General features: G+C 42.8%; 1 protein-coding gene across 2 annotated transcripts; it reads left to right on the forward strand.

Annotated features, from left to right (window-relative positions):
• The first annotated feature begins 1881 nt into the window (after positions 1 to 1881).
• LMX1B (LIM homeobox transcription factor 1 beta) lies at positions 1882 to 97100 on the forward strand. Of its 2 annotated transcripts, none has more exons than XM_072352795.1 (8): positions 1882 to 2444; positions 2656 to 2842; positions 89215 to 89447; positions 92410 to 92588; positions 93227 to 93304; positions 93705 to 93771; positions 94677 to 94838; positions 96579 to 97100. In XM_072352795.1, the coding sequence occupies exons 1-8, from the start codon at positions 2306 to 2308 to the stop codon at positions 96734 to 96736; spliced, it is 1203 nt and encodes a 400-aa protein (XP_072208896.1). In that variant the 5' UTR covers positions 1882 to 2305; the 3' UTR covers positions 96737 to 97100. The 2 variants fall into 2 exon arrangements, with proteins under 2 accessions (XP_072208896.1, XP_072208897.1); XM_072352796.1 differs by having other exon boundaries at positions 94677 to 94817.
• The last annotated feature ends 47079 nt before the right edge of the window (positions 97101 to 144179 follow it).

Here is a 144179-nt window from a genome sequence, read left to right on the forward strand (position 1 = left end):
GGGAACCCATCTTTCGGGCGATATTTGTGAGTAAAAGCCCAAGAACAAAGATGGAATGGATCCCGGGGGTGCGGGGATGTTGAGTTCCCGCTCCGCTCCTCGCGGCCCCGCCGCACGATCGCTCCGTTATTTTCGTTGTTTTTTTTTGTTTGTTTTTTTTTTTTTTCTTTTCTTTTTTGGTTGGTCTTTTTTTTTTTTTTTTTTTTTTTTTTTTTTCCCTTTAAATTATTTATATACGTGTATATTTTTAAAATGAGAATTTACGAGAACTGTGCGGAGAGAAAAGAAGGGCTCCGAGTGTCCTCGTAATCGTAGGAGATAGATGGGGGAAAGCCCGATGTGGTGGAGAAACTGAATCCTTACACGAAAATAAGGAGGTAACACAGAAAATTAATGTACACGAGATGCTTTTCTCTCCGCCGATTGAAGTCTGAAATTTAAGCAGCTTTTATCTTGATCTCAGAATTGAATAATCGTATATTATTTTTTCAGCATTAGCTACAAAGGTTTTCAGATTTATAATGTCCCAAACAAAAATAAAATAGGCTCTATCACTTAAAATCCTTCCCAAAACATTTGACTAAATCACGAATTTCATTCAGAGCTGTTTCTGCATTGGCAGAGAGAGGCTTTATCTTAAGACCCAGAAAAAGACGCATTAAGTAATTCAGGTTAACACTTGTCCTGCTTATTAAATATCAACATTTGGGGAGCATTACAAAATAAACTCTCTTCCTTCAGCGGGGTCACAGCACAGCACGGGTCACGTTAAGAACCCGGCGCGGAATCCTTTCCAGATTTTTATTTCCTTAGATTTAAATTTTAACAGTATCAGCAGTGAAACAAAAACGAAAGGAAAGCGCGATCCCCGGGAGCTCGGGAGATCTTTGTCCCACGTGCGGAGATCGCTGTGTCTCGCTATTCGTGGATCGGTTCCGAACAAGAAAATAGAAGAGCGTGATATATTAAAATCTGGTTGTTGTTGATTTTTCACATGCATATATGCGCATTGTGTATATAAACACGGAGCATCTACGCGTTTCAGTACTTTTGCATTTAAGAGTACGAAAAAGCACAGCATATCTGAACCCTTCGGCACGAAGTATTATGTACGAATGGCTCACGGAACGGTCCCGGGCTCAGCGCGGGCCGCTCCGCCACCCTCAGCCCAAATCGGTGCCGCCGGGAGGACGCGGGGCAGCCGGGCGATCCCTCGGGCCGGGCCCCTCCGTGGGCCGCCAGGAGCTCCGAGCCGGGAGCAGCTCTCGGCTCCGGGCTGGCGCGGACCCAGGAGGCAGCGGCGAGGCGACTCCGGCCCCCGCCAGGTGCCAGCTCGGGGATCGGGCGCGGCCCCGGCGGCTGCCGCTCGAGGGCCGCCCGTTGTGGTCGGGCCCCGCCGCCACCTGCCCGTGCCCGGCCGGGGGCCGTCAGAAGCGGGGGAAGCGGCGCAGCTACGTACCGCTGGGCAGGAGCCAGGAGCCGCCGTCGGGCCGCGTCGCCGGCTCTCGGCTGCCGCCCGGCCGGACGCAGCAGAGCTGAGGCTCGGGGCTGCGGACGCCGCTCCGCCGCGCTCCTCGGCGGCCGCGCTCTCTCCTCCCGGTCCCCGGTCCCCGGTCCCCAGCCCGGGCCCCGCTCCGGCTCCGCACCCGGTCTGCGCCCCGCGGCCGGAGTAGAGGCGAGCCGGGCCGGGCCGCCCCGGGGTGCGCGAAGCCCGCCCGCCCCGCGCCCCGGGTGCCGCCGCGCTTCGGGGGCTGCGGGGGCCCACCGGGGCCAGGGCACTATTTGACGTCGAGGAGACGGATCACCGCGGCGCAGCGATACCGCGCGCACCAATGGAGTTCAAATGTCAGCAAGTTTGAGGAGGGGTGAGGCGCCGGGGGGTGTGTTCCTCCGCCGCGGCCCCTGCTCTAAACGGCGCGGCTCCTCGGGACGCCGCATGGCACAGGGGCTGCGGAGCGCCGGGAAGCCCCGCCGCCGCCCGGCCCCACCGCTCCGCCCGGCCCGGCCCCGGGAGGGCCCTCCTGCGGGCGTGGGGCTTGGCGCTGCCAGGAGCAGGTGACACCGCGGCCGTCCCGCGCTGCGTGCGCGGCAATGTGCGCGCCCGTGTAGCGCGGCCGCCCCATGGGTACGGCGCCGGCTCGTTCCTCTGCCCCCCGTCTCTGGAACCGCCGGCAGGAAGCGCGCCTCATGTCTCCCAGATAAAAGTAAAAGCGCTCCCTCCTCCTGGCAGCGCAGCGCCCCGCGCTCGGCCCGACGCGGGGTGCGCGGCCCCGCAGTCCCCAGCTCCCCCGCGCCGCCGCCCCGTATGGACATCGCCTCGGGCCCCGAGTCCTTGGAGAGGTGCTTCCCGCGCGGCCCGACGGACTGCGCCAAGATGCTGGACGGCATCAAGATGGAAGATCACCCGCTGCGCTCGGGTCCGGCCACGCTCGGAGTATTACTGGGTGAGTCCCGCTCGCTCCTCGGCCGTGTCCCAGAGCAGACGCTCCGCGGTTCCGTGCCGTCCCGGGCTGCGCCGTGCGGGGCTGACCGCGGGCTGCGGGAGCGCGAGTGACACTTCGGGGCAGGCGCCGGGAGCGGCCGCTCCGAGCGGTGCCGCCGAGCTCGGGGCCGGGGGCCGTTCCGCCGCCTCACGCCGCGCTTTGCCGTTCACAGGGTCGGAGTGCCCGCACCAGGCCGTGTGCGAAGGCTGCCAGAGGCCCATCTCGGATCGCTTTCTCATGAGGGTGAACGAGTCCTCCTGGCACGAGGAGTGTTTGCAGTGCGCGGTGTGTCAGCAAGCCCTCACCACCAGCTGCTACTTCCGGGACCGAAAGCTCTACTGCAAACAGGACTACCAACAGTAAGAGCACCGTGCGCCCGGCGCGGCCCGGACCGGCTCGGCGCGGCTCGGCTCGGCGGCGCGGCCCGGCCCGGAGGAGCGCCGCGAGGCTCCGAGCCGACTCCGAGCCGCGGGCGTGCGGACGCCCAAAGCGCCGCAGGAACGGGGCAGCGCCCGGGGCTGCTGAGGGCGGCGGGGACCCCAGAGCCGGGGCGGAGCGGCCGCCTGGAAACGAGCGTTGCGCTGAAATAACGCCGAGTCCAAACGTCCTCGCGTTTGGACCCGTTGCGCTCCGCGGTGCCGTCGGAGGGGGCGGCCCGTCCGGCTGTCCGCACGCGACCTTCGGGGGCACCGTCACGGGGAGCCGGGCTGGCGGGCTCCGTCCGCCCGAGGCCGAGACCCGTCCCGTAGCCGCCCGCGGCGCCGGCGCTGCGTGGGGACGGCCCCGGGAGCCACGTCCCTCTCGCCGCGCCCGGGCGCCGACCCGGCCGGGAGGAGCCCGGAGGAGCCGCGTGCGGGCGGCGAGCTCCGAGGTGACCGCGCGGGGCCGTAGGGGCGCATCTGCCCGGCGGAGGGGGAGCGAGCGCGGAGCCGTGCGGGGGTATGTGGAGGTGAACGGGGCCGTGCCCGCAGGGGCTGGCGCCGGCCGTGGCACCGCGGCCGGGCGGGGCAGGAGGAGCCCGGCGCTGCCTCCTTCCTCACGGGCCCGGGAGCTCCCCGCGCTTTATTTTATTTACACTTTGTCCCCAAAATGTCAGGCTTTGTCGGGAAAGCGGCCTCCTGCCGCGCCGTGTCCTTGTGCGGAGACAGAGCTCCGGCCCTGCGTGGTGTTTGTCCTCCCCTGCAGAAGCCCACTTCATGCTTGTCACCGAAATTGAGGATCCTTTTTGTGCCGGGAGGGGGGCGAACATGGGCACTTCAATCACTAGAACATAATATGGCTCTGCTAGAAGTCTGGCAACAAACAAAGAACAACAACTATTGGTTTGCATCAACTTTTGTCAGGCATTCAGCAGGCTTCCAGAAAGGCCTGAAGTGGCTTAGTGGCAACAATGTGCATTTCATAGCTACAGCATGAAAATCCATCTCCATGGAAACTGGTAGTAAATGCTAACATGACATGCTGAGTATAAATATTGTTAGGGTTATAACTCTTGTATAAATGGCCCAGATAAATGTCCCCCTGTTTAGGACTTACAACAAAACATGTTATTTCATACTGCAGCCCTTACCAGCATGCTATTAAAGAATCTTCTACGGGCCTGGGTACTTCATATGAAAGTAAACCAGAGTTCTCTGCTGCTCTGCTGCAGTCCTGCCATTGTGGGGCTGAGGCTTTAGCAATATTTGTGTTTGCTCGGGCTGCTATTAGGGAAATGTCTCCATATACTTTGTATTTGACTTCTACGCAAAATAAAAACGCACCACCACAGTGGCTCTACTGGGGAGTGAATGAAACTTCTGCCTATGTAGGCAATGTTGTCTTAGGAACTTTTCTTAACTGAGAAGGAATTCAAAATAGCTGTTAGGTTACCTGATAAAACATACATACAAACAAAGGACGTTATTTAGCAAGATAAATATTTATGCTTATAAATGTATCACTTCTGTCCTATCCTTATTTTTCTGTAAAGTTAAGGAAAGCATTTTGCAAGTCAAAAAGCAAGGTGGTAGGAGTATTACTTTGGGGGGAGAGAAACTTCCTTGACTGCAAATAGAAATGTAACTTCGTCAGAATTTTCTGTGTTATCAAAGGGGTCCGATTATTTAGGGGTAAGCGGGGTAAGCAGGCTGACGAGCAATAAAAAGATATCAACATGTTGGCCTTTGTTGCATCCCAGCACCTAGTGTGGCATTACATGGTGGCCTGCTGTGTGTGCCCCTAAGGACTGACAGCAGAAGGAGCTCATGGAAAGGGGAGGGGAGACACAGTACATCCACATTTGTTTTCTCTGAAATTTTACTAGCCCAAAAGAACAAACATGAAACTGCGATGACATTGCTTGTGTGCTTTCCCTGTCTGCTGTGTTTTAGACGTAGAGAAACCATCTTTTGCGATAGCTGAAGTACAAAAGAGCCATAAAGACACGCAGGCTGCTTCCACAGCGGCATGATGCAGGCAATGGGTTCTGTCGGTGCGGAGGAGGAGTGCAGCAGCAGCTCCTGCTCACAGAGCTGCCCGGTGCTGGGGGTGCAGAGCTGGGACAGTGTCGGTCCAGAAGAGCAGTTTCAGTAATGTCAGGTGTTATTTCTGTTATTGCGTCCTGTTTAGAGATCTCCGAAAAAAATAGAAGAGGGAGAGTAAAGATTACTGAAATATCTTAGTTGCTGAAATGTACTTTAAATAGATTTTCTGTATGTAGTAATGTAATTTAAAGGTCAGATTTCTCCAGAACTCCCAGGACTATAATCAAGCGCTGTGTGCGTATCTTTGGAAAGCTGCTGTCTCGTCTTTCTAATGAAAGCAAGCTTCTGATGGGTCAGATATCAGACCTTAAACCTTTCACTGGGTCAGGAACAATTCCTGCCCATCCTGGGATGAGGGCATTTGGCATTAGGGGGGAGGCTACAAATATTTGTCTTTTTTTATTATTATTATTATTTAATAAAAAATGTTAGCTGTCTGATGCTACCCCTGTGCTTGGAATGTTGGAGTAAATCCGGGGGGGGGGGAGGATGGCTTAGTGGCCCAAGCACAGTTTGAAGCAGTCAGAGGTGCCTGATAAATCTAATTGATCGCAAAAATACTGTTGGTCTATCAGCAGAACCTGCATTTTGCTGTGTGTGCATTCTATGCTGTTTTCATAGCAGTGCAATTCAACATTTTTTCTTGAAAAGTACGTACCAGTCTGTTGATTTCATGTGAAGTGTTTACTTTGCTAAGATGTAATATTTAGATGGATGCAATACCTTTGATTGCAAGGCTTTTAGGGAAAAATACGGAGCAGAACAACAGCACCAGGAGGGCAGACTCTTGCAAACCTGAGTCAAACAAAATTGCTTTGATTTTAATGAGAGCTTTGCCAAACTGCAGGATTGGTGCCCATTTGGAACCTTACATTTGCAACTTTTTCTATAGAAGTTTGTTTTTTTGTTGTCGTTGTGTTTTTTTTGTTTGTTTTTTGTTTTTTCCCCTGATAAATTGAAACCTTTAAAATGAACGCTTCTCAAAAATAGGTGTTTTGTGTAGTTAGACTCAGATTATATTTGTTGTATCACTCATAATAATGCTTCCTGCTGTAAAACATTAATGTTAATATTACATTTCTTTTCCATTTGTATTTTCCTTTTTCCTCTATTTTTTGTGATTCTGCTTTTCTTCTGCTTTGTTTTCTTCTCATTGCTCCTTGCTATGTAACAATTCGCCCCACTTACTCCTGACATTTAAATACATCTATGCCATGAACAATAACCATCTCAGGTTACATTTTTATATCTACGCAAAACAAATATAATTTTGAGAAAGATCCATATTCTTATTCTAGAATTCTCTCTAAACATAAAGGCTGTAAAGGTGGTCATTTGTTTAGGGAACAGCATAATGGGCCATCACAGTTCATATTTCATCATTTTTCATTAACGCATTTTAAGTTTTGCTTAGAGTGGGAAAGAGAAGTATGTAGATTTTTGTTAGATTCTTGACTACGTGTCAGGCACTGTTTTAGCATCATTATTGGATGCTGCTAAAGAAGTACTTGCAATATATTTCTGGTACCTATTTGTACCATTCTTCATCTTTGAGTCCTTCCTTGCCCGTGTCTCTACTTTCTGTGTCAGAGCAGCGCGGAGCAGCTCGTACCTAGCAGGAAGGAAACAAAGTGCTGTGAAACCTTGTTGCTGTGTCAATGTTTACTCCCCCAGATTTTGTGAGTTTTTTCACATGAGCTTAATACTGAGTGCGATGCTTCCTGATTCAGCTGTGTTTTTATATTCGAAAGAAGACAAAAGCTTCCTATTAATAAATGTCTCTAATTTTCATGGAGGTTATTTTTCTTCCAGAGAGAGAGACAGACAGAAAGGGAGGGAAAGAGAGAGGGAAAGCATTTCTGCCATGAGAGCAGGCTGTGGAATGTAGGCAGAATTCAAGGCGTAAGAAGTGACTCAAGCTCTCAAGTTGTGCTTCATGCAGAATGGGCAATACTGTGTGTTAACAGGAAGATTTGATTCGTTTTCAGTTTTCCTTTGTTTTTTTCTTTCAAGCAGGCTCACTGTTAATCAGTGCGGTGCTGTCCCGCTCAGCTCCGTGTGCCTGCTGCGCTGGGCTGGCAGTGCTCCCTGTGTGTGACTGCGCGATAGCGTTAGGATAGACTGGAACTTACGAATGAGGAATAACATAGGCACACGCTCAGGACGTACAGCAATGATTAAAGTTATGTCATCCACTAAAAATGCTTTTAAAAGTGTCTGAAATACTCTGGCTTCTTCTTCTTTTTTTTTTTTTTTTTTTTTTTTTTTCTGAAAATGCAAACAGTCCCGCGCTGTTGGACACATTGGCCAGGTTTAACGTCTGTAAGAGTGGGCTTTAGTAGCACCTCCAAACAATTCCAAAAGCAAGAGTGCTGAGGAAACGTAACTGTTGTTTGTGCAGATGACGTAAGCAAAATTGCAGGAGTTCAGGCAGAGCCCCCTCAGGTCCCCATGGTGTCAGCAAGAATCTATCTCCTTGTGGACATGGACAGGGGCTGCAGAGAAGATAACTGTGCAGGTCTGGAAGCAGCCTCAGACCGACAGAACCGGCACAGAGCTGAGCTAGGTTGAGAGTTAAGGTGAAGAACTGTCACAGAGATGTGGAGTGGAACATGTCTTAAGAGTCTGGGAAGACATTTTGTTTCCTTCGACAAGCATGGTAACCTCACTAGACAAAACAATTGCAGTGGTAATGTGTAGTTTTATCTGCGGTAGAAAATGATAGAGAGGATCATTTTGCAACATAGGCAATATGCAATTATATTAATAAGAGGCTAGTTTATAATACTTTCAAGCTTAGAAAAAATAACTAATATATATGATATACACTACTGAAATTTCTTCACCAGTATAAAATGAACGGGAGTGCTCTTTATCCTCTTAAGAAACTGCATCCATTATTTTTTGGTCTAAACTACTGAGCTAATTCAAAGACATCCATTACACCTTTTCAATCATCAATAATATACTGTGATAAAATAGCTCGATTATAATAGAAATTTTTAGACTAATTATTTTATTAATGTATTTTAATTGTAAACGTATACATCTCTTCCTCTGTTGCAGAGCAGGCTACAAAACAGAAATGCCTTGAAGTGCTTACTGCTCTTGTGAGCTTGAAAGGTGGTGGCAGAGGCTGCGTACCATAGTCAGATAGATGGAAACAAATTTGCAGAAGAAAAAGGAGTGCTTTTTCTTGCAGCTGTAATTTTTTGTTTTTCATTCCAGGCAAAATTCACCAAAGTGAGATTTATACTCACCCTGCTTTTCTTCACTCCTGTTCCTCTTGTAACAAGAATTGATTTCGTTTTGTTTAATACCTCCTCCTGCTGGCATGAAGAATGCAGCAGATTAAGTAATTATTGGACGTGAGCTCAAGTTCCCCACATGCTCACAGTGCAAGGCAGCAGGAGGTTGGAGTGCACCCGAAAGAGGATGGGGCCTTCAGTGTAAGGAAATCCATAAAGCCAAACGTGCTGCCCTTGCCGTGCAGCTGGGCACACAGACACATGCTCAGAGACCGCACAGCCCAGCGCCCTGCCTTAAAGAAGTGCACAGACTGCTGCTGGCAACTCAGTGGGGTAACGGGGAAGAGGGGGCTGTTGAAATACTTCTTTTTGCTTATCATTGCTGTGCTGAAGAGCAGGCAAGCCCACACTGTATCTGCTTTGCACAATGCTTCTCGTGCTGTGTCGTACTATTGGCAGTTTTGGAAGAATTGTTGGTTCATAATGGTAATATTTTGTGATAACATTGGAGAGCAGTTTTCTACTGCTTCAACTGATGATGTGTATTTGATGAGTTGCATAAAGTGCAGATTGACAACAGCTATGAATTTTAAACAGCAGTGAAATGGAATAAGAACACTATGGTACCCTTTAAAAAGGACATTTCAGGTCAGAAGACAAACTTGCAGAAAACAAACAAACAAAAAAGCAGGGATTTCTTTTGCTTATAAGACTGATTTTTGCTTCAGTGAAGTGAGAAAGCAAGCAAGTAAATAAATAAAGCTGTGGAGTGAGTGGTGCAGCAATCTCCAGTAAAGGTAAACAAACCATGTATTGCTCTTGGATGGTTTGTGTGGCAGAAAGGTGTTTTGGCTTGATTTGGGGATAGCTGCATTACTCAGAAGGCAAAGATTGACTCATAGTGAAACGACACTGTCTTGTTCATTAAAAATATCCAACCTCCACATTTGTTCTGAAACAAAGAGTTTGGCTGGGTGTACAACAGCAGTGCAGTGTGAACCCTGCCAGCTGAGCTGCAGGCAGCCAGGTTCTGAAACGAGAGGAGTTACAGTGCAGTTAGATGGGTGCTATGAAGAACAGAATTTTCCTTTCTTTAACTGAGTTGGAATAAACATATCAAGTGAGCCAGGAATGATTGTCGAATATACACCTGTGCCACTGAGGAATGATTTTTTCTTGATAGAAAATATTAGATCTGTTGTGTTGTGTTGTTTTTTTGTTGTTGTTGTTGTTGTTTGTTTGTTTTTTGTTATAGAAGTGTTTTCTACAAGAAGGTATTGTAAAAACGGAATAAGATGATGTTGCAGTGAGAACTTTTAACAGCACTGGTAGCATTTAGGGAAAGATGCTCCACTTTTTTTCCTTTAATGACTAAATACAATAAAACAAAACATGAATAAATTAATATCTATTGTAAAAGAAATATAAAAAATCAAGTTAGACTTCTGAGTTCAAGAATAGAGGGCACAGGGGAACAAAACCTTTAAGGTAGAACAAGATGACTTTTGGTTTTAAATATGATTTTCTTTGCTGTTTATAGCACACACACTGATATAGACCTCAGTCTTGCTTGCCTTGCTCAGGCAAATTATTCACTGTTTCTGGATACTCTGTTAAATTCAAGCTGAAATTGAGGCAGATCTTCAATGTTGTTTTATACATACATACAGATAGATAGATAGATAGATGGATAGATAGATAGATAGATATACCACAATTTTAAAATTTACTTTAAATTCATGAACTTGCTTTGGCTAGAATGATATTCCTCAAATGAAATACTGTCTTGCTTTTGTTTTACCCTTTGGTGTGCCTGCAATTGCTTTGAATGTATCTTGACAAACTTGTGCAATCACTCTGCTGACGCAGTCCTGAGATCAGAGCCAGCCATGGCATCAGTGATGTTATGAATGTCCAGGCAGTTCATCATCGCTACAGTGATGTGAGGAGGAGACAGGAACAGAATCCTGGAAGTGAACGGCAGTTCTCAGCAAATAGGCTCTGGTTGTTACCAAATAAATTGCCATTAAGGATTTTCTCCTTTTATACAGCCAACACACACATGGTATATATGTAATGCCACTGCCCTTTACTGGATACCAAATGCACCTTATTAGTAGAAAACATCACACATGGCAAATTATGCAATTTTAATAGAGTTTATGTAGAAGGAAAGCCCTTAAAATGAGGCAACTTGTATGCAACGTTAAGTAAACCCTGCCTATAGAAAATAAAGTGTTCAGTTTATGTTACTACAGGAATCCAAAATCTGTTACAACTTTTCAGGACTGAGATGGAAATCTACCAGCCCACCTCAGACCTGTCTGTGTGCTTCATACAGCGATGCTCAGGCTGGATGGAGGGAATTTTACTCTCTTTTAAAAAAACCTGTTTGCCGTGGGCTGCTAAACAAGTAGACATTTGCAAGGTTGTGTTAAAGGAATTTGTGTTAAAGTGATTAATTCCAGTGTGTTATTTTGTTGGTTTTGAAATTTTACAGTCAGCTTCATTATAGATACAACTGAACTGCTACAGTGTGAATTGATTAAGTGCCATTTAATATCAACGTAAAGAAGGAATAGCTTTTTTCTTAGGAACTTGGTGAGGGTTTATACTCTGTAACAAGCCAGAATGTTTACGGAGAACACTTGTGAGAGAGAGAGGTCATTGCTTTGCTTCCAAAACATACGACATATTATTTTTAATATGCAAAAAAATTTCCTTTGCAAATGTTGACATGAACTTGTGAACATGCAGTTCCTATTGACTTCAATGAGAGCTATCCTCTCTCATCAAAGGATAGAGTTTGGCTCTTGATTTTACTGCAATCAGTGTATTATTTATAATGTACAAGTGTGCACATGCACTCTCCCAGTAAGAGCTAATAGAATTTATGTGCACATGCTGAGGACCAAATCCTCCTGGTAGCTGTTAGGAAGTTTGCTCTCATATGTTTGCTTCTTAGCGTAACCTGAATCAGCATTCACTGATTAAAAAAACAAAACATAAAGGTCTTTACGTAACAGTCTACACCCATACTCTTTTTCATACTTGCTACTTTTATTATAGGTTGTTATTATGATAGGAAGTAAGCAGATTTGCAGAAGAAATGACTAATAGTGTTTTAAAGCATTTATTACGACTAGTGATTACTCACGTTATTCTATCAGACTGACAAGCATCACTGCCCTCACAGTGGTTTCTCCTTACAAATTTAGCAGTTGTGTATTCCTTGTATATTGGTAAGAAAGCACGTTTCCTACAGAAGGATGTGAGCAATGTGGCTGGGGTAGTGTATGCTGGTCCAGTGGAGCCAGGGTCAGTGGAAGCTCTGTGGAGCTGTGGTGGTACACACCAGAACCTGGGAGTGAGAAAGACTGCAGTGTCATTGACAGCCGCTCCATGGATTGGCTGTTTTCAGCCTGTGGGATCCTATCCTTAGACATACAGCTGCCATTTTTTTATCACTTGATAGAACCTGTTCTTGCAACTTCCCATTAGAAATCTGATTTCTAATTTTCTCTTCATTGCAATTTCATAGAGGGTTGTCTGTTTGCTGAGGTTTCTTTTGATAATGCACGTGAGATGAGATGACCATTTAGTTCTGTATTGTACAGAACAGGTTTATTAGAAAATCCCAAGAAAGCACTATAGAAAACCAGGAAATAGAGTGAGTCACAAAATGGAAAAGAAACAACCCAAAACCACAAAACAAAACACTGAAATGACTGCAAGCAGCCTCTGGCTGGGGGAACCTTTGGTGCAGCAGGGTACAGCCACATGTGGTAGCTTGGTAGCCCAGTACCATCCATAAATGTTCAGGATCTTCAGCAGACATTTCTTTGTATGCAATGTTCAGCATTAAGCAACCTCTCCTGCAGCAGCCCTCCATTTATTTATTTAAGTGGTGCTGTGCCCTCGCTGCTGTGGCTGATCTTGGCCAGGAACAGGCCCATGTCCCGGCCTTGCAAGCCTCACAGGAACATTCCACATGGTCAGGAGTCACAGAAGGGCTAATTGCAGGGACTGCTGGAGGGTGGAGAGCCGGGGGGAGCGAAGGGTGCTCCCACTGTATGGGGTCCCACTCAGCATCGGGTGCAACTGGGCAGGCATGCAGCCCTGTCCTCACCTCATATGCTTCCAGCAGTCTGTGTTGCCTGGTCCGTCCTCCTGCTACATATGGGTCAGTGGCCCCCAGTGTCTGTGTGGCTGCTGGGATGTCTGCGCATCTGACTTTCTGTGAAATGAAACTGATCCTCCCTCCTCCCCTACATGGGTATTAATTGTCCTAACTTGCAGGCTGAATTTCCTCTCCATGAAGGCTTGAACATGCAGGCTCAAGTCAGCACCTATCTGTGGGCCTTGGAGAACAGCCGTGGTGCTGCAGGGTGGTGGGCTGCAGCTCAGGCCAAAGCCAGCAGACGCTCCTAGACCTCCTAGCGCTGCTCCCTGTGCTGGGCCATGGCTGCTGCCCATCCCTCAGCTCTCGCAGGGGCCTGGGCTGGCAAATCCTCAGTCAGGGCTCAGTGAGCAGCACGATGGGAGCCAATGGCCCTGCCTGCAGCGGCTTGCAGGGTCATGCAGGGTCAGGTTTCCTGACAGCAAATGTCTGGAAAGAACTTGGTATAGCTGCTCACTGAAGCTTTTAGGGACAGGCTTCCTGTAGATCTAAACAGCCTTAAGTATGTCACATTACATTGTGAGTTGGCTCTCAGCTGGGTTCTAGTATGGACCTCATGGACAATGGAGGATTTGTACGTGGAGTGACTCCATAGCTCAGCTCCTACTGTAGCCGGTGAGGGCAGTGGCGAGCCCTGAGTTAGGTGACGGTGCTGGCCACAAGGCATTAGGAACTCATCTCTGTCTTCACCAAGCATCTTGACAAAAATAAGCTCCAGTTCTTGCTTCATGTTCCTGTGCATGCTGGCAGTTGTCTCTGTGTTCACAGCTGCAGCAGAAATGCTAAGTCACAGCTTGCAGTGGTGATTGAGCACGCGGTGGAAAGGCAGGGCCAGACCAGGGGTGTTCAGGTGTATACAGTGTGCCTGAGTGACCAGAAGAGATGGAGCCAGGATCCACCCCTGCCCAGACCTCATTTAAGAATTGGCAGTGCAGGCAAAAGGTATCTTGTTGGAGATGCTCGTGTACCTGAGGTCTTCTGAAGGTAAGCAGCTGCTTTAGATTATTTCTGTGTCCATGGTTGTTGTATTTGAGCATATCCTTGCTTGCTGCAGCCTATGACTTTGCTACAGTACTGTTGTTGCTGCACTTACTGTTGCGTTATGGCATTAGGACAACTCACTGGGAAAATACATGTAGTGTATTTCTAGTGCTTCAGTCTCTGATTGTTAATGATTAGAATCCAGACTTACAGACGAAGAAGAAAGAGAAGAAAAGGAACAGCAAAAAAAGTTCTGGAGTGGTTCTGTTGATCATAGCTGTATTACACGTTGGTCTGTTTTTTGTTACCTGCAGACAATCACACAGGCTCAGCATCAGAAGAATGTATGCACCTCCCTATGTTTTCAGACGGTCTTATTTAGCTTTCAGGTTATGATGCTTAAACTCTATGCTTTATACTAGAGGTGATTAAGGAAGACTCGGTAGGCCGAAGCCATATGGAGGAACGTCCCCAGAAGAGTCCTGCAGAATGTGTGCCTGCACCTAGGGATCAAAAGGTGTGAGCCCCAGGCCTGGTGTCAGGGCTTTGCTGCAGCTGCTAGCCTGAGGAGCACAGGCTGGCTGTGGTGGGAGCAGGACCTGGGCTACAAGCCATCACTGGCGCCGGCCTGGGAGCAGCAGGCCCTACTGTACCATGCTACTGAGGGCCCCATGGTGTGCACAGCTCTCCTTGGGGCTTGGGCCTGCTGCCTGTGTCCTGCTTGCCAGGTGAGGCTGACCTGAGCCAGGCAGGATGTGGTGGGGGGGGGCACCTTGGCATATGGCTCTGAGGCAGTGTGAGGCTCTAGGCAGCTGCAGTCCCTGCTCCCAGTGTGGATGCAGTGGCAGTAATGCTGCTGTGCTGAGGAGTCACTTTCTTATGAGCAAAGTGTGCAGAAGCATCACAAGGATGCATTCTCACTTTTATTTATGCACATATGAGCAAAATTGCTTACATTGGCACTTCATTTAACAAGATGTTTCTGGGCTGCAAGGAAACTGCCTGCACGTTTCTCTTTAAAAAGTCACAAAGGACTGATATGAGATGTGTTGTATCCACGTGCTACTTACGCTTATGTTGGTGTTTGCGTGAGTACTCACTCTCATACCAGATAGGACCATGTCCTGCATGTGCACTTTTGTTTGTGTGTATGAGTTCGTGAAAAGACAAGTAATGCTCTGGTTTTGTATGGATGGAAGTATGCATAGTACAAAGGATGGGTTATTATTAAGAACAGTATATAAAATGTTGCAAAATTACAAACAGAGTAGAAATGTTTGAGGGAGTAAATGGAATGTGAAATTCTGCAGTGATGTTATCACTGCTTGGTATCGTTGGTTTGAACCTGCTAGGCTTTGTGGTTGGATCTGCAGCACACAATGAGTCAGCCCATGGGAACAGAAGGCTGCAGTGAGCAGCTACGCCCTTAACAGGGTCACTGGGATGGTGCTGAGCACACTGCCAGCTGCCACAGCCCAGGGGAATGCATGTGGAGTGTATGTGGGGTGCATGCAGGGTGTCTCATGGCTGTGGGCTCCCTGCCTTCCCAGCTCTGGCTGCACACTGGCCATTGGCAGGGCTCTGCCTGCTGCCAGGGGCCCATTCTGATGAGCAGTACAGGTGGAGGTGGTGCTGGTGTGGCGGGCAGCTCCTGCCAGCTCTGTCCTCAGCCTCCCTGCCTGGGCCAGTTCTCCAGCATGGCATTGTGGGCGTGGAGTAAATTAGCCTTGATGGCGCCTGCATTAATTTTATGTGGGAGAATCCCCAGTGATTCCAGGGCAATTACAGGGAGAGCAACTTTGCTCTGAGCAGCTTCCTCCCATCCACTGCTGCTCCTGCTTGAGGCAGATGGTCATGGCCTGACAGTGTCTGGTTCCAGGCTGTGGGCAGCGCTGGGCTGCCATGGGCAGTGGGGGCTGCATGGCATTGAGCTCACCAAGCTGATGATGGTGTTACAGAGGGGATGTAAAACAAGCCCAAGGCAAGTGGGTTGTCTTTGTTTCTTGCACGTCCTATGGATATTGGTCGTCTAGCATAATTGAAGCCTGTTCCAATTGTGGCTTTTTTAACTTCAAAATAAGTTCATATTTTGGCAGGGGTTGTTTGGGTGTGTAGCGGATACATTCAATGACAAGAGCTGTAACATTCATTCAGTTTGTTGGATGCCACAATTAAACCTCAGCTTTTTTCACCCAGCCATTTGAAAGCCAGTGCAAGTTGTCACTCAAGCAGGAGTGCACACAAACAAGGGCAGCGCGTAGCCCCAGACCCTAACAATGTGATTTTCATCACCTTACCAGCCTTTGGGGAGTCTTCAGCTTCCATCTGGAAGTACCTTCAACCCTTTCCAGCAATGGGTCTTGAAATAACTAGAACAGAGAGAAAACCAAAGTTACATGGAGTTTATTGCCATTTCAGAAGAAAAAAAAGTGTTTGAAAAAGTTTATTCAGGAAGCCTGGGGAAGTTAAGTGGGAGACATTTGCTATTTCATCAGTCTGTTGGTGATAGCCATTCATGTCATAAATGGCTTGTGTCATTTGATGCCAAAAATAACACAATTTTCTTCCCCAAAGGCCTATAGGGTTTTTTTTGCAATAAATGTTTATTTGTTAATAATATACTTTAAACAGCCCAGTTGTGACCTCAAGTCTCCAAAAGAATCCATCTTCTCTCTGAAAAATCCTACAAAGTTTGTGTAATTTTTTTTTTCTGGGAAGGTGTAATTGATGGTGCAGTGAAGGCTAGTGTGTTTGCTTTAACTACTGCAGCTGCGTGGATTAACTGTTTATAAGGGCCTACTGTGCTTTGAATGACTACTTTCTTAGGTTTCAAGCTATAGTTGACAGCACTTCCTAATGCTTTCATGGATTTGCTTAAGTTTGATCAGTAAAAATAAATTTCTGCATTTAGGTCACCATTGTCCTCATTCTGGTGGCTGATCTCAAATCTTTTAAAAGTTCCTTTGTGTTAGTTCTGTTCCACTGATTAGCCTACAAAGTGCAGCGTTTCGCGTGAAGATGACCAGTACCACTGTGTGGTAGAGCTGAGCTTGAGCCTAATCTGGTTCCACATCTTTTGTTGATTTCAGAAGAAAATGTGATAGGAATTTGAGTGCATAGCAAATAGCTTGTAGAAAATATTTGTGAGCAAGTTTTCTGAACTTATTTAATGGGGATTTTAGTGTTTAACATTGAGCTAGCAGATATTGAACATGATATAATGTTTTATGATATTTCAAACATTTAAAAGGATTTTGTAAATGTACTTAATATAGAAACGTTCTTTTTTTTGGGGGGGAAAGGAGGAGGGAATAAAGTCAGGTAGTTGATTTGTAATTGATTTGTAATATCTTACAGTGCTTTGAAATTGTATTCCCAAAAGCTGGAGTTAGATTTACACTAGCAAAATGTTTGTGAAATGTCAGTGGCATGGTTTGGCAGCCCAGTGATCTCACAGTTGTCTTTTCACTAAGTGAAAATAAGAGAATTTCATGTTTAATTTCTCAAAGCATTTTGGCTTCAAATGCTAGTTTGTTCCTGATTGGACAGGCATTTGGATGAAATAAGGAACAGTATGTGTGAAATGAATGGAATTCATTTCTTTTTTGCACAGTTCACATTTGCGGACCTAAATTATTTAGCTAATATGCACACTCAGGTGCTTTGTGTGACACTTATTTTAGTTAGACTCTGTGACACTGAAATGATACCAGCAGTTTTCAGAGAATACATTTGTAGTGCATTAATTGTGACAATCGTGGTGATTTAGGAAACTGTTTTGAGAAGCATGGCTACTAGCTTGGGCTGCAATCTTGCATTTATAACTGGTTCCTTTTACCCAGTTTCATCAGTAACTATTTACACACGCTGCCAGCTGAAGAACCAGGGGACTTGGAGTAACTAACTACTTACTTCCCAGAGGCATTTTCTGGGGCAGACTAAGCCACTGTATCCTGAACAGCTCTCCTACTCTGTTGCTGACGAAGGCGTGGCTAATCTTTGTGTCCAGTTTGATTTGTGGGGCAGACTTCTTGACTTTAAATCTAGCCTCAGTTGTGTCTGTCCTTTTAAAACAAGATCAGGTCCAAACTTTCTTTCCCAATTTCAAAATATTTGGAGAATAGCTTTATAACTTTTCAGGGCTTCCTGCCATTCTGCTGCTTCTGATGCTACAGGGAGCTCCAGCCGGGGCAAACAGCCTGTGGGCAGGGCCTATGATAGGAGAGGAGAAGGGCATGCAGCATGCTGCCTTGCCAGCCGTACAACCTGTGTCATGTGCAGTGGCTGCAGGGGGCACAGAGTGATGTTTGGGCTGTCCTGGAATGTTTGAGGGACCACAGATGAGGATATCAGTCCTATGATGACTGGGGGCTGTGCTTCATGTGGTTGAGATGGATGTGGGCTGCGCTCACTGCAGCTGCTGGCTGCATAGGTTTCAGTTGCACAATGTCCAGAGACAGCAGTGTCACATCCTTGACACCAGGGCTGGATGCTAAGCAACCTCTCTCTCTCTCGTTCCTCATGGCAGCACCATGCAAACCTCACGTGCTTCTTCTCAGGTTTGAGAGCGCTTCCATGCAGCTTGTGTGTGTAGGCCAGGTCTGTTCTACTCCCAGTGTAGGTCCTGGCATCAAGCTGTGCTCCTGGGTCACTCCTCCAGGCACTGCTGTGTTTCTCCATGGTTGCTACGGGGCAGCGCAAGGTGATTCACTCTGCCAGCATCAGTTGTTTTTCCGAAATCAAAAAGAAACAAACCTGTAATTGCTGCGAGAAACGTACATATGTCTAAGGCTAACATGACTTTACTCCTTTAGAAGAATATTAAAAGTTCCCCTTTGTTGCACAGAGTCCAAGCTTTCCAGTCTTTCAGTCTTTTTGCCAGCTTACTTTTGTATTAAAGCTACTGACATAAATGTTTAACTTTATCCTCGTACGTGTGTACACTTGCTAATTAATTCAGTAACTTCTGACCTTATGCTTAAAAGATCACAACTGATGATGTTTCTGCAGATGCTACCATCGTTTTGGACCCTCAGTTGCTCATTTACTGTGAGTATAGCTGTAGTGTAGATGGCTCACATCTTTGCCCCATTATATTCTTGCAATAGTTAACATTAATAAAGTTAAATGGACAAATGAACAAGAGCAAGAGAAGAAAAGGAAAGGAGCAATTAAATGTAACTTTTCATCATGAAAAGGATTTCACTGGTTTATCTTCTAATAAGATTATGTCACCAACACAAGTACCTAGCAGCCCTTGATTGACAGCCTCCTGTACTTTTGTCAGGCAATGTGACACTAAACCTCAGGGCCTTTTGTCCTATAGAGTGAGCTCACGGAAACTTGCCATCCTAATCCCCTTATTCATGTCAAGCACAGAAAAGAAGTCCTGATCAGATGGCACCTTACAACAGTGTCACCTCCACCCCCTTGTAGCTAGATGAACATGGGACATCTCTGGCTTTGTTCTCTGACTGCACTTCGCTCAGTCAGAGCAGGAAACTCCTGCCTACTGTATTACACATCCTACCCTGCTTGCTTTAAGCTGTGATTATTATATAGGTTTGGTTTATTGTGTTCTGTGCTGCTGTGAATGACTTGCTGGTGGGCTGTTCTACTTCCATCCTTCCTAATTCCAGGAGGAGATGGATATATGGTGCAGAAAAATCCCAGGAGGACAGTAGGAGCATTCATAGGTGAACTCTTTGTGTTTAATTTTTATTTTTTTAATTTCTCTAAAGAAAGACAAAACCTTTTGAGACATTTCCTTTTCCTTTGTATGTGTAAGGCTATGTCAAGACATGTATCACACTTCTTTATACTTTCCTTTCAGGAGAAAATGGAACTAAAATCAAACATCTAAGTGTGGGATCAAACTGAAGTGCAAAATAGTGTTGTTCAGTGGTAATTGTTAAGGGGTTTAATATTTATCCAAAGCTGAGAACAGAGTTCTGTGTAGTCCTCTGGATACGTATGGAATTCACTCCTAAGTGTTGTAGAAGTCAACAATGCATCCCAATAGCTGGTGTTATGAGTTTCATAGCTCCAGCCCTTTCTGAGTTGTAGGAATTCCTTTGTGTGCATCTCTGCAGTAACCTATTTCAACTAGCGGTTCCCTGTGGTGCTTTATTTACTTGTCCAACTGTTTGGAAGTCTGTTAGTCTGAAGATCAGATGCTCTGAAACAAATCTTATTACTTCAACCAGCTCTGCAAATTCTTCTTTCTTCATTTTTATTGACTTCTCTTCAGCTAGAACTAATACACATGCAGCAGGTGGGCAAGTATGTCTCTCAAAGTTTAGCCTCTCAGATTTAACATGAGAAACTATAAATCTTTCTGTTTTACTTGGAAAATGTGGGAAACCACAGGTATTTGAAGAGTTGCCTCCTCAGTGGATTTGTGGAGTTTATACTGGTTGCTGCAATTCTTGAAACAGAAGTCAGGGAAGTTTTAAAAGAATGCTGTATTCTGAGGTATAGACTAATTATTTTTTTCTTGTTTTTTATTTATTTATTTTTTTTAAGCTGTAATTAAAACCAAGAGAACAAGAAATTTTTATGATTTTCTTTATTTTCATCTAGCCTGGAACTGCTGCTAGAGATACTCCAACTGGTTTGCTACAAGGTAGTTTACTCAGTAGTACCCACCAGTCCTAGTTTTAGAAGGTGTGTCCAGCTCTTCTGTACTCCTCATCTTAATGCACTTCTAAAGTAAGTTTAGGTGTGAGAAGTCAGTGCTAATTAAGTGTTTTAAGAAATTTTCTTTCAGGAATTCCCCTTCCCCCCCAGCCAGTCTCCTGGTGACCTCATGCTCCCCAGACTGAGCACACATCTGATGCATGGGAAATGTCTGCACCTCCTGTGGCACTTCACTTCAGCAGATATCAAAGTCCTTTCCAAAGCGACCTGCCCAGGGTTCCTGCAGGCTGGGGCCTGTCCAGGGTGCTCTCCTTGCTGAGGCACACCATTTCCCATGTCTTCTGAGGACCTGGGCAGCACGAGGCATCAGGATGGAAAAATTCCCACGTCTGATGTGCACGGAAGAGTGTACTGCTGCTTCCTCCAGATTTGTTTGTTTCACATGCAAGTGAGTGAAAATGCATACTGCATTGCTTAAGAAAGAATGGCAAGTGAAGCAGTCTGGAAAGTAGCAATGCTTTACTTCAGCAAAGTGTGTTTTCTTTAAATACAGCTCCCCTCAAATCTTGAAAGCTGTATCAGTTTTGTGGCAGTCTCTACAGTAAGGAAACAACTGGATGTAGTGATCTGAAAACCACTTTAAATGTTCAGGTGATCAGTGAGAAGGAGTGCCTGTAGAACATCTGCAGACTTTTAAGGTCAGTTAGCTAATAGCTGAATTGCAACAGCCAGTGTGATATCAGAGCGTGCCTAGGGACAAGGCATAGCAAAACAGATTTTTTGCTCTGAAGACTAAATTTTCAGAGAATCAGGAATATTTAAACATAACAGAAATGCTAACTGCAAATCAAAATAGTGCATTAGTAGGATGTGAATACTTCAGAAAGCCATGCGAGATCCCATTTATCTCATGGATTTAATATGAAATGTTGTGGCTCTTTGCTGTTCCTTGTATCTGTGCATACAAGCCAGTAGCTCAGCCAGTGAAGTTTCCAGTTTGGATGCTGTGTAGTAAGAACTAACATGTCTACTCTGTAAGGAAACAGTGCAGCATCTCTGATGCTCCCTGAGCCAGTGGGTCAGCTAACAGGGATGGCAGTCCACCCACGGGAGGCTGAGGAGGTGGTGCTGCATTAGAAGCACTCAGTGCTAAAGCATTCTCATTGAAAGAAAAATAACTTTTGGACCCAAAAAAAAAAAAACCAAAAAAAAAAAAAAAACCAAAAAAAAAACCTTTCTGGGATTGAATTTCAGAGCCTCTCAGCCCCCTCCAAAGGCTGAAATGATTTGTGTGCGAGGGCCTGTGACCCAGGGAGGCATTGAACAGCAAAGAAGGGAAACATTTGGAGTTCAGAGGGACAGTGGGTCTTGATGACCGCTGTAAGACAATGCAGATGTTTCAGATCAGGAGGTCGCTGATGATGACAGGGGAAGGCCCCCTAGTCTACAGGCTAGGTTCTTTTCTGCAGTCCTTCTACCTTTTCCATGATGTCTCACCTCACAGGACTGCATTTTTAGGATTTGTTATGGAACAATCTCTATTCACTAGAGCTCTGGGAAGTGAGGTGGGTTTGTAGTTCCTCAGGAGTCTGTTAAGGACTGTGGTGTGGGTGTCCCACTACCCCCAGCAGAGCTCGGCTGTGTGTACTGCGCTCCCTGGATGTGGTGGGGGTTGAGCTGCAGCAGGAGGAGAGCCAGCAGAGGAACAGTTTTTGGACAAGAGCCCAACAATAACTGCATGTCCCATTGCCTTGTGTGATATAAACAGATTTCCTGGAAGGACAGATTCTGGGACAGGGAAAGAAAAATACTGGTGGAGGGATGGCGGAGGAGGAATTGTTCAGGATCCCATTGCAGCAGTAGGGCCTCTTCTGCCTGTGTACTGCTGCTGTGCAGGCTCTGCATGCAGAATAAGTGGAGGGAAATCACAGGCAGCACCAAATGCTCAGCTCCAGCCCTGGCGTGTGGCTGGGACCTGGCAGAGTATCTCACAGTATCTCAGTACTAGAGATTAGTTGGGATTTTACACCTCAGCTGTGCTGTGAGAACAGTGTATCATTATATAGATAACATATACACATAACAGGAGTAACAGGAGAGCCCATGTCTTCTGAGCCCATGTGGGCTGTGGAGTCCAAGTTGGGAAAACAGCCCCTGAGAGTGCTGGGCTGAAGGCTTAATGCCTGGCTAGCAGCAGGAGCAGCCCTGCTGCTTGTCTGTGTGCTGAGGCTGTGGAAACCCCAGGGCTGGGGGAGCAGCACAGGCCGAGCAGTAGACTGTGGGTGGGCTCACTTTGCAGGGCTGTGGAGCCACTGCTGCACAACTAAATCCTGGGTTACGTGTCGACAGAGTGGATGGAGGAGGAAGGTGTTTTTGTTTTTGTTTTTTAAAGTATTGTTGTCTTGAAAAGCAGTCTGTTGGCCTCAGAGGATGCAAAGGCTGTACAAGGTCCTCCCTGCATCTTGCCATCTTGCTGGGAAGAGGAAGGATCTTTATGTCCGCTGCATGCTGGGAAAGGAGGTGAGGAGGGGTTGTGAGGAGCAGCTGGAGCTGCTGCCTGCCCAGCACAGAGCCTGGCTTTGGGGCAGCTGTGCAGTGCACAGAGCAGCAGCAGTGCAGGCTGCATCAAGGCTCAACTGCTGTGTTCCCTGCAGTGCTGCCACTCGAACCTGGCAGAAATCAGAGCCTGGGACAGTGTCAAGTCCCTGCCTGGGAAAGTGTCTTCATTTACAAGTGTTGTGTTCAATTAGCTTGATGTTTTGGAAAAGCTGCCTTGTTCCTCTGTCGGTCTCCCCTGCAGTTTGAACCACCTCTTCTCAGAAAGACCAGAAACTGCTTTTTGCTTTATGAATGCTTAGGAACCCGGTATTTCTTTGCATCCAGTCTTGACTTCTTGTGCTGCCACTGGCCAACATGGTAACGTACCTTCCTGGTTGTATGATGTAACAGAGGAGCCTCTTCAGCAAAGCTGTTCATTACTTCTGTTATATGTTACCATTTTCTTATTAGGTGTAGCCAGAAGAAGTAAAATGAAACTGTGGTGCCTAGAGATCCTCTACTGTGAAGGGATATAATTAAGAAAATCTCTCTGCTCATTTCTGATTTTGAAAAAAAAGTGATCATCACTCCAGCATGACTTTTGCACCAGTGAGACTGGTACAGCTTTACCATTTGATTTTGGTATTCATTGTTGGGCTTATAATGGAGTGTGACCTTTATTGTCATTATGGATGAAAGAGCATAAGCAAGGACGCAGCTCAAGTTTTGTAAACATGTGCTGGAACATACACTTTAATATTTTAAGTTGTCAATAACATTTTTATTTAGAAACAAATGATCTGGCTTTTCCATTTCTGGACTGTTTTGTGAGAAGCAGTATGGCTGCTGTTCCAGGGATACAGTATCTGCAGCATTGAAATCAGGGAGCTTCAGACAGGAGAGAAGCAAAATGCCTACTTGAAAATGGTACTGAGCAACAGTGCTTCTGAGGCCAAAAACAGCTTCACTAAGTATCATCTCTGGTAATCAGCTGATTTTTATTTTTTTTTTTAGGTCATATGTAAATTAAGAACACATCTGCTTTCCATATGTCCTGCATACACAGCTTACATATGTTTTTGAATGTATTATCTTAATCATATTTATTGGCCAAAGGAAAAAATTGAAGTTTAAAATATTTTTGGATTCATGATATTATAAAACCAACAACTATAAAGCAAATGAGTCATGTACTACACTCCAGTTCTAGTGTATGATTACGGTGCATATTTAAAGGCTATATTTCCTAGCCATAGTGAAATCCACAGGCAACAATGCTATCTCTCCTGTATTTTTGTCTAGTAGAGATCTAAAGAAAAATTAATTATGCTTCTTTGACTGATTGTTATTCTGCTGAAGTATGGTTCTAATCCTTATTAACATTCTCTAAAGTCATGCATGAAATATGACTTTTGCACCACACTCTGTGGCATATGTTTTCTCTTTCCAGAGTATTTTTCAAACTATCTTCAACCCTCACTGCTGTTCATTATTTTAAGATAGGTTTAAAGTTTGCCACAGTCTCAAAACTGATCCAGTACAGAGCATTGCAAGGGAAAAAAATGACACATAATTCTGCTCATGAACACAAATTGCTTCTGATTATTTAGCTTTGAATGTTCTCCTCATACTGTTTTTATTAAAAGCCCCAGTATATTTACTCTTGATAGTGTCTTCAATTAAGTTGAAAAGAGTCCCTTTTCTATAGTAGTATGTAAAGAAAATAGTTGTTACAACCGCAGAATTACCGAAAAAACCTGGTTCTAGTAAAGTACTGCTTCAGTTCAACAACCACAGCACGAAGTTTGCTGTTTTCTTGTAAACTTTCCAACCATTAGATAAACAGTGTCTGTATCTTCACATTGAAAGAAGCACCCTCTCTTTAAGTACAGTTGTGTTTTGTTTTTTACAGCTCTCTGCAAAGTATGAGCTCCATTAATCCATTTATCAATGCAGAAAGCTTGTTCATTTTGAGCTGGAGTTACTCTTTTCCACCATTGGCAAGGCAGGTCTTTGCTCAGTGAACGATTTTGGTAACAAATTGCTAAATGACGGAGGCAGAGTGCTCTGGTTCTGTTCATTTGCCTCCTTGTGAGTGCAGTTAATTTCATCTGTGACAGGGGGAAGGAAAGTTGTTACAAGTGGGATCCTGTAACTTCAGCACACATTGCACACAGCCAGGAATGTTTTTCTTTTCCTTTTATAAAATAATGATTTAGGAAAATGCTCTAAGTTTAGCACTTTCTGGAGCTTCTATGCCGTTGGCTTCACAATAACTGATTTTTCTTTTGAAAACATTGTATTTTAATGCTGTGATGTCACAGACTAATATTGTACAAAGGCGTAACTGGACTAAACATGTCAGAAACATGTCAGTAACTTTCCATAAATTATTCAGTCTCTTTGGGAAAACCCCTAATTATGTGTTAACTCATTTTCTACTTCAGAGAAGTTTTGTCGAGCTTCAGAATCCAATTGCTGGGGAGGTTTTTGTTTTTTTGTTTTTTGTTTTTAATGTTGGGGTTACTGCATTTTTGCTTAAAATTCTTTGCATGTGAGCTCCGACAGAACTGCAGGGATCTGTCTTTCAGGCAGAAGTGAGATGGCGAAAATCAAAGAATGGCGAGCACGAGGGCATCAGCTTTAAACACCTTCAGGAAAAACCCTGGAAATGTGTGTGATAGCAGTGGCTCTGCAGAGCTGTGCTCAGATAAATGCAACTGCAGTGCATCCTCAAGTGAATGCTTCACATTCTCCAGGCTACAAAGCTGTTTGTGCTTTGAAGGCAATGGGGTACGGAGGAAAGGACTGTTTGAAACATGTCACTTTGAACTGTGCTGGAGGGTCCCAGGGAGCCAGCCACCTCCGTCTGCCCGTGTTCTCTTGGAGGTCTGCTTGCAGCCTGCGGGCCCTGGAGCCAGCCCTGCGGTCTGCTCAGGTGGCCCCACTGTGAGATGTCAGGCTGATAAGTGAAAGTAGAGACCTTCGAGGGAAGATCAAGAGTTTATGGCTTGAGCTGAATCTCTTGCTATGTGTAACAGTTCAATGTGGTAACAGAAGGGTTTTCCTGCCTGCAGAGACAGATGCTGCCTTTTCAAAATGTTGCTTTACATTTGAGGCCTTAGCACATGCTGTAATAAAAGCTGTCCCAAAACTTCAGTGGATTGCATCATGGGGAAATGCGGAGGGGAAAGAGTTTTAGGTGGATCTGTGGAATAACGTGTGAACGGGTGTCCCGTTAAAAGGCTGGGGCTGCCACAAAGGCTCTGCTCACTGCCTAGGTCTGTGCCACACAGTACCAGGCATGGTAGTGCTCCTGCTAGGGCTGATGAGGAGGGTTGGGTCATTGTCTAACTGCCCTGCCTGCTGTGGAAAAAAAACCTGGATCCTCTGCTTCCTATCTAAAAGGTGCATCGCTGTTATTAGTTGATGTGCAGAAGTTAGTGTAGGCAGAGGACAGTGTAAGATTTAACCATCTGCTCTGCCAAGAAGTGGAAAGTAGCTGAATCTTCCTCTCAGAGGGGGTTTGTACACACCTTCCCATATCATGGAGACTTCCAGCAGGCAGATGTGAGTGCACTGCTCTGGCCATAATGCTGTAGCACATCATTTGGTTTTCCTAGGCCGGGGTGTTCCTTCACTGTGCAGTACTTGCTGCGTTCTGTGCAGAAAAGGGTGAGAAACATTAACCTTGGCTTTTTGTTATAAAGCTGCTGTCCTCATTATGTTTTTGCATATACTTTCTGAAACATTCTGTTGAATTAGCTTTGCTTATACACATGCTAGTGAAAAACAAAAAATGTATTCTTGTTCTTTTCTTTGAAGTGAACTTCATGGTGTGCATTTAGTAATCAGGGTCCTGGTCCAAGGTGATGCGTGGAAGCAGCCTGCTGTGGCTGAGGGCAGATAACAGAGCAACTGTTGGCTTAGGAAACAGAGTGTGCATTTAAAGCAAGTAAACAAACAAAAACAACAACAAAACCAACAGAATTCTGATGTGGAAGAGGAGTGAAAAAGATGTATGCAGCTATGATTACCTACAGTGAATACAGAGCCCTCTGACCGGTAGAAAGGATGCAATTCAACAGATATGTTATTACTTAGTAATTTGCTCTGTGATGATTTTTGAATGGAGTGAAGGCTGTAAATTCCTGTTTGTAGTAGCACTGACAGTAGGGAGCAGTACTAAGCTGGCTGCCAACTGGAGGCACGCAGACTGGAAGAAAAAGGGTTTAAGAAGGCAAGAATTTTTAGAAGATATTTTCTTGCCTGCTCTTTGAATTCGGTTTGTGTTATGCGGAACTTTATAGAGCTCGATTCATAACTTCACATTTTTACGGCTGATTTTTTTATTTTTCCTCACAGCAGTGCATGTCTGCAGCATTTTCACTGAAGCAGGGCAAAGACTGCACAAAGTTTGTGTGACTTTATCTAGCTCAGCCCTTCTGGAAAAGGGCATCAGATGAGTGTGGACTCTCAGGCCCCCCAAAAAGATTCTACTATTAAGTATAAATACCGAGGTGGTTTTTTTCTGTTGCTTGTTTGTTTTTTAATTAACTATAATTAACACGTGATTGTTTTAAATGAATAAAAAATAGTTTTATCTCTCTCATTTTGTAGCAGGGATTTACTTGAGTCATTGAAGAGCTTCAGAAGCATCAGAAATGGAGCTCAGAGCAGTCCCTCTGTTCCAGCAGAGGATGGCACACACAGGGCTGGTTTGGTGGCAGTGGTTTCACGTGGGCTGGGATGTTGTGCTGGGCAGGCCCTGGGCCTTCTGCACATACCAAGAAAACAGTTTGTTCAGGAGGAATTGAGAGATAATAATGGGGCAAAATCACCCTGCTGTGTGTGAGAGGGTCAAACCTCGCATTGGGTCCAAATGGAGGCAGTAGCTTGGGCCAGAGCCTGGGCTGACCCCAAGGAGTGAAGCAGCCACTGGCAGCATGTTCTCCTAGCCCACCCGGGGGGACTTAAGGTGCCTATCCTGCCTGGAGCTCTGCTTATGCCTGCAATGGGGTCCTGTAAAGGGGGGTGCTCCTCCACCCCTGCGGGGTCGATGTGGTAGGCTGCTGAGCACGCCTAGCACGCTGACAAGATCAGGTTTCTCACAGAATGCAGAGGCAGCCAAAACTTTCTCTTAAAGCACTGCCAAAGGAGGAGTTGGTTGTGCTTCTCTCCTCCTGCGGCAGCTGGGCACGCTGGGTGCCTGGCTGAGCTCCACACCCACTGCTCACCATGAGTGCAGTGCCTTGGATGTGCTGTCCCTGCAGGTGGCACTGGCTGTGCTCAGGCTCTGCTGGTGACTCCTGTGCCTGGTGGAGTGGGTCTGCACGAGCGTCCAGGTGGGACTGCCTGCAGTCACCTTCTGACTGCAGGTAAGGGAATTCTACAGCACGGCTGGAGCTGTGAAGCTCTGCCCTTCATACGGGCTGAAGACATGAGGCTGTGAGGAGGTGGTTGGGCAGGTTGGCCTCATGCAAGCTCAAGGTGCATCAGCGCTGGCACTGGAACTGCTGCCACATGTGGGGTGATGGGTGTTCCGGTCCCAGGGGAAGAATGAGCATGCACGTGTGAGCCTGCTAGGCTGATTCTGCGTGATACTGAGCGTGAAGGCATTCCTGTGGCTTCCTCAGGATAAGTTGAGTGTCAGCTAGCCTCTGTCAGCATTTCCCAAGTCGTTTCACCCCCTGTCCCACTTCCAGGTGAACTTGACTCCTACGCCCCCGCATTTCTCAGCCTGGGCACAGTGCCGTGCTGACATGGCTGTTCCAGCTCCAGGAGCTTATCCAAAGCCCCCAAGCATTCCTGTATCCTGTCAAGAGGGAGTGCCCATCGTTTGAAAGTATTGGCATGTGTAGAGAATACTGGTACTGTGGCCTGCAGAGCTCTTAGAAGTTGTTACTCCTGCTGATAAAGGGCAGCAGAGCCAGTAGCCTGTTAGGAGAAGTTTTGGTGAGGTGACCAGGGAACAGCCATCAGTATGTTGAAACGTGTGTACTAATATCTGTGAGTGCACTGAGCAGGGCCTGGTGTGCCAGCAGCATGTATCTTTGCACACCCTCAGCCATGCTTTCGTGTGGTCAGCCTTGTGTGCCTCAGCTGCATCCCTGGGCAGTGTTCTGTCCAGCACAGCTCCTGCTCCAGCACTCACTGCTGAGGCTCAGGACATACAGGGTTCAAACACATGCAGTCCTCTCAAACTCCTGATGTTCATGGTTGCATCTTAACATTTAGAGTTTCCAGAGTCAAATTTCATCTAGTTATGTGCAAGCAGCATGACTGATGTCTGCTGCATTTTGTTTGTTCTCCCGTGTCCTTCCCACAAGGAGAGGTATAGCAGTTCCGTGTCCTTTTCCATGAGGTTCTTGGACAACTGGATCTGTGCTTGGAAGAGACAAGCTTGAAGAAAGGTAAATAGTAGGAAGGAGAGAGTTGGGTCAGTCCTTTCTTTAGTAGGTGATTGAAGTGAACTCAGAAAGTTATTTATTTATTTTTATTACCCTTTTTAGGATTGTGCAATCATTTCTTAGAGCCTGCAGGCTAGTAGTAGTTTGGTTACTACTGTAACAGGACAGATTGTCTGTCCAGACACCAGCAGACTTAGAGCATCCTCCTCACTGCTCCACAGCTGAAGGTCAGTTACAGAGTGTGACTAAAGATGTGAGCAGAACCAGAGAAGAACATGAATCTTGGGAAGGAGCCTAAATTTGAGGCTGGTGAGCAATGAAACCTCCCAGGAAAATGAATCTGTGATATCTCCCTACTGTTGCAGAGAAGATACCTGTAAACTTCTTGGTGAGTCCTTTAGTCTCTGGTGGTCTGTAAATAAGCATAAAATGTATGTTAGTTTTGGCTCAGGTTTCTATTCTCAGATGAATTAATTTGAATGAACTTGTCTTATCTGTGGAATCTTTTCTGGAGCTGATATTTGCAGAGAAGATAAATGTGCTGCTGCCTGCCTGCTTGTCCTGACTTAATCTGTGATGCACTGAGTAGTGTCCTGGGGGGATTAGGAGACCTAGAAGAAAGCTTGGGATGTCAGCCTGCCAGGACCTGGTGGCGTGACCTATATCAGTATCTCCATCAGAGATAATGCTGCGGATTGCATGTTAGCAGCAGTCTGTCATGGTTGCAATGTTTTTCAACATGTTTTGTTGTAGGCAGATGTCATGCATTTGTGTCCTGTTATTTTGGCATCCAAATAAAAAATCATTCCACGTTGATGTGGAGGGAAATCTGCCTGTAGATGCCAATGTTTGATCAGGCTAGTTTCTGTAAATGTTAGAAGATCTCAAGATTGAGCTGGCCTCTCTTTCCAATTCTCTGCACAAATTTCTGCTTCCAAGAGCTTGTAAAAATCCTGAGTGAGTGCACTGTACCTTGCAAATGTCACTAAGTTACATTTATTAAATGTAGACCGCAAGGATACTGCTGAAACTGTTTTATAATGCAAGTCCTTATTGTATGTATTCAAATTTGTTTAGCATCAGTTCCCTTAGAAGAATGCAACATAGTCTCACCATTTTTCATCCTATAAATGGAGTGTTTTACTGGAGAATTGCTTAAAGCATCTTTTGGAGTAAGGATTAATTCAAGGTAGAAATAAAATGAACTGAAAATGACTGTGGGGTGAGCAATGAGCAGTCCCATAGGCTAAATCTCAGTAGGAGAAAACACTTAAAATTTCTTTAGTGCTGGCAGGTTCAAAAGTCAAGGCTGGTTTCAATTAGCCTGGGAGAGTCTCAGTGATAAACAATTCCTGTGGTCTTGAAGCAAAGGGGCTAGCTGCATGCAGCCCTTCTAACTACTTGAGCTGGCCCTATTCCCTCTGCTCGGGGAGTAACTGTCTCTTTGAATGAAGTATTTGTCATCGTTTGTATATGAATTCTTCTGAGTTTCTGAGAGCAAGGAAAACACAAAGTTTTTGGGTTAAGGCATTTTTGGTCTGAAAATCCCCCAGGGTTTCAGCTTAAAATATGCATGACATTCATGCAATTTATTTTCTTTAAGAGGCTGGAAAATGTGAGTGTGTGCAGATGTTTGTGTGTATGGCTGAATGATCCCCCAAGTTCTGCCTACAGATAAATTTGTGGGAATGCCTGCTTTGCAATTGGGCAGTGTGGAAAAACAGGTGGAGGGCGGCCACTGCCTGTGACACACCGTCCTGTAGACGGGCTGGCTTCAGAGAGTACCCGGGGCTGGAAACCTTGTTCTCCTCTGCCCCTGTTATTATTCCAAGGCAGGGGCAAGAATTTCAGGTCCTTCCAGCTGTGTGTGTGGCATAGGAACCTATTCAAAGCTCCTGGAGCATCTCAACATTCTGTGGTTGCTCATGCTGACAAAGCCCATTGTTACAGCACTTTGGGCAGGCATGCTGGAGCATTGCAGCAAGGAGATGCATCGTTTTCACTGGTGCTCACACTTTGTGTATTGTTTTATGTACTGTACGTTTTATAAAGGGGTAAAGAGAGAAGTTAGGATTTGGGAATATTATAGCTCTTATTCAGAAAGATTGTATGATCAGCATTCAGTGTCACATAGTCAGCTAGTATGTGCCACTGCCTTGAGCTCCACTCAGGACTGGTGCTGATCACTTTCTTCCAGGTCTGCCAAGCCCGAGCTGACTGGATGTGCTTTTGTACTTGCAATTTATTGTCATATGTCCAAAACATTTATATATATATATATATTCTTAAGGATACCACATTCTGTTTCTGCTTAGGAATCATGGTGCTGAATATATTTTTTTCTAGACTTAACATCAAATCACTTCGGTTTGAAGAACATTGAATAGTCAAATGCAGGGGGGCAGGAGACAAGTAACTAATAGCCCACATTCTCTGGAAGGTTTTCTTAATGTATTTTGGTGCTCTCTGTTCTGCTTGTGAAATTGAAAAATCTGAAGTCACCTGAAATACCTCTTCACTATCCTGGATAACTATTCAGACTCACTGTTAGAGATTTATGGTAACTAATGCCTAGGGACAGGTTGGAGGATTATGTATAATAATTATAGACCACCATATGCTATTACTAAATAGAACTTTTATTTTTAGCCAAAATGTTGAGAAGCGCAAGCTTGCTGTTTTTATTTGAAAGGGATGGTAATGTTTTCCCTTAACATGGCCAGTACAGCAGAACCTATTCAAGCGGATCTTGGTGAAAGAAAGAAATTTTTGATAAATGTTTTCTGTGCAACAAAACAAACTGCACAGAATAGCTCAATAAGCCCCCTTAAATCATGCACAGTACAAATCCTTTGGAGCAGGAGGATCTATTTTTATCATGTGAGTTTCCATAGCAAAAGCTGATTTAACTCCTTAGGGTGAAGTTCACGCCGGTGCACGTCTCTGTGAAAGATCAAACTCTCTTTAACACATGGATGCGGGACCTGCAGAAATCTTACATTTGGAGTGGGGAACAGATGTCCATGCACAAACATCCAAATGTGTACTGAAAAACTTTGTACTGATGGTATGGCATCTCCGCTAGCAGCAATGAAATGTCAGAAAACTGTTCAGCAAACAATGGTAGTTTGGCTGTGAGCAGATACCCTTTCCACTCTCTCTGCTTCAGAACAGAAGGCCTTGCAGGGATGGCCTAGGAATTTTATTCTGGAAAAATAACACTTAAATGTTGTAGTTCAGCAGAGTTTCTGAACTATGTGGAGTGCAGTTACCAGAGCAGAATATTTAACAGGGCAGAAAACTTTGCTTTGCACAGCTAGTGGTTGGTCAGGCAGCACATAACCTCCTGCAAGTAGTGAGCACTTGGTGCCAGGCACAAGTGGTGAGGTGTAGACCCTCCTACATACCATCATCCAGCATCCTATGGCAGGTTGGCCTGGCCTGGCCTATCTCCGAAATGGCCTTTTGCTGTTCAGAAGGAGAACTTATACACAGCTGTGTATAGATCCTGCTATGTTTCTTCGCACATTTTCAATCTCTGTGTTCAGAGCAGCACTTCTGTATGCTTCCAGCTCTACAGAAATCTGAATTTCAGGAAGGCCGTCTGTAGCTGAGGATGTTCTGTCTCCATGGTGATACAGATGATGTCACAGGTGTGACATCACCTTCTCACACTTGTAGTAGATGTGTCAGGAGCAAATGAGCTCATCAGGGTTAATGAAAAGAGTTCTTGCAGCAAGTGGCTATAAAAAATGGTTCTGTGGAGGACTTGTGTGCCATCTCCAATGTGTGATGGATATGTTGAGCTGGGATATCTGGGTCTCGTGGCTAAATCCATCATGGGCTCGGGCTCTGTGCAGGGGAGTGGCAGGATTATTTCCCTGGCAGGTATGATTTACAGGGTGCAAACCGAAGCAGTTAGGTTCCTAGGGATGTAGATCAGCCCGGATCTGGCCTTCCCGCGGCGGTGACGCCGGTGCGGACTCGCGGCAGTGTGGGCAGCGGCCCCGGCGGCGATGCCCGCCGCAGGGTGGCGGAGCGGCTCCGGGCTCTGCCGGGCGCGGCGCTGATGCCGTCCTTGCGACTCCGTGGGAAGGCCGGCTGTGGCGGATGGGCAGTCCGGGTGCGTTCAGCAGTCCCTCGTGCTGATGCACGGAGCGTATGGAAAGGATTTGTCCGTTTTTGAGGAATACTGGAGCAAATTCCTTCCTAGTGGAGCTGGAAGAAACTCCAGTGAAGCGATTCCATGGCTGAATTTCATGCACTTCAGTCTTGGAGATTCTCTGAATTGTAATTTGCAGTGAAGTCTTCTCACTGCCGTAAAATACACAGACAAAGGTGGGCTGCAGCACCACCACAGTACGCAAGTTATTGAAAGGTGATCAGGTTAAATAATGTCAGAGGGTCCTGGTTTGGGTGGTATCTCCTTCCTGGTTCTGATTTGTATGTGCCAGTTCACCCTAAAAAGAAAGATTCACTTCAACTCTCAAACTTTTATTTACTTAAAGTTGGATTGCTGCATAAACAATTTCAGGTCAAAACTTGCTTATTGGACAAATAGTATAGCAATATAGGAATCATAAGAATCAGTCTGACGCCACTCAGCCTTTATCTCTCGCCAGGGAATGGTTTGTTTCTAAACTTCTCACATGGAGGTTCTACTGAAGATTATCCTCAGTCTAAAAAACCGACTGTGGGAGTTTTGCTCCGAAGCCCTGGAATAGGAGCTGTTTTACAAAGATTCTCTCATGATCTGTAGCTAAGTGAGATTTCTGCTGAATTCCATGTCGGCTTTCTTCATTTTAAAATGCGCAGAATTAATTCCAGCATCAAAAAATGTGACTTTGTCATGAGCAGATAAAATTCAAAGCAATGTGCAAGGTCTGGTGTTAGAATGGCTCGGGGTGTCAGTGTTGAGTTGTTGAGAGTGTATAAATCATATGTATGTGTGATTCTAGAGCTGGTACCTGGGGATTTGCTTGATATGATTATACACACTGCTCTGCTCACTTAGTTCATTTCACGTCTGCCTCAGGAGCGACCTCAGGAGGCGTTTACATTGATTATTTCCCTCGCAACAGCCAACACTGTTCAAATAAAGCAGACTATGCATAATTAAAGGCATCATTGCTTTCTCACTCAAAATAGTAATGGAGCAGTGGATCTAATTTCCTACTTAACCCATAAAAGCTGTGCTTATTAACTATTGCTATGATTATTGTTTACTAAACTAATTTCAATAATGGTCTGTGGGCTCCCCCTTCTCCCTTTTTTTTTTTTTTTTTTTTTTTTTTTCTCTCCTTGGAAAATTGAAGCTGTTTCCTTTATACAGTAAGAATATGACAGGGCAAACAGCTGATCCAGAGAGAGGTTTGGCACGGCATCCCTGGGGACAGGCCATCCCCCTGGAACCACACAACTGGTGTTTTACACTGCAAGAAAGTATTTATGGTGTGCTGCAAGGTGTGCAGAGATGGACTGCTGCACAGAGGAGAGTCGAAAAGAAGTGGGGAGGGAAAAAAGAGAACTTCCTGTGGTTTTTTTTTCTTTCTTTTTTCACTTTTCTCTTAAAGTGAAGAGGTGCTCGTGCACCTCAGTAATCAATTTGAGGAGGCAGACAGGAAAGCTCTCTGTAGAAAAGCTGCCCAGTTTGTACTCTGTGTTTGTCCTCGGGAGTGCTGCTCTTTTCACAGTGAGAGGCTGTGGGCACAGAGCAGTGCAGAGCTTTTCCCTGCTGCAGTGGAGCACGCTGGGCGCACTGCATTGTGGGCACTGTACTGTCAGCACGCCCCAGCACAATTGCATTGGAGTTTGCTCATGTGGTGGACAGCTGTGGTTTTCTGACAATGCGGTGGTTAGTGTAGAAGACGCCCACTCTCAAAGCCAGCCTTGTATCTGTTTTTCCTGTGGGAGAAGTTTTAGCACTGCCCCCAGACTTTGGCTTGCATGCTTCAGAGGGCTGTTGTGCTCTTATTTCATTAGCATAATAAAATCTGCACCTCACTATTTATTCCTCTGAGAACCAAAGCAAAAAGAAGAAGAAGAAGAAAAAAAAAAGCCCATACAATGATGCTTGTGCCACTGAGAGAGAAAGTTGGATGATGGGGAATGACTGAAGGATCACGCTGATGGCGTGGAGAAGCAGCTGATGTAGCCTGATGTCAGGCAGAAGCGTGTCGGCTGCAAGCCTTGATCCAGACACTGTGCCCTCACAGCAGGAAATGATTACACCATGCAGACTCTCGCCCTGGGATTCTTGCTCAGGCAAGACTTGCACGTGGTGTCAAGCCCTAAATTATCAGCTTTCCAGATATAAATTCTGAAAGTTGAGGCATTTTGTAAACTAGTCTTCTCATCTGATAGAATTACTAGCCCAAGGATCTTCTGTTAACCTGAAACTGCCAGGAAGTTCTGGGCTAAATTCTGTGTGAATGCAGCCGAAGTTGGCAGGTAACAAACTGAGCGCAGGGATTTGCAATGAGAAAACATCTGGGCTTTGTCTTGTTCTCACCCCTTGCTGATTCTGTCCAAAGCAGTGTCTTGCTATGGGGGCTCCGAGATGGGATGGCTGACTTGTGTGCCTTTTCTAATACCTGCCCCACAGGGGATGCAAATAACAGTAACTTTGTAGCTACTTATATATGCTGTTATATGCTTGAACTGTTTCGGCTTTGTGGGAAAGACAGACATCCACCAAGACAACAGATTGTTTGTGATGGGTAGGGCAGCCTAAGTCATAGAATCACAGAATGGTTGGGTTTAAAGGGATCCAAAGCTCCCCCAGTCCTCCCCTGCCACCCCTCGTTGCCCCCCCCACCAGCTCAGGCTGCCCAGGTCCCCATCCATGGCCTTGAGCACCTCCAGAGAGATGGGGCATCTGCTGCTGTCTTGGCAGCAGTGCCAGGGTCTTGGAGCTTTGGGTAAAGAATTTCTTCCACATCTAGCTTAAGTCTCACCTCTTTTAGTTTTAAAACTGCTCCCCTTGTCCTGTCATTATCAGGCTGTGTAAAAACTCATACTCCTTATTGTTTATATGTTCCCTTCATGTATTGGAAGTGCACAGTGAGGTATCCCCAGAGCCTTCTCTTCTCCAAGCTAAACAAAGCCAGCTCCCTTGGCCTTTTCTCACAGGAGAGGTGTTGGAGCCCTCTGGCCATCCCCATGGCCCTCCTCTGGACCTGATCCAACAGCTCCACATCCCTCATGTACTGGAGGCTCCAGGCCTGGCTGCAGAACTTCAGATGAGGCAGGGCAAAGGGGGATGATTCCCCTCCCTCACCCAACTGCCACCTTGCTACTGATGCAGGATGCTGCTAGCATTCGGGGCTGCACACACACTGCTGGCTCATGTCAGCTTTTCATCCATCAGAACCTCAATTCCCCCACAGGGCTGCTGTCAGTGAGCTCTTCTCCCAGTCCTTAAACATACGTGGATTGCCCTAACCCAGGTGCAGCACCTTGCTCTTGATGTAGACCTTGAGAAAAATCCTTCAGATCTTATTACTCTCAGTGAATACATACCCACAAATTTCCTTTTTCAAATGTCTCTACGAAAGTGAATACAACTCCCTGTTCTGCTCTGTGAGTCCAGGTCTTGGTGGCAGTACCTGGAAGGTTCGGTCTGGTGACCGCATGCAGGGGGCTAAGCGCGATGGATGGGGGGCTGCCATGCAGACCCTGCTGCAGAATGGAACAGTTCTACAAATAAAACACCCCATACCTGCGAGCCTCACATTTTTATGAACTTGAGCAAACAAAAGCAAGCGAGTGTAAGAAATAGCTGAGAAGTCACAAGCTCAGTTTGCTTCATGTGCTGTTAAATATCTGACAAACTTCTGGTTAGCTTTAGCAAAGGCCAACGACAAGTGGATTATTGCCATTGTAAATTGTATCTAACAGTTTAATAGTTGTAGTACCTGGTATGTTCTTTTTAATCATATGTGTCTGGAGTGTTGCAGAACAGAGAAAGCATCTGGGGCTATAGCAGCTGAAATAGAAAGTTGTTTTTCTGTTTACATTGTGACTTTCTGCTCATAAGGATGTCCTTTAAGTGTGTGATAAGTGCATATTGTGTATAGATGATATTTAATATGCAAAAAAGGTGTACTTGGTGTGCAAGTTTAGACCCTGGTGGAATTTGTTTCCTATTGGAAATGAGAAAACAAATACAGTAAACAGAGCCCATGTTGTTTTCACTGCAGAAGGAAAGGTGCACCTGGAAAGGTGACCTCTGTGTGTGGCTGAAGATTTGAGGTGAGGGATATGTGGCACGGCTGTAATGTGTCCACCCAAACCGCCATGCTGAACCCATGCTGTAACAGCTGTAACAGTCCCCACTGCACAAACACAGAGTGGAGGGGGCTCTAGGAGTTCATCTCAGCCTGCAAACGTATGCCCATGTCAACCCTTTACTGAGTAACTTGCATAGGTGTATATTCGTGTGTTTAACTGACTGGAAAGGGGTTGTAGATGCAGTCATACAATTCCTGAATTTTGTTCAGGTGCCTTAACAGCTTCTCCTACAGGCAGGAAACATCAGTTCTAACTGATAGATAATCCAAAGTAATGACTGGGACTTGGCAGAGCTCTGGGTCCTGCCTGGTTCTGCTCTTTCTCCATATGAGACTAGGTTTGAAATGGGAAAGGATTCTGGTTGTCTTATTCTCTTGAAAAACAAAAGCCGTAGTATTTAAAGAGGTGGGCAGGGCTTTTCAGCACAGCCTGGGTGAGCTGGGGCAGGCCTGCGGGACACGTCAGACAAGGCACTGTGACACATCAGAAAGAGTCAGCTTAAATGAGGTATCTGTTAAATATATTAAATCTTATTAAATAGTTGCAGTATACTCTACTCTAGACGTGGATTTAGTTCATTCACTAGTTCGAGCTCCAGCCCCAGCTTTCATGTAGGAGAGACTGCACTTGGAGTTTAGCAATGCACACTGCTAATTCATGGGTCTGTGTTTCATCACAAGGCTCCAGAGTGACAGGGCAGCCCCCAGGGCATGGCTCTGCTGCTGTCTTTCTGCCTCCCTTTGCTGGACAGAGTGGGGCAGGACTCACTGCAGACCTTCCTCCTGCAAAACTGTTGGTTTGTTGCTTATCTGCTTTCTACACACTCTGTCTGTGATGCAGAGCTGAAAGCAAAATCATTAACATAGAAGCTGTTGTGAGATGAAAACACAGTGAAATTTGTCTCGTGATTGCTTTGTTTCCCTCTATCCATCAATCTCTTCTTCAGGTGTAGGTTCTCAAAGTAGCCTGTTTCCTACAGCCAGATCTCTGTTCTCTCTTGCCCATTGCCTACTCAAGGAAGCTGGTATTGTGCACAGTTCCCAGGCAGGGCTTTCAGGCTGGCAGGGTATCCCATAAAAGGTGGGCTCCATTATTTCGTAAGATGTGAGTGCTGCAGTCCCCAGACAGGCATCAGTGCCCAGGCAATGCAATGCAGGAAAGACTGTATCAGTCCTAGAAAGAAGCAGTTAGAGCTGAGATGATCATCTTCCTTCCTGTGCAATTCTGTTGGAGGCTTCTAGTAGTTGTCCTGTAAGTGATGTAGTTGGGAAGCAGACATGGCAGTGGATGTATTGGTGAAAACACTTGAGGATTTATCAGAGCAAGTTGCCTCCTGCAGCCTAGCTTTGTCCCAGCCAGCTGCCAGCATTCAATCCTGCCAGATTTCTTCCCCTTCAGAAGGTAATGGGCTTAAAGATAAATACTTGGGGAAAAATTATGGTGGGCAGAAGGGCAATGGAACAAGGGAAGCCCCTGGGTCACCTCCTTCCTGATGGGATCAGACAGCCCTGGCTTCAGACTGAGAATGTTTATTATCTTTCTATTTCTATACATGAGCCGCTTTACAATTAAAGTTCAGTCCAGGGCTTGGTTAGGCGGTCACATGAATGCTGATTCCTACACCTATGATTTAATGCAATTTATTCAGGCTAAAAATGCTGTCATTGGAAGGTAGAAGGGATCTGTGGTTGCTGTCCTTCTGTCTGGTTACATCAATGGAGATATGTCAACATTGATTTTGGCAAGACACACGCAGGAGTTGCAGCTAGTGCAGGGGCTGCAAACCAAAGCTCTGTATCAGGTCAGTGAGATTGTCCATGGTTGTTTTGGACTGTTATATTTCTATGTACCAGTGTCAGGAAATGTCGATGCTTCTTTTTGAAGCAGCTTAAAGCAATGTTGCACACCTGCTTTGCTGTGGTTGTCACCTGCTATCTGCTAGGCTGATCGTGGCATGCTTTTCTGTTTTGGAGTATTTCTTCCAGTCCAGTAGGAAGTGGTTCCTTGTTTCACTGCTCATCAGATGTGGCCTTGGGATACTTTCAAGCTGCTCACACAGCTGAGGTTGCAGATACCTCTGCTGACTTTTTAGTCAGACATTTTCTGCGCTTCATATTGGATGAGGTTCAGGATGTATCCTGTTGCTTAATCCTTGCACAGTCTTTCACTCTACAGAGCTGACCAGAGTATATAAGTTGTCTAAAATTTTGGGCCAAATAGTACCAGCAGAACTTAACCTCAGGGGACTGTTCCTACGGAGTGAGATGCAGTTATCAAGTCTGTGATCTGCTCAGTCCTAAAATTATTCTTGGGATCAAACAAGTGGAGTTGACTCATAATAATAGAGGTCCCAGTAGGCCTAAATAGAAATTGGTTTTCTCAGATTCTTGATTTGTGTTGGTGTTAAACACAATCACTGACACATCATTTGTGTCTGCAGATGTTGACACAATGCTTGTGAGGACCTGAAATGTGGGTAGGCTGCTGCTCCATTTGCAGCCACGCTGCTTTGTGCTATCCTAGTTTTCCAGCTCACAAAAGAAAAAATAACTGAGATTTGTCTTGTCTTGGGCTGACAGTATGGCCAAGTGATTGCCAGTCCAATTTGGCAGTTTTTAATCATTTTATCTCTGTTCTCTTCTCTCTGGGGAGACAGTCAGTGTTTAGCAGTCTGCTCAGAAAGACCTTGGGGCTAGTTTCAGCGGCAGTGGCTCAGAGCTCCGATTATTAGCTCTGCTCTTAGGAGCACACTGAGATCTTTCCCAAGGGAGTGGTGTGAAAAATTAACACAGGCTTAGAGCAGCAGAGCAGCAGCAAGCTATGTAACTGTAATTACTCCATTGATATTCCTCACACAATAACACTGTCATCAGTCATTTACATAAACTTTTTCTCCATGAAGAGGGAATGGCTGCTTATAACCCTATTGGGTGCTTCCAGAGCATGCATTATACATTTTATTTGCTCTAATTTCAGTCTCAAGGCCTGTAGGAACAGAGAGAGGAAACATGCCTTCTTTCTGTTGTTCTTTCCTGTTGTAGCAGTATCCATGCCACTCCACAAACATCATCATGCAAACAGACTAAAATGGATCTTGAGAGGATATCAGGAGCAATTTCCAGAATTTAAAATGTGTGTTATAATTAAAAACAAACACAATCCCCAAATATGTTCAATAGAAAGATTCAGCTACTCATGCTCTGTCCCAAATCTCTGTTGCTCGTTTTTTCAGGTCAGGTCCATTCAGTATTGTCCTCTTACAGGAGCCAGAACTCCTCAGGATTTACACTTTCTTAGTTTTTTTTTTCCTCCCAAAGTACACAGCGTTGTTCTGTGCCCCTCCACCTGTGCCAGACTCCTACGGCTTCACTTTGCCTATCGCTCCCCAAGAGAATGGCTGTATTACCCACAGTTGCTCCCATCCTGACAGCAGGTAATCCAAGAGAGTAACAACAAATAACTGGTTAATGAAATACAGAATTAACACCATCCCGTCTTCTGTCAGGGCTGTTCATTTGCTTTGTATCTCTTTATGCAGTGTAAAAGCCAGAGCTGTATAAAGCTAACAGTGTTTCTCCCAGGTCAGAGCCATGCAGAGGAGGAGCACCCCAGGGCTGGGCCCAGCAGCACTTTGTGGTCCTGATAGGCTGTGATTTAGAGTGGGTAGCTTGATCAGCGTGCTCTGCAGTTCTGTAAATATGTGTGCTCGTTTGAGCATTGCCAAGCCTTATGCAGCTTGGCCCGTCCTTCCCAGGCTGTGCAGGACCGCACGGTCAAGTAGGAGGAAGAGGAGATGTAGTGCTGAGCTTCTCAAAGGAGCATCTCATGAGGGATGAGATGTCCCTATTTCAGGAAGTGTTTAACTTTGGTGGATGTTACACTTTCTCTAATTAAAGTCTTTGGATCCAGATATTCCTGGGGCCAAGGCTAATAATGTATTCCGAAGAATAATAACCCTGTCTGAGCCGCAGCGCGCTTATTGATGGCGCTGTACCTGACGGCACTGACCGCGTCCCCTCGCCCCGTGCTGCTCAGGCCTGCAGGGCACGGCGCCACATATTGCTGTCACAGAAAGAACTCTGAGCGCTGCAGCAGGACGCATCTAGCGGGGAAAAAGGCACATGATAGTCAAATTTCACTTGCTGAATATTTAATGAAGCCTGCAGTGTTTATTTGGTTAGCCTGTCGATTTTTATCGTTCTGTCAATAGCTTCTCATATGTGGCACGGTGATGATCTTTAGCAGCCTGTCCCCTGGGAGCTAAAGCGCTAAATGCAATTATGGATTTTATACCGCAATGTGTTTGATATTTCCACTGATCTAATTTGCAGTCTGGTAGTTTATTGTTTGGCATTTTAATGGCGTTCAAATGCTATGGAAAATTTGATTTCTCTTTATAATTCACCCTAACATCATTAATGCTGGTAGCTGGATGGCATGGATTTTAGAGAACTAAATGTATAGGAAAATTATTTTTTTTTAATATGGACCAAAACAATCAGAGTTTTAACTAAAAGGAAATCTGTGTCCTATTTTTCCAACACTTCCTCTTTGTCACTTTCCGTTCAATGCCAAGATTGCCGTGAGGAAATGGTGAAGCAAATGCTGGACCTTGACAAACAAAATACAAATGTACTGTCTTCTGTTGGAGGCTTTGCTGCAGAGCTCGGAGATCCCCAGGAGTCCTTTGACTGAGGAACAGAATGAGGACCATCTCTGAGAAGTCTGACTGGACTGGTTCCTCTTTTCTACTCCATATCACTTTTACTTCGTCATTAATCCTTCGCACATTCTTTTTCTTTGGGTGGGGGAAGCCCTGAGCCAACCATTTACTCGGCTGCACACCTGTGAACACCACACCATCCTTGCCATAAACCAAATAAAAAATAAAAATGGAGGCACCCAAGCTGCAGTTTGGTGGGAGTTCCTGGCTGTTGGATTTGGGCTGTTGGTGATAAGAAGGGGTGCTCAGAACTGCATGGGCTGGGGTTGCTTGGGGGAGTTAATCATGGTGTTATTTTACACATCTACAACACTTTTATTGTGCAGTAACTCATGAGTTATGGGTCCTCTGCAATTGCAAAATAAATCCTTTAATTAACCACCTAGTCAGAAACAATTTAACCTTCTCAGTGTATCTCATAAACTACATTAGCTCCAGATTTATTTAGAATAGTGTTGTGCAAGCGTGATCTATTTATATTAAGAATATGCCCTTTGTTATGTCAAGCATAGTGGGACAAGGAAACAAATCTGGTTATATGGTTTCATCCATGGCTTTTAATGATTTTACTGAGTGTTCCTCAAATAGAAGCAAATGTGTTTTTCCACTGCGTGGTACATGAAAACACACAGGCAGAACAACAGCCATTTCACTTATACAGATAGCTTCAAGTCTCGCTGCTTCTTGTTAAGGTCTGTTTTACAGACAACGGTTTTTGAGAAACGTTACTCTCCTACAACGTCCAGTAAAAGTCAAACCGTGCAGTTACGTGCTGACAAGCAATGATTCTGTTTCTTGAATGCTGAAGAGTTTGTTTCTGTCTTTCAACAGAGGTGCGAACACAAGGCCAGTCGGTGCAATAAATCTTAACCGGCTGCCAGAAATAGAGTATGCTTTGTGGTTTGTGAGTTTCAGAACATTAAAGAGTTTCAAGAGAGTTCCCCTTCTAATGTAACCAAGTAGAAAAATAAGAAGTCATAAATGAGACTGAATGAGGTGCCAAAATCACTAATGAATGGGTACAGAGTAACCAGCCCTGTGACAAAGCCCTTCAGTGGTCACACTGATCGATGGACCATTTTGCTTTTCGGATATGATTCATTCCCACCCACAGGTTCTCAGTGCCTCTCTGGAACGTGGCTGCATTGATGTTGCTGCTTGAAATGTGTTTGGTAACAGCAACAGGCACTGATAGTATTTGTAAGTCATCTCACAGTTCTTTCTGTTATTAACAGATCTTTGCAAAGGTGATGTTCCCTAAAATGTATTTTCTCTGAACATGTTAGATGGTAAAAACAATAGTGGTCATGCAGAGGAGAGACTCTTAACTACCACATTATCTTCCTTGGAGTCCTTGTATCTCGCAGGGCACTCATTTTGTACCATAGTGACAGGCAGTGTTGTTGGATTGCAGTGGGTTTGGGCGGTCAGTGCCTGCAGAGGCTGCATGGAGGCACCTGGAGTCCTGCAGCAAAAAATAACAATGCAGCGTACAAGAGCAGCAGCCACTGGAAGCAGGACAAAGCATCACACAGCAATTTCTCCAACAAATATATATTTTAAAAAACAAACCTAGTGTATTATTCAAGCTCTGGCCTGTGAGAAAGTCAGGTGGAAGGTTTTCAGTTGATGCTTTTGTTTGTGGGATCTAAAGCTCACATTCTGTCACAAAGTGGTTGACAAACCTAGTTAGCAGAAATTAAAAACTGCCACTAAGTTCTGGGGAGAGGCAGGCTAATGACATCAGGGCTGGCCCTCCAAGTGCTCTGTTAGCAGATGATAGATGAATGCACGCCTCACTCGGCAGCGCCACCAGCCTTGCTCCATTCTTGAATATCTGTCAAGATGTTAAGTGGACGACTGCAATCAGCAGTGAAATAAGACCTGTGTAATCTGATGTTCCACTTAGAAAAGAAAACAAAATTCCTACCACCTAATATGAGACTACACCAGTCAACACACAAAGGCCTTTCAAGGAGGCTAGGTATCTGATAAAATCTTTACACCTCATTATCATTTGTAATTTAGAGATATGGGTACAGCTGTATCTACAAACAGTGCATGATGACATTTCCAGGGATTTCTATCTGGGGCTGTTTCCAGTGAACAGCTCTTTATTCATGTTGTATTTTTATGTCCTTTTAAATGTATTTTTATTCAAACTTTATCTTGCTGGGAAGGGTAGGCTGCCTATTAAAACTGTCCCTTTGGTAAGGCTGTATGTAGATTAGCAATAAGGACAGTCTTCTCCGCAATGGAAGTTTGGTTTTGGTTAATTCAATTTATAGTCAAGTTGTTCTCTACAAGATGATAAGAAATGGAGATATTACCTTTAGGTGCAGAAAAATCCCACCTCTTATGGAGAGTCCAAGAGAAGCAGCAACGATATGAATATTAAGTTAAGTTCAGTTTTCAGTACCTAGGACATGACAGCCCAGAAACAACATCAAGCTTTGTTACTGTTTAATCTGAGCCTTCCAGATTGCTTTCACCCACATAGTTTGGAGTACAGAGGATATTAGCCAATGTAATTGAATGCACAGCAGTTTGCTGTGAGAAGACAGTCAGCTGTATAAGCAGATTTGCTTCCTCAGCATTATAACAGATTAGTAGGATGGATACTGAGGCCTGAGAAAGTGCACCCCGAGGACTGATTGAACATTTCAGCAGAAAACACCGAATGAAGTAAAAACACTCATACAGTTCAGTCCTGAGCACAGTGTATACTTGGTAACTCAGTGGTGCAAGGCTGGCTTCTACCCTTGATTGCTCTCATGCAGACTTTGGGGATACTGCTGAGATGGAGCACTCTGTGTGTCCAGGAGCATGTTCCTTCTGCGCCTTTGCTGTATGGCTCCATCTTTCACTTTGTGCCTAGGCTCCTTTCCAAAGGAGAAGGGTGGTTTATGCCCAGGACTTATCCCAGAAAGCAGCTGGTGCACAGGCAGGGCACCTTGTGGAGTTCAGCTGTGGGAGGCACGGTGCAGCTTACCATCATCACAGCTTCCAGGAGCAGCACCCTGCTTTGTGCTCTCAGCACAGCACTGGATGCTACGTCCAATGTTTTGCACAGGTCGGCAGCTTAATGTCACTGTGACACGATGCTTTAGAGCACTGATGTTACTCCACAGTTCTCTGGAACACAGAGTTCCTCCTCTTTCCTGCTCTAAGTCTGAAGGGCTGTATCCAGCAGGTATGAGGTAGGTCTCCCTATGTGAAATCAGTTTGAGTTCAGGATCCTGGCTTCAACCTGTCCAGTCACTCAGTGCACTGCATGCACCTGAGCTCCCCTGGGCTGGCTCTGCCTTCCCACCAGGTGGTCCATCATTGCTTCAGGCCATGACTTAGCATTTCTGCTACACCTTGTAAAGCTACGCATAGCTTGATCTGTAAAGTCAGATTTAATAGTTAAGGAGAAGTGTTCTTGTGACAAATATCCAACTATAATTTCTAATAATCGTGAAATTTTAGGCAGGACCGGACATTCTGAAATAGATATTTTTAAAACTGCTTTTTTGGTTTTGTGCTTCTCTACTCTCCCAGTATGAGCTGACTCTAATTTTAGGATTATGCCAGTAAATAAAAAGGAGAGATTGGCAATGATAAACTCTATAAAGTGTTTTGCAGAGACCTTTATTCCAGCCTGGTTCAGCCACTGGAACTCAAACAGCAATAAAATTACAATTACTTTTATTACTATTAGACATGTCATGAATGTACATTTGAGCAGTATTCACCTTTCCCATCATGCTGCAGAAGCTTCCACATTCTCCCTCATGACCTGTAAGAAGAGGATAGGACAGGTGCAGTGGAGTTCCTCTGTACTGAGGTGACGCTCTCTATCTTTTAGGGGAGCCCAGATGCATTGTGCACATTTACCATTTCACTTATTAGCTGTGTGTTGCATTTCATCAGTGCAAGAACTGATGTTGCATGGCCTGTTTCTTAAAAGTCGAGAGTACTACTGGTGGCATACAGGCAATATATCATGTTTGGTAATGTTTTCATTTTCTCTGTGTTTAATGTTTTGGTTTTTTTAATTAATTAATTAATTAATTTTTTAATGAATGTGACTATCTTTCATGCATTTTGGCTGAGATGGGGTTAAAATCCTTTGCAGAGGCTCATATGATGCTGTGCATTGGATTTTTATGAAAACTGTGGCAATTACATGTTTTAGGTTGTTGCAGAGAAGTGGTTACAGAGTCAAGGACCTTTCTGCTTCTTATGCTGCACTGCCAGAAAGGATATTGAGGGGAGCTCTGCTAGGATGGCTGACCCCAGCTGAGCAAAGAGATATTCAGTGTCATACAGCACCCTGCTCAACCAAAAATGTTGAGGGAAAGGGGGAGGAAGGGAGGACATTTGAACAGATGTCATTTGTCTTCCCAATAAACTTCCACATTTGGAGCTCTGCTTTCCTATAAGCAGCTGATGGGAAGTAGTGAATGAAATCTTTGCTTTGCTTCAGTGCAGCTGTAGTTTACCTGAGAAACTGTTTTTATCTCAACCCATGTGTGTGTGCACCCTGCCTTTCCAATTCTTTTCCCCCATCTCACTTGGGGGGAGTGAGTGAGTGGCACCTGCTGTACAGTTTCTCCCACCGTGAGCGTCCCAAAAACACACTGCTTCCACTGTGTAACTAGAAGGGAAAATAGAGACCTAAATTAGACTGAAAATAATGATTGAAATTCATATACTACGCTTATTGTGTGAAGAGACTCTTGTTGACCCCAAATCTATCTGTGCTGTTCTGGGATTGCTACTCTGATTGTTGTTATCTCTAGAAATTTTCTCTGAGAAAACAAATAAAGAAGTAAGATTGTTTAAAGAGGTCAGGAATGGAGGAAAAGAGGAAAGAATTAATATCGGAAGAAATGTAGGGTGTTAGGGAGGGAGGGAAAAGGAAAAAGGGAATGAGAGTTAAGCAGATAGAGGTAGAGATTAATATGGATGTGGACTCTTTCTCATATACTGTAATACAACAGCTCAGTGAAGCAGGGCTCCTGGTGAGGCTGCAGGAGGATCAGTGCTGTTTCATTAGGAAATTTACATTGAGTCGCTGGTATTTTCTTACTATTCTCTTTGCCTAGCATTGCATTTAAAGACTTGCATCTTCCCACAAATCTGGCCTGAAGAAAGTCTGTACACCATTTCAGACAACACAGTACAATGCACCATGAAACTGCTTAATGCTGTAGAAAATTGCTAATGCAACAAAACAGAGCCCCTTGAAAAATCAGCTAACACTTCGTTATGCCTTCCTGGGTCCCTTTTGACCCCATTCACAAGGAGCAACGCTTCCCACAGAATAGCTGTGGCATGGAGGAGCTGTTTGGATTTCTGTTGTGGCTGCTTCCCTGAGCCCTTCCCAGTGTTGTGTGCTTTTGCAGTAAAGAATGCAAAAAAGCTTATTTTACGGTCACTCAACAGAAGGCCCTACCAGGTGATTGTAACTCTTCAGCCAAGCTCAGGTTAGTGTCCTGGTTGGGGAACCCAGAGGGAAAAGATTTGAGAGATCATCAGCTTTCCTTTTGTTTCCCCAGCCTGCTCTGCTGTAGTGGCTGCTGCTAGCAAAGGAGGAATACATGGTGGGTTGAGAAAAGGGTTGCCAATGGATGTTGGCATTTTCTCTTGGCAGTCAATCTTTGGTTATTTAATTGGTCCTAGGTGAGTCACCTGAGCTAAAACAGTAAAAGTAGAAGCATTAATATACTTCATCTAACATTAGATGATGTAGTTTTATGTTGAATTGGCAAAAAACTGTCCTTTGAATTAGGAGTTGACCTGCAGCATTAGACTAATTGGGAGCCAGGATCCCACTCATTAAGCAATTAAATGTGTTACACAGCAAAAGAAAAAACAGTTTCTGTCATTCCTACCATTATTTGTATTACAGCATCTTTTGAGGGCCTTGTCTACACCATGACTGCTGCTGTCCTGATGACAAAGGCTCAAAGAACCTTAAAAACCCAATGGCTTTGAGGCTCTCCACTTTTTAATAAAATACAGACAAAAACACATGTGTAAAGACTCCCTAATTCAGCAATGACAGATAATGTAATAGTGTGCATATCACAAAGCTCATCAGGACATAAAAATTAGGTTAACAGCGATTACTGAGTACAGGAACTATATGTAAATACAAAAAAACATATATTCGGTAAATGCATAAATATGTTGCAGACAGAAGATATAGGGGCTCTTAGGGGAGAAGATTAATTAAAGATTTCTGTAATTCATTGGGGAAGAAAAGTTCACCGAGATCATTCCAGCCTTCTCAGGGGGTTGAGAAAGTTAGTGCAGCAGAAACAGCTGCTGTGGTGATTGTATAGAAATTTGTATCTGATGTCCTGCACAAGCAGGAATGCCTGAGTGATTGCTGGTAGACAAGGGAGAGGAGATCTCGAAGGCACGTGCTTCTGGTCCCCGTTGCTACCTTAGCTATAGATGGAGATTTGAAAGGAGCCAAAAAATTCTTGAAAGCAGCGTGGCATTTCGTGCATTTCTAGAGTGGTGTGAAGGGGTTCTGCATCATTGAAAGTCAGGCAACATAAAAGGTGCTTGGACCTTTCTGAAAGGAGGGGAAAGCTTGTGGTTGTGTTGATAGACTTAAGCTCCTTCCAGCCTCTGTGCAGCTGGGTAAATCTCCCTAGGATTGGGCTGGCTAACAGAAATATTGGCATTCCTTAGTGCTGGGTGAGTGAGTACAACTGATTCATTTCTTTGCTCTGCAGTGTAATTCTAAGCAGCTTCTTTTTAACAAAAAGGATCAAAGTCTCCAAATGAGAATGTGGTGAACTTGATACTTCTCCACAAGCCCAATAGGCATGGACAATATACATTCTGTAACCAAAACCTTTTGGGGTTTGTGTAATACAATACCCTTTCTGTAACCCCCACCCTTTTTCTCCATCCTTGTGACCCTGCTGCAGCTAAGGGACCGGACAGTAGAAAAACATGTCAAGCATGAAAAGCAGCAACTTGAGGGCAAACATGACCCCTCCACTGCTAGTTACTGAACTTCTGAAAGTACGTCAAGCAAGCAGAATCAGCTAAAAAGGGAGGCTGGGGACACCTCATGTTGTGCAAGATGGGAGGTTAGGTCTTTGCTCTTTAGAACTAAAGTGTTTTGTTTTAATCATGGGGAGAGCTGCTGGCTTGGCACAGTGTGAAATGGCTTTAGAAATTCTGAGGAAGGAGGAATTTCTCAAAACAGTAAGGAAAACAAAAGTCAGCAATGGGGAAAAATTGGCCAGCATTTTTACAACAGGAAATGTGGAGGATACTGGAAAGAGAAAATTAATGACACTGGGAGTACAATCCTGTTAGCTGTTATTGTTGACACCTCATTTCTAGACTACGATGCCAACTAAGGCCATGTTTCACTTGACACGACCTTGAGTCATCTTTGCCTCACCCAGAGAAAAAAAAAATATCAAGCAAGAGAGCAAAACTTTATTCTAAAAATCACATGCATCACAAACAAGTTACCTGCTTTTGGAATCTGATCAGCAGCTGCAGTATGGCTGCTGCAAGAACTCTTTGAATTGACTGCACCAAATATTTTGCTGTATTTTATTTTCTGAGGTCGAATTAATGTTCCATTATGAGCATTGGAAAATGCTAGCTTATACCTATTTTAAACACAAGTGTAATGTTTTATAACCCATATAGGGATAATTACAAAGTACAAAATCACAGATTTTATAGCAGATTTTCCCAAGAGTGCAGTTAGGAAAACAGTATGTGTCATGTAGCCAATTTAGATAATGATTCTGATAAAGATAAACTGAATTGTTTATAATAAGTAATTGGGCCTACAAAGGCCCAAATGATACAGTGGAGTATGCAGACTTGGAGCCGGCACAGAATATGGTGTGGCCCTGGACGATGCGCGGCAGTGTATTCTCCTCAGCTTCTGCCCACATCGTGTTTGGCTGGGTTTGATCTTTCTAATGCAGTTAATTTTTCTCAGGAATAGTAAAGATTAAAAACAGCTCAATTTGTTTTTCCTTTGAGACTCCGAGGCGATGGCTTTTGCACATCTGTGCCGGAGGAACTCTGCAGGACACATCAGCTGATTCTCCTTTCCTAGTTGAACTGGGAGAGACGCCTGAATGCCTGAAAATGCAAAAGGAAAGCTGCAGCCTCCACTGCTTCTTGCAGAAGTCCTAGGGCACATTCAGAGCTGAACCATAAAGAATACTGGCCTCGTAAATACAGCATTGCTTTACCACAGGCAGGAGATTACTTGTTGAGTAGATTATCTCTCTTGAGATAAGACAAAATCCTTCAGACTCGAGTGGAGTATCTTGTCTAGCCTATTAGTGTATGACAAGATGCAGTTTGGGCCCAGTAAGCCTCTATCAATCACAAGACGAAGTAAAGCCCTAATTATCATTTAATTGCTGCCTTCAGCTTGAGCTGCCCTTCTTCACAGTTTTCTGCATCCATTTGAGATTAGGTTGCACTGAAATGAGAAGCGTAAAGGGCCTGGCAAAGGTGTGAAATTCCCTGGGTAACTGAATTAATGACAGCGTGCTCCTGCTGCTAGGGGGGTTTCTGTTCTCTATGAAGACAGAATGAGTAAGGGCAAAGGGAAATAATGGGGAATTGGCAACGATAGCTCTCAGCCATTTGTTCACAAAAAGAATGACATAGAACAAGCTGTTTTGGCCAAACTTGAGGAGAACAAAGGAAATACCACTCACAGACATCTGAATTTATGCTAATTTTGTCGAACTGTGTTGTAAATTATTTTGTTGAATAAGAAAGTGTTGTAATATGTCTTTGTAGGCAGCTGAGTACAAGTTGCGATGATAAGCATTGTTATCAGTAATTTTTCTTTTCTACATTATTTTATCAGGGCAGTTTGAAATTCATTAACTGAGAGGCTCAGGGTATTTGGGGGTTGGTCTGGTCTAGTTTGGAAGCAACGCTTGCTGTTTTCCTATGTTCTGCATGGCAGGTGTGTTTTCTAAGTAAACTGCAGAGGCAGAATGGTGTTTCGCATGATGAAATCTTCCCAGCATCCCTGGCACTGACATTCATCATTAAGATTCTTGTCTATACTATGTAGTTTTACAACATCAAATTCAGTTTCAAAGATAATTACAGGCCATTAGTGCCTGACACATGGAGTTTAATAACAGAGAGTAAATATTGTGGTGATTTTGGAAATGCATAAATAAATAGATAAATAGACGAAACGGAGTTGTCTGGCTTTAAAAATGAGCTCCATAAAACTGGTATTGCCTGAGAAACAAGCATAGTTGCAACCGGTCACTTAACCTCATTAGATGAAAGATGTAGTCCTATTAATCCATTTTACTAGTCTGCCTGGTGAGCAAACACTACTCTTCCTAAACTGGTATTGCACACTAAATGTTCGCAGTCGTCTGTAACCAGGTGAACTATGCAAACCTAATGCCTAGGAGCACACGGGCAGCCTTGCCATCATTGTTGGGTTGCAGACGTTTTATGAGTATTACCAAAAATAAGTGTTAAAATCTTGATAAACTTTTAAAGCATACTTATTTTTATTTAAAATAAAACACTGAGCGTTCCTAACAACGTAGTTGGAATTCCTTTGTCCTGACATTCCTTCAGTTTAATTACGATCATAGACTATCTCAAGTCAGAGGGACCCACAAGGATCATTAAGACCATCCCCTGGCTCCACACAGCACCACCCCAAACCCTGTGTATCGCAAAGCTGCCTGAGCTCCAGCAGCTCAGGGCCAGCAGTATCTGGATTTGAGATCAAGAGTGGTCAGGTGCCTTTGCTGATACCAAGGTAACTTCTGGTGTAGCAGTGCTTCAGAAAGTGGTGATGGAACTGGGTTCACAGCTAAAATACTTCTAGGCCTGAAGTTGGTTTTAATCATTAGGAAACTTCTGTCAGAACATCTAGCATTGGAATAGCCAGCTGCTGAGAGAACTGAATAAAAATTGCAGAAGCTTTGAGATAAAATCGCTGTTTCTGCAAAGGAGCATTAAGTAGAATTTAACACCTCAAAAGAGAAGGGAGTAGATTTGCCTATGTTTAACTTATTCTTTAGATAGAAAATATCCATTCAGCTCTGACACCAGGATTGCTTGAATCCTCTTTCTTGGAGGAGTACTCATTTTGTCTAGCAATTATCAAAGTAACTGTGGAAAGCAAAGGATGGAACTGCAGAGATCATCATCTGCCAGAGACTTTGTCAGAGCTTTTCTTTTTTTCTTTTCAGAATATCCATTTTAACCAAAGAAAGCTTGTTCTGGCTATCTTGCTCTGCTTTTCAGATTCTTGACAAAGTACCCATGGCTGAGGCTTTGTACAGACAGATTTAAGCCAACAATAGCTTTTGCAGCCCACTTATAACTCATACAAAATTAAGGCTCATAACAGGAGAGCTTTTGTTGCTTTATCCATGAAGCTGCAATGTTCTGTAAGCCATTTGTTTGGCTAACATATTGCATTAAATGACACCTTATCTGCCATGGCTGTAGAATATGTGCTTATAAATTGTAAGCGTTCCTTTGTCGTGTTTTGTATGCTGGGACTTAAAGTGCTTGACAAGCCATGCTGTATCTGCACAGCTAATAAAAAAGCCTCTACCAGTGTTAAGCTGGAGAAGACAAAGTGGCATGATGGTTGGACTAGGTAATCTTAGTGGTCTTTTCCAACCTTAGTGATTCTTTGATTAAGTGCAGTTCAGCACTGGACACTTCTGAGGTCTTAGCATTAGAACGATTGGGAAGTCTTACAAAGTGGGGGAAATCTGCAAGCAAATCACTCAGTCTTTTAGTACTAACATACTTGCTTTGGAAGACAACTTTGGAAAGCTCTCAGAATACACCTGTGAACAAACTGAGTAGGGCTGGAAAAGATTTGTCCTGCCCTGTGCAACCACCATTAAAGGCAGTGGTTAAAAGCAGCATGAAGGAGGACACTGGGCAGACTTCTGTTCATTCAGTCCTGCACTCCATCTGCAGACATTAGGATTTTTAAGTGTCTCTTGCATTGAGTTTGACTGCATGAAGCTGATTTCTAGTTGGACAGAACATCCTTGGGATGGATGGTGTGCCTCCGGTGGCGCAGCGGTAGAATTCCCGTTTGCAACACCAGGGGGCCCGGGTTCGAATCCCCCCCTGTGGAGCAGGGGGTAGAAGTGCCGCTCTGCTACACAGAGGGCTCGAATCCCGGGAGTTGGACTCGATGATCTCTAAGGTCCCTTCCAACTCGCACAATACTATGATACTATGATACTATGATATGATACTATGATGCCATGCACTGAAAAGACTCAAATTATGATTGAAGCAAGAGTCACGTAGTGACTGGCACAGCTGATTATTTCACTTCTAATAGACCACACAAGGTTCCACTCACTTCTGGAAGTGCAGAAATTGGTCAGCAGCTCTCAGCCATCCTCACGGGCTGCACACAGTGTTTGTCTTCCTGAGAGCTCCTCTGCCCCCACAGTGTCACCACACAGGAGCAGGAATGTCGAACAGCTCACTACCCTAAAGGGCCTCTGGTCCCATCTTGGTTTTGCTGCAGAAAGTTTGGTTGTAATGAATGGGAAATCACTGCCACGGCTCTGTTTTCTCACATACTCAGATCTCTGCAAGCCGACGCCTTATTACTCCGGGGCATCACTGCAGGCACAGCATGAGCCCTGCTGTGTGCTGGAGCTGCATCTTGCACGCCTTTTGTCACTCGCCTTTCCTCGGGCTTAGGGAGCCGTGGTTGTTAATTCTCAGAATCCTCTGGGGATTGCTTTATACACTCAGCAAAAGGCTCCAGGAGAAGCGGGGAAGCTCATCTCCAGGAGGCACAGCTGCGGGTTCCAGGTGAGGCCCCAGGCTGCCCTCTGCCTGGCTTTGAGAGCCGCCCCGAGAGTGCAGAGTGGCTGGGTCGGGGCCGTTTGGGTCAGCACCGCAGCCCGTGCGCTTCGCCTGGCTATAGTGCCAGGCTCGGCTCTGCGCTCCATCACGTTTTCCCAGAACCATTTCGTTTTCAGAAAAGCTGCTGCTGCAGACATCGGTACCCACTGCAGCTCCACCTGTGCACGGCTGCAGGGGCGGGAGGTGCGGGCAGAGCAGTGCAGAGCTGGTGCTCCGTAATTACATCAGCCTGAGCGTTCTGCGGCTGGGGATGGATCTCCAGGCCGTAAATAAGGATTAGGAAGTGATGTCCTTTTAAGACTAAGCTATTTGGTAGATTTAAGGGTTGTTTAAATTATAGTTAAGTAGAATGGATCAAAATTTTAGGAATATTTTGTAACGTTTAAGATCTATTTAGGATTTTGCTTTTAAAAAGGATTTATTTTGGCAGTGGCTGCAGCATCTCAAGAGTTGGTGTCACGCATTGTCCAGCTAACTGACTGGCATCCAGGGTGGCATTTCTGTGTGTGGGTTCCCTTTAACCTTCTGGCCCCACTACAGAAAACTGCAGTTATGGATAAGAGTAAAATATGATTATTAGAATTTTTCCTCCTGGATGTTTTAAAAAAAATTGTTTGTTTATTAAAAATTCAGCTGGAATTTTTTCTTGACTCCATTTTGTAACATTTCATCGGGACTGATTTATCTCACTCGTGGTCTGATTTGCTTGCACTGATGACAGTAATTACTCGTCCTGTTCCTGAAAAAATACAACAGAGCGGCAGTAGTGGTGAATAAGCAGTTTATATTCTCAGTGGAAAAAAATACATCTGTGGGGATGAATTTCATTAAACTGTTGAAACAGTGAATGTTCAGCTTGGTTCCATCTTTAGCCAGTGTGCTCACCTCTACTCAACACTATATTGATGGGGTGTTTGAGATAAACAAACCAAACCAAACCATAGAAGGAAGCCTTCTCTCCCTCTTTTGCTTTGTCTGGGTCAACATTTCTCCCTCCTGATTAGATTTGGAACCTACTAATTAGATATAATTCATTATCTGCAAAAATGAGATCAGAAATCAAGAGCTTCTTTTCAGAATAAGGTGATCTTTCCTCTCATCCATCATGGCTATAAGTAACCAATTTAAAGTCAGACAAATGCATAACCAGCATTATTACCTTGTCATAACTAGTTAGGGAGAAAGACCTGGAATAAGCTGGCATTATAAATGGTTTTTATCACATTATTTTGCAGTTATATGTCAGCTACTTTGTGTAAGATAAATGTAGAACGATAATCAGATTCTAAAACTGGGCTGCAGACAAGATTTTGTTAATTGCAAAAAGCACCTCTGCAGACTGATTTTTCCGTAGTAGGGCACAGTTTATAAATTTTCTTTATGGAGGAATTTTGCCAATCATTTGACCCTGAAAATCTGGTGGGCCAGAAAATAGGAAGGGGTCTGCTGCTTTGGAAACACAGTGCAGTCTCCCAGAAGTCAGCAGATGGACTGCTTAGCAAAACGGCCAAGGGAAAAGGACTAGTTTTTAAACATTACTCATCTTGTGTCAGCAAATGGTGTAACTCATGGGAGGGAGCTTAACATACAAGAGAGGTGCTTCAGCTCCGAGACTTCTGACAAGTGCAGCCAGATGCCTACAGCTGGATTATCCATAATCACAAATGCCCGAGCTGTGCTTTCTTTGACAGAATGAAGCACAATTAAATCACAGCCACAGCAGGATTTTAGTTTGAAAGCAGCTTCAGAGAGTGACCAATGTCCACAGCCCCTTCCTTGTCCTCCTTGGGTGTGGGGAGGCAGCAGTTGTGAGCCCACAGACCACACCACAGTGGCTGTGTGGCAGAGCTGCCGTGTTCCTGATGTGGCTTCTGGTAACCAGGACTGGAATTCACATTTAAGGAGGCTGACTAAAGGAAAGATACAGGTGGAGTTCTAGCAGCATAAATCCAGAACAAGTCCCTCTGCTATACCTTCGTGGAGCAGCTTCACATTTAAAATTCTCCTGTGGAAAGCAGGGTTAGGACGTGAATTATGCAGCTATTTTAATGACACTTTGAATCTGTTCTTAAAATTGAGGGGTTTCAGGTGTGGAGGAAAGTTTCCTCAGAGCTGCCCAGTGAGGCCCACGGTCCCCATCACCTGCAGGGGTGGGCCGTCGTTCTGCCGGTCAGCTATGGCACTTGTGTTAGAGACCATTATTTCTCTTTGTTATGGGGGAAAAGAAGTGTCCTCGCACTCCTTTTCTTCTGATGACAAAAATATTCTGATTTTCTTTCAATTAAAGCCTGTGAGGGTACAGTTTAAAAGCAACAGAATTACTGACAAGGAGAACGTGTGTACTGAGGTGTGAGGATGCAGAGTTATTGAACTGTAGTGCAGTGCTGAGATGCTACAAAGTCAGCTCATCTGCCACCTGTCATTCCAGGCTGTTAGCACACTACTTTTTCTGTAGTAGTACCTAGTTACCTTCTGTAAGTAGGTGAAGGCCATAGTTTGATTTTTATCTCAACAGCAGCACTCTGAAGATTTCCTCACTAGATATTTACTGGATTATTTGTTTTAGGCTAGAATTTTGCTGGAAAATCAGCTGTGTGTTTTATGTACCGTTAGCAGAGTGCTACGTAGGCATACCTTACTAAGGAAAAAATATTTAAGGAATATTTGCTGGCTGGATTTCTTCTAGCTTTTCAAAGAGACGAGCCTATTTAGAAGCGTTAATTGCAACTCAAGTGGAAGTGTAGCAGGAATAGGAACAATTGTAAATGACGGGTCAATAAAACCTGAATTATTCTTCAGCCATTTTAGAGCTTAAGCAAGCACTAAGCAAAATGTTTTCAATTTTTTTTTTTATTTTTTATTTTTTTTTTAACATTTAAATGAGAGTGTTGTGCCTTTTGTCAGCCCGTGAGCATCAGCCGTATTATATTGAATCTACCAGAGGAGGGACCATCATCTTCCAGACTCCCATCCTGCTGCAGCCTTCAGCAACAACAAAAGCAGCAGCGATTCTGATCGGGCGCCGTGTCGGAGCTTTGCCTCTGACACTCGGTATGCGTTTGTGTTTGCAAATAAATATTTTCTGAAAAGTAAAGAAGTGGCTCCACCTGATTGTTGCATTTGGGATTCACTTAAAAGGGCTGATCAAATCACCAGCTTCAGATGAATTTTTCTTTTTTTTTTTCCCCAGTTAATGCAGTTTAAGTGGCTGTAACATGAAAAGACTTGACAAACTGGTAGCATTAATGTACTGAGCATAATGAACACCAACCATACAGCACATGGTGCTTGCCTGCTTATTGGTGAATTTAACTCACTTTAATTGCAGGGCTACTTACGTGATGAAGATTTAGTCCTCACAGGGATCATTTGAGGGAGGAATAATGTATTTGTTTAAAATAAAATAAAACAACGACAAAACTAGCAGATAGTACAACTAGCTGTAGTAAATTACAGTTTAATAATTATTACCAAGATCGTATTTAGCTTAAGGTTAAAAAAGAGGCACCTCTGGAAAGCAGGATAAAAGCTTGCCTAGAGCACAGCCACCAGGGCTGTCTTTTGCAAGCTACACTGGTGGCAAAACGCTCCCTGGAGCACCTGGGAATAAACGAAGTCTGCTGGGAGGAGAAAGTGTCTGCCCTCAGGGCACGTCAATGGAAATAGGAGGTGACAATGAGCCCAAGGCTTGCTTGGCCATATCACATGGGTCTCCTGATTCTATTGAAGGTATTGCACAGCAACCTGCCCTCTGAGCAAATTTGACACCTGGGAGGTTTTCTATGCAAGTGGGAGGTGTAGGACCTTTACCCTCTAGCACAGAGCTAGTGCCGTAGGCAGTGGGACGCTGGTGGTGTTAGAACCTCCTTATGTCTGTCATTTGTACCCTGAACATTGAATATCTTCCTCACTATTCATCCTACCACACTAGAAACAGCTGGTCTTCAAGGGAAATTACCTAATGAATCAACAATAAGACTATTGTGTAGGCGTGACATTTCTGATAATAAATTATAGCTTTCAGGAGGTTGACCACACTCATCAGGGTTTTGTGAATTACAGACTCAGCTGCCTTGTCTTCTGCTGTTTTACATAACTAACAATGTAAACCCTTGGCATTTGACTGGAAGTTGTTCCCTCAACTTCTAGATCTGTATCGTAAAATTTCCTTCATCATCTGTTCAGGATAATTTTCCTAGTCATTTCCAATCCATACTTAAAAATTACAGTCTTTGATTTTGAATTGATTATCTTTCTTACGTGATATCTATCTTAGAATTAAGTGTGAATTTAAATATTTCTGTGCTAGAAATGTAGATGTGCTATAAATGCAGAGGCTGCATTTCGCTTTTATTTTACATAGATAAGCAGCGTGTTTGTGTGGCTCGTGCTTACACTTGAAGGAGTGGTTTCAGAAGTTCATGATATGGAGGAAGATGAAAATATTAGCTTGCTAACTTACAAAAATGTTTCTAGGTGATTAATTTGCAACTGCTTGTCCCATTAGAAATTTGCTTCAAGGGTTATTATTTGAAAGCATTTTTTTGTTGCTTTAAACTTAAAAGCGCTGTTTGTCTTTTGCTTTGTGTATCCAAGCACGTGACCAGTTAGTGTTTAAAAACAAAAGCTTTTGCTTCCTCTAAACTGAATACAAATGATACTGAAATTCAGGCAATATCTGCAGCAAATGGTGTGCTTTATCTCAGTGGAATTCTGTGAAACCAGTTCCTTAGCTTTTAATACTGTGAGTCTTTTCATAAGTATCCAACGAGTAGAAAAGGGCAGCACTTTCGGTTTTTTGCCAGATTTCTTGGGGGCAAAATGCATACTTTGAAATATGAATGAAGTAGGCTAAGGTAAGTCAAACTGGAAAGGAAGTCTGTATTCCTGCACAAGTAGTTGTGGAAGTTAAAAATGAGATCTAAGGCAGCAAATATGTGTTCTAGCAAGTACACCAAGTGACTATTGTACTGTTGCTGTTCGCTGGTAGCTGATATCTGATGTCTGCTGCTGCTCCCACCCTCTACAGAACATTTTCTTACTTTAATTCAGTAGAGCATTTTTGTATGTTAAACAGGGCTCTCTCACTCTGACACTGCTGGGTTTTGTGGTGTGGGGTTTTTTAAAAACAATTTATATTTTCTACAGGAGGGAAAAAAAAAAAAAAAAAAAAAAAAAAAAAAAAAAAAAAAAACCTAATGAAAAAAAACCCACTGAGTCTAAGGAGTGTCTCTTCTGACACTTCTTGTCTGAGACAGTAGGAAACCAGCACGGTTCGGTTTTATGAGAGCAGCCTGAACTCTGCCTCACATCTGAAACGGTGCCAGGATCCCTTCTGTCCTGGGCCTTCTAGGATGGCTGCTTTTAAGTAGAGCTAGCCTAGTAGCTGTCCTCACAGACCCCCACTGCCAAAACTCCCAAGCCAGAAAGTCCTCAGGGAGTCTGTAAAGTAAAATCCTTCTGAAGGAGAATTGCACAGAATCTTGACTTCACTTTAGAGGGTGCCTGGAGGCAGCCTCATCTAACTCTTGAAACACAAGTATAGCAGACAGGAGCGCTGGCTTTGGTTCCCTGATGACCCTTTGGCCCTGGAGGGGTTTCTTAAGCCTGCCTTTTCAAGTCTTTGAAAAATTTGTTTCCTTTATATTTTGCACACCATTTGAGGCACTTGAAATTTCACTTGTGGGAGCACCGGGCACTCGCTACTCTCACCTGTATGTATAAGGCAATATCAGATGTCAGGTTTCTTGTGCTCTCCCCAAGCAGGAATGGAACATCAGCAGCTTTCAGCCTGTGCTTTCCTGTATGGTGGAAGGCATGAGCACAGAAAATGGGCTGTGCAGTGGTTGTGTGGGCTTAGAGCTGTGTGCCCTCCTGGGGAAGGAGGCAACACAGCTCCAGCACTGGGCCCTCTGTGGTTTTCACAGTTGGTCTTGCACCAAACACCATCAGTTTGCAAGCAGGCTCCCAGTCGTAAATCCCATAATAGATTCCATCAGACTGTTTGGTAAGCAAAAGCTGAACTTTATGAGGAAATATGTGAAATACTATGACCTTTAGCGTAATATCTTGGCATCAGTTAATTAATTGTGTGTTTTAAGTGGGCCGGCGGGGATGAGTTAGTGGTGGACTAACTGGATTATCATGGACACATTCTGTTTATAAAACAATGTCTGTAGCCTGCACCAGGTACACTGGGCAGCCGAAGGCAGATAGGCGTTCACAAGAGAAGCTCCCCTGGGAAGTTCTGCAGTTTGTGAGCCTCTTGTCCTATTGTTGTTGTCCCTCAAGAGGGGTCTTTCTCACTACCTCTTGCTGTTAGCCCACTGTGATGCCTCCTTGTCCTGGAAGGAAGCTTTGTCTCCTGTCCACTCTGAGAATACTTAGGCTGCATGTGGTAGCTGAGGATGGAGAATATACCTGAGGGGCTCTGGCATTCACCCATGTTTATTTTGATCATCAGAACAGAGCACTGGGTTTGGAGAGTGCAAGGAAGTAGGTTTGTAAGTGTTTGAGCGCAGTCTCTTTGAGTTTATTGTGAACATTTCTGACTTATCTGGGCCTGGTGATTTGTGTGAGTACCATTTAGTTATGGTGCAGAGATTGGATGATTGAAAAGAGAAGCAGAAAAAGATACATAACTGAAGATCACGTGCACAATTTTGGGGTGAGACTGTTAGCCTAGAAAATTGAGCTCAATGTTAGTGGCAGCCAAAGTCCTCTAAAACTGAATTCTGATTCTCTGAAACTGAATTCTTTCTTTGAATTACTGTAATTTTGGAGGTTCCATTATTGAAGGCAAATGCTTGCCATGCAGTTCACTTTTTCAGAGAATGGAAGTTCAGCAGAAATAAAGGAAGGTGTTGCAATCACATCACGTTGTAACTTCACTTTCCCCACCAGTCTTCTGATAGGGACAGGTTGTGTTCAGCTGCATACAGACATAACAGCAGTTCTGTCTCCAAAATCTGGCTTTGTAGAGTGAGGCCTGTTGAGTTTCCATGGCAGTGGCCACAAATTCCTCCCCAGCTCTTCAAAGTGAAAGACATATTTGTTTTGCTAGTGCAACTTTGTAGCACAAAAGCTCTCTTTTTTCACATAACACCTGCTAATCTGCACTTGGTCCCTTTGAAGCCTCCTGCTGATCAGAAATTCAAATACATTTTTGCATGCTAATCTTAGTAGTAATCTAGAGCTTGCGTCTTTCATGTTCTGTCTGTGAAAACAGTTTTCTTTATAAATCACCAAAAATGTTGGCCCTGCTTGCTCTTCATGGCAGGATGAGCCGATAGGGAAATCACACTGTCAACAGCTTGGATGTTGATTTTCTCAAGGTACAACACAGCTTGGATGATGCTATCAGATCAGGGCTTTTTAACCGCCTGTTTGGTATTTGTGAAAAGAAAGAAGAGAGAAAAGGGGAGAAAAAAGAGGAGGGAGGGCTTTCATTAGCTGCCGGCTGCCATGAGCGCTGCGTGCTGCCGTGTGCAGCCCTGCTGAGCTCCCAGAGCACAGCGCAGCGCTTGCAGCGTTTGCACTTTATCTGTCATTTTATGTCCTGTTCCTACATGTGTCATCTCAACAAAAGAGCAAGTGTGGCTGCTAAGCAGGACAAATGAGTGTTTGCTGCAGTGCTTTTCTGCTCACCTGATGAATAAGCAGGCAGCCCCAGCGTTGAGCAGGTGGACTGCATGCTCCTCCACAGGGTGTGTGGGCACTGCACACACAGCACTGTGGGGACAGATGCGCTGTGCTGGGTGCAGCTGCCAGCTGATACCCCTCAGCCCAGAGTTGCCGTGCAAGGCTGCCAGTGTGGCTCTTCCTTCACCCATCCATGGCATGAGGCCCCTTGTGCTGGGACAAGGTCTGGTGCTGGCAGGGACAGGGCGTTGTCAGCTCCCAGGGCTAAGGGCTGGCACAGGGGGCTCTCATGTGCTGGTCTGTACCATCATCATGGTAGTCACAGCCATCATCAGGTTGCCTGGTGGTGTCTTGTTTGCATCAAGAGGAAAGGATTCAAAAAACTATTTTCCCTTGGGGAAGTGCTGTGCCTGTGCTTGACCTGTGTCTACCAAAGCATGCTAGCCCCATGTCCCACACACACTCAAGCCCCAAACTGCCTTTAATGCTCTTTCCTGTGGTCCTGCATCTCTCCAGTACCTGTGAGCGTGGCCCAGCGGCGGCTCACAATCTGTGCTTTGTTCCTGCTGTGCTCCTTTGTGTCTCGGAGCTCTGAAACAGAAGGGTTTGAATTTCACTGCAGCTCGGACATAGGTGAACCTCTGTGGCATGGTTATTTTAAATGAGCCATTCCACACAGAGCTTTACCTTGTTCAAAATCATCATTTTTTTTTCTCTGCTACTTGAATAAAAAAAGAAACCTTCATGGTTAATTTCTTAACTTATACTTTGGAGAATATGTGCATTTTTTCTCTGTGAAGAGGTTAAGTTTCCTCACATACACAAAGTGTTTTACATGCTTGTACTTTTTGAATAGCTCAGGAAGTCACTGGGTAAAGCAGTTTCTCCCCAAACGCTGACAGCAGGCTGCAGGAGCAGCGTGCCGCCTGCCTCTAGCAGCAGAGCAGGGCTAGCAGCAGAGCAGGGTCTGTCTGTGAGCTGAGCCCCGCAGCTCTGCCTCCATATTCTGCATTTCTGAAAAAAAGAAAAAACAAAGCAACATCAACAACAACAAAGACCTCTAACTTTCAGAAAAAAAGAATAATTGTGAAAGTTTACAGTGTATTTTGGGGAGAATTCAAAACTGACATTTCATGCAGGATCACTATCAAAATGTTTGAAAGAGGTTTTTTGGTTCATTGTCTGCTGCATCTCACTGTTACTCAGACTCGACTCTATTCAAATTCTCTTTCATTCTAAAGGAAGAAGAGTCTGAGTGCATGAAGAGGCCATGGTTTCAGCAAGCAGATAATGTAACCATGTAATATAAATGTTGCATCAATTTCCTTAGGCTCTGTTAGCTGCCAGATATGTTGAGAACAGTTGGCAAAGGTCTGGGGATGTTCCCAGCACTGCACAGCAGCTACAGGGTGGACAGGAGGCCCTTATGCCCTGCTCTGCTGCAGGACCTCACTCCAGCACTGCAGAGGTCCCTCTGACGTCTTTCCAGGCAAACCTGTCTGCAAAGTCATGCTCCCACAGCTTGCAGAGCTCATTAATACACCATTACCAGGAAACTGCAAAAAAAAAAAAAAAAAAAAAAAAAACAACCCAAAACATGTGAACAAAAACTACAACATAAATCTTGGTCTGTCTTTATTCTTTTACTTTAGATTGTGTGTCCTTAAAGGGAAAATGTTGATAGCATGCTTGCTGACAAGAAGTCTTTTAGTCAATGCCAGTTCACTCAGAACCGAAATAAATCCATAAATCAAAGCTAGAATTCGAGAGCTACACTTAAATTTCCTCCCCCTTCTTGCTTTGTTTTAATTTTTCAGTAGCTGAAGGGATGCTCAGTATGCCGGATGCATTTTACTGTGTGCTTGGGTCACAGCATTTTATCTTTTGGAGCAGGCACTCACTGGGGTCCAACCAGGGAAGACCTGCTGGAACTCGAATATTTGCTTTCTCTGTGTCTGTTACTCTTCAGTCTGGTGAGTGTGACTTTAAAACAATCTTATTTGGACTGAAGAGCACAGCCAGGCAGCACGGGGCCTCGTGCCTCCAGGAAGGGCTGTTCCCCCACTGCAGAGAGCAGCCTCAGGATTGGTAACATCTGCAGGACTGGGATGTTCCTCTCACAGGCAGGGCCAGGTTAATGCCATAGTAATGAGTGCAACCGACAGAACCGCCATTTCACCTTAAAAATCTTCCTACATGGTAGAAATCTTTGGATTTCTGTGCACTCTCAGCTGCAGTAATATTGCTGGGTTTATCTAGTGTTTGAGATACGAGATCCTGGCAGCTGGTTCTGGGTCATCATCAGGATTTCAAGCCTAATAAATCAAAGGAGTAGTTCTTTGATGAGGTTTGTGCTGTTTTCTTCTCTCAGCAATCTCAGTGCCTTTTCTAATACAGCAGACAATGATCGCCTGTTTCTACAAGTGGCCAGTCATGATATTGGTAGGGATCCTTCTACAATGAAGTACATCTGATAACTGAGTGTACTGAGGTCGTTTTGTACCTGAATGCTTGCAGGAGCACTGTGAGAAGGGCTGATGGAGGGACCACTTCTGCTGTCTTTAGAACCCGAGAAAATACATTGGTATCTCTGTGTTTCCACATCGTGGCTGAAGCACCTGTATTACCCTGCACAAGTATGAATAGCAGCTCATTGACCTTCACGGGTCTTCCCAAGAGCTACTATCTCCTCTTGAAATACAGAGCTCAGGGTTTTGCTTTGTTGAGGAGTGTTGGACACGAAGGCCCAGGGAAAGTCATGCCTGCACCTCCTCCCTTCCTGAACCAGGGGAAGCCCGGCTGTGAAGATGCTGTGAGCTCTGAGATGCTCATGGCCTACTGCAGAGCCGCATGCCCTGCTTTCTTCCATGTTGACTGTATCTCCAGCTTCTGCTTCCAGCTACCTTCCATATATCTAGAAGGCGTAATGTATCTTTTTCCACCAAAGACAAAATCTCACATCCAAATACTGATGATTTAGTTTATAAAAGAAATATGTAAAAAGAAAACCATCTACTTCTAATCTTTTTTAATTATAAAGACTTAATTTGTACAGAATGACTGGATCCCTGCAACTGCAGCAGTGATAAGAAATGCCTTTTATTGCTTCTTGTGCTGTATCATGCACTTGCTTTATAGCCGTGCTTCCCAAGAGAATACAGTGAGGGTTCTTAAACCTCAGGGGCTTTTGTGATCTTCTCACTTGCTATTTATAACTGATTAGGGCTCAATTGTGATATAATGATAGTTCCCCCCCATGCTGTATTGATCCCAGTGGGAACGAAGGGCACTTGGTATCTCACATGATCAGACCCTTCACACCCCGTCTCGCTGCTCATTACAGAATATGAGCAGGAAGACGGAGCACTCCTCGATTTTCTTATTCAGACTCATTTCGAGCTCCGGCTCAGACTGGAGATTTGCTGAGTAAATAGTCTCAACAATAATCTCAGCCTGATTCCAACTAATTAAATCCTGTACAAACATCCCTCTCTGGGCCAATATAGTGAAAGACAACGAAAACACAGAAAACCAGACATAGCTTTCCTCCAGATTTTGCCCAACCCTTTAATCCTGTATCTTTTGAAAGATAGTAACGTCCGTAAGATGAGGGGTCAGCCTTCCTGCCCTCAGCATCAAGCAGTGGAATTTTTCAATAATGAACAGCTGGGTCACCAGCGACACAAAAGCTGCTGTAATATCCTGTAGGCTTACAGGGCACAACAGAAATCCCAAAGCAAATCATGATGTACACAGAAAGGGACCGTCCTTTTCTATTAAGGAGGCCACTTCAAACCGGTCTCGACACCACCTTTTCTCCAGCTTTTCGGAGGCTAGATTATCCCCTGCGTATTTTTAATCACGCACTGGGGGGTAGCTCTGATTGCCTTTTTCGAGTCAGAGAAGTTAAAGAACATAGTTTGAAAGCTGGTATTGTCAGCGCTGCATCTGTGTGTTCTCTGCTGAGATGTGTTTACAAACAAGCTTTTAGATCAAGGAGAATGGTAACACTCTATCGGGCTCATGGTTAGGTTTTGCACCAGTTGGACAAAATTGGTTTTATTAACCAAGACTCCAAGTAAGTGTGGAGAGAGCTTTTACTGGAGGTGGGGGTTGCATTTCTTTTTTAATTTTTATGAAACCCCATGGAATTCATGGCCTTTTGCAAAGAAAAAGTTACGTTGCAGAGCTTTTCCTACAGTACTTAATAAAGCAAAAAGTAAACCACCGTAACAGGACAAAATATATTATAAAAACTTTTTAATGTGCCACAAAAGTCAGTCTGAAATGTATGTGAGATACGTTGGGGGTTCCTGATTAAAAGCAGTTTGTGTCAAGGAAGTTACCACTTGCAACATGAAGAACATCTGACAGTGATTAAATGGAGCTAGCTATTAGATTTTTCCTAAAGAAACAATAGTTAAACATATCTCCACAAGTATGAAACACTTTATGTACTGTATCTGGTACACCTCATTTAAATTGACTTAGATGGAACAGACACACTAAGTCTAACTAGTAGGTTATTAAGAATATAAACCTGGTGCCCAAGAATTTACAATCAGTTATATGGGAGGTATCCTGACTTTCCTCCCTTTCCCAGGGCTTTCATTTACTAAGCATATGCTGTAAAGATGTCACATTTACCAAAAGGGACAAGTTTAGGATGTTTCTTACAAACAGTTTTAAGTTACATACCTGTAGCAAACACATCTTGCTGTTCTGTAACATGCTGTGCAGAAAGTATGCCACAGGCTCCAGAAAGCATGTGTTAAAGGAGGAATGTACTTGCTAGGAAGAACATACTCGTAATTTGTTTTTCACTTTGCTTGTTAGAGCCTGTGAATTTTGATCGAATAATGATATAAAATTGCTTTCTGCAAGATGACAAGCCTTTCAGCTCTGTTAAACCACTTAGAGCATCAAGAGGTATGGTTTAAATTAAGTGTATTGTACTTCTGATTCTGGTAGGTAACAGAAAGAAGAGCTTGGTGATTCATCAGGCCTGGAGTATTGTTAGTTGCAGATAAGTTGAGTGCTGTAAGTAATCATAATTTTTAAGAGTTCCTTAAGAATACTTTTTTAGTTTGCTTCACTTTTGGGTCAAGAGATGTTGTTTAGATGGCTTCTGCAGGGCTGTATTAACACTCAGATGCTCTAACTCACATTCCTGAATTGCGTGGCAGGAGCAGGCAAATCTTTGAGTTTGGGATTTGGATATGACTTTAATCATTGATTTTTTCCTATCATTTTGTGAGATGAGTTGGCAGAGTTGCTAAAGTAAACAACAGTACAGTTAGATCAATCAGAATTACTATTTGGAGTGTGGAAATCGTATAGTGTTCATTCTTCTTTTCTTTGTCACCAACAATGAAAGATTTTCAAAAAAAGAGATATAACAGTTGCATTGACAGCCAAAGGAGGTCTGCTTCCCAGTCTGACTTCTGAAACTTCTGAAGCCATAACCTACCTTGCGAGTGCTTTCTGTCAAGAATTGCATTCAGCTCCTCCAAGGCAGAAGAATGCCAAGGGTCAGTGTTTAGTAGGTGGGAAATCACGTGAGCAGTTCTCCAGGAGTTGAAAGCTAATTTATCGTTCAGTCCAAACTTCCCCAATTTGCATAATGCCAAGTTCATTAAAATATTCATTGTAGCTTACTTTCCTTTCAGATCATTTAAGACAGACAAAAATTAAATTGGAAAATACTGCTTAAAAAATAGGGAAACACAGAAGAAAATGACTTGAGATAGAAGGTATTTTGCTCCTTTTAATTTATCCATTTCAGATTTACAAAACTTCTTGCAGATTTAAAACTGTGCTGAGTTGCTGCCAAGTGAAAGCCACAAAACTGTCCAGAGTATGGTTGTCTTAACCGGAATTCCAAGGGCTGGTACGGGTCAGCGGGAGGATGGACTTAGAGATGTGGCATGTGTGCTTCATGGGGTGCCAGTAATGGTCATGCTATAAGAAATGACACCTTTAAAGGTACTTGTTTTCTTGTGGTTGGAGTCAGTTGACATGATTAGGGCTTGAAGCTTTGCCAAGAGTTTGCTCTTAACCGAGAGATCATTACTGCAATTAGGTGATAGTTTTGACTGATACACTCTGTGAAATGTCAAATACTGAAGTGTCTGTGGGAGCAAGAGAAACCCTGGGGCTAAATGACTGTTCTGAACTGAGTGTTCTATTCCATCTATACTTATCCTATACCATTTCTTTCATTTGGCAACTGATGATGAAAGATGCATTATACAATACATGAGAAAAAAAGGAGGACCCATAGGACTGCTCTCTGTGTAACTGTCAGTGGGGCAGAGCTACAGATGAGCACCAGAAATGAAGCTGGCATTTCTGCACCGGGAAACCAATGGAGCAGGCTCTTACCCAGCTGCTGCTCCATTCCTTCAGTCAACTCTAAGTTCTTCTTTAAAACTCAAGTGTTGCAATTCTGTTTCCTAAGCCTTGGTTTTCCCATGCTGACTGCTTGGTTAAATCAGTACTATTGATCATGTTTATTACACAAGCAATCCTGGTTTGCTGTGCTATGCACTGTGTGACACAGGAAAGCAGAAAATTGCTGTCACAAAAAATTCCTTGGCCTGGTCTGGCTGTGGAATAGAGCATGCAGTGAACCAGACCCAAATACTGCATTAGTGTTGGTGTTTTTCTCTGACAGAAAAATAGAACTGATACCCTTCTTTTTCCTCTCTGCTTCTGTTTTCCTCCAGACAGCATGGGCATCATTCCTTCACACATGAACTGAGCAGGCAGGGCTCTGCTGTCTCCCAAAGAGGCAGAACAGAATGTATAAATATATATATTTTCCCTCTACTTTGTGATTTCACCTTTCTTGGTACAATGTAATAACAGTATGGCAGAAGTGTTCCAGTGTTCATGTAAGTGGAGGCCATTGAGCACTGAAATCATCTTCCCACTCCAGGCCATGCATTTAACACCAGCAGCTATGTGAGGTTCACTTCTGCATCCCTTTACTAATAAAGAAGTCACTGTCACCACTTTGTTTCTTTTTTGCATTTCTAGACTTTATAGCTCTAGTCTTTAACATGATGTAAAAAACAAAACCAAACAGGGCTGTAGCCTTATCAAGAAAAGATTTTGTTGAAAGATACTGATGAGCTTTTACATAATTTATCATGAACCTACAAATGATTGAAGCTTTTGGCAAGTCGTTAGCTGGTTTGCACTTGCGTTAGAGTGCAAATCTGCAGACGTGCATTGAGCTATTTGCATCTTTGTAATATCAGGTCAGGTGCTCCCCTTTTTAAATGTCATTCTTTTTGTTTTCTGTCATTGCCATCCCGGGACATCTCTGTAGGAACTGAACAATTCTGTTTTATTGCTGTTGGGATTGTTGGTGACTTTCATAATACTCTTCTCTTAAATCCAATACTGTTTGTCAATAAGGGCTCATTTGGAAAGGTTCACTGTTGATCTATTAACCCTCTAATTATTTACAAAGGATATGGACTTTTCTTAACCAATCCAGGAGCTCCTGTACAGATGATTCTGGCATAGTCTGAATTCCAGCATCATTCCAGAGCCTTTGGGAAATGCTCATTTCTGCTCTGCTATTAACTACTGAACCCATGCAGTCTTTCTCCCAGTTGCGCATTGTCAGGGTTCAGAAATAAAAAAGTATGCCTCTATTCCAAATGAGACTGCAACGCTGCGCTTTGACTGATGTATCGTCTCATTGAAGGATGTAAGGATGTATCTCAAAGAGTGGGAGCAGTCCAGAACAGGAGATACAGTGGATCCCCACCAGTGCTATCCAGGCGAAGGGAGAGGCAATGGTTGGGTACAAAGGCTTCATAGCTAGAGTCTGGACGGGATTAAAAATGTGCACCGAAGATTATTGCTGGGCTGCACTGATGTATTTATTTATTGCTGAACCCTGTAGGTTCAGGAAGAAAGATTTAGTGGGAAAAAAAAAAAAAAAAAAAAAAAAAAAAGTCTATGGCACTGCTTTCTGATTTCTGATCTTATTTGCTTTCAGATATTCTTTTCCTAAGTGATCTTCTTAGAGTTCAGATGTTGGGACCCGAGCACTGTTCTTTTCATGTTATTATTGTTATTTGGGTTTGGTAACTTCTGATGAATGAACTTTCAAGTTATTGGGGAATCCCTTGCCTTGGTCAGCAACATTTATGCAGGACTGACATTTTCATCTGTCGAGACTTCACTCCTCAAACAGAAAATTCATGTGCAGCCTTTTATTTGTTTCTGTTGAGCAACCACTGAGTCCAGCTTCATTGTGAGACAAAGGGTGGTGTGAGCTTTCAACAGGCGATAGTTGGATATTCTTCCATATTGCACTTTGCCAGTATAAAACACACTCCCACCAAAAAGACATTAAACAAAAGCACTCACTTGAGGGGAAAAAAAATAGTGGAAGCTGCCAGCAGCGATCAGATGACAGATATTTTTGTTAGGAAATAATACCTTTCTCTGATTTCCTGAGAGGTTGAATATAAAGCATAAAACAAGGGACAGTGATGAAATCCAGAAGAATTACCTCTGTGTATTCTGCTGGAAGAGAGTAAACAAGTACCTATATGCCACCCAGGTAAAACAGGAATTGTTTGGACAGCTGCATTGCCCATTGAGAGGTGCTGCTTGATAGTGGTGCGTTGATGGTAATGCTCATTTCATATAAGGTTCATATGATATTGTACATCTCTATAGAGATAGCTGTGTTAATAAACCTTACACAGCAGAGAACTTGGATTTTCAGATGCATACCAACTACTAATGTAAAGCATGCTCCAGTGAGAATACCTTGGGAAAAAAAAGAAATGCATTTACTGCTGCAATAATAGTAAAAGGTCACCTTGAATCACATTTGGAAAAGGTCAGATGCTGGTGGAGATAACAGCCTGTACACACAGAGCAAAAGCTTCTAGGCTTATTGTAGTTCCATCTGCAGCCACAGCTGAAAACCAACCAAGATTCAGTGTGGGAAAAGTTTTCCTCTATTTTGAGTCGTTCTGTGGTAGGAGAGGGACTGTTCATGTAGTATTACAAAAAAAAAAAAAAAAAAAAAAAAAAAAAAAAAAAAAAAAACACAAAACAAAACAAAAAAACCAACACGTAAAAAATGGGAGAAATCTTAAATCTTTTTAAATGCACTATTGTGCTGAGCTCCTCTTGTATTTTTGCCATTGCAATGCATTGGAATGAATGTATATCTTTAAGATGGTTATGCTAGCAGTTTAATAGAGCAGCTTGTTTCAAGCGACATGGCACAGGATATGTAATGCAAGATGTACCTGCACATGCTTTCCAGACTGACATCTGTACAGTAAATCTCATAGGCAAAGGGAATTGTTATCCTCAGTATCCTGGGAAGTTTTCAGTATGAAATGGTTGGAGGTGAGTTGCTTGCAGTGGATTCTGCATTCTCAAAAGTCAGTTCTATAGCAATTTGCAAAACGCCTCACTGAGTTGCTGGAGTCCACTCCAGGCTCCCTGGAGCCACACCAATAGCTCACAAACCTTTAGCACAGAGATAAAACAGTTTGCATTGAGTGCTGCCTCTCCAGCTGTTCTCAGCCAGATGTGTTGAAAGTGTAGCAAGCTTATTCTCAATGTTGCGGCATTCTGCTTTGGAGAAATACATTCCCAGAGTTTCAATTCCCTGTAATTGAAATAGTCTTGGGAGGAATTACTGTTTCTGTACACATAAGCTGTCTTCATCAGGTCCAGCAGAGGTGTTGAGAAAAGAGTTTGTAGGAATGAGGATCCCATCTAAGGAAATCTTAACGGTCATCTTGTCTGTCTTGCAGACCAGCCCCTCTAGTTCTGATATAAATTATATGTGATCTATTCCCAGGTAGTACAGGGGAAGTTAATTCAGTTGTGATGGATTTACGTTGTTCTGAGTGATTCTACTGGTGATATTTATCTGTGTCAGGGCACAGTCCAGAGACTCCCAGTGAAGTTTGTAATGCTTTTCTCTGCACAGAGGGCAAACGATGGTGTTCGCCTAATGAATTTATATTCCATTTTAAGTAAACCATGTCCTTCTTTCTCCAAATTATCTGCTATCAGTTAAGAGACACGAGAAGCGTCATTTATCTTTGAAAATGAAACATTAAGACACATATCACAGGCTCCTAAGCACTTCAGCAAAAGAAGGCAGCATGTACTCATGGCTGCAGTCTGCCCTTAAATCCAATCACATTGTCTGTTGGCCCCTAATTCCATCACTGTGATCCTCACAGTGTAGGGTGAAATATAAAGCAGCAACTGACAGTAGTTACTGCAGCTGCCGAGGACCTGGCAGGCTTTTTCAGAGCACACAAGAGCATTTGGTACCATTTACTGCTAGTCTCTGAAGGACGCAAAGTGATCAGCACACTTGGAAGTGAATGGTCTTTTCATGTTGTTGATTTCATTTTTCTGGATGGACACAGCGCTCCTGAAAGTGAGGGATTAATAGTCCTGGCTAGATGCAAGCAGATTGCAGCCAGCACTTGACACTGGCGCTCGAATCAGACACTGAAAATAAAATGTGGGACTCAGAAAGCGATTTCCAAATATTTGACAGAAAACTAATCAATGAAACTGCGCCATTCTCATTTCTAGGCTGCCAGCAATATCTGGTAAATTTTCCCAGAGAATCGCTGCTGTCCGTGCCGTGGTTCTGCTGAAGATTTACCTTTGCCTCTGGGGCAGTTTGATGTTGCTAAGCAGAAAAGAATAGTTGTCTTTCAGGCATGTTTGGGATACTCGCTGCATTCAGGCTGCTAGGCAGACACTTCAAATAAGCGTCAGAGGCTGAAATGCTGACCAGGGCTGCTAACTCTGGCATTCAGTTAATTTTGTAGTACAAAATGCAGCAGAGGCTCCAAGGAGGCATCATCAAACACTGAGCTCTGGAGTTAAAAAGAGTGAAAGAGGGGCTCTTTGTCTGAGCATCAGAGCGAGCTGTAGCAGAGCCAAGAGCTCGGAGGAGAGGGCCGTGAGGTGCAGGCACCGCAGGTGCGGGGATGTTTTGCTGCGGGGGTCCTCAGGGCAGCGGGTTCCCAGCAGTGCCGGCGGGCTCTGTGCCACGCTGTCTTCACCTGCACCCACCGTCTGCCCCACGCTCTTCTGCCAGCGCAAACCCAGCCCACGGTGGGGGTTCGGCTGATGACATCAAAGCATCATCATCCGATGGCTTTCCCCAGCTCAGGCTGTGTGGGTGCTCCCCCACACACTTCCAGCATAGAAGCTGCAGTATTAGTCTCCGTGAGGCGATCGCTTGTGGTTATGTAATTGCTGTCCCACGGGGCAGCCCTGGCGCCGTGAAGGGCTTCGCATCACTTTTCTGTTGGAAATGGTCGCTTGTGCCGGTACAGATCAGCTCTGCCATTTCAACTCTGCAGTGTTTTGAGATGGAATATTGATGGATTTGGGTTTCAGAATGACTAATTAGCATGTAGGATTCCTCAAAAGGGTTAACATGGGATCTTTTTAATTGTCAGAAGAGTTTCAGGCTATTAGTGTTGGCATATTCTTCAATAATCTGTTTTATTTTTACCTGCTGGGAGCTTAATTAAAAAACAAAGAGGCTCAATTTAAAGCCCATTACTATGCTAATTTTGTAAGAACTGGGCGGTGATTAAGAAGCTTTAAAAAGAGGAGTTTAGTTTGCTCTAGGGAATGGGTTGCAGGCAGGTTTTATTTCGTTTCATTAGCTAGTTACAATTATTTATAAACTAAATGGAAATGATATTAAATAGTAATGAAAAACCAGTATCTATGTATTATTGAACAGCAGAACTTTTTTTAATTTAGCATCAATGTGTGCAGAGCCTTTATTACTGCAACTTGCAGTTAACACAGCTAAATGCAGTTGTTAAATATAAGAGACTTTTAAAATATACCCATAAATATAGAGCTGTCTGCTTTGCTTTTCCTATAGATCACTGGAGTAGGTTTATAAAAATATCAACGTGACAATAACAATGAAGTACTGTCTCTTTAAAAAGGAAAAAATGTTGAGGCTTTATGCATGAAAACTTCTTAACAATAAATTGCAAAGATGTATTTTTTATGCTGTGTACTTAAGTGTTTTTCACTGTATAATCTAGCAGTGCTGCAAACTTTCTACTGTCTTATGCTGTCATACAAACCCAAAATATTATATGCAATTACTGTGGTGTGAAGCATACCCAGGAGGAGCGGATGCGTTGAAGGAACGTTCAGAAGCTGAAAGCCAGATGAGCACCAGCATAGCAATAGAAAATGTTTCTGTGCACGAGGTCTGAAGGGTTTTGGGGACAGTGGAGGAGAGCCTCTGGGCTGGCAGCTGAGCCGTGGGCTGGCTTGGGGCCTCTGTCTTTCTCAGCTGTGTAGCTGAATCTTGGCTATTAAAAGTGGGGGGCCATGGGCTGGGTTATCCATGATTGTGCTGACTAGAAATGTCATGCAGTTCCAGAAGGGAGAGGTACACCACCAGTAGGAGGCTGCAGGCAGCCACACACGACAAGCAGAGTTACAAATGGAGCCTCATCAGGGGACCTGGGCAATGCTGCAGGAGCAAAGCGTTGGGGCACCAACTGCCTGTGCCAGTGGTTCGCTGCTGCAGGGCCAGGAGCACAGTGCTGAGCAGAGGCCTGGTGCTGCCTGGTCTGGATTCGTCCCTAGTGTAACCAGGCAGAGTCCTGCAGGAGAGCCTTGGGCTCTGTTCCATTGTAAATCTCTGCCAGGGTGCTACCACTGCTGGGGATGCCATCTTAGGCCCTTCCTCAGCTTCACTTGGATGTAGCCCATCATTGCCTGCTTGGCAAGACATATCCCTTCTGTACACATTGCCTTGCTTGAGGAGGCTGAACCTGAAAAATGACACTGTGTTATAGAGAGCTTCTGCACTGGGCTTTGCGTGGCATGACAGAGAACTTTTTACTTAAACGTTATGAAGAAATCATTTGGGAATGCAGGAGGGGACTTTCCACAAAGAGCACTTTAGGTTGGCCCTTGGTAATTAATCAGCTGGTAGGGCTTCACCCAGCTTAGTCTTAGGGAGAACAGGTGTGTGAGGCCTACGCCACTCTGCCCTGAAACTGGTGAAGGGCTGGGGATCTTCCCTGGTCCCCACAGGCACTGGCCCTCCATGGGAGGTGTCTGCTGTCTGCTTGCCCTGGCCCTGCTACCCCCCAAGAGCAGTCAGTGCATTTCCTTCCCTGTGCTGCTGAGTGTTTCAGAATAGCAGCTGTAACGCTGTATATTTTTGTGTGTTAATACATGGGGCTAGGAAGTGGGGTGGTTGTGTACTGGTGTTCCTTCCTGGTGACAGCAGCCTGTGGGGAGTTGAAGGTGGGATGGCACCAAGGGCAGGAACCCCACAGCTGAGAGCTACATCCGTCAGGAGCCCCATCTGAACAGCTCTTCTGTGTCACAGGGTGATGGAGCTCAGCCTCAGCATCACACAGTGCTGCAAAACCATTTCAGACTTCCAGGCATTAGAGCCTAATACAAACCACTGAGATAAATATAAGTTCTTTATCTGATTTTAAGAACTGGTATAAAGTTTGTATTCTGTGTTTCAGAAATCAGCTGTTACAGGAGATGGGGTTATTTCATCCTTGTTGGCATTTGGCACAGAAATATCTTTTGCTGTATTTTGGCATAAAAGAGTGGGTGCCTGATCTTCTCTATTGCTCTTCTTGGGTGGAAGTTATTCAGATGGCTTGAAAACACTACAACCGATTAGAATTAGGAATGCACTGGAAATCTCTCATGTGTGTAGAGAACAGGCACTTGACAACTAAACAGCCCTGGAGCTGTTCACATCACCTGGCCCTCAACACACAAACTTCAGATTCTTCAAGGAAACCCGAGGAGCTTTGGAGCTGTACATTCTCTTTTGATCTGGGTCTGAAAAGCTTTTTTCCCAGTAAACAAAGGGGTCGTTTGCTTTTCTTGAATAGCTGCTACTAGGTGCTGCAGGTGCTGCTGTTGTCACCAATGGCTTTGCTTTCCAGATACAGGCAATTTTTTTCATTCCAGTAAGAATCATAGCTGTGTTGGATCATGGCAGGTCTGTGCTTAGAGCTTACAAATTGTTACCTGCTCTGTGTTATGCTGACATGTCCTGGCTCATAGCATGTCCTTTATGCTGTTGTAGCCTCAACAGCACATAATTCTATAGTCAGCTCCATCTTCTTTCAAGCTGTTGGTTAAAAATAGGAAGCAACCTCTCAGCTGGTGCTGTTGTGAGGGTTCTTCAAGAAGGACACCACCAGGGAACTTTCTAAAGGAGTGTGCCCTTTACCATTCACCCAATCTCAGGCAAATCTCTTCCCTGACTTCATGGGAAACAATTTCATGCTGGCAGGAGCAAATGTTGCAATGTGCATTAGGAGATGGTGTGAACTTCATTATGGGGAATCTGTCAGAAGTGGCCTTTTTTTCAACAGCTAAGCCACTTCACCTGTTATCCACTACTGCTTCCTTCTCTTCAGTTTACATTTCTGGATCCAGGATTTGTATATTTTCTGTGTTTTGAAAGTGTTTGGTAGATATTATTGTACAAATAAAGACCTTAAAATGTAATGTAAACTAGGAGGGATATTAGAGAAACCCTTCATTTGTGCATTTATTTGCATGAGACCTAATCCAAGTCTGATTAAAGTAGTGTAACTGGACTAGCCCTCTACAGGAAGCAGAAAGGAACTGTCACTGTGAGCTGTATGACAATGGGACTATTTCCTTTCTACCGATGAACTCTTCAAAGTCTACATGTAAGACCTCCTGTTTTTCAGACAGAATTTGTGAGCTGTGTAGGCACTCTAAGACTGTTGTCCTCAGGTCTGGGCTTTTTCCTGGCACATACCCAATTACAAGAGAATTTATAATTGTACAGACAAGTGTATGACAGAGCTATTGCTGTTGGTTCTGAAAATTATTTTTTTATTATAATTATTATTTTAATTAACAGCCTTAAGATTCTCACAGCAAAACTGTTAATTGGGCATCTCTGACTTAATAGTTCTTACAGTCATTAAAATCACTCTTCATGAAAGAAAAAAAATTACAGGAAGGGTTAATATAAAAGTTAAAATTATTTGAAGTGCCCTGCACGTCTGTGGCTCAGTATCTATAGAAACCAGCAGGACTTCTGCTATCAAAGTCCTCAGTGTAGACTGCAGATCCTTAGTATGTAATGAGTATAGCATTCTCTCACCATTTAGCCTCTGTCAAATCCTCTTTTTGTTTCCACAGTCATGTTAGGGAAAAAAGCCTAACACTACAAGTCTGCAAGTCTGTTGTTTCTGTGGGTAAGTTTGTGGCTGGGCCTAGCCACAGAATTTCCTCTTGAGATAAAGTTCCTACGGCAGAATACTTTAAAAATTTCTTTAGGTTCTAAACAACGAACCGGCTATCCAGGATCCCTGAGGTCTTAAATGTCCCTTGGCCTTCTTTTGACCCTGAATACACCTTACATTCTTCCTTTAATGATTGACACACAGTGGGTATGTGCCTTCAGGCATATTGAAGTTGTAGCTGCTGCTTCATCAAAGCAACTGTTTACAGCTGGTTTGAGTTGGATGCCAATAAACAGTATTCTTTTTGTCTCAAAATAAAAAGCAGCTTAAGTCCCTAATGATAAGGATTTTGTGCTTTGTAGAACTAAAAATCAGCTGGGTTGGGACAGCCAGCCACTCAGCTTAGCAGGTCAGAGTACTTTATGCTTCCAGCTAAACCTCTTTTATCTCCTCAAGTGAGTGAGCTATAGATTCTTATCATTGTGGCAGAAGTGATGAGGGTAACATCTTTAGCTGGAAATCATTGGCAACATGTGGAGAAAGCTTAAGACGTCACACTTTAACTTGGTCCTAATCTGTTCAAAGGCAGTTCATACTTTCTAACTGTGCCAGCAGGTAGTGAGAGAGAGTCAAAGACCATCAGGGTAAAGTAGCTCCTGCTTTTCTTTGGAGAGTTTATGACTTTCATAAAGAAACTGCAGCAGTAACAGTTATTGTCTAAATGAAGAGCTTATGTTCACCCAACCATATTTCATTAACTTGTACACCCAAGCTCCTATGTTCCCTGACTAGTTGGTGCAGTGCTAGAAGCAGTCTTAAATATTTTAATAGCCATTGTCAGTGAAATGAAAACAAAAGAAATGTGTGATTCAGTCATGCCCCTTCCATCTGACCATCTGACTTGCCCACAATGATTAGCAGGTAACATATATCAGCTATGTGCTGGAGTGCTGTCTATGGAATTTGCAAAATTTCCAGTACAAGCTGTTTTGTGACTTGTGATGTTTTGGTGAGAGATCCAAAAAGTGAACATTTTCCTTCCAACAACAAACTGGCAGATTGCTGACTACACTATAAATGTTGATTTTTTGAGGGAGCAGTAGAAAATGGATTTTTGATAGACCCTCAACGGAGCTAGACATCTTTAAAGAATTCGTATCTGTGAATGATGTCCCAGTCTTTTCCTGTTGGTATCAAAGAGGTTCTTCATTTCACTATTCGAAGGAAAAACTGATATACAGCTTATCATTTTGTGTCGATTGCTCTGAAAGTAATGCCCCCTCTTTATTTCAATGGAAATTACAAAGAGCACAATAGCCCTATGTCACAGAGCAAATTCTCAGCTATGAAGCATTCTTTTTCAGCAGTCATAAGCACCAGCTGAGTATTTTCTCCAGCAATGAACAAGAGCTTGCATGCCACATTCTTTATCTGTACCACCAGTGATGATCTACTGTTGCTGTCACTGCTGCTGAAACCACCACCCACCCCTCACTGTGCTCACATCCACTGTGTTATCTCCATAAACGTTCAGCAAGTGCCAATGGATGTCAATGGGTGCAATTTTTTCCCACCTTTGCTCCATACGCATTTCCATGCCATTCTGTCAGACTGCTCCTCTGCTGCCATCTGTCACACAGCAACACAATTTAATGCAATACTGGCTGAATGGTTCAGCCCCTACTGCTGTCTCACCAACATCTGCCTCTGATGTCATAGGCTGACATAATGAAACAGGAGGCATTAGTTTTGGAGCGGCCCTTGTGTATTTGTCTCTTGCAAATGATCTTAAGAACCTCAGAATTACTGGTGAGCAAACTTAATTCCACTTCTACTAAAAGTTTGGTACAACCAGAGCAGGATTTTCTCAGTCAGATATTCAGGAAAGCACCTAATTCTGGAGAACATTTATGCAACACTCATGAGATATCATGAGATATTTCAGTGCTTTTTATAGCAAAATGCTAAACAGTACAACTTCTTTTACCAAAGAAAAGAACGTGGTATTAATGTATAAAGTGGTGGTGATTTTGGACCCTTTCTCTCTAAAAAGGCATCTCTATTTTTTCCACTCTGGATGAATGTGTGTGCATAATACAAATTCATACACATAACCAAAAGTTAAGCAATATTGTCCAGCTTTAACATATGTACAAGTTTTCATTTAATTAAAAAAAAAAAAAACATCTGAAAATGTTAATAAAATGTTTAGACGAGCCTTTCAGTCCTGTGAGCTTAAGGAAATAATCCTCTTTGCATGCCTAATAATGTTGTTGGTATCTAATGGGATTTCATTTTCACACGTGTGCCAGTGTACTGCATGATACATATAAATGCTAGAATCACTTAAAGCCTGTGCGAATGTTCCAGGTGAAAGAAGAGTCTGGCCATACCACAGGGTGTTACTTCTTTCTTTATCTATGTGTTTAGACAGTCTAGTATACCAAATCCCAAATACAAACGCAGATGCTGATAGCTAACTAACTCTTCAGGACTCAACTGACTGTATTTTGACAGAATTTAGCAGATTTTGATAATTCTGTTAACCTAAGAATTCAGCTTAGAGAGCAAGTATGCTAATTGTTTATTCTAGAATAATTAGGCAAGCCCGTATATTTACATAAAGAGGATGAATCAGATATTTGGAGCCTTCAAAAATGCCTGTGTTAAAGGAGCTACATGTTTCTCATCATAATATTAATAATGTATAATTGACACAATGTTAATAAAAGGGAGTCCATACTACTAGAATAAATTATCGTTTCTAAGGCATTTCTGGGCACACCTTGGCTGTCTGAGTTTCTTTTTTTCTTCTCAGTGGTCCTTTTCCATTGGTCCTTTTGGTTTTGTTTTTAATTTATTATTTTCAAAAAAAATATTGCCTCCAGGAAAATGTTTTTGCTGATCTGCCATATCGGATGAGTGAAATCTGTGGGAGAATGGCAGCAAAGAGAAACTACGTAGAGATGATTGGGGGAAAAATAAGTTTTCATCCCTTAAGGGTCAAGCTAATAGACCATGATTTACAGCAGAATATACTAGGGACTTTTGTAAGACAAACAGCAACTTTTCATGCTCAGATGGGGATTCTTGGGTTAAATTGCTATCTTTGAGTTCTGAACTTGGAAAGGTATTAAAGTGGAATTAAACCTTTACACAATCCGGCTCTTGTGTCATTCAGGACTTTTTTTAGTTCTGTTTAATTGTACATCACAGCAGGGTTCTGAGTGACTGGTGCTCTAAAGAAATGAGGGGTAGGGTTAAGTCTGCAGCCCACTGTTCTCCGCTAATCCTTCTTGTTCCTTGAAGAAGGATTTACTTTTGCTGCCAGCTTGTGAAAGACTTTCCTCCTCCCGAAGAGATTGTTGTGGCTTTCCTGGGGAGGTGTGGTTGCTATAGCAGGGAGTCACGCCTGGGTATTTTCTCAAACCCTACTGAGAGCGGGCCAAAAAAGAGCTGAAGAAGAGTAAAACTGGGGATTAAAAAATGGAACAATAGGAGAGAGGAAGATAGGAGTGGGAACAAATGGGAATTACAGCACCAAAAATAATGCAAAGTGACAAAAAGAGGAAATAGAAAAATAATAGTTGACAGTCTGACTGAAAAGAGAAACGCTACAAAAGAACAATTTATTTTCTACAGGCAAATAATGAAGGGGCATTTGGGAAATAAGATGCAGGCCTTTGTGTTAAAGGTTTTTTTATTCTTTCTGTGTTGCAAACACATATAGATTAAGTTCTAAACAAAACTGTTCCCCTTCCATCCCCTTCCCTGTTCCACCTCTGCTGTGATCTATTAAAAACAAAACCTTATCTGATGTTCAGCTGTATGTTTACTTATTTGCTATTAAATGATATTTCTAATACTGTCTATTCCTACAGTCTGAGTGCAGGACAATTCTTCTCTTTTCGTATCAAATACAGATATTTAGATCAATAGCAGAACATCCAGCTCTCCACTCAAATTCTGATCTTGAATGATTCCCAAAGGAAAAGCTGCCTTCAGGGAAATGCCTGTGGGCACTTATTTTTGCTGCTGTTTACTAGAGACGAATTCTTCAGTTCCTGCCATGGCAATGCCCCTGACATAAATACCTGGTCCTGCCTCTGTGGGGGCCTCGGCTTCTGTCTTCATCTCGCCACAGTTGTATGCTGAAGTTGCATTTACTAGCTCATGGCTGTGTCTCAAAGAGCTTTCTTTTAGCTTTTTAGATGCTGCATTTTGCTCCTAAACTCTTTTGCTCTCCAAATCAAACACAGCCTAATTCTGCAGAGACTTTTTCATCTCAGCAAAAGAAGCAGAAATTTTCATTCAGATGAAAGTTTGTCACATTACAAATAAAATTTAAAACGAAGGCACTCCCACATCTAACAGAAAATCTCTCTGAATGCTTTTCCTGCACCCTACTGCTTTATATATAGGAGAGGCAGAGAGATGTAACAGATGAAACATTTTGTTTATGAAGTGTCTATGTTTTGTTTTATTTCACATGTTTTTGCAATATAGATAACAGATTACACCACAGAGCTTTCATTGCCTTGTGCAATAAAGATACTATAAAGCCTTTCTGGGTATTAATAATAGATTGTGTTGATGAGTTTGGAGAAGCTGGCAATAGACCCCCCACTGTAAAGACATTAACACCACAGGACTAAGGTATCTTTCCCTTGCAAATCAGTTTCTAAATTGGCTGTGCTGATAGGTTTGGATACAAGCTCTTGTACAGCATCAGTGCGGCAGGCACAGGAAGTTATTTTGTTTTATACTGGCAAATAACGTTTCTTCCTCTCAGTGCTCTCAGTTGAAAGGAAAGGCCCTGTATAAATTCTTTCCCTAAGTCATTCTTGCCAGCCAAGAAATAACTTAGAAATTACATTTGAATTGTTTTGACACGATTATTTTTTTCTTTAAAAGTGAAGGCCAAAGCAGTGAATCACCAACAGTACAATTTCCCTGCTTATGGAGCCTTTAGGGTGAATTTTCATACAAAAATTACATTAGAAGAATTTCACTGTGTTGCTGGCAATGTAAATTCAAAGGCAACTGTAAATTCAGCATGCCACTTAGAGAACAAGAAAGATAAGACTTCTTATCAGACTAGTGAATATTCAACGTGTTGAAGAAAGCAGTTCTCACAGATCTGGTTTGCGAAATAAGGCCTTGACTGTACACAGCATCAGCCATTTTGTGTGCTTGGAAATCAGTGAGGTTGTACAGGTAGTGAATAAAGATGGATTTAGTGAAATAAGTGTAAGTAACTGAATATGAGTCCAAATAAAGAAAAATGGGGGAAACGTTGTTTGCCCATAATGAACTTGCTTAGCAGAGTTCCAGCAGAAATACAAACTCCCCAAACCTATTATGCTTTCATAGCACTTTGATATAATTTAAAGTTATACAAAAAGCATAACAGAAACCCATTTAGCTTTTTTTGTTGTTGTTAAACTCCTAGATAAAATAACATTATTTCCCAAATGTTTGTGCTGCCTAAAAATATTATTCTAACAAAATCATTGTATTTTGTTAATCCATTAGGCTTCTTAATTGCAATCCTGACTTTATCAATTCAATTGGAGCCCTTAACTTTTATAACAGTTTCTGTTCTCCAGAACAGATTAGGAGAAAATTGCAGCCATAATCTGTACAGTGCAATTGCCGTGCTATAAAGAGGAATGGGAGTAGCTGGGAAAAGCAATTGGATTCCCAAAGGTGGAGCACAGTAGAGCAATATCAGTGACTTTGTAAATGAAAAATTGTTTTAATTCCCTTCTAACAGCAATAATTCGATTCTTCATAAATTTTTCCATCAAAGCATTGTAAGGAAACATGCTATAAAACAGAGCTGTGTGGCAGTGATGGAAGGCAGTCAAACAAAATGGTCAATTAAGGGGTGAAAATTAAGCAAAGAGAAGAATCCATTTTGTCACATTCTGCTTGAAGCGAGCAATTCCTCTGTACTTTACATTTTTTGTTCTACTTTATAGTAAAGGAAGATGTAACTTTTCCCATCGTTCTGTCCCCACTTTGGCAATTCGCCTTTGCAATCAGTTGCCTCTTTTTCATTAGTCTCAGAATGGTGGGCTCAGTCCCAGAGCTGTCAGAGGGAATATGGCCCACCATATGGGACTGTGCAGCACTGCTGTGGGGCAGGGCCTGGGCTGGGGGGGGGGGGGGGGAGCTCCCAGCAACCATGTGAAGGCCAAGGTCACGCAAATGGGACCCCTTCCTCATGTATATTCTGTCCAGATATTAAAGACCCATCTGGATGCTTCCCTGTGTGCCATACTGTAGGGTACCCCCTTTAGCCGGAGAGGTTGGACATGATCTTGAGGTCCCTTTCAACCCCTGCAATTGTGTGATTCTGTGAAGTTCCTCTAGGAAAGAAATCCCAAGTAAGGGGTGCTAATTTGGTAGTGTGGATGCCACAGTTCACCGTCAGGGTCAGGCAGTGGAGCTGGGGAGCAGGAGCTTGAGTTCCCATGGGCTTCAGGGTGTGAGCATGGTGGGACTGTGTTGTCTCTGTAGGTATGTTGGGTTACCTCCACAGCCCTCCTCATGGACATGAGGGTAAAGTGTTTATGGGGAATAACCTTGGTGCCATGATATGCCACATCTGAAAGCAGAAATCCACTTCCCCACATCTTTAAATGCAGTGTTTGTTAGTGGTCAGTAATCTTAACACAGCACCTGTGGATAGGAGGCTCATAAATGCTTTCCTTAGCCTTCCCACTAGAAAAAGGTGGGCTTTTTTGTTTCAGTTTCCCTGTGTATATTGCTTTTTTATTTCTAGAAACTTTTAATTTTTGTGCATGCTTTATTACTGCTCAGTGAAAGGGAATTAGCTTTATTTTGCTGAAGTTTCATCTATGAAATTGGCTTTAATAAACTACGTAATTACTTTTTCTGCAGGGAAAATATTTTAAATGGATTGGTTTCTATTTTTTATTTTTTTTATTTAGTTTCTTCTTTTCCAGATCATAAAATTATATTTCTGCTCTGCTGTAGTGCATGTGAGATTTTTTGGATGTTCAGGATTTACTGCAACCAAGAAAGTTGGTTTTCATTTTTTTATGTGCACCCACGAGCTGTAAGGTGCTACAAATACATTCAAGTCCTATAGTTGAAAAAATGCATAGTGTTTTCCCCATTCTGTGTCATCTAAAGATCATGGAAGCTTCAAAATTTCTCCTGACTAAGAAGTAACAGATGTTATTTGTTAGTAATTTAATTTCTTTCCTTAATAAAACTCAGTTGTGTGAAAAGCATAATGCATTTTACTTTGTCTCTAACATATTTTATTCTCTGAGTGCCAAGTGAACTCCCAGCTGGATATATAGGCACGATAGGGATGTCATATACCAGCTATTATCAGAAAGAAAAGTATCAGAGCTTAAGGCTCTACCTATGCTATTAACAAAAGCTTGTGATCACCATCTTTGCATAGTCATTAAAGAAAATGCAGGTACCTGCTGTGGTTTACTGCAACACACAATGTCAGAATAACACAGAAAGGAAAATGTTTTAACATCTCTGATAGTTAGAAAGCAACATCTGTCCTCTTGCATATATCAAATAACGGTTAATAACTTCCTATTTACTGCAGAGGTCCAGTAAATAAACAACCTGACTGAATGAGTCTATTTTTATACCTCAGTCCTATACAAGAAACCTCTTGAACCACACTTAATGTGTACAGCAAATTTCACACTGCACGTTGAGATCTCTCAGCACAGATTAAATTAGTTATAATAAAACAATTAAAATATGTTTGTCCACAAACAGGAGGAAATGAAGAACCTGGATGAGTAATAGAAAGGTAAAGCATGGGTTGTCAGGGCATTATAAGAGCAAACAGCAGAACAGTGATTCTCAGGAACATATCAGGGTCAAGCTTATGGCGAGATAGCTGTGCAAGAGATAATAAATCAGTGATACATATTAAACACCAGATGGTTGTGCCCATGCAGTAAGGCACAACAGATCATGTAACTGTGGTTGTTCCTAAGGATTACTGATTCAGCCTGACTTCACAGGGATATCCTAACAAATAAAATCTTTATGGCCTCTTCCGCTTGTGAACATTTTCCTCTACTGTTTAAAGACAGGGCCACATGTCTTAGTATTTCATTGCCCCTGTGATAAATGCAAAATTATTTTAGTAAGCTTGCCCAGTTTAAAATGGGGAATATTTTTTGTTATCTAGTACTGTAAATTTACTTCCTGGTAAATTTACTTCCCCATTACAAATACTTGAATGGACAAACAGGCCATTGTTCCAAACCTGAGCTCAGCTGAATCTCCAAAGTGTTTCAGGCATGGAGACAAACACACTTAAAAACTTCTGAAGTTATTGAGTTGTCTTTCAAAATAGTCCAGGCAACAGAATTTATTTATAAAACTCTTGCAATCGTTGATTCAAAACAAGGTTTCTTGTTCTGCTTTTCTCCTTTGTCCGCTTTGAACAATTTTCTTTGGAATGTTTTCGTTGTGCTTAGGAGTCAGAGATTTCCTGGGGCTTCTAATAAAGGCATTTGATTTCCACTCTCCGCATATTTTAACAAGTCCAAGGATTTTGAGGTTTGACATTAACTGAAGAGAGCTGGAGATAATCAGCCATGGGGGTAAAAAGTCATAGCTATGCAAATTATCTGCAAAATGTATAGAAAGCAAAAGAAATATTTCTTTAAATGTGGTTGAGTGGGACGGAGTATTTGTCTCTGTGTAGATATCTGCATGCTCCTCATCAAATGTGTTGCCTTGATTAAAACCTACAAACGGGTGATCTGTAAAGTATTCTTGCTATCCTACACTTCTCAACAGGTTTATTACCATTCATTTATAAAACGAACAGTCTAATGAGCAGTGTTTTAGGTCACAGATATCAAAGTCTGGTCATTTGTCAAGTTTGGTTTCCTGTTGTGAGACTGCCTTGCTCCCCCCCCAAAAAAGTGCATAACCCTGGGTTACATTCTGAAAGCTAAAAAACACCTATAAACATTTTAAATGATAAGTGCAATGAAAATTTTATAACCACAGAATTAAATCCAACACAGTGAAAGACGTGTGAGTGCATGCTATAATGCAGAGAGTACCCAAGCAAGGTTTATGAGATTTTCTTAGATTGACAAGGGACAATTAAGGATATGAAAGCAACACAGAATTGTCAGACAAATGTACCTTAATTTGAATGATTTAATAGTACACTGACAATAATATATTTCTTTATAACTAAAAGACTGTCTTTGGAAACATTACTGTGAAGGAACCATCTTCCTGGCGACAGTCACTTGCCAATAAATAACGTGAACTGTTTTCAATGTACATGTTGGATATCTTTTATTTAGAGAACAAGGAGGAAGAAAAGCCACGTGATAAAGCAATATGACATAGAAAACACAGGTCACGTAAACAATATGCTCTGTAACACAAGGATAAGTAGATAATAGAATATTGTTATGTTCCAGCTAGGAAATGTGATGGGGAGTACATGCTTTCCTCCTTAAAATTATTTTTAAACAGTGCTACATTTGTGTTAGCACTTTCACTCAACAGTGGTAGATTTTGCAGTTTGCTCGGGAGAGAACTGGAGACAGCTGCTGTCTTATCTGATGTTGTGCACCATTCATTGCAGTGTCAGTCCAGCCCCAGCTTCAGAGACCTTGAGCTGCTGATGCGCTCTCTGCAGAAGAGCTGCATTGGCCTTCCCTGTCTGGCCTCCTGCAGCCCTCCAAGGGAAGCTGCTGCCCTTTCTGCTCCGCTCAGAGGGGAAGCAGGGAGGTTTCTGCCTGCTCCTTTCTGCCTGGGCTCTCCTGGCCCTGGTGTGCAGTCCTGCAGTGCTGCCCATTAGTGCTGGTGCCGATCCAGTGAATTTGCAGTAGGAAAGGAAAGTAGGAAAGTAGTCCAGAAAGCCTTAATGCACGGTCTCTTGGAGCCAGCATCTCTTCTAGGTTCTTCTTTCAAAGAGAAAAATCCCTTATTCTTTGAGTGTCTCTCAGAGCCTGGCCTCCCTGGTATGCCTACAGAGGGGAGTGGTGGAGCAGACATCCTGCATTAACTCTTTCTATGAAAGCCTCCGAAGTACACTGATCCTTCAGCACTACTTTTATTAACAGCCCGACTGCAACGCTGGGTTTTATCATCATCACAGCAGCATCACAAGGGGTTTTAGACAGATCAGTGCCTGTATCTGCAGGACTGCAGTCACTTTCCTGAATTTCTTTCTCAGATTTCTCAGGCTAGTAGCACTGATTTGAAATTCAGATGAAGTCAGGAACCTGGAGACTGCAGAAACAGAAATGCAGCAGTGTTTCCTGGTCAGGCTGTTACATCTGCAGCCCAGCAGAGCGGCTACCACATGTAGGGTCTGTCCCATCCCTCCTGATAGCCCTCCATTGAGTTTTACTGAAGCGTGCACAGGTTAACTGTCACACCAGTATAAATGAACTGATGCCAGTTAGGGGAGCCGGATGCCTTCACACCAGATTTGCTAATCTTCAGATTCTTTAAGAGTGCTCCATCATCACAACAGTCTTCAGACAAAAGATACAAGCTTAATTAAACTGAGTCAAATAGATTTAAGCAGTTAAACAGAAACAACTTTTTTAAGTGCTTAAAACCTGTTTGCTCTTTTTTTCCTCCATTGTGTTTTAATCCTTTGAGATATGCTATTGTGCATAGATAGAAATATTTCCTGCATAGGAAGTTGCTAGCTAAAGCATTGTGATATTCTTGTGATGTTCAGTAGCCAGAACGTAAAATCACATTTCCTTCTTGCTGTTGAAGTTTGCATATAACAACAAAGAGAAGTTGTGGACCCAGCAGACAGTATGAAATTAAGTGGCCCTTTCATCAGCAGTGGCTGTTGGTCCTGCACACCATCAGTTTTCCTTTAATAAATTTAATCCATTGTGTACACAAGGAGTTGCTCAGTGTTCCTTCTGTGACTTGTACAATGCATAGCTGTTGTGTTGTATCTCTGGTTGTGCAGAGATATGCACTAAATCAGTAAAGTTACTACAGTAGATTTCTTTTATCAGATCAAAAGATACGGATGTAAAAGCCACACAAGCTCTCGGGCAGTCTGCCTTTCTTTGGATGCAGTATGCAAATGTCTTTACATTTTCTTTTCCCTCTTGCCTATTTGTGACTTCATTCCTTTGCTGAAGAGCCACTGACTGCCATTTTGCTGGATTTTCTCAGCTCAGACAAAATGGAGGCTTTGGAGGGCTCAGTAGGTACCACAGCCTGAGCCTCCGAAAATTAACCGTATTGGCCTTTCATAAAAAAGATGATCATTCTGAGAATGAAAAAAACAAAACAAAACAAAAAATCATCACACACCGTCATCCAATGTAGAATCTCCTTTTTTTCCCGTGAATGCATCACTGCAGTTGTGTTAATTTCATTGAAAGAATGTAAATATTAATGCACCTTGCGCTTTGATGCATTGCCATAAAAGCCACTGAATTTCAAATTACCGAATCCACTATGTGGTACAGGGATGTAACTTAGCTATTCATCTTTATTTGAAGCAGCCGTCTTCCTAAAAGCTCACTTAGGGAGATTCCCAGTTGCCATTAGAAAAGCAAAATAAAATTAATCTATATCATTCTAATTTTATGTTAGAAAATTAATGATGTATGAAAGAGGGGGTTTATAAAGGTTTAATAAGAACTAGGCTGGAATATAGTGTATATTGTAGAGCCTGTGATTATAGTGGTAATCTAGCAGATTGGATCACTGTCTGTCTCTGCCAAAGGAGGTTTCATACCGTTTAAAATGCACAGGACTATCTTTGGAAACAGGTTGTTCTGGAATATCACAGTGTCCAAAGAAAAGCCATGTTATTTCACTCCTCTATTTATCGGTTGCATTTGTGTGATCGCACATGTGTGTCATCTGCTCAGCAACAGCACTGCGATTCCTTGCTTGTTTCTGTGTTCATTTGTTATAGCCTCCTCAGACACACACAGTACCAGAAAGACAGATTCATGACATATATTCTGAAATCAAAGTGCCCGCATAAAGAAAAGACTGGCTCAACCTTTCCTCCAAAAAATGAATTAAAATAAGTTTGGTTTTGAAGAAACTTACCTGAACTCTGGGAACACCGTAATGTTTCATATCCTAAAGAGGAACAAAGTAGTGGGATGAGAACAAATCTTGATATTTTTGCCAGCATGGGCAGTTTGGGAATCTGCAGTACAAAATGACTGATTTGAATAAACTGTGATATTTCCAAGACCAAGAATGCAAGTCCCCCATCTACAAAACTATGAGGCAATCTGATCTGTAGCTAAATTAAAGCATTTGATGTGTTTAAATTCATGCAGTGTGTGGATCTGATGTTCCCTTTGACTTTTCTGCCTCTCTTTCTTGCAGGCTTTTTGCTGCCAAGTGCAGTGGCTGCATGGAAAAAATTGCCCCAACAGAATTTGTGATGAGAGCCCTGGAGTGCGTTTACCACTTAAGCTGCTTCTGTTGCTGCGTTTGTGAGCGACAGCTGAGAAAAGGGGATGAGTTTGTTCTTAAGGAAGGGCAGTTGCTCTGTAAAAGTGACTATGAAAAAGAGAAGGACCTGTTGAGCTCCGTCAGCCCAGATGATTCTGACTCAGGTGAGCATTCCCACCCCTATCCCAGCTGGAAAAGCTGGAAGAGTTTGCAGAACATTTTTACAGAAAAGCACATCTGTTTACACATACACTTTCTCTATATGCATTTGTCATTCATCCAGTTACAGCTCTTAGCAGACACAGCAAGAAATCCCTGCTGCCAGTTGTTCTTCCTGACTTTGTTCCTTTCCTTAATTTGTTGCGATCTTAGTGAAGTTGAAAAAATGTTGGGGGTTCTTGAGGGGTCAATACTGTGTGTTTCCGTGAGATCACAGCACGTGAATCAGACCGACTTCTGTTACCCGAGACCTCATTCAAAGCCTACTCTTTTCCACAGGCATTCTTTCCTCCTAAAATATTTTTGCCCTGATATCAGGGAATCTTGTGCTCGTATACTTTCAATAGTGAGCCACAAAAACGTGTAGAAGGTCACTATGCTGTACAAGCAGAGCTTCTAAAGAAAGCCCTTGAGCTCTCCCAGCTGATAGCTGATGGGTGTCTCCCCCAAGATCACCACAATATGGGAGGGATGAATACTTGCTGTCCTCCAGCCACCTCCGGGGGAGTTTTGAAAGAGTGAGCAAAGCTGCTTGCTGTCTGGCTGGGGCTGAGATCACAGTATGGCATACAATAAAAAGATCACATACGGGGTCTGGATTCCCCAGTCCAAAACCCAGAGCATCTGGCCACAGCTACAGTGAGGGCTGCCTGTCAGGTTCAGGCATTAACAGGAGGAACAGCATTCCTCCTTTCTGTGCCATGTGCTCTCATTGAGACTGGAAACTTCTTGTGTGTATGCTCTTGTTGAGCCCAAGACTAGAGACTGTGTGTGTGCAGTATGGTGCCAGTCATCATAATTGCTCACTTATTTCCCAAGAAAATGTCCAAGAAAATCAACAATTACCATTCCATTAAGCAGACAAATAACTTGGGTCTTTGCCTGTAGTTTATGGGAAAATAAGCACGGTAATTGTCTTTATTATAATTGTCTCTAATCCAAGAGCCATATTCATCACATGCTCAAATTTATATTTTTGTGTCGGGAATGCAACAAGACAAAGGTCACTGCTGTGTCAGCAGGATGTGCGGGACCAGACCATTTCTCGTTATTTATCGCCTTGCTGTATTTGGAGGAGTATGAGTGCTTTGCTCTGTAATCCCGGTATCACAGGGTTTGGGCTGTTTGTGCATTTGCATGAGGTGCCTGAGTATCCTACTTGCCCTTCAGCATGTTGTTCTGCCAGTCCAGCTTCAGTAACCTGCTGCAGTCTGTATCCAAACAAACCCCTTTGAAAAGAGCAGTGCGGAGCTGTGCCCAGCCCTGCAGGCTGAGCGTGGTGATTCTGCTCCTTCCACCAGCGAGTGTGAGCTTGCCACACCAGGACTGGAGGTTGCTTGTTGCCAGCTGCCTGCCTCGGAGGGCTGTGTCTGGCATGGATGCACGTTCCTTCACTCCTGGGTTTTGTATTTTGTGATCAATGGGGCAGTAAGCTGCCGAAGCAGTACAGAACAAACTTGCTTTCAATTTCATTTTCCACTGGCACAAGGGAGAGTTTCTTACTCCTGGAGGTGCTTTTTGTTTTTGTTTTTGTTTTTTCCATTATTCTCTGTTAGCCAGACATGAACCTGAAAAACTAGTTGACAAATTAAATGAGATGTTTTGTCTCCCATTCTCAAATGCATTGAAAACACATATCTCCTAAGTGCCTGAGTGAGAGCAAATGATCTCCCATACCCCCGGCTGAGTGTGTGTCCTTCTCTAATCAAATATTTATCCAATGGACACAAAAGTAACTCTCCAATGAGCAATACTAATCTTCACTAACCTTTCCTTAGAAATGGCGTGCTGGAAAGTTAATAATGTCATGGTTATTAAAATGACTGAACTTCTCTTTAATCATTAGGCAAAAGATGCTTATTAAAGTAAAAGGTGATTAGATTGCTAGGTGCATAATAATCAGACCCAATAATGAATTAAAGTCTAATTTGTTAATTCCCCAAATGTAATTTCTGAGTATATCAAAATTGCAGTGTGTTTCTTAAGGTTGAGGTTCCTAGAATAGTACATTAATGTTTTCTGGTAGAAAAAAAACACCTGGTAGTCTGTTAAAATGAAACATACTGAGTTGAAAAGTTGTTTTTCATATCAGAATTCAGACTTAGACTTTCATGTTTGCCACTGAGAATGAAATTTCACAGTACAATATACTAGCATACATCATATCACCAGGTTGTAAGAATATTCATAGCCCAACAGTAGGAAATACAAATAATCTACTTACATAAGCACATATGTATTTGTGTTTTTGCCAAGAAAGATTAATTTGTGCATACACATATTGATAGTTTCTAATGAACAAAGAAAGAACCCTGAAATGACAGGGAAAATACTTTATTTCATATTATCTCCAGAGCATCAGAATATTCAGAACGATTTCTAGAATCTACACTATATTTATCTAAACAGACTTTATGGGATTTGGAAATATTTGCACTTACACTGTTTCGCTGCCTCAGCCTTGGGGATGGTGGCACCTCTCTGAACCCAATGCAGAGGGAGAAGATGAAGCTATTCTGTGAAGGTAAAGGCGTGTTAGTCAGTGTGGTTGCTGCAGTGTCAGCAGGTGAGCACAGAGGGAATCAGATGATGGTAGAAGGGTACCAACGCTCTCTGTGCCCAGCTTCTGGTGATACTGCATTATATTCTGAATTTACATCCCCTGATCTGTCCCTTGCCCTCAATTATATATTAAGCAAAAAAAAGTGTTCTTCTACTTTTGTGGAATTTGATTTATGCCATACATATGGATTTAAGTTAGTCTCCTCCTGCCCATAGTAAATGTAGGTCTGCAGATAAACACAGTAGTTGACCTGTTGATGAGTTCGCAGCTGAAGAAAAGTTCTCAAACACCTTGTTGTCTTGGTGGAACACAAACAGTTTTATATCTCATTAATGTTTCACCAGTTAAAAGTGATGATGAGGATGGAGATGTTAAGCCCACCAAAGGACAGGTAACACAAGGAAAAGGAAGTGATGATGGGAAGGACCCAAGGAGACCTAAACGACCAAGGACAATACTCACTACGCAGCAGAGACGAGCATTCAAAGCATCCTTTGAAGTGTCTTCCAAGCCCTGTAGGAAGGTAGGTGCTTCAGTAGGGACCTACATTCAGTTCTGACACCAGGCGGTGCACAGGGTGAGAGCATGAGGTCACAAGGGCTCCTGCCCCTTCCTGGGCCAGCAGCAGGCAGCTGGGGGTGAATGTAGAAACCAGAAAGACCAAGACATTTATCTGTGTCATTTTTGATTATGTAGAACAGCTCTGTGACTGATTCCTATGAAGCACCATATTAGCTTGCTGTAAAACATAGTCATGGACTTTCAGAGCCTGGGTACAGTGACTATACGCCCTCCTCCTTCCCACCACAGAAGGATTCGCTTTCTGGGGAGATGAGTGCACAGCCCTGGTCCTACCACTTGTCCTTCCAGTCCTGTTTTTTTAAGAAAGTTAATCATGGTGTTATCTCATTGATAGCAGCTAAGGAAAGGTAAGATGAAGCTGTCCTGCAGGTGTACAATGTACGTCTCCTGAGACAATGCATTGTGCCCTGTTGCCAAAAGCATAAACATGGTTCATAGCTAACCGGGCAAAAATATGAGGAATTTAAAAAATAATACTGTGCATGCAGTATTTATTGTAAATGCAAGTATCTTCCTCAGAATGTAACTTACTAGACGTGGAAAAAAAAAAAATACAGCTTTAAACATTTCTTCCTCTAGGTCAGAGAAACTCTAGCAGCTGAAACGGGACTCAGTGTGCGAGTTGTCCAGGTTTGGTTTCAAAACCAAAGAGCAAAGGTAGGTTGTTTCTCAAGTTCTCAAAAGTAAAACACGAATTGTTCTGCAACAGGGACTCCCTTCTCCCCACCCCCAAGATGTCGAACATATCACAAAGATCCAAGGGACTGAACCATGCACATTCCGCATGTGCTACTACCTACATCCATACGAGAACACAAACGTTAAGTTCATGTCCTCCAAGCACCACAACACTGGGAGTAAATTATGCTTGCAAATAGGAACTGGAAAAAGAAATGTTTAAGCTTAGAAATGAAACTGAACCCAGAGTGGTGTATGCATGAATGTAATTGGTCTATATTAATTGATTTGATGTTTGCAGAGAATTTTGGAAGAAAAAAAAAAAAAAAAGGTTCCATTCAGACTCATGAGATTGTTCTGTTCTTCCTCTTTTACTCAGATGAAAAAACTAGCACGAAGGCACCAGCAGCAGCAGGAGCAACAAAACTCTCAGCGACTAGGGCAAGGTAGGGGATCTGTGATGGAAGCAGAGCAAGGGGGAAAGAATCTACCAGCTTTCTCAAAGTGCCATTTCTGCATGGGTACATACTGTCTCAGTACAGCCATGCAGGTTATTCACAAATGTGCACCATCACCTGTGGAAGCACAGAGCTGCTGTGTCTGAGTGACTGTTTCCCAGATTCTTCTCAGACCATCAAGGTGCTTACACAGAAGCTAGTACCATCCTGGAAGAAATCTGCAGTACAGAGGAGCTTACACTGGAGGAAATCTCCAGGAGGCTCACTCTATAGGGATCTTCCATTTAGCTTTATTTTCTTATGAAGAGGGGGGACCATGCTCAGCAGTATCATGGGGAGCTTCTCCTGTGCCCCAGGTCCTGGGCAGAGTTGCCAGGACATGTCCTGCTGTTTCAGGGTTGCTGCTGAAGTGCAGCATCTCAAGACCTTGCAGCCTCAAGTTCCTCTCCTGATACAGAGCAGAAAAGCTGTCATGACCCTGAGGATTGTATTCTGTGAGCTGCATTAGGGGCTGCTCTGCAGGCTGCTGTTAAGGAAACATATTGTTTGTTCTGCATGATATCTGCTCCAGCGTAGAGAGTTACAATACTGTTGCTGCATTAGCAGTATTAGTCTGGCACCAACAGGCATTAGAGAATGTAAGGGCTATAGCACTTACAAGGAGATTTTGGGAAGATACAATGCAGCACCCAGATGTGGGTGATGGGGTCCAGGAATTATGGGTCTTTGCCCTTCCTTGTTGTAGTTTCAGATGAGATTGGGAATGCACCTCTGAAAGGCACGGACACCAACCTGTATTCACTGTGCTCCCATGCTCAGTAATGTCACCAGCAGTGCTATCTGCAGCCTTTCTGTTGCTAAGCAGTGACTGTGACCTCCTGTGTCTTTTGCAGAAGTAATGTCTAACCGAATGGAAGGGATGATGACATCATATACACCACTTGCACCACCACAGCAGCAGATTGTAGCAATGGATCAAAGCAGTTATGGCACAGACCCATTTCAGCAGGGTCTGACCCCTCCACAAATGCCAGGCGACCACATGAACCCTTATGGTAAGGCATGCATCATTCTGCCGCATCAGAAATAGCAGGGTTCGTATGCTGGTTCTCACTCCAAAGGTTCAACGGAGTTACTTGCTGTTACAATATTTTTCCGGGATTTGTACAAAGGAGTTTCTACTGGTCAGTTTTGTGTGTATTTTCATGTACACATAAAAGGGTAGAAGAGGGCTCTTCCCAGCCTCCGGACACTACTACAGAGTATAGTTTTGATAAATGATAAAGAAAAGCAACATTATCTCTCCAGCTCCACTTTTTTAAATCACTGTCCAAGACTAAAAATAAACAGTGGCAAAATTTCTTTACCTTCCTCACAAGTATTTCCTTTTTCCTAGAAGCTTTGGGAAGATAGTGTCTTGAAAAGTGGTCTAATAAAGAGAAGCGATCCATTTATCCAAAAATAAGTAACTACCCCTCAAAGATCCCTCAGATCACATGCATGGATTTGTTCTTGAGCTATCGAGAGATATGTCACCACAGGACATTGCTCCTGCATAATTATATTCTATTTCCAAAATCAAGATTATGGTTTGCTTTTACATTTTCCTTACCATGTAACATCAAGTGAATAGGTACACTAAATGCTTCACAAGCATATTAAATGCTTAATAATCAATTCTGAATGATTTCAGTGTGGCACTTAAATAAAATTTAAGAGGATTTCTCAGCCTGTGATAATTGGCCTTGCCATAAACAAAGGGGACCTGTTTACATCAGACTCTTTTGTGTTCACTGGGAGCACTTCATTGCAGTTACACGTGCACGTGACTGTCATGAGCGTGGATTGCACAGACTAACAAGAAATCTGGCTTGGGTCTGTATGACTGCTTTTTCCACTGAGGCAAGACCACAGTGCTTGCCAGGCAATTTGGTAAATACTGTAGGGATCTGAGGATATTTGAAGTGCAAATGAGTATTAGATGACTTGTGATTTTGTTGCTAACAATGTACTTGGCAATTTCTAAGCAAAACTCCTTTGGAGGCATGTTCTGCGTTCCAAAATCAATGCAGGAATTAAGACAAAGCCATTTTAAATGAATGTGTAAGGAAAAAGAACCAGAGTAACACTTTCCTAAAGCTCACGTTACTTGAGCTAGAGCTCTTTCTGGTACCTTAAAATACGAAATAAGCTGAAATTGTAGTTGCTAAGGGAAATAAATGGTGCTGTGTTCCAAACCGGCCCACAAAGTGTGGAATTTTCTGAAAGGAAAGCATATTTACAACTATAGCTCATTTGAGTCCAGGAAAACTGGGCCTCCTTCTGGGCCCAGTTGCCTTTGTCGGCCTGCCTTTTGCCTCATGTGTAAACCAAGACCATTACTGGTTATGGTGCTCAGGCCACTTTTTCCCACTGTGGGCATAGTGGTCCTGCGTTCCTGCCCCGAGCCCCCACAGGTGCTCAGTCACAGCTCACGGGACACCAGGAGCCCTCTTCTCCCCTGACACTGTTTGCTCACGTCATCAGCCAAGGCTTGCTGTTGACTGACATATATATTAGAAATTGGCAGACTTCCGCATTTCTAAGTGATATTGCTGCCAGCTGAACTCTGCAGATTGGTTTCTAGCCTTTCTTTTTATAGGTCAGACCCTTAGAGCCAGATTACGTTAACATGCAAAAACAAGACCAGAAGCATTCCCTTTTGCTGCAGTGTGCTATATTCAAGCATCGCATCCGTGTGTACTGTGTCCTCTGGCTGCACAGAATACAGCTTAATGTATACATTTCATTTGCAGGAAACGACTCCATTTTTCATGATATCGACAGTGATACCTCTTTAACTAGCTTGAGCGACTGTTTTCTTGCCTCTTCTGAAGTTAACTCCATGCAGGCTAGGGTAGGAAACCCCATTGACAGGCTGTACTCTATGCAGAGCTCGTATTTCGCCTCATGAAAATAAATGAAAACAAACAGCCGGCGTGTATTTAGCCAGTGACTTTTTCCAGTGCAGACTCTACAGCCATATGTTGCCCAGCTCTTCCTTCACAGTGACTCCTGCTGCCTCTGGACTGCAAAGAGCATTTTTAGGAAGACTATATTTGTGTGCATATATGTATGTATGTATGTGCATCTATCAGTACCTACCAACCTACATACATGCATATATAAACAAAACACATCCATCAGTCACATACCCTTGATTCCCAGCTTGCACCAGACCAAGAGAGAAGCATGAAAGGAACAGAAGACTCTGCTCTTCAGCAGCCTTTGTTTTGGTTTGGTTTGAGCTCTTCGTTGTAAAGGAAATGGATTTTGTGGAAAGCTAGACCTTTTCCTCCTTTCTCTCTTCCTTTCTTTTGGATGTTTAACTTTTTTTTAAGCCACTGATACTGACATCAGTCAACCATATGACAAATAAATCAAAGAAACTGGAGATTCCTCCCTTTTCTTACTGCATGATTCATACTATGTTGTGGATAAATTGCCATTTGAACTGTGAGAATTTAATGTAAATGTGACGTTCAACATTTGTTTCCTTTCTACACTTTTTCTACATAACCTAGATCTGCTCATTAGTTTATAGCCCTTATACATATGGTACTGAGGAAACTGGTTAACAGTAATATTTGTGGAGAAAGCCAGTGATTTTGTAACAAGAAAGGTCTATGACCCTGGAGATGAGATGCATGTTAGGGACAGAGGCGTTTAGATTAGTATTGATCTTAAATAATTGAAACTAAAGGTGCTTACAAGACAGAGTTTTATTTAATTTTTCTGAAGTGTGAGAATAAAACATTTACTTTTGTTTGTAAGTATTTCAGTGCCAAATTTTAAGTCTAGACTATGATTGGCCGGTGTGTTGTTCATTCTGTTCTGTTTATTTATGGTTTGCATGAGGCATAAATGTGCTATACTCCATTGTCCACCTGGAATAATTAAGCACTCCTTTATTTAATTGTCTTGCCTCAGCAAGAATCTATGGTATATAGTTCTAGCCTGAGCCATCAGAAGTCCTGAAATGTGCACCAACTGGGAAAAAAAGTAGGAAAGATCACAGTGAGAGGTTTGGATGTATTGAGTCAAATTGAATGCCTGCAGGTTTCACACTGACTCCTGAATTTATAATAAATACTCCAACTAACCTTCTAGAAGTGCAAATGGAGGAACAAGAAGTGCTTAAACTGAATGTCCCAGCTGAAGTCTGATCATCTCAGACTCTGAAGTCTGAGCGTATGTCATATAGATTTTCATAGGGCATAAAATATCATAAATAATAATAGCATAGTTATGAATATTGCCTGGTGATAATTATAATATGGAGAGGCAGACAAGTACAGTCATGGTTCTTAGCGGAGCAAACTTCATGGGATAAATTTGCCAGGGTAATATCAGTAATTACAGGGTGTGTTCCATATAGAGCTCATGAGGAAAGATTGGCAGGATAGACCCATTCTGAACTAAATGCCTTTACTGCATTGACCATAACAGCCAAAACCAAGTCCAGCGTGCTGGGTGACTTTGGGCTGAGGACTGGCAGTGGGGCAGAGCTGCAGCCTCCAAGGATCACAGCATGCTCACGGGAGCATGGTCCTGGGGCCCTGGCTGAGGGGCAGCATGCCCTGCAGAGAGCGCCTGCTGCATCCACCTCTGTCCTGCTGGGCAGCTCCGCTGAGGCTGCTCACCTCTTCCTGGACCAGAACTGTTCTCTGTGTGCCCAGGATGGGTGGGTGGCAAGGATTGGGTGCCAGCTCTGAGGAAACAAATACGTTCATGTTCCTCTCCAGAATGGAAATGTGGACCTCATATGAGTGTTAGAGGTTAAGAAAGCAAACTTTTATCTCTGAGATAAGTTAATGCAGCTTCTATGGAGGTGAGGCAAGCACTGGGGGAGAAGACTACGTGCATACAGTACCTGGAGATAGACCCCTCCTGCTGCTGCATGGCAGCCATACCCGTATCTGCCTTGCACTTGATTCCCAGTGCCCGAAGGATCCCATGGCCCCACACAGGTGCTGGAGGATGCTCCCCTCCCTGCAGCTGCCCATCTCATTTCTCTGAGGAGTTGGGTCCTTTATACCCTTGTGCTTTTGCTAGTGACCATTCTCTCGCTTTCTAATTGGGAAATGGCTTTTTAGTTGAAGGCCATGAACACCCAGATGTGTTTTGAAATTGGAAGAATTTTCTTTTCTTACCCATCCTTCCCTTTTCTTCTGTACTAAAATAAAGAATTTCCTTTATCTCTGCATGGTAGTAAATATTTATAAAGAACTCAGGTGAGCTGTACTGCTTGCAGGGCAGAAAGCAAGCACTTTTTGTATGGCACATTATAAACATTTGTAACCACCAATCTCAATGGAGTCATTATGTTTTCTCCCCCATCCTCCTCCTCTGCTCCTTTAGAGTCATAGAAAAGCATCTTCACCATCTTAAACATACTGGGTTTATAAACTAGACACAAATCTTGCTTTGTCCCTCATTATTGGCAGAATCAAAATGGCATTTTTAATGTAAACAGAGACTTGTATGAGAGCTATAATGTGGCCTGCAAAACTGCTTTGTCCCAACTCTACCTCTGCTTCTGTCCTGGACATTGAAAATACAATCCATTTCTAGGAAAAGGATCAGATATCCCCTTTGATAGCTGAAAAAGCCATAATCCTTTGTTGTTCCTTAGATGGCTGTTTGCCACCTTTTCTTTCTCTTTCACTGCAGTATATCTGTACATACCATCACTTTTCCCTCAGTGTTGTGTGATGGTGTCACAGCTGTTTGCTCCCCCATATTCCTCCACCTCTGGTGCCACGGGCACTACACAGTCGAGCCCTCTGGCATGCATAATGCTTCCCTTGCCACTGTGGGTTGCTGCTGGTCAAGAAAAGGAATGCATAGCTGAAGGTTTCCAGCAGACCCATTATATCTGGCAAAGGCCAAAGTTCATTAAAACAAAATAAATGTCACTTTTTTTTTTTTTTTTTTTTTTTTTTTTTTTTTTTTGTGGAATGAATTATCCGACTGGACTGTGATCATTGTAGTTTTAACCTGGGACCCGCAGTAAAAGATTATACAGCAACCTCTGACCTTTTTGATTTTTCTTTTACTCTTCTATTGGCAAGGGAAATGTCACTGATCAGGTAAAAGTAAAATGCTTAATGGGCCATATCACAGTAATATCTTATACTGAGTCAAGTTGATAAACCCTTGCCAAAAATTCTTAACATCTGGAATTTCTACGGAAACCACAAACAATGATTGCACATATGGGAGCTTGGAGGCTAGAGGTCACGACAGCAGTTTATTACATGCACCTTACAGTGATCATTTTCCCTAGGAAATTAACCTCACTCTAATACAAATGCATCAAGTGAGCTCTTCACAGTGCTTCAATCATGTTGTTTTGGCTAAGCAAGGAATACATGTTAAGCTAAAGTGGTGACAAGATGCAATTAAGTGAAAGATGATTAATTAGGTTTCAGTGTTTGCTCAATAATGCTTAAAAAAGATCTCTGTGAGATCAGAGTGAATACACTATGTTACATCTTCCTCAGAGGTCTTTACTGTGCAATTACCAGATCTGTTTATAAAAGCCATGATAGCACACAGATTTTCCTGCATTCATAAGTGGTTTCTGAGCAGGGTAGTCACCAAACCCAAGTGGCTCTCAGCTGGGTGGCAGTGTGCTTCATTGCATGGCTGCGTGTCAAGGGAACAATTCCTACCATGCTCTTCTCAGCCCCCTGTTTTTCAAAGCACTATGGAGTAAAGCCTGTGTTCTGAGTGCTTAGGGACTGGTTTGATTGTCACAACATGAACTACAGTTGTGAGTAAAATACAGTGGTTACACTCACTGAGATTGAAACAGCATCCCAAGAATTTTGATCTCATTTTCTTCTTTAAAATCTGTTAAAAGCATCTGGACCGCTTGGCTCAGTCGCTGCTAACCATGCCCACGGCATGACTCACTCCAGTCTCACGATGGCTGATGAGTGGATTTTTCAGACCCACCTTACCTGTGTCTGATGAATACTCCCATGACCTTTAAGGAGGTCAGTGCTCTTCTATTGGCAGCTGTTTCAATATACCATCATTGCGTGAAGGAAGGTTCTTCATGCTGGCATACCTTTCCAGGGATGGTGTGAACCCACTTGCTTCTTCCCACTCTGCTTAGAACTCCCTTCAGCTTCCTTAGGGATAAGAGGCACATCCAAGGCCTCCCAGGTGCCCAGGAGCCCAGCTCTTCACCATGCTGCCAGGGAGCTGCAAGCTGGGGTTTGTGAGAGCATTTTTTCGAATCAGTAATCCTGGCCACCCCAAAAAGCTACTAAAACTAAATAGCAGAAGCAAAGAGGAAGGAAAGAGCTCTTACAGGTCCCAAATTTTGCCACAAAAGTGAAAGGAAAGAGAGTACATTAAAGCACAACAAAGCTGCGGAAGCTGGAGACACAGTACTCCAAGACTGAAGTGCTCAGGGCAGCGCTGCACACAATCCAATGCTCAGCGTGCTTCCCACATCCATGGATGTGGTGTTCCTGCATGTGCTGGTCCATCTCGGTGCCAGCCCTCCTCCTCACCTGGTGGCACTGGGCAGACAACAGCTGCACCCACTGCAGAGTACCAGGGCTTCAGGTTTGGATCTGTCTCACTAGGGGGCTCTTTAGGCACATGCTTACCTTTGGGCAAGTACGGAAGGTGTTGGCTTTGGTGGGACTTAGGCACAGCCTTGCTCATTTGAGGCCTGCCCCCAATAAACTGGCAGTCATTTGCCTTCCTAAAGGACACGACCCACGTCCTCTTGGTTCTGCCACCGTTGTTCTGTTCAGCAGTGACTGTGAAAGGGCTGCCAGATATTTTGCATTGGGAACTCTGTTTTTAAGTGAACACCTATTTTTTAGCTGTGTATGGCTGTATTACTTGTATATTTATATATTCTGTATTTATGTTATCAAAATGTAGTATTTTGTAGCTGTCTGTTACAATTTGTTTAACTTGTAAAAATACGAATATGCTCTTTCATACGTAACCATCTGCCTTTTGCAGTAGCTTCCCCCTTCTTTCCTTCTGTGTTGGTAAAAAGCCTCCATAATGTATGTAGATCGTTGTTGTTTTCTTATTATTTAATTACTTGTCATTGTTAAATTATTTATTAGTGTTTTTAAATTTCATTTTGCTGATTTTATTTTCTGCCACCATGGCCTGGCAGCCACAAGACATGACTTTCTCAAACATTCTGCTTCCTCCCATGTGCACACACCCACCCACACAAAGACACTGAAACGAAAACAGAAAAAGAAAAAAAGAGAGAGATTACACCTCAGTATATTTGTAAATAAAAGCAACCTGTAAACAACACAGGATTTTCTTGCAGAGTGCAGTTCTTTCTTTGCTTTTGCAGACTGAAATTGTGTTCTCTGTATACTGGGGGATGGCACCGCTGTTCTCTCAGGACAGAAAACAAGGGGATCATTGCAGCCGGGCACTGCGTTGTTTTTTTCTGGGTGATGTGGAGCCATCTGCTTGATCCACTGAGTAGCAGAGCTGTAGAGGACTGTCAGTGTTTCTGATGTCTCATGAACTGCTTCAGGGAAATGCTGAGTTAATTCTTGCTGCTGCCTGCTGGGGAGACCAGCAGCCTCAGTGGATGTCCAGGAGTCAGATAAGCTTGCGGAGGTAAGAGCTATTTGCTGCCGCTAACGGTACCCTGGGTGCAGCCTCCAGCTGTCCTGCTGCTTCCCGGGGCTGGAGGTCCATCGAGGGAAGGATTACTCAGAGAACCCCACTGTGCCTGTGCCCTGACACAGCATATTCCCTGCTGACAACAACCAGAAATGGGATGATCACCCAAAGAGCTGTGATATGATCTTGCCTGCCTAGTTGTGTTGTAAGGCAACTTAGACACTGTTAGTGGGCTTCCTTCAAAGATTTATGTTGAAACTATTTTTAAACTGAGAATTACAAGTTACAACTAAATGCTGTTTCTCACCTACAGAAAGAATATGTTCAGTTTTCTAGAGATAAAAGTAAAACTGTCTCAAGTTGAAAATTTATGACCAAAACTGCTAGATTTTCATCAGAAAGTATGAGAAAAGAACATTTTCTGAAAGATGTATTCTTTAAAGTGAAGCAAAGTGGAGCAAACACAGGTATGGAAAGTGAATCAGCTCCAGAACTCCCAGCTGGAGAGCCTGGGCCAAAGTTTTTTAACCTCTTTTGCTCTGGTTATGTGTCACAGAAATGGCCATGTGTTATTTTTCGCTATCTTAAGCAATGCCATTTATCCTTAAGTGAAAAGTAAGCATTATTGCTGACTTGGAAAGGCAGTTAGGCACAGAGCTTCAGGGGAATGAGGAAAACCCAACTGACAGCTCACTGTTGCCCAGTATTCTTGGACTGTCTCCTGAGCAGGTTCTGCTCCTCAAGCTTGCTGAGCATGGGGAAATAAAGCCAACTCAAACAACATTTTCCTGTCCTTGCTTGGCAGAGGAAATGTGCTGCTCTGTTGGTCCCTGCCACAGAGTGCTCATATTGGAAAACAGAGTGTTAGTATCCTTGATGTTTGGACTCAGAAAGCCCTCTCAGCTGCCAGTTGTTTCTGGTATGTGCAGGCAGCACACAGGGACCAAAGCAGTACTACAGCCCTGTCCAATACCACCTATCTGTGGGGTCCCTAAGCATCCCAGGTGGCTCCAGGTTGCCCTGTGCAGTCAGCAGATCCATGTGATCTGTGAGATTCACCAGGAAGCACAGCCAGTGGACTTGGAGGGGCTCAATACAACTGCCCAAAGGTGTACAATTTGCATTTGAATTCCTCAGGAGCAATCCTCTCTTCACCTGCTTCACAGACTCCTGCTAATGTGGGCCCTGGTATTTTCAGTGAGTGAATAACTGCAGTTTTATCTGGAATGAGAAGCAGGCTCTCTACCAAAGGTGAAAGTTTGGCCGCTTGTTTGGCTGAGCAAGGCTTGTGAGTGCCACATACATGCTGTGGATGTCCAGGCCAGCCCAGGAGCTCAGAGGGCATCATCTGCAGAGTACAACCCACCCGAGGGCAGGCCCTGAGCCAGGCAGCTGCAGCAGTGCCCAGGATTGGGCTGGCGGGGCAGAAGCCCTGACAATGCAATGTGTGCACTGCAGTGGTTTCAAAACAATCCAACAAGATAGTTTCTTGAGGCAAAACAGATGTGAGAGGAGGGAGATTCTAAAATAGACAAGTTTACATAACTATTACCAACGGATTATAAAGTATTCACCCAATAAAGGCAAATCTGAGACCAATATATGCTGATGTCTTTGGGACAATATAAGCTGTAAAATTCAACTGATTGCCAGTTGCTATTCCTGTTGTCTGGAGACACTACATCTCTTTTCTATGCCTCAAGCATAAAGTCACAACTTTTATTCATTATTAAAAGTCAGCAGACACCTCTTTACACCTGACTTGAAGTCACTAAAAGGGGCAGCCCTGAGCTCACCCCCACTGCCAGGCACAGCCTTTCAGCACATCTTCTGCAGCCCATGTGCAGCAGTGTGAGTTCATGTGGCTTGAAAAGCATCCCATGAAGGATCAAAATGAAAGTGGTTTCCATTGGAACAACTGCTTGATCCACCTTGAGCTGTGAGCACGTGGCTGCAAGAACCAATGAGAGGAAAGAAATGTACGGGGGAAATAGGACTGGGCAGAGGGAAGCCACGCTGTCCTTTCCCACAGTGAGACACTGTTTTACCACTGGGAATATGGTACACCCCAAGGGGAGGATGTTAGAGAGCTGTCTGGTCTTTCCCACTGCAGTTTGCACATGAAGTGTCCGTCATTGCACAGGGCATAGCACACCAAGATGTAGCAGCTCAATGACATGATAAAAATTGGCCATAAGCAGTCTTTTTTTTTTTTTTTTTTTTTTTTTTTTTTTCCCAGAGTCTGCTAATTTAATTGCTAAGAATACCCACATAGCTGCTGAACACAGGTATCTCCCTGCTAAAACTCCCACCTCAGAACTCAACCTGAAGGACTGATCAATACTTGTCTTTGTTCCCAGTCTAAACCTTCTTTCCCTTTTGCTGTCCACCTCCAAATTGCATCATCTTGTCCCCCTCGTGCTTGTTACTGGTGGAATGGCACTGAGGAAAAATGATTTGCTATTAGCAATTGGTTTCACCTAAGTCAGAGTTAACTACTCAGATATTCATGCTCTGCGTGCATGTAATATTTATGAAGAAAGAATTACTGAGTTGCCCACAGTCATTCTGAATCTCCCCAAAAAGATAGGTGAAAGGAATCAGGGGGGAAAGAGAAAAAAAAGATAAAAGATTCATACATTTGGGACTTGCTGTTCTGCATTGTTTGTGTTGTGTTTCTCTTTGGTGTCAGTGAGACGAAATGAAGACTGATTTATATGCCACAGCTGTAGCAAACAAAAGAAGAAGAGACCGAGGAAATGGCTAGAGGTAAAAATGCCGGTGCAAAGGGCTGAAGGCCTGCACCTGGGTACTGCTTCCCACAGCCTATCCCGCCTTGGAGCACCTTGTAAAATCAGATTATCTGCTGGACACAGGAGTTCAAACAGCCCTTCAAAAGATTTGTCTTAATAATTGCTGCCTTATCTTAACTTCTGTTTTTTTTTTATCAGCCAAACTGCTGCTGGGAGGCAGATCCTGTGGATAAGGTGCTGTCACTCTTAATTATTATTACCTCTCATAATGAAAACACATTTGTTCATCCTTTTGTGCACTTGGAATTGGTGTAACTAATGAATGTTTAGTGTTTTATCAATATTTTAATAACATAAAAGAATTGTTGTGAATATGACTCCACTGTATGAAATGATGATGCATTAAATGCTATTAAATACATAGTAAACCTGCTTCTCCTTTATTTGTAAACAAATATAAACCAATTACTCATTAAGAATGATTTTTTTTTTTTTTTTTTTTTTTTTTCATGTTCTCAGAAAACCGTTCCTTCCTGAAAACCATATTTTGCAGTTAAGATACTGTGGGTATATTTTCTGTCAACGGAATGTGGTCATTAGCACTAGAATCTTAATGTATATTCTAAAATGAGAGAGGTGACAGAGAATTGTATTTCTTTGTTTGCTTATGACAGGAAACCAAAGCAATTCTCTTTTAAAGACCACTAATGAGTATGACTTGTAATATTTATCGAAGTAACATCTGCCATTTGCATTCTCAAAATATTTTTCCTCACATTTTGAGAATTAAGTATGGATTTCTTGAATAAAGAGAAAGCTTGCCTTTGGTTGTAGCTGTAGAAGAACTTAAGTTCAGAAAAGACCCATCGTAGTTGTCTCCATGGTCCATCACTTTTCACTGGGATCTTGCTGTCCTCTCTGGCAGTAGCTGAGATTGGACTCATCCTGGCCAACACATCAGTGCATTATGCTGCACCCAAACATTTTGGCATCACAGCTTATGCAGATCACATTACAAGTGAGATGTGTTGCTTACTGTTGATGACCAGAGTTTCACTCCAACCTGGAGAGAAAAGAGAATGATATTGAGTGGAGGGTGACAGAAAACACAATGCAAACCTGAGCGTGCATCCTTCACTAGCTCTTGATGAGACTACTTATTTCCCTTTTGCTCTTCTCTACCCTCTGGACTTCCATTCATAGGTGTTTTGGTTTTTTTTTGTTTGGTTTTTTTTTTTTTTTTTTTTTTGTTTTTTTTTTTTTGTTTTTTTTTTTTACCTTTAGCTAACGGCAGGACATTATAAATAGAATAGAATGATGATTTTTTTTATTATTTTTTTTTTTTTTTTTATACCATGGGATGGTGCATCTGCAAGGAAATATGTGGGGGGATAAGGAGAGATCTGCTCACTGAGAAGCAGGCCTGCCCAGCAGCTGTGCCAGCTGGTCACTGAGTCACTGGTGGTGAACACCAAGCCCATTCTTGGCAGCAGAGATAGTGAGAGTTTGCTCGGACCGTGATGTAGTCAAGTGATGTCCAAAGGAAAAAGTATTCAAATGACTGGCAGATAATTGCAACACAAAGACTGACATGATGGAGCTGTGAACAGAGCCAGAAGGCCTGACTCCAGCACTCAAACGAATGTCTTCAGTCAGGGACACACAGATTTTCCTCATTATCTCTTGTTTTTTTTTTTTGTCCTTCCCTCTTTCAACAAAAATTGGTCTGTATCCTGTTATATTTTACTTCTTAAATGACCTATTCAGAATTCTCATAGTTTTGGTAGAGTTGAGCTGTTTTTTTAATATGTGGTAGTGTAAAAAGGTCTGAAGGCTTTCTTACTGTTTTCTACTTGAAATATTATTTCCTGCATAAGAAGTCGACTTCCTTCAGGGAATATCAGGACTATGGCAGCCTTGAGACAACTTTTTCAAAAAGTACTTCTAGCTTTTTTGCTGCCTAATTTTGGTATTCAAAAACACTGTTTTGGAATCCGTAAAGAGAAGCTGTGACACTTCTAGGCACAAATTTCCCTCAGCTGCTCACGGGCCACAGGGACCATCCTGCAAGCGCGCACGCAGTGCAGGCTGCTGCAGCTGAGGACATGTGCCACCATCTTTAATGCTTTTCTAAGGAGGATGTTTCACAACACAAGTCTGTGTTATTAAAATGAGGAACATGGGATATTAAATGCTCCTTTTTTTTTTTTTTTTTTTTTTTTTTTTTTTTTTTTTCACACTCATTCCTTAATTACCATGAACTCCCTCTGCAGGAGGAAGTGTGTCTGTGGGTGTTGTGTAATGGTTATTACCCACACCAACAGACAGCAAAGACATGCAGATCTCTCCTAAACTCCCCACCACCCCTCCCTCATTACCAACACTACATAATCAAGCTCTCTTAATTTCTTTATTTGTTCAACTTGTAACAAGTGAACTGGTGTCCAACAAAGCATAGTGAGTTATTGCCCATCAGACAGTCTGTATCAGCTGTGGGTTCCCTCACACCTGTGCTGTCAGATTAACATCAGTAAAGATCCACTGATAAGCCCCGCACAAAAGTGCTCCCCATTAAGCCCATGCAGTTTTTTATCTTTCTCTACACCTTCCTGCTATGAGAAAACTTTTTGCTTTAGGACTGAGTAATTACACTCCCAATGGCAATGGTGCTCCTGCAGGACACAGCACTGCCTGTCTGCTGCTTACTGAAGCAGGCAAAATACTTGTGACTGAGCAGAATTAACCACAAAGACCTGGATAACCTAATCGCCTCTTTTCATTAGCATAATGAGTGAGAAGCCCTGTGATCCCTACATTAGGTTGAGAGAAACAAAAGTGGCTTTGAAGATAGGTTACTAACAGGCGGCTCCAGGGGTGCATCAGAAAAAACTGCTTCAAATGGTGACACAGCTCATTTCTGAAACCTGCGCACCAAAAGACAGCCATTTCTGCAGGATTTTCTTGACCCTCTATAGCAGTGGATGGAAAAGGAAAGCTGGAATTAATGTGCCACTAACAGGTTGTCTGCCTGATTTCCAATGGCAGGACAAAGAACAAATCTCCAAAGAGTACTTCATGATTGCTTCTCCCTTCAGTTTGCAGTTATCCTCTGAGAACACCATCAAATGCAGCCTTTGTCCACATTCCAGTTCGTGCAATAAAACACAAACAAATAAGCAAACAAAAAACAACACCCTAAAAAACCTGTTGCAATCATATATCTCATTTTTAAAAGATATTCCTGTTCTTGATGAGACAAAATCAGTTATCTTGCAAAATGCTTAGAGTGTAGAAAATCATAGACAGGTATGAAATCCAGTTCCTTGTAGGACTGAAGCCGCAGTGACCTCCCACATCCTGATGGTACATTGTTGCTGCAGTTTTGATAAAGAGAGACTGCATCTACAGTCCAGAGCAGCCAGACAGTATAATTTTCAATTGCTGTGGTAATGCAATCTGTGGAATATAATGGACTGCAGCTTTGCTCAGATGACCAATGGCCTTAACTTCCCGGTACATCTGTATTTGACCTATGTTTCGGTGAGACTAATGCATTTTAGCAACACTTGTAGCAGAAATTGCCTGTTTCTTCACTTTTTTAGTCTCTGAAATTTTGGAGAGACCTTTAAAGCATGGAAGATTCCTGCAAGACAACTAAGAAAAGGCGTGAAATAGAACAGGCTTTTGAAATCTAATCTTCACCAGCTTGAAGCAGAGGTAGTGCTAGGCTGTTGACAGTAGGTCTCAGAAGACTTTCAATGTACTTTTTATTCCACAGCTCTGGCACCACATAGGAAATTAGTTCAGCGACAATATTTTCATTAGATTATAACCTGAGTTCTCAATCTTAGGCACATTTGTATGCTTGTAATACATTCTAATTACTTGTAAAGAATAAGTCTATGTGCTGGTTGGTTTATTGAATATATTAAATTAATGAATAAATAAATGTATCTCCATGCTGGGAATGCCACTCGACGTCAAAGCTTGCCACAAAAGTACCAGAAATGCATTCACTTGTGCTTTTGGTAAATGATATGGTTTGTATTGTAGGTGGACTTTTCTGTCTCACAAGTGCAACAATTGAAAAAAGCATGAAAAACTTTTTTCTCAGCTCTCCTTTTCTGTTTACCGTGTTATATTTCAGTTTTCATTTTGCATGGAACAAAGTAGATGTGACAATTTTCTCAATAGATGGGAAAATAACTATCATAATCACTACTCAGAACTAATGAAACTGCATAGTATAAAGTGCAAGTTTCCCCATTCCTTCAAATGCAGAGCAACAAAAGCTTCATATTCCCTCTTCTTCACTGGTTTGTTCAGTACTGTGTTGTCTGTGGAGTTTTCTTTTCAATTATTTTCTCCTCTGGCCTATAAGAGAAAAAAGTGCAGATCTTAGCATGCAAGCAAACAGATGTGATGTTCTGGCATTAACACCAGCGTTGTTCCCTGGAATGCCCACTCTGAGAGTGCTTTGGTTTTCAGGGAAACACTCTCCATTTCTCAGAACCATTGCATCCCTATCAAGTTTACAGTTTTCTGGCAAAGCCTTCCAAAATCCTGTGTCAGGATCGCTTTCTGATAGTGGAATACAACGGCCTCAAAAGTGCCTACAGAGGACGTGGGACACCAGAGATTTTATATGGGAAAAATCATTCCTTTTGCCTCTCAAAGAAAATGGGGGTGAGATTCCAGAGGCAAAAGAAAATAGGATCCTGGTGCTGCAAAGTTGCAATATTGGACAAAGGGCTTAGCTGCAAGGCTGAAGTGAAGAGAGAATGAACATTTATTTTCCAGCCTTTTGAAATAAAATCAGTGGAACAAGAGGATGTGGGGTCTTTTTGCTGGGCTTTTATTTCCCCATAATTCTTATTTTTATTTATTTATTGTGCTGTTCAGGGCTGCAAAACTTTACTGAAGAGCTTCACCCATGTGAAAATGCATAACCCCTGTCAACCTGCCAAGTGAAACTTTGGATGATCAGCTGCATGAATGCTGGTAGCACAGGATAAAGCTGCCTTTGGCTACTTTCAATTACACACCCAATTCTTTTAAGACTTCTGAATATTTGGGAAAGGAGAATATGCAGAACTTGTTTGTTTACATCTGATTGTGTGATGTCTTTAGATTTCTCAACCACCTTTGGAGCATGTGAGCACAGCCCTTCCCCTTCCACATACCTGGCAGCTCTGCCAGTGCAGTAAACGAATCCTTTCCAGGAGAAGAGAATTGTGTCAGGCTGACATTGTGCAGGGTTTCATCATTTCAATGAAATGGGAACTGGAGTAGAGATAGACATTAAACAGCAAATGCTTTGCAAAGCAAAGTGTCAGAGATACTGATGCTGCAGTGATGATTCAGGCAGCCTCAGGGGGCATTACCTATGTGTGTTCTGGGATGGGTTGAGGAAAGTGTTGTAACTAGGTGCAGATCTTAGTCTTTAATCTTTCAGGTACTGCTGGAAACATGGCCAAGCACTGACGGGTTTGGGTGCCAGGCAGAACAGACAGAAGTGAACTCAGTTTCTCTCTGGCCTCCACAGAGCCAGGACAGCCATCACTGGGGGTTCCTGAGGCCCTTGATTGTCCACTGCATAGCAGTTCTGCTGCTGGGCTCATTGGAAGCCTGGGTACAGTGCAAGCATCATTAGGGAGTCTTGAAAAGTTCTAAAAATCTCACTTCCTTCAAAACTGAAATATTTTTGTAGCTATGGATGCTTTCAGAATGGACTGCCTGTGCAAGAATATTCTTTATATATCCAATTTTAAGTGAGCCTTTTAGGTAAAAAACTTACAGAAGTTGATAGCTTAGTTGCTTTGAATTTCTGTAGAGCTTTCTGCTCCATGCCAGAGTGATGCTGAGCCTGCATCAATTAGCCCAAATTACTGTAGGTACAGAAAGCACATTCATTCTCATAGTACCTTGGTTATCTCTACATATTGCTGCTCCAAAGATGTGACCCAAGGGCATCGTAGTAAATTTCCAAACCTTTACTACCATGTTCCATATATTATTCAAAGTTGCACACTGAAGATGTTATTGCTTTCTGTAGTTTTCATTTTCCATTACAGAATGGTGCGTCTTTTTCTTTCTTAGTCTTTCTAAAACACACAGTAGTGTTCAGATGCTTAAAGGGGCACACTGGAGAGCCAGGCCATCAAAGCTTACCTCTAGATGTCCCAGGCTTAACTGTTTAGAGCTGTTGTACCTTCTGGCAAGTCCATCCAGATTCTCCAGTCCCTGTTTTCCCTGGATGCTGCTTTCCTTTATGTTACTTTACTTACACCAATGAGACTATTCACTCTAAAAGAAACCAAAGGGGTAAGGAAAACTGTGCCGCTCCTAGCAGCAATGCCAGTGAATCCTCAATTACCTCTCAGACAGCAGTTTCCTAAAGCTGGAGCTGGTATCTTCTTGTCTGGAATATTCATGTTTCAGTACCAAATCCAACAATTACACCACAGAAAGAATAACAAAACTCCACAGACTATGTAGGTAAAAATGAACAGTTTATTCAAATTAATGGAATAATATTTTATCCATCATCACTATTTTGCTTTGCCCAACTTTTCCTTATAAGACTGGAGAAAAATTGATTATTATTATTATTTCAGTGAAAAATGTGGCAAACTATAATGAAAAGCCATCTACACAAAGATGGTCATTTTTTCCCTCAGAATATTCTTGCAGGGCTACAGCATCTCCTCAAAACCTGTCCTGATTTTCGTGTCTCTTTCCTTCTTCACAGCCATATAAAAATGGTCTCCTTGCTTCACACTGACAGCTTGAGGATTTTGTGCATTTCATTTCCTCCTAAGTAAAAGATACTCAACTTTTATTTTGCAATATCAAAATCTGACCAAGATCCTTATCTGGGGCAGAATGGAGGCCAGCAATAGCATATCATTTCTCACTGAATAGTGAGCAGCAGCTTTTCCCTATTGATTTGGGTACCCAGGCCCTGCTAGTGATATCCAGACTGAGCAGTGATGACTCCTGAAACAATCTCGAGCAGGCAGTTATAGCTGGGCTTTCCCCTGGGCCCAGGCATGCAGATGCAGGCAGTTTTAGGCAGTTCCACCTGCGCTGCCAGTGGGAGCTGAGTGTGCAGAGTTCACTAGCACACTGCCTGACAACAGCAAGCTTAGAAGAAACTGGCTTTGAATGATGGAGAATACAATCGATTATGAATCTGTGATACATCTGTGATTAATGAAAAGATGAGTGATATACCTCACCTGAGATAAAAGAGATGCACAGTGTATACACACAGACATATAGTGGGAAAGCATTTTCCAGGTAAGGCACAAGTGATAAAAGTGCCCCATGTACTCCACCTGTAGGATGTCACGAAATCAGCATTTCCACAGTTAACACAGTATGCACAAGAAAATGCCTATGGTAGAGCATCTGAGCTTCAGCTGAGGCAGAGCTGTTTTCTTCAGTGTCTGCCGTGATGCTGTGTTTTGGTTCTAGGAGGAAAACAATGTTGACAATGCACTGAGGTTTATAACTGCTGCTAAGCAGTGCTGTTTGGAGCCAAGGCCATTATCAGTGACAGGCCCAAGGAATTGGGAGGGGACAGAATCAGGACAGCTGACTTAAGCCAGACAAAGGGATATTTCATGCCATATGATATCATGAAGAAGGAGTTTTGAAGGAGGCAGGAATTCATTATGTTCTCTGCTGCTGCTCAGGGGGCTAGCTAGGAATCCTAGAATTGGACATATTACTTGAGGTGCTGCTTCATCAATGCTGAGTAGAAGGGAAAAATCACTGGGATAATCTTCTTTGACCTGTTGGTGAAACTTAACTCAATAGAGCCAAAGATACTGTCAACCTTCTAAGGTGGCAAGGTCATATCTGCCCCATGTTCAACTTGGTGTCTATTAAGACCCCCAGAACATATTCTGCCCAGCTGTTCTCCAGGAGCCCTCTGTTTAGTTGTCTGCTACCCAAAACAACTGTTCTTGGATGCGTCTTAGAACAAACTTTCACAGTTTGAACAATTTCTCAAATATGAATTACAAATTTTCTTTTCTTCCTAAGTAGGCATGCACGTCTTTCCTGTGTGAATGCTATGGCTAGTGAAATTTTAATCCTGCTCCGCTGATAAGTGCAGTGTCTTCAATGACCCTTCGGTCCACCTCTGAGAGTGCTAATGGAGTGCTGGGCTTTGTTCAACACAATGGAAGTTCACATGAAAACTGTTGTTGCTTCACCATATGAAGGACACTACACTCACTTTGCTCATGGCTCTGAGTGATACAAGAAGTTCAGAATTCAGTGTTTCTAGGTACTCAGTTCCTATCAGTAAAACTCAGGGGAAGGTCCATTTCTAAGTATCTATATTCATTATACGAAAATCCCACCTACGTATTCCTGTGATTCTCAGGAGTCACGTGTGCTTTGGAAAGCAGTTAGGACCTGCACCCTCAGGCCAGAAGGAGACTGCACTCCCAGTTACTCAGAGCAGGTTGTTCCATGGAGCTAGATAAGGTGATACCTCACTTTAATCTATTACCATTCTCAAGAATGTATCAGACCTCCCACATATTATCACTACTACACTATTGGTAATGTGCAGTTCCAGATGTTACTGGGAACTTTGAGTCCTACACATTACCAATAGCGTCCTAAGTGTGACACCAATACTACAATTTTAAATATTGAGCTAGTTTGTAGATGATGCCATGGACGATATTTGCGATCTTTTTCAATTCAAAAGTGTCTTTTGAAAAAAAAAAAAAAATCAAATATTAAATAATCACAGTGAATTTTTTAATTTTTTTTTTTTTTTTTTTTTTTTTTTTTTTTTGCTATCTGTATGGAATTTTAACGAGGAACTGTATTAATACATATTACATATCACTCTTTTGTGTGTGATCTTATGTGGAAAGTAAGCAGGACAGAGACCAAGAAACACTTGCTGTGTGGCTGGCAGACAAAGAGGAGACAAGAGGAACATGTCTATTTAAAAAATATAATATTCCACTGAATATGAAAAAAATTAAGAAAACATTTTTCAAGTCTATAATATACTAGACTATATTATGAAACCTTCTGCAAACTTTTACTCCTCAGCAGGAAAAATTTTCCTTCTCTAATACTGATATGGAATAACTTTCTTACACAGGTTCAGGTGAAACAAAAATGGTTTTCAGTCACTTTCAGTACTGCACATCTGTGAACTCACAGGCTGGGGAGAGATGGCACTGTTTAGATGGTGAGAGAACACACTAACAAGAAATCTGTTTTTGAAATAATTGTATGCTCAGTGTTTGATGGAAAACTGGGGCTTACACATGTTACTGGGGACTGGAACTTGATCCTTGAGCTTCCTTTCAACCCAAGCCATTCTATGATTCTGCAGCACAAAACCTCCCCTCTTTCAAAGAATTCTCAGAGCAGAACCATAACAGAAAATTCCTAAGAGGAAAAGGTGAATTATGATCCAAGTTGTTCCTTTTCCTCTTCTCTACCTGAGCCTTCACACAGTGTGAGCTGATTAAGCCCAGCCACAAAACTTTCCTCTGCAGTGTACATTAGAGATGCCAGTGAACGTTCCATTCTGTCCAGTCAGCCCAGCTCTTAGTGTTTCAGACTTTGGTTGCTATAACAATGTTGTCTATTACAATCAAAGTCTATCGGATTGCTAATGTAATCACTGAAAGGAATGTTACGGGAAGGATGAGCTGTGAGTTTCAGTGAAATTACTTAGGCACTATTTTAATTGATGTTCAGTAGTATTTTGGCACATAGAAGCCCTCTGGAAATCCTAGACAAGGCCAGTGGGTGATCCACCATTTCAGCACTGTGCTCAGTAATTTTATCCTCAAACAATTTTAGTTCGGGACACTCCCAACATCTATCTCACAAATTACCTATGGAGTCACATCCCCTGCAGCACTTGGTAGGATATTGTATCATGCATCTTTTTCAGCTTATGACTGGAAAAGATAAGATCTGAAAAAAATTTGATGGTGAGGTAGGTGATGAAATTCTGCTACTATGTTAGAATATATAAGGCAAGAATTGTTGAGTTCTGAATATGTATTCAATTTCCACAGGTTTCTAGGTGACTATCTTTTGCAAGAGTACAAGCATTCATATGCAGATAGAACACGCTAGCTATCAACAATCCAATGACATTAAAAGAATCAGGAAATATGCTATTCTAAAACAGAAAATGGAGTAAGAGTCATTCATACCTTCAACATTAGACAAAAGAGAACTTCAGATTGCCTATGTTGGGTAAGGTAGGAGAAACACTTATCTCAAGTTTTATTTATGTGTACAGGTAAACACAACTCGAAAGAGCCCTTTAAAGATGTTTATCAGCCTGTACAATGAAGGCATTAAAACAGTTATTTAGTAGCAAAAAGAACGGGGAAGAACAATGGTACAGTCTGTAAAAGAGCTTATTTTTACCTTAGCCATAGCACTGGCACTGTATCATAGGTATTCAGTGCGGATGGTTTCTTCAGTTTAAATGCAGAATAAATGAATGTCAGCCAATACCTATGATAGACTGCAGGAAAGGTAGCCAGGAGTAATAGGAGGCTCTTGGTAGTGGTATGCTTTATGGAAATGAGGATGCTATGCAGTGATTTGCTATAAGGCCCAGCTGAACAGTCTGTGGGGAAGCCGGCAAGGTTAGGCTCTAAGAAAACACAAGTACTTTGCACGGCTATCTCTATCTCTTGCTGTGACACGAGTATGGAGAAAGTGGATGTGCTAGGATCTTCCTATTTTCTCCAAGGCTGGGAAAAGCAATATAAAAACAAGGAGGAAAAAATATCCTTTACTTTCAATGTACCTACATCAAATACAGTGGAAAGCAATATTCCAACAGTATAAAACAGGGAATGCTAATTTCTGGTCGTTGTTTTCTGATGGCTTGTCCATCTGCAGCTGAGTCAGTACTACTTGTTCACTCTTGCATGGAGAGCTACCTGCCAGAGGCCAGGTGGAACTGGTAGCTGAACTTGCTGTCTTGCACCAGGGCAATCTGTCATCTGAACATGGAGCAGGACTTTGCTCTGTGAAAAGAATCCTGCCTGAGGAAATCTTGCAGTGGGGCAGCACAGCTGGTACAATAACCAGCTCCCCCCCTCCATCAGGAGTGTGGATTCAGTTCTTATGTCTGAAATATTTCTTTCTCCTCCCTTTTACACCACTGTGCATCTATATTTCTAAGCAGCGGCATTATGTCTTCTTCCGTTTTACCTTTCAATGAGGCAAACCAAACAAAGAAGTATCAAGCCCCTGAACATCAATGGAGAGAATGCATGCATATTCTTGGGCTGTCCAAACTATAGACCTAACATCCTGAGATGCAACAAACACAGCTTTCCTATTGTCCTGGTGACACCAGCTGAGCTGAGTGGAATGGCCCAGGGGAGGGGGAGAGGAGGATCAGCTGTGGGCCTGATCCCAGCTGCATCCAACCAGCTTTGTTACAGGCAACAAAGAGCAGAAGAAAAGACTTTTGTCCTTTATTGCAAAAGCAACAAACCTCCATCTCATTGGCAGGGGTGACGATTAACCGGAGAGGATTCGTTTATTGTTTGGCACTGGAGATCTCCCAGCAGTAGTCCACTCCGGAGTGCTAAAATAATGGGCGGTGCCTTGTTTTTGTAAATGAGTCAGTCTCTTTTTGTCTCTCTCCCTGTGCCAGACTTTGCAGCCTGGAAGAACTGGTTGGCAGTGCTGGAGAGATCTCACTGAGAGATGGCGGTGGAAAAAAAAAAGATAGAGAAAACGTGTGAAAGAAATGGCAGGCTGAAGATTGAAGTGAGATCTCCTTCCAGTGAACCTGGAATAAGCAAGCAGTGCTGTTTATGGGGCCTCTATAAAACCTCTTTGGGAAGAATGAGCAAGGTAGGCTACTTATGTCAGGACCTACAGGAGGGTGTTTTCTGGAAGAACACTCGACCCCTGTAGAAGTGAGAGAGTAAAAACAACACAACTGCAGCAGTCTGTGTGCTGTCCAGTAGGAGCAAGAACATCCCACCAGCTCAGCTGGGTAAGAATGAATTCCATTCAGGGACAGAGGTTTGTACTGGGGAGGCCTGCTACCAGACACCCTTTCCTGGTGCTAATCCTGTTCTGCTGTGGATCAAGTAATTTTTGTGTGAGTGCTTTTCCTTGGCTAACGAGAAAAGATATTTAACCACAACAAACCTCCTGCCAGAAAATGTCAGTCTTAGCTCCTGGGGTCTATATTACAAGTACCAGCTACCAATTTCTGTCATTTACTTTTTGCTGCAGAGGTACCCCACACATTGACACACATCTCCTGGCAGGGCCGGCACTTTGCCATCCTCCTGTAAACAGGTATGTGCAGTCCTCCAAGACATGAAAGCAACTTAATTAGGTTTGGTGCTAGAAGGCACTGACTGCAATGTTTTAAATATTCTTTTGCAGCGCTTTGTTTGGGAGTGCAGGAAATTTCTTCTTCAAAATAAATACTTTCACTAGTTTGGAGAGTAGAGAAGTAAAACCTTGCAATATTTAAACCTAGTTAGGGTACCAACCTGCCCCTGCTCCAGGCACTTAAAATACCCTCTTCATGCCCAGGTCACTCAAACTCAGTCACTCAAACATAGGCTGGAGTGAGTCATCATCCTCATTTCATCCTCTTATGGCTGTGAAGAAAGGTAAGAGACCCATGCATTTTCATTAAGAAAAGCTTTGAAATATGCTTTCAAAACTCCTAACAAGACTTCCAACATATAGAGGGTGAATTTTGTGTTTCTGGAAGTAATCCCTATATCTGTTGTGGGCTCTCCTGGGGGACTGGCATCCCGAGGCTCAGCCTAGCATGGCAGAGTGGGAGAGAGGAGGAGGAATGGCAGAGGAATGACTAAATAGCACTGGCCAGTGTTAACTATAAAATAAACACACAGTAATTATGCAAGCAAAGCAAGCAGTGTGAGGCTAAGAAAGTTGCTACCATAAAAGAAATTATTATTATTATTATTTTTAGAAAATAATAGAAGTTAATTGCAGCTCAGTTTAATTATCAAGTATCCTGAATTTGAGTTCATTTGAGTTCTTTTTTCAGAACCTGTTTTCTCTCCCCTTTCATCATAAAGCACAGGCAGCTTCTTCTTTTTTTTTTTTTTTGCAATTAAACACCATCTTAGCCCAAAGTTTCCTGTGAGATGTTTCAGGATTTCCCTCTATTCCTATTTCTGATCTCCACTGCCTGTTGATCTTGCTGTCTGCATAAAGTGGGTAGAAACAGCACTAAAAATAGCAAAGGGGGGAGAGGGGGGAGGGGAGGGGAAGGAGCTGTGAGGAGCTAAGCTCATTTTTAGAGCAATCTGGATGATTGCAGTCCCTGTTCTGTCCTCACAAGCTCAAGACAAGCCAGACTTCCTTTCAACACCTGTGTGCCCGGGTCAGCCCCTTATTTCAGTAAGGCACTTTTTGAAGCTGTCAGGAAAAGACAAAACTTTAAAATAGGCTTTGAAAGAAGTGTAGAATGAAGAAGTAAGTAGCGATTCACATTCAGAGCTCCTGATGCTTTGAGTTTTTGGTAGTTTAACTGTTCTTCACCTCATAGGTGTCCTTCAAATCAGCACTGTGATTATTGGTTCTGCTTTCCTCAGGCAGCAGCTCAGAGTTGTTATTGCTAATTGAATTATTGCATTTCATATTTGCTTTTGTTTCTGCAGTAGAGCCTTCCATCCATGTAAAGAATTTATCTGGTAGCTGGTAAATTTAAGAACTCACTGTTACTATCTGTATTATTTATACCTAATTATATATATATAATCAAAATAATGAATTATAAAACAGTTATTGGCTGAACAAGGTTGGAAATGGTGCTCAAGGGCAGCATGTCTTCATGGCTGTATGACACGCGGGTGGCAGTGTGCTCCTCAGCTGGCAGCTGAGGGACTGTTTCAGCTCTGAGTGGCTCTGCCTTGTCATGTTTATACTCCATGCTCACCCACTGACACCTGTCTGTAAGGTTGGGGGCAGATCCCCAAGCTTGCTGGGCAGTGTGCTTCTTCCTGCTGCCAAGGGTAACAGCATTTTGCACACATTCTGAATTTTATTTTTTTGTATGTGTCCACAGCATACTCATTAGTTGAAGTCTTAGAATGAGCTGAAAATGAGTTATAGGTGGGTGCCCAGAGCAACAGAATGCTACTATTTAGGTGAAGCCCATTATTCATGTTTCTCACCCAAAATACAAAGCAGAGTAAGAAATTTGTACTGCTTGGTTAATATGTATGTTAATAATAAGTTATATGTTAATAAAAACAGTTGCATGTATCTGATGTTTAGATAACCAGACTTGAAAGATGCCAAGTGCAGGAGCAAAGTAGTGAGCAAAAAAGGAGAGGCCAGGTGCCATGCTGTGTCCACTGATTAGCAGTACATACTGCAGCACTGAACAGTCCCTCTTCACATCACAAAACTGCAGATTGCTTGACGGGTTAAGAGATCTTGGGAGTCCACCTAGCCCAACCCTTCCTCAAGCAGCAGCACCCAGAGCAGTATGCCCAATACCATGGCCAGTCCAAAGAGGAGACTCCACAGTCTCTCTGTGCAACCTGTGCCAATGTTTTGTCACTTGCACAGTAAACTACTGCTTTCTAAATGTTCTGAAGGAATATCCTGTGTTCCAGTTTGTGCCCCCATCACTGTCAGCCCTTCATGTTGTACCTGTGGGGAAGGCATATTGCTATTCTATGCTAGAGATTCTCCTTCTGACAGTCCAGTCATGTTCTAGTACCTGAACTACAGCTGGAGGAAGTTGTTTTTTGTTTGTTTGTTTTTTTTTTCTTTCTGTAGTCATATATTGCTTACAAGGTTTCTTCTAAAAGTATAGGCAGTAATTGTTTGTTGCTGTTATCAGAATTAAAATTATGACCAAGATTAGAATCTGAGTGAAGCATATGAAGTTGGGTAAATTCATGTGGTGTTTCTGCATGTGGTACTCAGAAAATGCACAGGATTCTGGTTCATTTGCTGCAGAGAATAAAGCAGATAGCAGCGCAGCAAATGAAGAAGACTAGCTTCAAAATCTATGTCACTTTGTTAAATACATTATTGCTGGTGGTTTATTTTGGCGAGCCCATAACAACATATTTTTCAAAGTCTTCTGCACTTTAATAAATCCAAGCACATTTGGAACAAAAGAGACTAGATGCATTGTGCATAACTGGTAACAGTTTCCTGCCATGCCTGATTAACAGAGTGAAAATAAAACTATTGACTTCTGTTGGAAATGGTCCCATCCAGGGTATAGGTTGTGCAACTTGCCTTTAAGGAAAATAGGGAAAAGCACTCTTGCTTTGGAAACTGTTTTTGTTTGTTGCTGTTATTTCTACTTTTTTTTAACAACTAGTTTTTGTTATGAGGGAAGAGAGGAGGTCCTGCCAAGCAGGTCTGTGACACAGGTTCCTGCCAGCTTTACTCTTCTGCAATCAAAAATGAATATTGCAGTGCATATGAATTGTCCGTCTTGCTGTGTAGAGACCATGGTCTGCAGATGGTTCGCATAGATGTGGTGCAGGGGTGAGTGGTGTGACTTGTAATCCAGAATGGGGAAACCACCTCTTCACTAATCTAAACTCAATTCTGGACAAGGAAATTTTTCTTATTTTCCCTTCATTTTATCATGCTTATCTACACGACATCAAGAACTCTGGTCACGCAGTCACGTACATTTTGAAATCCAAAAACTCATTCTCTTCTCAACACGTGTTTTAAATAGAATGCTTATGGAGGTAAAACAGTCAAATCTCTGTTAGTGCTATGAGTTGTGTACCTTTCAGGGTGCCCTTTGTTAGCAAGAGGAGATGGTGACTGTCATTTTGAACAAGGTTGTCATTCTCTGTCATGAGTACCCTGTAAATATTTTCCTTTCAAGTCAGTTTCAGTTTGCCACCACCATCAAATACAGTACTTGAGAGGAAGAGCTACTTCCAAGTATGTTTGCAACTACATTTTTGAATTCAGCCACAAGGCTTACTTGGAAATCCAAGAAATCAAAGTACTTTCCTATAAATTTCCCATGTTATCATCAGCCTTCTGTTCTTTGAGCTCTTCATTCTTCACTGTCAAATTCTTCTAAGATGCTCACAGAAAATGCTGCTGTGCTTACAGATAGGTAACTTTTCCTCCTCTAGCTGTGCCACTCTGCATCTCTGAAATGTTCACTAGCACTTCTGTCCCATTCTGAGTACCACAGCTGACTGCAGCTAAACCTTTGAAACCTCAAGAAAGTTAGCAAATGTTTATGAATGCTCTACTAGGGTTTTGTTTGATTATCTTCATAGATGGGAGTCTCCTTCTCTGGGAATATTCGAGACCTGTCTGTACACCTACCTATGCAGCCTGTTGTAGGGAGCTTGCTTTGGCAGAGGGCACCCAATGATCCCTAGAGGTCCCTTCCAACCCCTAAATAAATAAATAAAATTTTAAAAAATCAGGAGTTTCCTAAAAGCCAGTATGGGACACATCCTGGGTACTTCTGTGAGCACTTCAGGCAGCTGGCAAGGGCATCTGGTTAAGCATTGCGAATATGAAAGGACAAACAGTATTCCAGAGGGGAAAATGCAGAACATATAATAATAATGTAAGAATAATGAAAGAAAAGAGCCTTATTTTGATTCTAGCTGTGATGGACAGATCGGTAGTCCATCAATGCTCTCTCCATAACACTCCGAGAGTATTACTTATTGCCCTTTTAATGGCACATTCCAGAATAGAGCTGGAATCTGCAGGCTGGAGTGATTTTGAGCAGGAGAGTTAGAGACAGTCTTACAGATTACTTCAGTCTGGGAAGATGGCAGTTTGTGATTGTAGCCACTCAGGAAAAAAAATAATAAAAAAAATAAAATAAAAATCAGGAGCTGAACAGTAGCAGGGAGAAGAACAGAAGAGCTGTTCTGTAGTTACATGCATAAAGGATAAAATTTTATAAAGTCTTCAATGTATGTGCCTTGTCAGAATTTACAGTAATTTAAGGTGCTTATAATTCCTCCAGGCATGGAACTCATAAATACTACACTGTGCTATTTGTCATTGGCTTCTCTGTCATGCATGAAGTAAAATTAAATACTTATCTCTATATCGTTAACGCATTAAACATTAGGATTTATGGGGTTGGAGATATTACTTGCTCTGAGAACATTATCTTCCTGATGAAAGATCTAAATGCAAATAGAAGGAACGCCAAAATACCCTGGAACATAATTAAGGATACTGAAGTGTGAAGAAGCCCTAGGCATAGGAATGTACAGTTTTCTTAACTTCCACTTCCACGGTGGGCTAGTTTTCTTTCTTCCACATTTCTATCCACTGTCCCAGTGTGCCATCTTGTTTCTTTTTAACTAGCTGCAGAAGTGGGGAAAAAAAAAAAAAAATAAAAAAATGTAAATGCATTCTTATATGGGTTATCAAAGAAAAGGTGTTTCTGACTTGAAACATACTCTTGCTGTCCATACTGGGAAGTAGCCATTCAGTGATTGATGTCTAAAAGATAATATATATATTATATATATTTATATATATATAGTTTATATATATATATGACTTTTCAATATGAAGAATAATTCCTGTTAGCTTTACTTGATTTGTTGCTATTGTTGCAACTCAAGGGTTCCTGGAAACATGCATCGAATGGGGACAACTTTTAAATAAATCTGTATTTCTACAGCATAATAGAAATGCATTCTGTGCTGTTGTATAGCTCTAACCAAATCTGTATGCTATTTTATCCATTCAGTGTAGAATAATCACCAGCTATTCACCCCATTCCCATCTCAGTAAGCACAGAAAAATAATATCAAAATACAAGCCACAGCTGATTAAAAAGAAAACGAAAGGAGAGAGGAGGAACTGGGTCTGAGATAGTCAGAAGGAGGCCATTCATATAATGGGAAAACAGAAAATGGCATTTAACACAATAGCAGCACCCATCTCTATCTTGAATAACATGCGTTAAGCAGAATGCAGGTGTCACTCATACTTAAGTAGGCAGCCACAAATGGATGTGCCATTGCGCCATGTCACCAGGTGTCAAAAATACATGTTTCCTCGATAAATTTAAGGGTAGAGTATAGATCTGGCCCTACTCACATGCTCTCATAGCTTGCAGACATTACAGAAAGCTAAAATGAATTACCACACACACAGGCAAGAGACCTGAGGATGCTAGACTTACAGGTACCACAGTCAGAACCAGCTGGTACTGCTACTTAGCTACCACTAAATTCTTCTACTGTCTTTAGCAATTTTTTCTTTGAAGGCCTTATTTAGAGAAAGACATATAAGATTTACACCCTAGTGATACCCCTCTACACATAGATATACAGCTCCATCACAGGAGAATTTTGCAGTCCAATAGAAAGTTTCAGGAGGAGGCTTTGTCAGGACTCTACCCTGGGAATGTTTAATAGTTGCAGCTATTCCCTTTGCCCTTCCTAAAGCTGAAGGCCAAAGCATGTCTCAAGAGCAAAGCTGGTGGCCTGTTCTAATGCACAAGCTGAACTTAAGGCCACTGTAACCTCCCTTATCTCAACCTAATAGACTATGATAGGTGGTTTTCTTTTTTTTTTTCTTTTTCAGAAGACATTTTATACTGTACCATGTTGAGTTGATTTAACTGTCCATAGTGATATACTCCACCCTTTGCTTACAACACTTTCTCACAGCCCAGAGTTCATTTCCAGCCCAAGGTCTCCCTTTATTCATTCTTCCAGTCATTCCTGCTTTTATGACTGTAAATAATTCCTCTCCCACTTGTGGGCTGTAATGTGTCTTCTCTGAGACCAACTACCTTCTGTAAGTTTTCTCATCTCCCTCTTACTTCATTTTTATTAGGCTTTGTTCCTTGCTAATATTTTAACTCTTTCTACTTAAGTACAATTAAATAATTGTATAAATGCTCTGTGGAAAAAAATATATATCAAATTAATGAGGTCAAACTTCATGCTAATTACAGGAAAACCCAAACTGGTTCTCTCTACCACTTAAAAGAAGCAACAGGCAATGATAAGAATGCTACTACCACTATTCACCTCTCTTACTGCTGTTTGTAATGCCATCAGGCTGCATTTTCACTTGTTTGTTTCCACTTGCTTTTCATTATTGCATTGGGTTGGCACTAGGTGTCATTACATCATGCCATTTAAACTTTAGCTTCCTTCAAGGCCCTGAGACATAATTCAAGACAAGTCTGCAGGCTTTCCCCTCAGGACAGTTCAAAAGGAAGATTCACATCATTTTGTGGTAGAGCTGTACAAAGACCCATCAAATCTTTGCGCTGTTCTCCATAAATGAACAGCAGCTGGCTGTCCCCCACATTAAAACACAGTCCAGATAATACTTTTCTCTTTGTCTTGGTAAAAGTACCTGTCATAAGGGTTACCAAATAGAGTTCAGAACTGATTTATGTCACGGGGTTATCCCTATATGTCAGTCTGTGAGAGGGGGCACAGGCCCTGGGAAAAAGAAGAAAAAAAAAAAAAAAAAAAAAGGAGAAAAAAGGAGAGACAAAGGAGTGAAGGAAAAGGGGGTTTGCCACACACTCAGGGAGAGGGGGAAAGGGCAGAGAGCGAGCAGATTGTTTTAACTAAGAAAACAATGGCGACGATGAGGAGGAATGGGAATTGACTAAATGGAGCCAAACCAAACAAAATGAGGGATGCAGGAGTACCCAAAGTAGGAGTCAAACCATGGCAGTGCGACAGCAGCATGCGCTTTGCTCTGCCCTGAGCTGAGATGGCCAGAGGCAGAGAGCAGCTGGGGTCCGGAGTCCAAGGTGCCCTTCCTCTTCATGCCAAGTCCTCTGAGGATGCTGTCCCTCCCCTCCTCCCCAGCAACACAAAATACCCAAAAAGGCAGCAACACAGAACCAGAACATGAACTCTTTAACTGCCACTGAGTGATGTTCTTGTGTGGAATATCAACAACAACAACAACACAAAACCAACCAACCCCACAACAAACATAACCACAACATTCCACATCATGCTTAATATATACCTGTATGGGAACAAGCAATAATTAACATATCACACACACACACACACACAGAATCACTGCACTTCCCCAGCATCAAATTCCCTTATACACACTGAACATCCCCATTTTTCTTCATCACTCATCAAGTGCACTATAAGGTGGAATGATACAAAGATGATAACAGATATTCAAAAGGTTATTTATAAGGAAAAACTCACCAATATGGATGCCTTCACTGGGAAATACTGAGGCAATCTCCACCAGAGAGCAATCTCCCAGAGAGATGTTGCCTTAGTGGTGGTCAGCCTTTAAATGAGGTCTAGAGGAGGTGGAGTCAAGCTCCACCCCTTCCGGGAGCACAGCTAAATTACTCTCACCTGTGCTCCCACAGCTGACTGACATTTGCCTCAGCTGATTAATCAGAGGTTCAGGCTGTGATTACCAATTTCCCATACATGCACTCAGAACCTTGTGCAAAAACAGTTCCACAGAGAGGTTTGGCCTTTCCAGAAGGTGGAAGGACCCAAACTGCTTTTCCCAACATACTCTTTACATGTACTATGGGGACTTTATCTCCCTCTACAGTATGTATGGAGCTGTAGGACGATCTCAATTGACAGATCGTCAATTGACGATGCAAATTGACAGTGGCATCAGTAGCATGATGAGTGAAGGTGAGCTTTCCTATAAGCATCCAGTTCAGCACTGGCAGTTGATGTGCCAGAAGGAGCTGTGTTTCAGTGCCTGTTACTTCAGAAGCAGCCCAAACCCCTTCATATGCTGCTAAGATCTCCTTTTCAGTTGGAGTGTAGCCCTCTTCTGATCCCCTGTACACTCTACTCCAGAATCCCAGGGATCAGCCTTGGATCTTTCCAGAGGCTCTTTGCCACAGACTCCAAGTGGAACCTTTCTCTCCAGCAGCAGTATAGAGGATGTTCTTTACATCCTGTCCCTTCCATACTGGCTCTGGGGCCACAGCACAGGCTATCTCCTGTTTAATCTGTTCAAATGCCTGCTGCTGTTCAGGACCCCATGCAAAATTGTTCTTCTTTATCGTCACCTGATAGAGGTGGCTCACTATGAGACTGTAGTTTGGAATATGCATCCTTCAAAAGCCCACTGCACCCAGAAAAGAATATGTCTCTTTCTTGCTCGTGGGTGGAGAGACGTAGTGGTGATATTGTCAATTACATCTCCTGGGATGTGATGATGCCCATCTTGCCATTTTACTCCTATGAACTGAATCTCCTGGGCAGGTTCCTTCACTTTGTTTTGCTTAATAGCAAAACTGGCACACAGAAGAATTTGAAGTATTTGCTCTCCTTTCTTAAAGACTTGCTCTGCTGTATCACCCCACACGACAATGTCATTGATGTACTGCAGGTGCTCGGGAGCACCTCCCTGTTCCAATGTGTTTTGGATCAGCCCATGGCAAAGGGCTGGGCTGTGTTTCCACCCCTGGAGCAAATGGTTCCATGTGTACTAAGCACCCCTCCAAATAAAAGCAAACTGTGCCCTGCATTCTGTGGCCAACAGAATGGAAGAACGCATTGGCAGTGTCAGTCGTGGCATAGCATTTGGCTGCTTTCAACTTCAACTCAGACTGGAGTTCTAACATATTGGGCACAGCAGTGCTTAGTGGGGGTGTGACCTCATTCAGGCCGCAGTAATCTACCATCAGCCTCCATTCTCCACTGGATTTATGCACCAGCTATGTGGGGCTGTTAAATGGTGAGTGGGTTCTGCTGATCACCCCCTGACTCTAGCTGATGAATCAGCTTGTGAATGGGGCCAGAGGCAGAGTGCGGCTGGGGCCCAGTCCAGAGTCCCACCCCGCTTCCTCCTCGCACCAAGTCCTCCGAGGATGCCGCCCCCTCCCCTTTGGGAACCCAAAATGCCCCAGATAGTGGCAACATGGAACCAGAACATGAACTCTTTAACTGCCACTGTTCTGAGTGATGTTCTGATGTGGAATAGTGACAACAAAAGGCACAAAACCACGATAGTTTATCAGACTGTAAGATATTTGAAAAGGCATGGATATGGTGGTTCTCAGTAAAAACAGTGATGGTTCTGCTTAGTTCACCTCTCTCAGTGTTCTCCAGATTAAATCACCATTGTCTTTGGGGTTTTGGATATAGACCCTTAACCAACTCAGTTTTTGGCACTGAGAGATGCCTCTGAAGAATACTTAATGCTCAGGACTGTTAGGCAACACTGTGCTACCATTCCTGAGCTGTAACAAGACACATCTTAGTTTCCCAAGGCTGCACTGACTTCCTTGTGGTCAGCAGAATGCCTCTCCCAGAAAACCTTCCTCCAACCTGAAAACGTTATGCGGAACGCTTCATTGATATGTCAAGATGCCCTCCTGATCCAGACTTTTAAGTGCACGTGATCAAGACTGACTTCTTTTGAGGAAGACAGGACATAATTGAAAGTGACTTCAGCTCCAGCTGGTATCTGTTTCATTTTCTAGTTTCAGGGAAAACAACCATCTATTCTCTGGTTACTTATACTGTGCTCAGACTACGTACTCCTATTATACATCAGCAACAAAAACAGTGGTGGCATATTCACCTGACCATAGTCACAGATTCTTTAAGAAGAATTTTGAAGAATTAAACAACCTGTTTGTTTGGAGATTGCTTTATAAAATCTCAAATGAGTATTGAAAGGCCAACAACGTGATTTCACTATACCAATCTTCTCTTTTAAGGATGTCTTTTCTCATTCTTTGCATTGTAGATGTTGATGACCTTCTGTGTAACCTTTCAATTAAACAAGGCTTACAATGCCTCTAGCCTTACAATACACCTAACTTCAAAGGGATTGGATACATTCCTGAGCCTTGTACCAATAAGCACTAATAACACTGAAAAATGAAAACTGAAACAGATGTCTCCAATAGCATTGATTCTTATTAGCTGTTCACAGCTATTCTTACACCTCTAGGCATAATGAAGCAAAGCCTGCATGCTGGGTGTGTGGTTGCAGAGGGCCTTGGTAATGCCGTTGGAATGTTCCCCTTCGCTTTTGCTCACTGCATTCTTGACAGACTGTCTCCATTATAATCTTAAGAAAACTTCTTTAAAATGTCATTTAAAAATGCATCAAATATGTAAACTCTTACTTAATAAGGGCAGGATTTGACACTAACATGTATATTCAATCACATTTTTTCCAAGTTACCTTTAAGAAATACATCTGAAAGAATAATCTGAACTGAACATTGATCTGTGCCTCACTGCAGATTTTAAATCTGTTATGACCACCCAGAAGAAGATTAGAGCAGCTCTGTGATGAAGTAATGGAAAAACAGCAATCAATAGATAAAGTGTTATGCATGCTACTGTGCCATGAGTAGGCTGATCAGACAAGGAATAAACATCAGTTCTTTTTGCAGCCTCTTCAGACAACAGATACAAAATTGATTTTGTACAGCCCACAGATAAAATGAATGCCTGCACCCCTCTACACACAAGGGGTAAAATATCCATTTACTTGGGTTTACAGAGCTTCCTTGCCTGTCTGCCTGGTTTTCTAGCACATTTCTTGTCATGATCATCATCTCTCTGAGTAGAATGAAAAGCAGCCATAACAGACATGTAATGATCTACAGGGAACAGATCTTAACCTTATTTAACTAGTCTTCTGCTGAAGAAGATTACGATTATTTTCTGAATAAGAAATGGCAGGTAGCTTGAGAACAACCTTCAAAGGAGACCAGCATTCTGCGATGCAACAAGAAAGGGAGAGCTAAAGAGGAGTAGCTTGGAAAAGGATTGTACGAACAAAGTGGTGGGCAGTACCAAGGCTGGCAGTCCAGCCTGAGCACTGATATAGGCGCCAAGAATTTATACCTTTCCACTGTTAACATAATTTTATGTATTCATTGATGGGCTTAGGTTAGAAAGTTTGGAGTTGTAGCATACTGCATATTCAGAGCACGTATCCCCTGTCCATGCAGAAGACCTAATGTAATGGAAGACTATTTAGCTGTGAAATATCTAGATGAAATTTTAAGACATCAGTGAGAAGATACTGCTTAATATTATATGAAGCATTCTCCCTTCCCCACATCTCAAGTTACTTGAAGACCTCCACATACCTCTGAAAATCATTGCACACTTCTGAAATATCATCTAGCATTCCCTGCTTGTGGAAGAAACCACATCTACCCCATGCAAGTCAGAAGGAAAATTAAATGGCAGATGTAACGCAATGGAAATCACAGCAATGATAGCAAAGTAGCAAAGTCTTAAGCTGGTGCAAGTGGGGATGTGCTCAAATGCATCAGCTGTGGATGCAGAAACAAAGGAAAAAAAAAAAAAAATCCAACAAGACACCCTTGTTTCACTGCTGCCAACCCTTAAATGAGGTCTGGGCAGGGGTGGATCCTGGCTCCATCCATTCTGGTCACTTAGGTACATTGCACACACCTGAGCTCCCTGGGCTGGCCCTGCCTTCCCACCAGGTGCTCCATCACTGCTTCAGGCTGTGACTTAGCATTTCTGCTACAGTGGGCTAAAAGAATCATCCATGTTATGCTCTAGATTTGATAAAACATACAAGCATTAGTCACATGATGGAAAAAAAGTAAAAAATCTGGTGTGATGCATCTGTGGAAACTATCTGTGCTGCTAAGATTTTTCAAAAAGGTGGAGCTTGTCAAGCAAGGTGGAGTCTGTCAATCTTCACTGCGAAAAATACCATCACATCATCTGCAGTATGTGCCTCTGGTCACTGTCCAGTTCAGCACATTAGTTTACGGAACTGAGCAAACCCAGCAGCTCTTTTTCATACATTTTCTGATATGAGGACATTCATCACAGTTTGATTAGGATGATGCCCTCCACCAGCACTAATGACTTCATCTACATATGCTGTTGGACCGCTCGGCAATGGATTCTTCTCTCATGTGAAGAATGCTGTCACACAACATACTGTGCAACCAATTCATCTGTAAAAGTCACTTCTGGAATACTGAGAATGAGTTTGTGATGCCTGTGCTGGTCTGTGGGGATTGTTCAGCTTGCTTGAGGGGAGGAGTTTACAGCATTATTGCACACTACACCACGCAGAACACACAATTTGACTTTTCAGAGAAGAATACCCCTGAAGAGAAACATCATTCAAATGGCCAAAAAGGGAGGTGACATTCTCCACAGTGTTTACATTGATTACAGGTTCGTATACACCAAAACAATGAAATAACCTCTGTAAGGGTTTTCTTTTTGGGTAATACACACTCTTGTGAGGTAAAGGGGGAAGAATAACCATCCACACCTGTAAATACTGTGCACCTGCATTGCTTCTGTGAAAATTTCTTTTTCTCCTCTGGGAAAAAAAAATAAAAATAAAAATGTTTTGGTTTGTTAGGAGTCCATTGAAATGTGGGCTTTTTGTTCTTCCAGGTCTCATCAGTGAGAGATTCATTTTCTTAGCTGAAGTAGTGAATATGTTTTCAGTTCCACATATAGAAAAAAAATTCCATCTCCTGGGTGAGTCCATGTGAGAATTCACGGCTCACGTAGATGTAGGAGAACAGTAGGAACAGTACTCCGCTTGGCCTGGGGTCAGAAAGAGAGCCTGCTATTTGAGAAGCTTCCCCTCTGCTTCTGCTCAGCTTAATGAAGTCACTAAAAGGCTCACTGAATGCTACCAGCTGATTCTCTGTGATTCCTTTTAGCAGCCAATCCAAAATATTTTGTCAATAAATGCTGCACAATGAGCTCAATTCAGACGCTTCATCCAGACAATACAAAAAATCCAGAAAATTCAAAAACACATCTGCTTACTAAAGACAAAAAAATGCAGTCATAAAAGCAGAATTTCTTATTAAAACATTATTAATAAATTAAAAAATATATTTTTTCCTAGGTTACTAAAAATGAGCTGCTGCCAGTAGTACTGTTGTGGTTTAACCCAGCAGGAGGCTCAGCAACACACAGTCATTTGCTCACTCCTCCCCCTTCCCAGTGGGATGGGGGTGAAAATCAAAACAAAACAAAGTAGAACTCGTGGCTTGAGATAAAACTATTTATTAAGATAGAGAAAAGGATTACATTTATGACAGTGCACATATCCTGGGAGCTTCTCTTGGAGGAAATCCCTAGGATACTTCTTATGGGTCAGAATAAGCAGAAGGCAGTACGTTATGCCTTGACAAGATCCTTCACATTAGAGTGACCCAATCCCCACAGTGAAAACTGAAATGGATACCATGAACCCCGGACCTGCTATTGCTGCTTCCAAGGCAATGCTGTGATAAAGCTTAAAAGAGCAGAGGAGAGAGCAATGTCCTGGTCAGGGCTTTAGAACCGTTGGCTGATTATCAAGAACTTCCATAGAAATGCCATCTTACATTTTGACAAAATAGATCCACATGAAAATGGCATGAGCCTGGGCTCCCATGTCAGTGAGATGAGAAGTATGACTGGTTAATTCTGCTCTTAGCTCTGTCTCTCACTGCCATAGCACCATTGTGAAGTCAGGTTGTGATCCCGCACTTCCAGAGTGCATCCCTGCATGGCACCAGCCGTTGAACTGAGCAGTGCAAAGTTGTGCTTGTGATCTGTGGGAACAGCACGGAATGGTAGCATTTGGGGGAGGTGGGTACACCCACGTCTTGGACATTCCTCATGTAGAGGGCAAGAATTGGCCAGTGCATTAAAAACAATTTACCAAGAGCCAAGTGTAAACAGAGGTGTCATTCAGAATAGAGCTTTCCCTTTCAGGTAGAGGGAGTGAAGAGGAGGTCCTGGTGGGGTACGGCGTGGCAGACCCAGAGCTACTCCTGCAGGCTGAGCTGTCTGAAACCAAGCAGCCTTAGATCTCATTCATCACACACTAAAACAGCACCCACTCAGCAATGTGCTGTTCAGAAACACAGCATCATCCATGTAAAACACATTATGAACATGATGTTAAAACTGCAATATCTACAACGCAAGTTTAAGAAAACATATTTATTGGGTCCATTCAGATCCATTTGGAACTGACATGCGGGATATCCCTCAACTAAGTGGACTGAACACAATGAAGACAGATGCAGAACTGAACTAAAAGTGAGAAAAGTTGCAGTGACTTGTAAAACGTGTCTGTTAGTTCTTGGCTTCTTCTATACCTACATCTGTCTGTAAAATTTATTCCAAAGGTCTGCATTGGGCTATATCCCAAATGAAATTATTTTGCACACACAACTATATTTTATTTGTACTGAGGGGAACACCTTGGTTTGTTTTATGTCCACATGTCTGTTTAAGTGGGTTTCTAATTATTTAATGTCACTGTTGCAGAGGTAGTTTTATGAGGCACAAAATCTAATGAAAATTATTCACAAGCCCAACTTCTGACTAGTGAAACCAAGAGTTTAATGTAAGAAGCAAAGTCCCCATCTGGTACTTCTCTTTGAAAAGAACAGCGTACATGAAGGATTTATTGTGACATTACAATGCTTGATGTCAAATAATCTAGCCAGAGGAACAATATTGCCCTAAAGAGAGCCATCAGGCCCTGTGTGACATGGGTATTTGAAAGGATTAACTACACTTAAATCAATATGGGCAATGAAAACAGAAATAACCAATCTCTTAGCTGCTCAATTATTTAAGAGTGTCTTTATTCCCCACAGAATGGAATTAAACGCTTGTTTAAGAGGACTGACAATTAAATCCATTCCTTTAATGTCAAGATAAGGACATAGGATCCTTGACTGCAGCAGGGCATGAAGGAGTGACATTTCACAAAGCAAAATACTCCAAAGGAGCTGTTATGTCACAGTACAGGTGGAGGCTTTGCTGTGCAGTGGAATTCACAGCTACCTGACAGGCAGGGTTGTGTCACATGCCTCTTGGTCTGAGAAAAAATCACATCTGCTTCTAAGGGCATTGCTGTGCACCACTGCAACTGGCACATCCGACTGAACTGTCAGCTCAGGTTCAGATGTTGTGGCACAGTCTGGGTCCAAAGCACAGCAGCAGTTCCTGCACCCAGCACTTGCTAAGTGCAACATACAGACTCATAATGTACATATGCAGTAAGGTCTTAACCAAGGGCAGTATCCAGGCACAGCTATTTAAATGGTCCTTTTTCTTCCCACTGCAATGTTTTAAGAGTATAAAATGCAAACTGTAAAATTTAAAGAAAGCAAATAGCTGATAATATAAGAATGTTTAATTAAATAAGGCTGAGAGTTTTCTAGTTGAGATTTGAACATTTGGTTCTCTTTTTTTTTTTTTTTAGGGTTGTTAGGTTTTTTTCCTATGATAATGTCTTAAAAGAACAGCCACTCTGACCCTTCCTGATAATACAGCATCTCTTGAAGGGTTCGTTTATCTCAGATAAAATGAAGAAATTCCTAATGTGGAAAATTTCAGTGATAAATTCTATTTTCAGATGATAAAAAGGGGGTAAGTGAAAGCAGAATGTATTCAAGCATTTAATGTTCATTTGGCTTATTGCAGATAGTGAGTGATAGGAAAATATCAGATGCCTACCTGCCATCTGTTAGAGCTCTTAGCCAGAAAACTGGTATGTGTTCTTAAGTTAGAGACAACTCAGTGTGGTAGGAATTTATGACAACATCAAAGATTTAGGTGAGTTGTCCTCCATGAATTTCAGTTATTCAAAGGCTTCTGTGAGTTGGAAGCTGATAGTAAAAAGCCTGATTGAGTTTTGGCTACTCCACAACAGGGCAAGTGAGTGCAGAAACACTTTTCTCTGGTTTGTAACCTGCATGTGAAAGTCATTCCCAATTAGTCAGCTGAACCTGAGGATTTCTTGCTGCTAAGCTCTAAGTCACTACAGACAAGACCTTTTCCCAGATCTTCCTTTTCTTTATTGCATTTTATATTCTGTCCTTTAAAATAATATTGTGCTTTAACAAGTTCATGTCTTTCAGCTTGGTAAAAATTGTGGTCCAGAAAACTCATATTTTTTAAAACCATTTATGAAAATGTGCTGCAGAAAATCATTACTCATGAGTTTTGTCTTGACACTTATAAGCATAATAGCTTGGAGGTATTGTTGATTAATGATTTCTTGTTCCTCTGATGTTCTTGTGCTAACTTGTCCACATTTCAGAGTCATATAGTAAGGATTAGAAAAAACAAAAACAAAAAAAAAAAAAAATCCAACAAAGACAATTGTCACTTTGTAACCAGCAAATGCAGATTTTATGGTTTATATGTGCTCTAGCTGCTTTGCATACAATTTCTAACTTCAACACTCTTACTATAAATTGAATGGCTGTGATGCTACTATGCTGAGCCTCACCCTTCGCACGTCTGGTTCTGCGGTCACCCTGCTGGTTATTTTCATGCTATCATTTTGCTGATCATCACCAAATGATTTATGTTTTCATCTCCTGCATCAGTATTACACAGCTGTTCATTCCTCTTTAGAGCGTTTAAATCACTTACTTTGCCCTGCTTGCCCTATTACTCCATATACATTTCACAGCAGTCTCACCATTGCTTTAGCAAACATCTTTCTACCACACACTAATCCATCCAAACTGCAGCTTTACCGATGCTGCTGTCATTATTATCTACCATGAAAAGCTGACAGTGTAGGTATAAGAAGATTCACAACAGGTAAAGATGACAAAGAGACCTGCAGAACATAAGGTAATAATGAGATTATATTAGCCTGCATTGTCAGATGTAGTCACAGCACATCTGCAGCTCTATTGATACTTTTATAGCTACAGATGCATATTTGACATAGTAGTCTGTGCCTGTAATTGCATATGCACATAGGGAGAGAATGCAGAGTTGCCCCACAGAGAGCTGTGTACACTCCTCCAACCGTGGTGGTGATGAACTGCCCATGCTTCATGGGATGAAGGGGGAAACTCACATGTACCCATGCACAGCCCCAGATGCACTCTGCACTACCACATGCTGGTGGCTGGGTGGAGTGGAAAAGATGCAGTCTTCTTTTGTCTACTAATTGTAACCCTGCAGCACCTACTAGCTCGTGTCTGGATCTTCTCTGCTTGTATGTGAACTCGCTGTAGATTTGTTCATGTTTGACTTGGGAACATAGCTCTGAAATGATGCATGAATTTATGACTGAAGAGCAGACAGTGAAGGCACAAGGCTGCAGAGCATCTGCCTTCACCCCTTGTCCCAAACACTGCAATGGATCAAAGTTGGAAGAAAACAATCCATTGTTTGAAATAACAAAGGCATGGAGGGTTCTGTTTTTCTCATCATATTTTAATTTCCATCCTATTTTACTGTACAAGAATTACTGTTACTGAATGTGGTAATGCAAACACTACTCCAAATTAGTGTATACAAAATAAGAAATACTTGATCAAAGCTGGTACCTGCCTTCTCCCCCTCCCCCATTTAGGTCTGCAAGCATTTATTGATGCTCCTGATGGGTAAGTACAAGCCTCAGCAGGAGAGTTTCTAGTAAGGTAGAGAGGAATCATGCCATTTTCTTACAGGACTGACTTCTATTGGCTCTGCCCCAGTTGTTTGACCCAGTCACCTCTGGTTGCTCTTTGCAGAGGCTAGTTTCTGCCTGCCTGTTGCCACTCAGTAAGTGGGAGAACTTGTCTCACTCTGACAGTGCAGACTGCTCTGTCACTTTTTCTCAGCTTGACAACAGGCTGGTCTGACATGGCTCTTGTCACTCAAATGCTGTAGAGCACAGATCCTTTTAATCCATCTAACAAGAAGTTCTCTTGTCCTTTCTCAGCACCAAAACTAATTACACAGAAAACCACAAATACATAGTTTCATGCAGGGATATAAGGAAAGAAAAGGTGAAGTTTGCATGAGATTAAAGAGAATATCATCTGATATAAAGTCTGACACATTTTGTTTCCTTTCAGCCTTTTTCCCACACCTGACATAAGCCAGAGCACAGTTTGACTCAGATTTAAGAGTTAGTTCCTCAGTGGGCTTCATCTCTCCTGATGTCAAACACTTTGCTCTCTGCAGAGCCTTCTTTCAGTTTAGTTTTTCTTCCACAGGCTTTGGTGAAAACTGCAGCAAATTATGCTCTTTAGCTCTGAGTCCATCTCATTTGTGAGCTAGTCCAAATCACAGACCACCTCTCAGAAGAACTACTGATGGTTACCCACAACTAAAACTGCAGATTCTTTTCACTGTAAATTCTATGCCTGTGCCAGATTGAAGTTGTACAGTCTAAGTGCTCCAAGGCAGATTTCTGCTTTTATTTTCAATAGAAAAGAGGTTCAGTCTTTTCCAGACAAGAAATGGGGATCTTTTCCCCATGTTAATTATTTTTACTGAACTCTAGAGTCACATCATAATCAAGTTGGTATGCTCGATTTTATTGATGGAATTTAAGATTTTGTGTAAAGATCACTTGATCACAGAAATAAGCTTTTCCTTATAGCTGTACAAAACTACCAAAACACAGTTGAATTATGTTCATGGGTGCTGAGGGAGCTGGAAGAAGTGATTGCTGAACTGCTCTTTATCATCCTTGAGAGGTCTTGGAGAATGGGGGAGGTGCCTGAAGACTGGAGGATAGCCAGTGTCACTTCGGTCTTCAGAAAGAGCAAGTAGGAAGATCCAGGTAATTGCAAGCCAGTCAGCATCACCTCTGTCCCTGGAAAGGTGATGGAGCAGCTTGTGCTGGATGCCATCTCCAGACAACTGGAAGAAAAGGAGGTTTATCAGGAGTAATCAGCATGGGTTCACCAAGGGGAGGTCACCTGGTAGCCTTCTATGATGTTGTCACTGGCTGGGTGGATGGGGGGGAGAGCAGTGGGTGTAGTCTACCTTGATTTCAGCAAGGCATTTGATACTGTCTCCCATGACATCTGGCAGAGCACAGAGGGTCATCATTGGTAGTGCAGTGTCCTGTTGGGAACCTGTAAGTAGCGGTGTGCCCCACGGGTCGGTGCTGGGTCTGGTCTTCTTCAACATCTTCATCAATGACCTTGACAATAGTGGCCACCCTCAGCAAGTTTACTGATGACACGATGTTGGGAGGATTGCCTGACATGCCTGAAGGCTGTGCTGCCATTCAGTGAGACCTGGACAGGCCGGAGAGCTGGGCAGTAAGAAACTGGATGAGGTTTAACAAAAGCAAGTGTAGAGTCTTGCACCCAGGGAGGAATAATTGCATGCACCAGTACAGGCTGGGGGAAGACCTGCTGGAGAGGAGCTCTGCAGGAGGGACCTGGGTGTTCAGGTGGACAAAAGGTTGGCCATGAGCCAGTAGTGTGCCTTCATGGCCAAAAAGGCCAATGGCATACTGGGGTGCATTAAAAAGAGAGTGGCCAGCAGGTTGATGGAGGTGATCCTCCCCCTTTACTCTGCCCTGGTAAGGCCTCATCTGGAGTGCTGTATCCAGTTCTGGGCTCCCTAGTACAAAAAAGACAGGGATCTCTTGGAAAGAGTCCAGTGGAGGGACACAAAGATGGTGAAGGAACTGGAGCATCTCCCCTATGAAGAAAGGCTAAGCGAACTGGGTCTGTTTAGCCTTGAGAAAAGAAGACTGAGAGGGGACTTGATCCAGGTCTATAAATATCTGAGGTGTTGGGGGCAAAGTAGCGAGGCCAGACTCTTTTCAGCAGTGTGTGGAGACAGAACGAGGGGAAACAGACAGAAACTGGAGCATAGGATGTTCTACACAAATTTGTGCAAGAACTTCTTTACAGTGAGGGTGACAGAGCACTGGAACAGGCTGCCCAGAGGGGTTGTGGAGTCTCCTCTGGAGATATTCAAGACCTGCCTGGACGCCGAGCTGGTGTAGGGAACCTGCTTTGGCAGGGGGGTTGGACTCAATAATCTCTGGAGGCCCCTTCCAACCCCTAAGATTCTGTGATACTGTGACATGTTGCTTGAACAATGGCAATAGGAAACACTTCTGTGCAGTTCTCTCAATGATTATTTAGACATGTACTTCAAGAGCAGTCATTGTGGCACCATAGTTAGGATACCACATGTCCCTCCATGCACACACACAAACTCAGAATAAAATTAATCTTTATATTCAGCTTCAGTTGAGAGGTTATGTAGTAATTCATACATGGAACTACACCGTAAAGTAACATTAAAAGATGTTAAGTGAATTTGGTACCTTTCTTCCTGCGCATCAGGTGATATTTGGGTATCACAATGTGTGGTAAAGGGTCACAGCAGCTGAGCTGTTGCAACAGTGAAGCTCTTCTCTTAAGGGATTTGATTCCGAAGTTGTGTTTGGAAGCGGGGTGTCAGTTTTAAATCAACTCCTTGTAACCAGTGAACAAATGTATCTAGGCACTCAGAAGCATGGGTTTTGAATGCCACATCAGACCTTGCCAACATCTACAGAAGACATTGTTTCTGTCTACGAGTTACAGAAGTGGAAAGACTGTCAAAGGAGCAGTAAAATCTGAGTCACAGATCCAAGTTCTGCTTTAACAAGTGGCAGTAATGTTTCATCCTGTATTCCTTTTTCATTGGGCAATCAATCAGCTTATCACAATGTTGATCATTGCTAATTGTTGTCTTATAAAAGAATTTCCAGACAGGACAGATTTCAGCTACTGGGGTAAACTAGGCTTTCTCTGGTCATTTCAGGCTAGAGCTTTAAAAACAGATCTAGTAATGGTTGTTTATTATGATCTGTGCTTACAAACTGGTTTAACTGCTTCCCACTTGTGTAGAGCAAAATTATATTTAACAGGGATGGAAAGGAACAGCTTTCAAGAAAGTGAAGATTTTATATTTCTCTGTACCCATGACTGCCCGCACCAGGTGCTCTGAAATACAGTTGTTGCTCTAAACAAACAGAACCAGGCCCTATACAGCAATCTGTATCACCTCCACTGCACATTTTCAATTAGTAGTAATGAAATACATCAGACCTGTCAGCAGTGCTTTATGGAAAGATGCTTTCCACTTTCTGGCAGATGATCTGCTGGTGCTACATGCACACAAGGGGGGAGCAGGGCAGTCTGCCTTGCTATGACTGCACTTGCTAGGAATGTAGGTGTACACTCACCTGCAACCAAAGGGACAAGAGTACCACTGCCAGAAGACTCTCAGAGGGTTTAATACTTCCCATGCAGACCTTCAACTCCCCCATTTCTAATCTGTGTTCCAGCTCCTCCCCCTCAGCAGCACAACCTTCAATCTCATTTATTAGGCAGAACGGTGGGGATAGGTTTAATCAAAAGAGAGGTGGGATGCTGGTAGCCTCAGGGCTGCCCCAGCTGTGTCATGGAGGCTGCACTGCAGGGTGAGGGCACAGCTGATGAGCTTTGCAGTTTGAATCTCCATAGGCTTCACATTCATGTGGGCAAACCCATCCTAGATCTGAGAGATTTGCTTAGCACAGACCTGCTAGGCAGCTCTGCTGCTTAAAAAAATGCTTGTTATTTGATTAATATGTTGAAACATGACGTAGGCATGAATATCTCAGAAATCTCCCTTGATGTCCCCCTCTGTCTCCTCTACTTTAACATGAACAAACCAATGGAGTCTGAAATAAGATGCTCCTTATAAATAAAAGATACAGCGTGTTGAAAAAGGCAGTGAATTAATGATTTTAGCTCTGTTTGAAAGCAGATTGTTCAGAATGTAGCACAGCAAAGTGTGCAATGTGTGTGCTGACAGAGATAAAGATGGAGGAATGCTGGCCTTTTTTACTTAAAAGTAGTGCCAAGAACTTACAATGCATCACAACATATTTTTAAACATATGTTGGGGGATGGGCAGGTTCAAAATAATTCTTATTAGTATAAAACAATAATTCTGCTTATTCCTGTATAAAACACAGGGAGTAACTTGAAATTGGATCCTTTTTCAAAATGCACTTTAACTCCAATAAAGCAACATTTCTGAAGTAATGTTTCTTATGTCTGTCACTATGGCAACCTGCTAGGTGCCAGTATGACAGGAAACCTGCATTATGAATGCTGCATCCCAAGTGGTTGTATCAGGAATCTGAGGCAGTATCATATATGCCAAAGAAACAAACACAGTTTAAAAGCTTCTTTTATTGTTTTTAAGCAGTTCGCAAAGGTGCTGAGCAGGACTTTTCAGCAAACCAAGAAAACAAACTGAAGACTGTCAGCAAGCTAACTCTACAATTACCATTTGAAAAACCTTTCAGGCTGTATTGCTTCCTCCAGCTATTTGTTACTGTGATGCCAAAATGATGGCTATCATCTGTGACTAATAATGGATTCTAAGAATTGCTTCTCCATGTTTGTTCATAAAGCCAGCAAGAACATGTTAATATTTGAATATTTAACATTAAATAGCAAATAAAGAAAAAAAAAATTAACCAAAAAAACAAAAGAGAGAATTTCTCTGATAAAAGGCTTTAGTGGTTGTTAGAGGCACAACACTGTGATATGGGGGTTGGACTCAATGATCTCTAGAGGTCCCTTCCAACCCCTACAATTTTGTGATTCTCTGATATCACATTCTTTTTTTTCCAACATATTTTAAGGGAGTATGGGAAAATAAGGAGATAGTCTCAGGACAGATGTTAGTAAACATTAATGTAAGTAGCCCTAAATCATTGGGAAAGTAATAGTTTTATTTTACTACTTCTGTAGAAAACATTTTCTTCTGTAGAAAACATTTCTTCTGTAGAACTTCTACATTAGAAAGTGTGAGTTTATTTCAAGTGGAGACAGTAGGGGGGGGAGGGGGGGGGGGAAATACTTTCAAAAATAAATCATTTTTCTCATGTGATCCTTGATGGTATTTGCAAATTATTAAACACTTTGCTTTTGTGTTACAGAAATTAGAATCCTCTAAGCAACAAGTTCAGATATCTTGCCGGAAGCAAGTATCCTGACCTGCAAATTAATGCCAGTTCTATAGTCAGAATTATCAGAAGGATAAATATTTCTTACATGCTTATTGAGAAGACCCTGCCACTCATTTGGATCTTGCTTCAGATTCCACTGAAGCAGATAATGGTCTTTCAATTAATTCCCACAATGTGAAGATCTAATTCAGATGCAGGTAACAGTAAAGACTGCAGAAGGTAACATCACTGCTCAAACTTTCATTGGCCTTCTCCAGCATCAGAAGCAGAGCTGCACCACTTAGTGAGCAGAAAGCTGTGTGAGCAGAACAGTGCTCTGGTCCTGACTCTGTACTCTTCACTAAGCCAAGTCTACCAAAGAATAGGGCAGGCATGATCAGATATTCCCTTTAAAAATGCCTACCTCTTCACAGTACAGCTGAATTTTTGGAAATACGATGATTTTTATTTCCCCATGGAATAGAAAGGTCTTCATATATCATCACAGTTGGAACACGGACTTACTACTTCTTTCCCAGGACACTGAAAATATTAAGGATCTGTAGTAAAAACAGCAAATAAAACCACCTGTTGTTGGCATCCCAACTCGGGCTGCCTTTCCATGAGTTACAGGAAGGCAGAGAGAGTTCCATGTCTTCACTGCAACTGCTACTACACATGAATTTCTCCCCTTCTGTATAATAAACACATCACAAAAAAATAGCATGCAATAATGATACTGTAACAGAGGGTTTTCCATGTAAAAATAGGTAAAAGAAAGCAGTGCTGCTTACAAATGAAAGAATATCTTAAAGTTATGGCTGTCAGGTGAAGACCCTGTTGACTGGAAAAAGGGAAACATCACTGCAATTTTTAAGAAAGATAGAAAGGAAGACCTGCAAAACTACGGGCCAGTGATCCTCAAGTCTGTGCCTGGGAAGTTCATGAAACAGTTTCTCCTGGAACCTATGCTAAGGCACATGTGAGTTGAGGAGGTGATCTGAAATAGCCAGCGTGGCTTCACTGTAGGCAGATTGTGCCTGATTGGTAGCTTTCTATGATGGACTGATGGCATCAAGTAGATAAAATAACACAACTAAATGTCATCTACTTGGACTTTGGCAAGGTTTTTCATATGGTCCCACACCACATTCTTATCTCTAAATTGGAGAGATTGAACCCCACTTTTCAAGTTGTCCAGGTCTTTTTGGTGCTATCCCTTTGCATCAAATTTACTGGTCAACTAAGTGTCAGCAGCAAACTTGCTGAGAATGCACTAAATCTCAGAATCGTTGGGGCTGAAAGACACCTCAGGAAGTCCTTCAGTCCAATCCCCCTGCTAAGGGATGTCCCCGAGAACAGGTTGCACAGGAAACTGTCTGGGAGAGTTTTGAGTATCTCCAAAGAAGGAGACTCCACAACCTCTCTAGGCAGCTTTTTCCAGTGTTCTGTCACCCTTGCCCTATATCTGGGCACCAATAAGAGTCTGGAACTATCCACTCGATACCTGCCTTCAGATATTTTTAAGTGTTGTTAAGATCCCCTCTCAATCTTCTCCGTGATGAAGAGTCACAGGCCTCTCAGCCTTTCCTCCTAAGGAAGGTGTTCTAGGCACTGATCATTTTGTAGCCTTCAGCTGCACTCTCCCTAGTAGTTCACTAACTTACTTGAAATGGAGAGCAGAGAACTGCAAACACTACTCCAGATGTGGCCTCACCCAGGGCAGAGTTGGTGGGGGCCATATCTCAGAGAAATCTCCACTGATTTTTAATGACAATTTTGGTTAACTTAATCTCCTGTGAAGCGGGAGTTTAAATAAGCAGCAATTTTTGGACATCCTATTAGAGAACTTAAACACTTTGGGTTTCATATGGCAACCTCCAGCTTCCCTCATATATTCTCACAACCATACTTTTATCTTTAATTACAGAGTCATAAAAAATCGTTGCACATTTATAGAATCATAGTCTCACCAAGGCTGGAAAAGACCTCCAAGATCATTTAATCCAACTGTCCGCACACCACCAATATCCCCCACTAAACCATATCTCTTAGCTTCACACCTACATGGTTGTTAAACACCTCCGGGGATGGTGACTCAGACACCTCCTTGGGCATCACAGTTCTAATCCTTGTTATGGCCTTTCACCAAATAAGGTGAAGTCTGATAGTTTTTATGCTTAAAGCTGATATGCAGCAATTGCTGAAGTATTCTCTGCAGTATCTATTTAAATCTAATTTTAAATTTATAGTGGGAGAACATCTACAGCAATGTTGTTTGGAGATCTTACTCTTATTTTCTGATAGAATACTATCACTAACCATATTTCTCTGCTCTAATGCAGGAGGACAAAAGAGTTGGCCAACTACATTTTAAAGGTTTTGAATTCACAAAAGAAAGACTGGAATGACATCATCATTTGCTTCTGGGTATTCCAGAAATAAGAAAGATGCCAAATTAATTCGTGATTCAATATTCCATATAATCAAAATAAAATTCACTCTCTCAGCCACAACCTAGGCTTGATGGTTTCAGCTGTTGCTTTCTCTGTGAAGTGATATTTCATTAACAAAAGCAAATGAGAAGATATTAGGTGAATTCTTAGTATTTCTATGACTAGAGCAATGCCATCTGTTTAGATTAAAGACCAGGAGGTAAACAAGAAGAACCTCAAACATAGGCTAGCAAAGTTAACAATGTTGAGGCAAGGATTCAAGTAGAACTAAAAAAAACATCATTCTCATACTGAAGTTACATCTAATAATAGTGGAAAAATACTGCTCTTTTGTCAGTACTGCAGAATGGGTAGCAAGTTTAGTATTGGAATTTTTAATAGGTTGCCTGTACCTGGGATGTTCATTCTCTAGGATGCAGATTATTATTGTTCCAGTTATAATAGTCACACCGCTTACAAACAGACCATACTAACCTCACTTCACTGGCCACTTTCTAAGCTCACTTGTGGATTAAAATAGGTTTCCAGTAGGGTGAGTTTACGGTGTAAATTACTTTGGAAAGAGCTCTGTGAAATAATTGAAACAGTAGGATATTAGTGCTTGCAGATACAGAGATTGGGATTTGGCCAGAAATCTTTCACACCTGATGGACATTAACTTGCACACATAATGGTTCTTCTTGATCCGTTTCTGAAGCATACCTGCACTCTGGATTTACAGAGGATGTGTATATGAGTATTATGATGAAGACAATGCAATGATGGTGAACAAAAA

This window comes from Excalfactoria chinensis, chromosome 18 (assembly GCF_039878825.1).
Source record: "Excalfactoria chinensis isolate bCotChi1 chromosome 18, bCotChi1.hap2, whole genome shotgun sequence".
Taxonomy (NCBI): domain Eukaryota; kingdom Metazoa; phylum Chordata; class Aves; order Galliformes; family Phasianidae; genus Excalfactoria; species Excalfactoria chinensis.

Coding starts and splice junctions, on each gene's coding strand:
- LMX1B (XM_072352795.1), top strand. CDS start 2,306: ATGGACATCGCCTCGGGCCCCGAGTCCTTGGAGAGGTGCTTCCCGCGC. Junction 2,843..89,214: donor TGCAAACAGGACTACCAACA/GTAAGAGCACCG, acceptor TCTTTCTTGCAG/GCTTTTTGCTGCCAAGTGCA. Junction 93,305..93,704: donor TTCAAAACCAAAGAGCAAAG/GTAGGTTGTTTC, acceptor TCTTTTACTCAG/ATGAAAAAACTAGCACGAAG.